Genomic DNA, 118,751 nt, shown 5'->3' with positions numbered 1-118,751 from the left:
TCACCTCGCTCCCCACTCCCATCCCCTTTTTATGCCCCGGCATATAGTTTTTGAACCGTCTGTCTGTCGGTCTGTCGGTCTGTCCGCATTTTTCGTGTCCGGTCCATATCTTTGTCATCAATGTGTACCACAGTAAGACGACGTGTCGCGCGCAAGACCCAGGTCCGTAGCTCAAAGGTCAAGGTCACACTTAGACATTAAAGGTTATTGCATTGATGGGCGTGTCCGGTCCATACCTTTGTCATCGATGGATGGATTTTCAAATAACTTGGCATGAATGTGTACCACAGTAAGACGACGTGTCATGCGCAAGACCCAGGTCCGTAGCTCAAAGGTCAAGGTCACAGTTAGATGTTAAAGGTCTTTTTTCATGATAGTGCATTGATGGGCGTGTCCGGTCCATATCTTTGTCATTCATGCATGAATTTTAAAATAACTACGCATAAATGTGTGACACAGTAAGACGACGTGTCGCGCGCAAGACCCAGCTCCGTAGGTCAAAGGTCCTAAACTCGAACATCGGCCATAACTATTCATTTAAAGTGCCATCGGGGGCATGTGTCATCCTATGGAGACAGCTCTTGTTTATTTTTTTTTTAATTTTTCAAACCTTCCATCAATATTTAACTTCATGTGAAGTTGTTAACCCCTGTCCCGCCACCGCCCACGTTCCAGATTTCTTACTTGATTGTGCTCTCTCTTATAAGTTCAAATGTAATAAAATTTTTGCTTCTTAGTAACATCCTTAACTTTTTGCCGGATATATTTCTTTGCCATTTCTCAACACAAATCCATTCGGCGGGAGATACCAATTCCTCGAATTTACTTGTTCAAACGGGCGCTTTGTCCCATTAAGGGGACACTTTAGCTAAAAATAGAAATGTTTTATAACGAATTTCTGGAAGATCTCGATTAAATTTGGACTGTATCATCCTTGGTATGTAGCATTCTCGTTTGGGCCTCTCGGACCTTTTCACATGGGATTACTTGATTTGTTTTATGTTTTTGTATTAAACACTTGCTACCATTCACGATTAAGTGTGAGGGTAAAATAGATAGTTAATTTCAGTTGAGCAACTTAAGACTGCTGTGGCCCTCTTGTTGCTGTTAATTTGGCCAGACATTGTGACCTAGATTGCTTTATTTCCTTTCATTTGTGTTTAATCAGCTTAATTAGTTCAGTTAAATGTGCTTTTTCCAATTCTTAAAAGCTACTATGAAACTTTAAAGCAGATGCAAAACAGTACAAACACTTTCTGTGAACAGCTATTGTATAACTCAAAAAAAATGAGTAGATCTTTTAGTTGAAGTTTTGATGCATTTTCGATTTATCTCTGAATGGATTTTACTTAAAATAGTTGTTTCTCATCATCATCCACATCATATGAGCCATAACTCTAGCATCAATATTTCGTTAATTATGCCCCCCTTTTCCTTTTAAAGAGAATTCAAGTTTAAAATGTTGATGCACTTTCACTCTACCTTTGTTAATAGTATTACTGAATGGATTTAATTCAAACTTAAATCAGTTGCCCCATATTCTCACCCACATGATATAGGCTAGTATAAGTCCATAACTTTCACAACAATCATTCATGCATTATTTCCCCTTTTTGTTTTAATACGTGTTTCACTCTCTCATGCTATTGATGAAACTTAAAATAGCTGTTCCACATTATCACCCATATCATATGAGAATTCATTAATCTGGAAAGTATTCCATGAATTATGCACCTTTTATATTACTACACTCTATCTTTGTTATCAGGTGTCGGCCCGGTATCATTTCTCCTTCAGTCGGTAAAAACCTTCAAAACGTGACGTCATTAACGTGAATAATGACGTCAGATACGTCTTCAAAATGGACACCATTGATAATTTCCATATTTTACTAAATCGAAGGTTTGCCATGCATATGTACATACGGGAAAAATGCACAATATACAATACAGAGGATGCTATAAAACAGAAGTTCGAACCTGGAAATGCCTTCTGTAGTGTCTGACCACAGCAGAGGCACCAGAACATGCAGCAACAACTTTTAATAGAATAACGGTAAGCACACCCACTTATTTATTTAAGATTTTCATCTTTGGCCAGTGAGATGAAAGCCGTCGTTAAGCCCTTTCTTTTACATCATGAACCTTTTTTTTCACGGGTCATAATCGTCGCTGTTACATTATTTTATTTGTTTGACAGATTTGGCAATCATGTGATTTAATTAACCACTGAAGTTATGTAGGCCTACAAAATTGGAGAGTCTTAACTGGCTTGAATTGTGAACAGGTGGTTAGACTCCGTTTGGCAGATATATTAGTTATAGAATTAGCGTAAAAAACTAATACACAATGCAGATGTTTATAAAAAAAAATAACATTTGACAGAAACAAGGTTACTCGACGAATCCAGCAAGTCTGTAATCCGAACATTATGCAACACTCACAATGAGTGCCCTGATAAGTAAACGTTCAATCCCGCGATGGGGCGAGTTTTTACATAAGTTGGAGGCTGGACCAAACTCAATTTTAGAAGTGATTAAGTACATGTAGAAAAGATAAGGTTTGGTGAGAAACCTAGAAAGTTAATTGTGTGAATTGTGTACCGTTTAATTAATTACAGAATTAATCTTTTAATCCTAACATATTCTGAATAGATCTAGTTATGAACGTTTGATAAACTTACCATGAGGTTATACAAATAATATTAGGTTAATTAAAAAGTAGACACCCTTTTCAGATTCGTTAACCTATAATTCAATTTTCATAGCTGCATATTTATAACCTCTCGTCATGTAATAGGGATTAAAAAGTTCAAATACAGACATCATCAGTTCACTTACGTTTTTCTATTCATATCTACGCTGTTTATTCGAATAAACATTTTGCTTCTCACGGTGGCTACATAATGCGTTACTCGCTACCGTAAAACTTTGGCTTACTTTTGGGACATTACTGGGTCTACATAATTGAGCCGCGCCATGAAAAAAACCAATATAGTGTGTTAGCGACCAGCATGGATCCAGATCAGCCTGCGCCGGTCTGGATCCATGCTGGTCGCTAACGGTTTCTCTAATTGCAATAGGCTTTAAAAGCGAACAGCACGGGTCCTGGCCAGACTGTGCGGATGCGCAGGCTGGTCTGGATCCATGCTGGCCGCAAACGCACTATGTTGATTTTCTCATGGCGCGGCTCAATTATATTTTCTTTTGCAAAGAACGAAAGAAAAATAGAATAAAACGGCGATTGAATACATTTTGCGAGATGTGTTAGGGCTTTAACAGAAAAGTGTCTTGCAACCAACCTTTGAAACCTGTTGCAGAATTCGTATTACATAGGAGGGGGTCGAATATTATAACATTAGTGCTAATTAGCTTCGATCTCTATCATTAGAAAGCTAATATTATGTTGAAGTCCCATTTATATGTATATTTAACTAAGTTGAATGAAATATTTGCAACATACGTTTAATTTCTTTGCTTATTGTAATCTTCATCTGTTAGCTCTATAAGAAATAATTTAGTTAAGCTTTCCTTTTTCAACAGCAAGTTTAATAGAATTAGTTACTATCTCGAAATTTCGATTTACTATCTCGAAATTTCGGGTTACTAACTCTAACTCGTACAATGGCCTTTGGGTTTAAGTTTTTTCTTCTGTCAGTTACAAATGTATTTGAGATTTCTCGGACTTGCAAGTGAAACTGTAAATAAAATCCTTAGCAGCTTCAGTGGCCGATTTGTTCATGTTGCTGGCTTCAAATTATATACACCTCACTGCTGTGGACTTACAATGTGATTTTGGGTGTAGAATTCTTTCATGTGAGGAAACATCCTGTTGGTTTGTTTGTAAGGTCAGCAGTTCTACCCATGTGCCTGTCCATGTTTGAAAATATGCAACAAAGGGGCACATGGGGTCTTTCTCAACCATGAAAAACTGGAATGTCACCAATGACCTATAAATGTATGGGTGTGATGTTCAACTCAAGAAGAAAACACACACACACACACACACACACACACACACACACACACACAAAACAACAACACCATAGATAAATTATTTGATATTCTGTACTCAGCTGTCATGAGGTCAAAGGCCAAGTTAACCAGCACATATTTAGTAACTGGGGTACCTCAGATAGGCTGAATTGTACTGTGAAATCATTATACTCCCACAAACGAAGTTTGGAAGTTGGAGTGAGTGGGGGTCGGTCTGTTGGTTGGTAGGTCGTTCCGTTCTAACCCGAAATTTCGAGTTATTAAGTCGAAATTTGGAGTTACGCAAGTCGAAATTTTCGGGACAGTAAGTCAATATTTCGAGTTATTTCACTCGAAATTTCGAGTTACTAAGTCGAAATTTTGAGTTTGTATCTCGAAATTCCGATTTAATAAATAAAAAGCACCTGACACTGATGCTCTACCGAAATATCTAGAAAGTATTTTATATTGCTGAAATATTTGTCAAAAATGCACACATTATCTGGAAAGTTTGAAGTACTATCTAGCTTTCTTGTGGCAGATATATGCGACCATTGTTTGTATAGTGCTTGATAGATCTATCTTTGTACGAGGCAGTGTTTATTTATACTTGTATTTATTGCTACATCATCAGTATTTCCTTTAGTTGTTTTTTTACTTTTTAGTGTCGTTTTCGTTATATTCTTTATCAACAGTCTTGCTTCATCATTCTCCCGGATAGGTGCACGGGTGCGGTAGTGAAGTGGTTAAGAATTGGCCGGTCTGGTGAATAAACTATAGGCCTGTCTTGTGATTGTGGATAAGATGCCGACTGTTCCGGCAGATAAGGTATCAGCCGCTATTATGGACAAGGTATAGGCCGTTGTAGTGCTAAACGTGTCGACCGCTCTAATGGTAAAGGAAACGACCGCTCTAGTGGTTAAGGTGTCAAACGCTCTAGTGGTTAAGATATCGGCCACTCTAGTGGTTAAGTTGTTGACCGCTACAGTGGATAAGGTATCGGCCGTATTAGTAAATGAGGCTTCGGCCTCAGTAGTGGTTAAGGTGTCAGACGCTCTACTAAATAAGGCATCAACCGCCCAAGTAGTTAAGATATCGACTGCTCAAGTAGTTTAAGTTATCGACAACTCAAGTGGTTAAGGTGTCGGCCGCTCTTGTGATTGTGGAATCAGTCACTATAAGGCGTCTACCGCTCTAGTGTTTAAGGTATCGGCTGCTCAACCATTAAAAACTGGAAAGTCACCAATGACCTATAAATGTATGGGTGTGATGTTCAACTCAAGAAGAAAAAAAAACAACAACAACACACACACACACACACACACACACACACACACACACACACACACACAAAACAACAACACCATAGATAAATTATTTAATATTCTGTACTCAGCTGTCATGAGGTCAAAGGCCAAGTTAACCAGCACATATTTAGTAACTGGGGTACCGACCACTATAGCAAATAAGAGATCGACCACTCTAGTAAATAAGGCTTCGACCGCTCTAGTGGTTAAGGTATCGGCCGTTCTAGTAAATAAGGCATCGACCACTCTAGTAAATAAGGCATCGACCACACTCTAGTAAATAAGGTATCGACCGTTCTAGTAAATAAGGCATCGACCACTCTAGTAAATAAGGCATCGACCGCTCTAGTGGTTAATGTATCGGCGGCTCTAGTGGATAAGGTATCGACCACTCTAGTATATAAGGCTTCGACCGCTCTAGTAAATAAGGCTTCGACCGCTCTAATGGTTAAGGTATCAGCCGTTCTAGTAAATAAGGCATCGACCACTCTAGTAAATAAGGCATCGACCGCTCTAGTGGTTAATGTATCGGCCGTTCTAGTAAATAAGGCATCGACCACTCTAGTAAATAAGGCATCGACCACTCTAGTAAATAAGGCTTCGACCACTCTAATGGTTAAGGTATCGGCCGTTCTAGTAAATAAGGCATCGGCCACTCTAGTAAAAAAGGCATTGACCACTCTAGTAAATAAGGCATCGACCACTCTAGTAAATAAGGCTTCGACCGCTCTAGTGCTTAAGGTATCGGCCGTTCTAGTAAATAAGGCATCGACCACTCTAGTAAATAAGGCATCGACCACTCTAGTAAATAAGGCACTGGCCGTTCTAGTAAATAAGGCTTCGACCTTTCTAGTAAATAAGGCTTCGACCGCTCTAGTGGTTAAGGTATCGGCCATTATAGTAAATAAGGCATCGACCACTCTAGTAAATAAGGCATCGACCGCTCTAGTGGTTAAGGAATCGGCCGTTCTAGTAAATAAGGCATCGACCACTCTAGTAAATAAGGCTTCGACCGCTCTAGTGCTTAAGGTATCGGCCGTTCTAGTAAATAAGGCATCGACCACTCTAGTAAATAAGGCATCGACCACTCTAGTAAATAAGGCATCGACCGCTCTAGTGGTTAAGGAATCGGCCGTTCTAGTAAATAAGGCATCGACCACTCTAGTAAATAAGGCTTCGACCGCTCTAGTGGTTAAGGTATCGGCCGTTCTAGTAAATAAGGCATCGACCACTCTAGTAAATAAGGCTTCGACCGCTCTAGTGCTTAAGGTATCGGCTATTCTAGTAAATAAGGCATCGACCACTCTAGTAAATAAGGCATCGACTACTCTAGTAAATAAGGCATCGACCGCTCTAGTGGTTAAGGAATCGGCCGTTCTAGTAAATAAGGCATCGACCACTCTAAGAAAATAAGGCTTCGACCGCTCTAGTGCTTAAGGTATCGGCCGTTCTAGTAAATAAGGCATCGACCACTCTAGTAAATAAGGCATCGACCACTCTAGTGGTTAATGTATCGGCCGCTCTAGTAAATAAGGCATCGGCCACTCTAGTGGTTAAGGTATCGGCTGTTCTAGTAAATAAGGCATCGACCACTCTAGTAAATAAGGCTTCGACCGCTCTAGTGGTTAAGGTATCGGCCGTTCTAGTAAATAAGGCATCGACCACTCTAGTAAATAAGGCATCGACCACTCTAGTAAATAAGGCATCGGCCACTCTAGTAAATAAGGCTTCGACCGCTCTAGTGGTTAATGTATCGGCCGTTCTAGTAAATAATGTATCGACCACTCTAGTATATAAGGTTTCGACCGCTCTAGTAAATAAGGCATCGACCGCTCTAGTGGTTAAGGTATCTGCCGTTCTAGTAAATAAGGCATCGACCACTCTAGTAAATAAGGCATTGACCGCTCTAGTGGTTAAGGTATCGGCCGTTCTAGTAAATAAGGCATCGACCACTCTAGTAAATAAGTCTTGACCGCTCTAGTGGTTAATGTGTCGGCCGTTCTAATAAATAAGGCATCGACCACTCTAGTAAATAAGGCATCGACCGCTCTAGTGGTTAATGTGTCGGCCGTTCTAGTAAATAAGGCATCGACCACTCTAGTAAATAAGGCATCGGCCGCTCTAGTGGTTAAGGTATCGGCCGTTCTAATAAATAAGGCATCGACCACTCTAGTAAATAAGGCATCGACCGCTCTAGTGGTTAAGGTATCGGCCGTTCTAGTGAATAAGGCATCGACCACTGTAGTAAATAAGGCTTCGATCGCTCTAGTGGTTAAGGTATCGTTTGCTCTAGTGGATAAAGTGGATAAAGTATCGACCATTTTAGTATATAAGGCATCGACCACTAATTGTAAAGGTATCAACCGCTCCAGTGGTTAAGGTATCAACCTATCTAGTGGATAAGTTATCAATCACTCTAGTAATTTAGGTACCGGCCGCTTTAATGGTTAAGGTAGCAGTCATTCCAGTTGTTAAGATATTGGTCGCTCGTAACCGGAACCTTGTTATATGATAATGGTTCTATTTTTCGTTTGAAAATTGGCTACCAAAACAAATCAGTTCGTTCCTGCTGTCTTCTATTTGCAAACATTTCACCCTGGAAATGATATATAACTATCACTCATGAAAAAAAAATGATATAGATATACCGATTTCGGTAAATTAGCGAAGAGGTTTTAATGCGTTGCAATGAAAATAAATCATGTGTATTTGTACTGCACTCTTTATGTAACTCTGTTTGATCAAATTTAAGTGCAGAACTATTATATTGTATATTTTACGCGTGCAAGCTCTTAATTTGGTTCGATCCACTTCATAAACAGTAATCATTAGACAAAATGTTTTCTTGCTTACATTTCTTTCGAGAAAAAAAAAGAAGTAGCAGCAGACGTGACGATTTAAAGGTCCATACTAAGAATAGTGAATTTTTCATACAGTGCTAGCTTCTGCAAGACACTAATATGGTTGCAGAGTCAAATTACAGAAGTCTAGAACCAAAAATGTATTGTTTATTTGAAATTCAAGAATCGACAAATAGTCTTTTCTTCTTCATACTTCATAGAAAATAATTGTACATAACTGCGATTTATTCGAATTTACATACCACTTCATTTTCAATAAATAAATAGTTTCTGTGCTTTTTAAAAGAATTAAAATGTTATTCCTTAGTATTGGACCTTTAAGTATTGGACTACTAAATGCAAATCGAGTATCCATTAATTATGATCGCTATGAATAGCACAGGAAGATTAAACGTGCACTTTGAAGACCAGTAATGGTGCTTCTTATTTTTTAGAGGCTAAGTGGTGCTTCGTATTTTTTAGAGGCAAAGTGGTGCAACCCTCGTTTTTTTATATATAAACTTACATGCTTTGGGTTCGCACTTTGACGGCTTTGATAACGTACATGGATTGAAACATATTTTCTAATTATGCCATTTCTTTGCATTCTGTATACATTAAAATGAACGAATTTTTTTCGTTCAATGAAAAATGTCTGTCTCCAACTTCCAATGAAGCGAAATATGAAGTTATAAGCCTTTCGTTGTATTTTCAATATGTGTATTTAAGTGTTGGTTCAAAATAATTTTGATGGATGAAAGGTAGTTAATCTATACAAACTTGTTAATATTAATCATATCACATATTATTCTGATATTTTAAGTATATTATAGTGATAATGATTTAGTTTATATCAATACTTTAGACAGAAATATGGTGCATGTAAAAGAAAAAATAATATGTCTCCCTAATTAGTTGTAAAGGCATTGATGTCATTTCATATACCTACTTCATTACAGTTCAACTGTCATTTTACAGCATAATTTGATTTTTAAAATGCAGTGCATTCAGCAATAGTTTATTTTATTATATTGATTCATTGAAAGTATAAAGAACTTTGTTTGACTTTAAGCATTTAAAAACCGATCCTTTAAGGGACCAAATGATTACGACAATGAAAATAAAAATTGATATAAATTTGAAATAGTTTAAAACCTAGGCTTACGTATTTGCAGAAAAAAAAAGAATTAAAGTTCAAAGTCTAGTCTTACAATTCTTATTTTCGGTAACGACTTAGATAGCTGAATACAATTTATACCACATCCAATCCAACCGCCGACGTGATTCTGATGTTTTGATAAACAACAACAACCCTGAAAGTATGAACTGAACACTTCAATCTGAAATTTTGCTGGTATCCCAGTCTACAGGATTTTTAACTGATAGTTAAATTTCAGTTGGTCATTTATATGTTACAATCACGATTTAAGTAATTCAATTTATCATTCATGTACACTGAATCAGTAAACGCCAATCCCGTTAGTCTATATTTTAAGTACCTTCTGCTTGTAAATAACGCGATTTGTTTACTCGTTCCTACACCAATAATACTTCGGACAATCTGATAAAATATTATAGACAACAAATCATTCTTTATACAGACAATGTCTCCTGATTTATCTGATATATATACACAACTGACAAATTAGTAAGTGATACCCGTTCGAATTTTGAATTAAATGTTTCAGGTTTAATGACACTAGATTAAATACACGAATATATTTTTTCTGCAATTAGAATCTGATCATTTTTGCCTTACCCAGACTACAGTTATGTTCGAAAACTTATTCTTCCTGTGCGCGATATACTTCGTGAGAAGGTTCTTGTTTTCGGACACTCATGTTGTTGCACGTTTGTTGTTTCAAAGTGTCTTTGTAAGTAACTAAAAAAAAAAAAAAAAAACTCCATGATTGAACTTTCGGCAAACAAACATAGACAAACCTTTATAAATGCGAGTCGGAAAATCATTGATATAAAATCCACAAAGCATTACTGATACTCATGGTTAAGGCAAAACTGTACTCACTTTATTTTGACAGTGGCATTTATACACAATTAAATGCACAAACGATATTCAGTTAAATTTATTTTACGAATCTTAAAAATATAATTAAGGTGCTTCATGAAAATGTAAAAACTCACATTTCTATAAAAGTTTATACAAAACATAATCGGGTGTATTACGTGTTTCGTTAATATTATAATCGACGGTCCATATGTTTTGCTATTTATCGGTCTATAGTTCTACATACTTTTGCAGAGCTATACTGAAAAATTGAAATGAAAACCTTAAATTGATTTCTAATGCAGTTACTGAACTGGGCGGCAGTCAGTAAGTGTATAATACTAGTATGTTACTTTACGTCCGCTGTCGCCATTTCCAATTTAGGAATGTAAATGGAATAATACTTAGAATATGAAATTTGAACGATACTATAAAATCACGATTCCATCGCATATAGCACCGTAAGATAGCTTAAAAACAATACTTATAAAACAAAAGACGGACGGTGTATAAAGAATTGACGAATACCAACTTGCTGATCAAATATATAATATCGCGCTCCGATCGCTCGTAAAATTCATTGTTAATTGCACTATAGAGATAATTCAAACTTTTATGTGATTTTTCAAGATCGCGTTATTTGCCTTTTCAAAAATATATATGACATGATTTTGTACTTCACTGTTGCTAAGATCGCACTTTAACGTAAGATGGTGTAACTATTTAAGTGAAACGTATTAGATATTTGAATTCTAATTAATAGTGAAGGAAAAAATTGGACTTAATATTGATTGGTGAGTTTTAAATTTCATTCTTTTGATTTTTTAAGTATATTTTATTTTCTATTATTTTTTTCTGAGATTTTATTTAGATTATATATTTTTTTAATAAAAAATATCTTTATGTTTTGGTTTAAATGGAACTAGGGATATGATTAGAGGTATCGAAATAGGCAAGAGGGGATAGTAATAAAGTTATCAAGATGAAAATTTACGCCGAGTTCTACGTTTCACATTTGTCATAAGATTGTATTAATATTATAGTACAGTTCAGCTGCGGTATGAACGGGAAAATGTGAAGTTATTTTGGGATTTTTTTTTTACTTTGTATATTTTATAAAACTTAGTCGAATACTGAAGAAAAATAGAAGACATTTTGTTACATGATGTTACATTTATATGTTTCGTTTGCAATGTTCTGTTTATCAATACAAGTTCGTCCATTCTATAAAAAAATGCGTTTTCAAACAGGAAACTATTGAAACTGTATATGGTTGGGAACTCATCTATTGTTAGAGATGTCTATTGTAGCATTTCGTTAGTTCATTTGAAACTAATTTTGTCAGTCAACCATTTTTATGAAAGCTTTACATTTTGTGATTTCGTAATGCGTTTTTTTTTCTCTTTTGTTTCTTCTGTCCTATCCTTATCTTAATTTAGCTAGACTCCGTCATTTTTGGTCTGTTGTAGAGAAAGATCCAAAGGTTTTTTTATTGATACGTATATTATTTAATTTCTTTTCTGATGTGACGGACGGTTGAAACCTCGGACAGGTAAAACTTTAAACTTTTACCCTCGACCTCCGACATTTCGTTTGGAATTAGACCAGTTCTGATGCCAAATCATGTCTATTCTACATAATTATGTTTGCACTAGAGATACGTTCATAATATACTTTATATATAGTGTGTAACTTGAGGTTCTTCTCTACCTTTTGGAACGCTTCCTTCAAGCTATTAATATCGAACAAATGCATTAAAGTTTCTACTTTTCATTAGGCAATTCTCTTTAGAGTTATCAATTTTCGACGGCTCCTGATGTGTATGAATTTTGTGTGCTTTTTTTGGCGAATATGTGACATTGCTATTGTTGTAGATACTTTGTGTTTTGATGTTTTTTTGTACTAGTTTTGGCATAGAATAAGGCAATGATGCATATAAGCGGTCTGCTATAGCACGGATATTCCACACACTGCCTTAATGCAAAAAATCCATTCAAGCGGAAATGGCTGTTACTGTGCACATTGACAGCAGGGTCTTAAGAGTAATTTTTCAGCAGTTAATCCATTTCAAATAAATCTTTCCAAAAAATTTCAAAATCCGAATCCTTCCATTTTAACATATTTTTTTTCAAGACAGAATATTACGGTGATCCATTAGGACCAGCATGCTATTGCGGTCATATCAGGTACATGCGATGCTATTGCGATGGAGCTATTATGATGGAGCGAAGGCGCCCGATGGCGAATGTGATGTCACGCGATAATAGGACATAAAGGTAGTCTGCACGTTCGGATCAAATTTTTATCCACAATGTACAATTTGATTAAACCCTGATTTTTCAAAACTTAAACCCTGATTTTTCAAAACTTCAGAATATACTAAGAAAATTCAGCAAATAAAAAATAGGGTCGTTTACTTGATTTTTTGCTAGACTGATTTGAAAAATTTGGACCTCACGCAAATTTTCATAATGGGAGTCTATGGGAAAATCAATCACAATTTTCTGAACATTTTTCAGAATAGTTTTCTATAATGTAGTTTTTAATGAAACTTCTCCCAGTCGTAAATAAACATATGGCCTATAATACGGTGAAATAAAATGTAAAGGTCCGTTTGCTTGTTTTTGAAATATTTGCCCGTGATTAAAGTGATCCGCACATTTCAAGCTGGTTTTAAGACATTATTTTGAATTATTTAACGTGTCAGATGTTTTAATATCATATGGCACGACAACACGATGGTAGGGGAGACCGGGGATATTTTATGGTGTATCGGATGGATCAAGTAGTTGATTTTGACCAGCTCATTATCTTGTAAAGCTCAAGCATTGCAATTTTCGTATGAGTACAGTTAAATCTGAAATAAATGATATTTCTATGCGATAAAGGTAGCAGTATCATGTTGGTGAAATGTAACAACTTACCCCACCGTTGGGGTAAATTGTTACAGAGTCTGGGGCAAATTGTTACAATATTCATATTTACAGTTTTACAAACAATTTGAACTTTTACAGTTTTACAACACATCAATTAACAATAAAACATAAAACACTTTGTTTATAACATGTTAACTCACACATTTTCAGTTCATAAATGAACTATTTCACCGAGTTGATAGTAGAACAAATTCTAAAATAATTCTTGCTTGAACAAGCAAATTCAGTGAATTTAGATCTATACCGTTTGTGAATGAAGGGCAGATTTTGAAAGATATTTAATTTCGAAATATACACGAAATATGTGCAGTAGGACTATGCCATGGTTTGTTTGTTTATTGACTGAGATCATAATTATTACCTCTTTTTGCTTTAGGTAATAAGGCAATAACTCTTAAAGTTGGTTAAGATATCCTAACAAAAGCTGCATATTTACGACTGCCCTACTGTGTCATATTTTATTAAATTTAATCAATATCCATCAGTGGGTAACTTTGTTAACAGTATGCACCTTGTAGTGATCTATATTTTCTATTAAATTGCATGAAGATCAATTGATGGATTACTTTGCGGAAAATTAGTTTAGTTTAAACATATTTATTCCCAAAATGAAGTGCATATGATATATTGATACAAATGTCATACTGTTATGAAAGCAAAACAGGAAAGGATAAGAATGAAAGACAAGTCTTATATAATTCTTCTCCTTAGCGGACAAAATATAACTGTATGAGCATATCGAACTAAAATCTTTAACGGGGCTAGGAATATAGTCTTAAAATGTGTAAGAAAAAAAATTATGAAAATTATGTGGAAAATTAGGGATTGTAAAACAATTAAAAGGCAATAATTTTCAAGTTAACGAAATGATCCTGTCAGAAATGATTGTACATATACTATTGTCTTTTAGTGATAGTTTAATGACAATCCACCAATAAGTTACTAGATAGTCAAACTCCCTATTTTTTACCAAATCTAGACAATCGGAGATGGGGGGTGGGGTGGGACTCTTGCTTTTTTACGTGACAATCGGAGATAATACTATATTTGAGAAAAGGTTATGTGCTAATTAATAAATAATTGAGGATTGGCGAATATAGTTAAAATACTTTTTTGAACTTATTAGCATAGCCAGCCGGACAAATACAAATCTACACCCTAAACCTTCACTAGGTAATACTAATCCTATATCATTTACTTAATCTAATAGAACATAGTCAAAACATCTCGATTTTTCTTTTAGATTCACATTCAAGACAAATATAGTATTGTTTGTTGGGACATTAGTGACTTTCTTTGCACAAGTGACGCACAGGAGACACTGGATACATGTCTGCTTTGAGCGATTAACACTAAACAAAATGATTTTCCTGACGCCACTGAAATGTTCGTTTCCATTCGTACCAATCGGAAGAAGGAATATAATCCTGTGAATATGGTCTCCCTACTCAAATTACAATGACGTTTGTATTGCCAGAAGAATTGTGATGGTATATGATGGCAGAGCCGAAAAAATAAGCTATGCAGTGTTATTGTAACCTAGAATAGCGCTCAACATCGCCAGTTATATTTCGACCATTTAAAAAAGAAGACCGACAATATCCATCCCCAAGAATATCTAACACCTCCCGGTACGATCGGGCATTTGCTATGCTAAGAGCAGTATACTAATTATGTTGCTCAGTTTCCCTCATCTCAATAAGGCTTGTCTTTTTGTGAATTTTCTCTCTGTGGTGAACTGGTAGTAATCTCTACAGAATGGTCTGCCGTAAAAACTTGATAGGCTGATCTGTATCAATATTAAAGTCACTGGTTCTCGTCTCTAAAATAACCTATTTGACATATCTGCAAATGTCTAGATTACTGCTAACGTCTTTAGCAACAGATCTGATAGTCCGTCCTGCAACACCTTGTATTTTTTCGGACGGGTGACATCGCAAAAAAAATTCTAAAGTAAGGTCGGACAGAAACTTATGCTTCTAGAGTTAATTCAGTATATTTGAAAGAGGTTGTGAGATGTTAAAAACAACACACAATGTCATTATCTTTCAGAATTGAAACACAGATGCTTTTTAACAAAAAAGGTAGATTATATTTTTGCTCCCAAATTCATAATAAGTATTATAGCAAGTATCGGGTCTTCGTCATCGCGCTCCATCACCATCGTGCTATCAAAGTATCGCATCAGCGTTATCGCAGGCCCGGATCCAGGGCCGGTCCGAGGGGGCCCGTGCCCCCCTCCCTCACAGTTGGCTGAAAAGTGACCTATACTTTTCAAAGATGCACCCAACTATTTCATCAAAGGAATAATATTCTCTTTTAATCTAGATCAAGAAACGCACCAGAGGCCACCATTTCATACCTATATTTCAAAATTTTCCAGGGCGAGAGCCCCCTGACCCCCCTCCCACCAAGCGGGTGTAACCCCTCCATTACCCTACAAATGCACCAGAGGCTACCATTACATACATGAATATCGAAATTCTCCAGCGGGAGAGCCCCCCACCCTGACCCCGCTAAAGTGAGGGGAATACTCAGTAAATGTCCCTGAGGCCACCATTTCATATCTGTATTTCAAAAACCTTCCATGATAAGACCTCCCTGACCCCCCCCCCCCCCCCCCCCACAACATGGGCAGAAGTCCCTCCTCCCCGCTCCCGTACCTACTCGCTCTCGGTGCTATGCGCCTCGGCGGTGACATCTTCGTTCTAGACTGGTGCCCCTAGTCAAATATTTCTGGATCCGGGCCTGTTATCGTACCTTGATTCCAACATCATCTAGCAAAGGTAGTGTAGTGTCATAACAATCATGCCATGCGTGGTATCTCGTATGCGTGCGACCGGACCCGTAAGCCGTTGCCATCTACTGCCACGTGTATGGTCTTAAGATTTTGATGTACTTTTAGTGTACGAGTTTGTGTCAATATTTCTCTTCCTGTTTATTCCTTTTCAGTGTGTCTTAAAATGATCTCTACTAATCTGACAAGCAAATTTACAGTAGCAAATAGAAAGGTCAAAATGTTTATATATTACGGTGAAGATGTTTAGTTTTCAATAGTTCTAATTATTATAATGCTTACTCAACGAGTTGTTCAGTAAATTCTACTTAGTTGTTAAATGTTCGACTGCGTTAACTAACCCTACTAATACCACAACAGTAGTAGTAGTAGTTGTAGTAATAATAATAATAATGATAATTATTTATAATTATTTATAATTATTACAAGAGTCAAATTTCAATTAACCACTTCGGTAGCCTAGAAGTAGAGCGCCCTTTCGAGTGCGGGAGGTCATGGATTCGATCCCTGTCCACGTCATACAATAATGTGTAAAATGGTACCAACAGTTCCCTTGTTAGGCGCTTGACCTTAAAGTGGAACTGGTCGCGTCTCTCATCTGTCTCACTGAGGCGGATACCGTCAGGAGAGTGAATGATACCATTTGTAGAACTTGCAACCATCCAAGCAAAAATGAGTTCAAGCTTATTTCACTGCTGTGATTATAATTGAGTCGTGCCATGAGAAAACCAACATAGTGGGTTTGCGACCAGTATGGATCCAGACCAGCCTGCCCATCCGCACAGTCTGGTCAGGATCCATGCTGTTCGCTTTGAAAGCCTATTGCAATGAGAGAAACCATTAGCGAACAGCATGGATCCTGATCCGCGCAGTCTGGTCAGGATCCATGCAGGTCGCAAACCCACTATGTTGGTTTTCTCATGGCACGGCTCATATCATGAAACAAAATAATAATAACGACACTCATCATACAGAGCCCATATAAACGATTACTAGTAAATGAGCAACTTGGTGGTTACACAACGCAGCATATTCAATTTTTCAGGTATCAAAACTTAAGGACTTTCTCTGAGTCAGGATTTCGGATAATCTAAATATAAACGATATAACGGAAAATAGAAAATGTAAAGTATGAACAAGTATTAAGTTCTAGCTTGTACTTTTTATGAAAATGCGAGCCATGAAGCCTATCAAATACTTGAAAAATTGTCTTGAAAAATGCTGTAACAAAAACTCGAGGTCATGGTTTAAGTTTCATAATCATCTAGGTGTCGGTGTAAAATATTTATTTAAAAAAAAAAAAAACAAAAAAAAAAAAAACGAGGAGACAAGACAGTTGATACTACCTCCAAGGTGTTAATTTTTTGCAATATTTCGTTTGTATATTAAAAGTATCATGTTTTGCGATAATACCTTTCATTCTTAAATTCAGCGAAACCTTTCTCTCTTTAATACTGTAAACACACATTGAGATCTGATATGTTTGTTTTTACGTAAATCATTGGCCTCTCAGGTATGGAAGAATGAGCGATGTATAGATATAAAATGTTCTCAAATATGCTTATTTGAAGATAGCCTTGAAATACAATGTTGCAGTATGTATATGATTACAACTCTTTAGTGAGCAATGGCATTTTCAAGCCATTAGTTTATACTAATTTGTTTTAGCTCGATTGTGATGAAAGAGTCCGCTTCCTGGAAAACCCAGTAGTGTCATATGAGAAGTATTAAATTCGTTAAATGATATCTATTTTGTAAAAATACATTTTATTTCAAATTATTTTCTATTGCGCTATGAATGATACATTTTCAGGGAGTGTGTTGGGGGAGAAGGGTTTGGGGTATGGGGAGAAAGGTCTGTTATCCGTGAACGATACCACGTTCTATGTATACAAATATGATAATGGACTGTTTCATGAGAAGATATGATATAAATATTGCATGTATAATAAGTAATTCAAAATAATGGAAAATCAGTATTTTTCTTACATTTTTGGCACCGTTAAATGTCGCACCACAACTAAATGTCGCAACCGCCGTTAAATATCGCAAGGCTGACGTTAAATGTTGCAAATCATTTGTTGGTATATGCCGCACCTTAATAAACGTTAAATGTCACAAGAAATTGTCCACCATTATATGTCGCAACACCAACGCTAAATTACGCACTGCCTATCTAAAACTAAAACATATATGAACCGCGCCATGTGAAAACCAGCATAGTGGCTTTGCGACCAGCATGGATCCAGACCGGCCTGCGCATTCGCGCAGTCTGGTCAGGATCCCTGCTGTTCGCTTATGGTTTTTCTCATTGCAATAGGCTTTGAAAGCGAACAGTCTGGATCCTTGCTGGTCGCAAACACACTATGTTGGTTTTCACATGACATGGCTCATATATACAATTCATAATAAACTTGAATGTTCAATAAAACAATGGTGTTAGTTTTAGTCCGACTGAAATCGTACTCGTAAACTCTTGTATATTTTCTCGAGGGTAGCAGACTGAACATACTAAAGTTGTACGAACAATTATCTTTATATCAAACTGGTGTATATAGAAACAAGGGGGCCTTGATGGCCCTAGATCGCTCACCTGAGTTTTACAGTTTGCCTGGACAGTTTTGACAGAGGGTCACAAATTACTTTGAAATAGGTTCAGTATTTTCTAACAGGAAGATTTTAAAGTGTCATATCTACATCAATGCTTTTATAAAACAATACAATAATACAACCGAAAGAGTTTTGAAAATCCATAAATATCGAATTAAAAGAGAAAAGAATATACGAGAATAAAATTTTGTACTATTGAACACAAGCTGAACACTTGGTGTTTGTGAAGAGAACATACTGAAAAAATCAGACTGGATCTTTTGAATAGATAAGAATATTCGATTATAGATAAAATAATGCAACGCTTTTTACAAGATAAATAACATTACTTACATGTTAAAAATGGACGGTTTAAATAGAAAATTATTACAAGAGGCTGTCTTTTGAAACATTGACTGCGTTGTATCATTATAGACTGGACAATTTAATAGCATGTTTATCTCATCCTCAACGGCACTGCAGAAAGGACATGATCTTTTTTCAACTTCAAGACCTTCGTAACGACCGGTTTTAATTGTTCAGAAAGCCACACGATGTCTAGGTGGCACTATCAATTTGCAGTACTGCTCGTTTGAACAAATTATAAAACGGAAGTTTTTTACAGCCTGTGCCAGAATTGCCAACAACAATCGCATGACTCTAGTTGACCACTTGTCGATATAATCATCAAACAATACCATTTCACCAACATGAAATAATAAATTGAGTAAACCTGCACATACTTAAATTATTATCTTTGAGAAATTCCCTACATTTTTACATGTTCTGTTTGCTTTACTATTTGCCCAAAGTGCTATTCACTTATTGAATTGTAGCCCATCAAAAGATCCGAGGCGTGACCAATAAAAATATACTTTTCCGTTGCCATACCATTGGAGGCTGTCAACCCCGTTATTAGGAGTGTATCCTCCGACGCCTATGAAGAACCTTTGTGTTCTATTATGTTCAACATCAATACACAAAAAGGAGTTGAAACCCCACAACGGAGCACTGTGACTGATTACTTGCCATACAACGGAATCATATAATTTACTAAAACATCATAATGTACACCCCAGATGGCTTTACTTTGGCAAATAACAGACTTAGCGCACGGCCAACACTTTGGGCCACCGATTTAATCAAAGCTTTCATGTAAAATACCACACCTAAATAAGTGTACCTATCTACTATAGTCAACTTTTTATTACCACACATAAACTCAACATAAAAAACGGCTGAGAATTCGGTCGAAAGCGAACAATATAACTTTTCGTAGGAATAATGATCATAGCATATAATAAACACCAGTCATTAAAAACGACATGATCACCTGCATAAGACATAATTTCCAAACCCTTTCATTTCCAACATCAGTACCAATGTCTAGAGACTTGATGTACCAACCGTTACATAACTAAAATACTGTTGAAAAACGGCGTTTAACCCAAAAACAAACAAACAAATACAGTGTCAAATCATTAATAAACAGATTAAACTATAAAGGAAATAATACTCATCCCTGTCTCAATCCAAAATTTACATTAAACCACTCAGTTTTAAAAGAATTAACCCTTACACTTGACATACGATTTCACATTTTACCAGTGATGCCAATATCTGTCAGGCGCTTCCATAATTTATTTCTATCAATAGTATCATATGCTTTCTTAAAATCAGTGAAAGCACAATAAGTTCTTTCTAGTAGCTATTAAGCTTGTAAATGATATGTGATCAGTGATGCATCTATCTGTTCGAAAGGCAATCAGCTCGTCGGCAGTTTTGCTGTATCTTTCAGACCACTCGTTAAGATGGCCTTTTAGAATAGAACCGTACACTTTGTTGGTGCTAGTGAAATGCCTCTACAAGACATAGGACCCCTCTTATCTAAAGTCGCAGATTAGGGAATGGGGTTTATTTCAATGTTGTTATATTTTCTAGTCCTTTGGGATCATGGAGTCCATTCAACATATGTGTAATAGAGTTCCGCTTAAGCCGGTGCTAGTGGGCGTGAGAGGTGTTGCACATTTCATTACCTCTCATGAATAGACTCAGTCAAACCGAGTCTGCTGTTATTCTTGTTGGTTGCATTCTTTGCTTCCAAAGGATCTTTCTTTTACAGATTTTATTATTATACATTCACTCCATAACGACTGCATTATACCTTTATCAAAACAAATGTTAAACAATATATGCATAAAAGATATAGACAAATCGTTATTCAAAACTCCAACTGGTATACTGTGTATCCCACATCCTTTGCCCTTGTTAACATTTTTTTCATAGCCTTACATACATCTAATACAGATATATGTTCATTAAAGGTTAAATTATCGTGATCTGTTTTATTATTAGTAGTACCAGAATCGACATCTGAATGGCTGACCGTCTGGAACAACGAGCCAGGGTCGCGTTTCCATTGAAAAAAAAAAACAACACCAACAGGACTGATTTCATCTGAAGTGGACCCGTTATTAAGCACTGTTGGAATTTTATTACTGTTTCAATAATTTGCCCCAATTTTACCAAAAGACTTTATGAATAAAACTTTAATCGTTTAACGTTTTAACAGATAAGTGTCTGAACAGATTAAATATTTTCAAAGTGTCTACAAAGCGGGTTGATTAAACATTACGTAATTAAAATTTCTTGAAACAGAACAGATCGTTGCATTTTAAAATCCTTTTACTTTTTATTTCTTACATGTTTTAGTGCTTGAGATGAATGATATATTTTCAGATGATGGAAGGAAGGTGTGTGATACGTTCAATGTAAATCATGTAACGTTTAAATACGTAAGTGTTTGAACAGAACCAGTTTAAATATTAATAACGTGATAGTGTTGCAACAAAGCAGATTGATAAAACGGTATCGTTACATAATTATATCATATTTATAAACAGAACATAACAGAACAGAACAGATATTTTATTTTACTTGTTGCATAGACACATCATCATAACATATTTACAAATACAATTACATGGCATAAAGTAACAAGTTCAAAAAGTCTAGATCATGATATATGACTAAAGTATTTTAGGGTGCTTACCAGAATGACGAACAGTGCAGATCATGATCAGATTGCATGGATGTGCAGGCTAATCATGATCTGCACTGGTCGTAAAGGTAGAATCAATCGTGTCCAGCATGATAAGGGCTAAATATGTGTAACAGTTGTTGATAATTTCAGAAACTCGTCCAACACCAGTTAGTACTTATTATCGCCAGAAATATATAAGAAGTGTGTTTAACGCCGAGATATTGCGTATGTTTTATGGACAAAGCATAAATAATCAGCGGCTTCATAGGCCAATACCGGAGCTGCAATCTCCGGTTTCCGGGCATTCTCATGTGTCGGTTCTGTATATAATTGGAGTATGGGGTTTTCCTGGGTGTATACACATCACATAAATGGCCCAGCAGCCTGTCATATTTCGAAAATGCAAATCTGTCTCAACATTTTGGGTTTGTCTATGTAATGCACTCTCGGTTGATCATAAAGCAAATAATAACCATAAAACATGGTATTTTCGTGTTAAACCGAAACTATAGAATGTAATCTAAGCCAATTTTGAAATATTCCAAACTGTTCACCAATACAAAGGGTACTTCTGCTGACACTGCCGTCAAGTTCTTGATGGATAATAAATGGAGACAACCTATTAACAGACCAGTCAGTAGTTCAAGTAGAGACAGAACGTACTGTGCATTTAATTCAGTCTATTACGTAGAGACATAGTGTATCATTATGTATATTATTAATATTAGTACATTTATTTATATTTGTTATCATGGACACGGATAATGTCGTATTATCCATAGACAAGTTTTCAATGCTATTCAATTATTGTGCGCATATTGCCTCAAGCAAAGATTTGCATACAAAATAGAGTATATAGTTGCATGACTTGAAATATATGCACCTTGATAGAACATTTAATATCAAACGTTTTTAAGACGTTTCGACGATGTCACTGACATAATTAAAAGTCTAATAAACCAGTTTTACAGGAGCTGAAAAAATAAACATCGTCATATCTTCCTAAAAATTATACAATCATATTCGGTTTTAAATGTCAAAACTGAAAACAAATTAACACTATACTCTACTGCCATATATAAACTATTTCTTCGAACCCCTTGTTTAATAGTTGACTGATAACCTATCCCAAAAGGGGATATGGTAGGTTGACAAAATTGTCGCCCCTTTTTCGTTAGAGAAAGGGGCATCGAGCCTGTGATGCGTGTATGTGGTCGCACGGTCACATTTTTTTTTTACAACGGTGTCCCTTTTTAGTGTGGTGAGAAATATTCAGTGGGAAGGACTCTTAAGTGTGCTGGGGTTACAATTTCTCAGTGATCATTGCTAATTATTAGTGTGGAGTGATCACAGCTTTGAGTACGTTTTCACAAAACATTGATCATCTAGTAGTGTTCACGGCACTGTGAGTATTACTTACTGGCTAGTGTTAACAGTACTGCGCTGTGAGTATTACTCACTGGGTAGTGTTCACGCACCGTGAGTACTGCTCACTGAGTAGTGTTCACGGTACTGTAAGTACTGTCACGGAGTAGTATTCACGGCACCATGAGTACTGCTCATTGAGTAGTGTTCACGGTATTGTGAGTTCTGCTTGCTGAGTAGTGTTCACGGTACTGTGAGTACTGCTCATTGAGTAGTGTTCACGGTATTGTGAATTCTGCTTGCTGAGTAGTGTTCACGGTAGTATTCACGGCAGCGTGAGTACTGCTCATTGAGTAGTGTTCACGGTATTGTGAGTTCTGCTTGCTGAGTAGTGTTCACGGTAGTGTTCACGGTACTGTGAGTACTGCTTACTGAGTACTGTTCAAAGTACTGTGAGTACTGCTTACTGAGTAGTATTCACGGTACTGTGAGTACTGATCATTGTTAAGTGTTCACGGTATTGTGAGTTCTGCTTGCTGAGTAGTGTTCACGGTATTCTGAGTACTGTTCATCGAGAATGAACTTAAGGACATGTTTTTGCATAAATACTTTTGAAATGTGAAATTGTCCTGAAATCATGTGCTTAATATATACTTTTATCTATCCGATATTTGAGCTTTTGACCTTTAATCTGCATAATAGTTTTTAGGCAATTTATGTTGAAAAGATAGTAAAATATTATACAGAAAAATCAATAAAATTTACATGGAAATATAGACATGATGATGTGTTTAAACATAGTAATCATCATTACTTTTTTGGCGGCCATCTTGGATTTCGCCACCATTATGCCGATTTATCTTCAGTCCTTCACAAACATTTTGGTATATAACTTGCCTTGTTAAAATTGGGTCCGGGTTCAACTTTTTGAATGACCTATTTGTCGCCCTACCATAATACAATAACACTACTTCCGTCATACATCCGCGCTAGTTTTGCACGAAATTATCAACCAGCCGTTCCTTGAACACTTGAAGAAAATTTAAAATCTTTAACCCATATCCTTAGGACGACGGGCACATTTTATACAATCTCGCCAGGCATACGTATGTAAAAGTAAAAGAAAAAGAAACTTGAAAACGAAAGTCGCATTTCCATTGGTCTATAGTCAGGGGTCACGCACAGGGGTCACCCCGTCTAAATGTATGCGCGTGTTGTTTTTCTCTTTGCTAATGGGGAGTCAATTTTCAACACTTTTTAACGATATGAATATATCTGGGCTTTAGCAAGACATGTCAGCTTTTCATCTACGAAAAAGTATTTAACTCGAAACAGACACAGATCCCACAGGGGTCCGTAAATGAGCAAGAGTATATGGAGATTTTTGAAACTTCGTCAAATCGTTCAAAAGGTCCTTTTTAAAGTTGTTTAAAAGTATTAGTATATGCCTCGAATATTTCCGTATTTGAGTGCTGCAGACCTAGACATTAAGTTCAGAAATAGTTTCAAAATGAATTTCGTGTAATAAATGTTAGTATTTCACATATTGGATCGTATTCGTCTGGTATCTTTTACTTAGAAAACTAGCTGAACATGTCTGCAAAACCTCTGAAAAAGAAGATTATTATAACAGAATATTGCTATTTCTGTATATTTTTAAATAAGTCTACTACTGTTTGAAAGCCGCAGCAACACCCATTTATTTTATTTACTTACGTAACTATATATAAACGTTTAAACTGTTTACACGTTTTAGCTACGCACCCCCGCTGATCAGCGTAATATAGGCCTAACACCGCGCCACGTAATTTAAACTTATATATCATGATTCCATGTTCAGGGTCGCGGGACAAAAAAAAAGATTAAATGACGTAATATCAAAGGGAACTACTTTTTGTATGATGTAAAGTATATTTTTCATAAAATACAATGCAGTAGCATATATCAATGAACGGGTTATAGTTTAAAAGAATACACGAAAAACATGTGAAATGGAAAGCTCGAAAAGGAGCTTATACTCGTAATCTTATTAGCAGCTATAGATTATCAGAACAGGACAGAACAGAACATAATATATTTAGAATCTTATTCAATATAGTATGTCGTTGCGTAATGTCGTATGTTTTAATCTTTTAACAATTTAATTACATTTATTTTACGCAAACCACAAATCAGTGACGATAAACATAATATTAAATTATTCTGAATAGCTGGTAAACAATGACAAAATAAAACAACTAGTCCAAAAATTTACAATTAGCCAAACGTATACAATTTCATGTTTTTTCTTTAGCTTTTTCCCCAGTCTTCTACTTGTCTGTCTGTCCGTCCATTGCTGAATTCATTTGAAGGCTGGGTAAACCGTGTTCTCATTTTACTAAAACGTGTTTTGACTGATGGCTGAAGTGTTTTATCAGATGACCTCTTTGTCTATTAATCAAGCTGTATTCTTTAAGCGGGTTTTGGATATAAAAACTTTGTAATAATAAAAGAACCGTTCGCACCCTTTCTTACATTGGAGAAACATTAAATTTGTTAAATCGATTGTTGTATGGAATATTGCAATATTATACTGTAATGCTGAGTATGCTAAAGAAATATCCTTCCTAAAAAAGTAATATATTCCCAAGACTTCGATCCATTAAATGTTATTATGTTTTGTGTAAAAACAAAATAAACGGACGGATCTTTAATTCTGTGATAAGGTCAGTTTATGTTTTATATTAAATGTATTAAAACTATATTTACATATCATAGTGGTTACATCTGTTAAAGAGGTCCTCCGTGACCAAGTGGATAAGATCACTTGCCTCTCGCCGTGGGTTCGATACCTCGCACAGAGAGTAGAATTCTTTCATGTAAGTAAGTCATCAAGGTGCCTTACTGCATGGAGGCCGGTGGTTCTACATAGGTTCGCAGTGCTTGAAATAATGCCCGGACGGGAACCTGAAAATCGCCATGAATATGAACTAAGATAATTCTGAGGTAACAAAAAGTAGATTTGTAGCTATTCTCTGTCTCAATTTTATACATGCTAACTTGACATCTTCTGTTGTCACTTTGCAATTCATATTAAGTTGTAACTGTATATTTTGTATTTGTCAAATGCGTTTAAAAAGCCTTTGCCTTTTCAATAATTTATGGCTTTTTATGTCACTGTACTATAAAACATAAAAAAACCCGTAAAAGTTGAAAATATTTTGTTGTTGCTATGTAGACATCACTTACTGCACTTACAGAGGCCAGTCTCGGAATTCTAGCATATGACTGGCTGGTTCCGAGCTTAGTATTGAAATTAGCCACAAAACTCGCTTATAAAGTAAAAGTGTCACGTCATTTCCGGAAACAATAAGCTGGTCGCAAATGAACGAATATACAAACTGAATGTTCCAGCAAAACGCGGAATATGCAGATTTATAAGCGTGCGAGACAACAAAGATTTAAATTTTCCAACCCCAACAACCCGAACCCCTGTAGAATGCGTCTGTTTCTCGGTTTGAACACGCAGTAAAAATCCAGAATGACAAAAAAGCAAGCAAACTCATAACACGGATCATATCATAGACGGATACACTGTAATAAAACAACCGCACTGTCAAGTTTAAACACCTTTTGAAATTCCTATACAAAAAATATTCGAGATACTATTGAGTCTAAACAACAAAAAATTACTATGACCATGATTGTTTACAAATTTGAAAGTAACTTGGAAAAAATATATTTTCCGACAGCTTTTCCCAGTTTTCCTGGCAGCGGGTTTGCAACCTTTGTTTAAAAACAGATTTTCTAAATATTCATGCTAATTGTTTATACGTTTTTGATATTTTTGAATATTAGTATTACGCGTTGCGGTTTTACAGAAGATAGTACGTCAGTCGTCCTTCTCCTATGTATTATATAGAAAAAATGTCTGTAATCTGCGTAGAACGAACTATAAACAGTTGTGGAATTCTGAATCTGATAAAGAAATTGTATATTTGAAATAATGTTGAAAAATGTGTTGAAGCCAATTAGGGTACCAATTAATAGGTTGAAATGTACATTCCACTAGCGAGCATATATTGCTTGATTTCTTTTTTATCAATAACTGGAAAGGGTCGAATTAATTGTAAGTGACATAACCTATGAATACGACATGTCAAACGTTGCTAAATTATATATGTATGTTATTATTATTGTATGTTTGTTATTCAATGTCGTGCCATTCATATTCTAAAATTTGCTATTGTTATTGTATATGTCGTTATTCTTATTGTATGTTCGATATTGTTATGGTAAAAGTCATTATTATTATTCTATATTTCGTTATTGTTACTGTATCTTTAAAGCTGATAAGCCATGTAACCTATAAATGTGTAGATATAAAGTTAAACCCAACAATAAGGTAAGCACCACATCTGTCTATGTCTCGAATGTGGAAAACAATACCACACTGTCATCTTTCAAATCGTTAAGATCTCAGTCGCGATCTCTATGTAGACGTATCCGAGTTTGGGTTTTTATTTAGGCAAAGAAGGAAAATTTTAACTAGCAGAGAGAATTTTCAAACAAAAACTTTGCATTATGATAAAGAATCTTATCAGAAACAAATTTATGCAAAACAAATTGGGGGTCCCGGTGCTACTTTTTTAGTTATCTGCCCCTGAATGCGAATTTTTTGCTCTTTTATGTCATTTCAAGGGCAGATAACTCAAAGTAATGGTTAGTTACACTTTATTTGATTTCCAATTAGTGTTTGTTACTTTATTTCCTGCAACTGTACAAAATTTGCAGAAATTCTATGAGACAGATTTCATTCTATAGTCGCTTACGCAAGCAAATAGAAAATTTCTTCAGATTATGTCCCTTTTTTCAAGAAAAATGCAGTATGTTTACTTACTGAAATTCTGTTTGATAGAATGGTTAAAAACTTGGCATAATGACTGGAAATGTAATAACAAAAAAAAAAGTGAAATGAAATAAGGTATTCGTATGCTAGATTTTGAGTTTTCTGCCCTTGAAAATGACCTAAAAGAGCAAAAATCTCGCATTCAGGTGCAGATAACTCAAAAGGTAGCACCGGGACCCCCCAGTTTTGCATAAATTTGTTTCTAATATGATGCTTTGTAGGACCACATTCGTAACAGATCGCATTTGTAACAGGTGTTACAAATGCGATCGCATATGTAACAGGTGTTACAAATAAGATCGCATATGTAACAGAAATCAAGCACATTTGTAACAGTTTTTGAGACAAATGTGATCGATGCCGATTTTTGATGTGACATCTGATCACATTTGTCACATGTCATTTTCAATCGGAAAAATGAACAAAACAGTGCATTTTTACATCTGAAACACATTTGTAACATGTTTTAGCTCACCTGTACAAAGTGACAAAGTGAGCTATTGTGATCATCCTTGGTACGTCGTCCGTCGTCCGACCGTCTGTCCGTTCACATTTTTCTTGTGAATACGATAGAGACAACATTTATTATTTAATTTTGACAAAAGTTGCATTGAACGTGTATATATCTATGATATCTCGGTTCCTTTCAAAAACCAGCCATATCACGCTACTCATCTTGGAGTTATTGCCCCAGAGATGGCATAATTACTGATTTTAGCCTTGTGAACGCGATAGAGACCACATTTTTTGTTTTATGTTTACTACACTTGCACACAACTTATATATCTATAAGATCTCGGTTCCTTTCAAAAACAACCGTTTTGCACCATTTTATTTGGAATTATGGCCCCTGAATTGGCAAAAAAATGCTGATTTATCCTTGTCAACACAATGGAGATTACATTTATTATTTGATTTTATTAAACTTATGAAGGATATCACTTCCTTTAAGGTAGTTCTGCACGTTTGATAAACCGGAAGTGATGGCGTAACGTCATCTATCCGGAAAACGTAGAATAATGCCTGGATTCGGCGTACGGAAACGAAAGTCAGTTAATGGGAGAGTTAAGGGCAACCCGGGAGTAAATGTATTAAAATGGCACTGTTACTATCTTTCTTAAGTTAAAATATGATATTTAAAAATCTTACAAGTAAAATAATTCAAAATAATGTCTTAAAATTAGCTTAAAATAGGCGGTTCACAGTAATCATAGCCAGATATCTAAAAAATAAGCACACGGACCTATACATTTTATTTCAACATATATATAGGCCATATGTTTATTTACGACTGAAAGAAGTTTCATTAAAATCTACATTGTAGAAAAATTTCTATTCGCAAAAATGCTATGAAACTTGCGTTCTTCCCATAGGCTCCCATTATGAAAAATTGCGTGAGGTCGAAATATTTTAAATCAGTCTAGCAAAAAATCAAGCACACGACCCCATCTTTTTTATTTGCTGAATTTTCTTAGTATATTCAGAAGTTTTGAAAAAAAACCCAGAGTTTAATCAAATTCTACACTGTAGAAAAAATTTCGATCCTAACGTGCAGAACTACCTTATAAAACAGCCATATCGCGCCATTTGTCTCGGAGTAATGGCTGAAATGGCAAAATTTGCTTATTTTAGTCTTGGGAACACAATAGAGACCATATTTATTATTTCATTTTGACCAAACTTGTATAGAAGTTATATATCTATAACATCTCGGTTCCCTGCGAAAACCAGCTATATAGCACCATTTGTCTTGGAGTTATGACCAAACTTCCATTGAAATTATATATCATTAAGATCTTGCTTTTTTCATCGAAGACTAGCCACATCACGCTATTTGTCTTAGAGTTATGGCCCCTGAAATGGCAAAAATCGCAGATTTAATAACATTTATAGTGTAGTATTACTCATGTTAGCGATAGTGGGCCGTGACGACCCTCTTGTTGATTAGAGGGATATTTCCGGTCAGGTTAATATCTTGGTACTGGTTTGTTATCTGGCAATTAAACTTGGAAAGAATACCGTTATCATGACTGGTCTGTTCATAGTAGCATGGTACTACATGTACATGTCACATATAAATTTCCCATATCGGTTTTGGTTTGTGATATTTCATTTTTACTGAATGCATGAATATATGTATATGTATGATTAAAGGGGAAAATGTTCAACTTTTATAGGTTGTATCGCTTCAACAACAAATAAAATGCACTAAAAACAAGACCAATGCTGTTTCAACATAGAAAGTCTTGTATAAGCTTGTTTTCGTGGAACATCGGGTATATATACATTTATGTATACTTTTAAATAGTGACTAGCTTGACTATTCGAAGACTGCTCATGGCTATTGTTCGGATCCTGATGTCGTCGGCGTGCGCGGGTTCGCTGCAAGATAGGTTTTTCGTTTTCGTTTTGTTTATCTTTGTCCATTCGCATTGCTTTGAACATCAAAAATAAAAAAAACTTATACCGACGACAATGGATACATCAAATGAAATATGTCCTATTCAAAACCCCGACGTGAACTTTATTGGATTATATTTACTAAGAGAGTTTTCTTGCCTGGCCTGGTATCTGCATTCGTATGGAAACACTCTTATTTTGTATCTCTATAGGAGCGACACAAGTAACTCCATCGGTGAGAGTGGTGCAGTGGATGGTTTTGCAGATTACGAAACCGGCGGAGCCTGTTGAATTCCCAGTCAGGGCCGGAATTTCCAGAGATATTGTGTCTCTCATCCACCCAGTTAAGACTTTACGTGTATCGGTGCGTTTTACCAGACCCGTAAACGTATGAGTGTAAACTCGTATATGAGCCATGGTATAATTAAATTAATATTAATGGGAGGAACTAACCATCCACTAGAGTGTCGAGGGATACACGTTCGAGATCGGGTGATAACTATCCGTATCTGTTGCGATTTGCGCCTATCGGTGCTGTTTCAAGCTCGGAAGTTGTCTGTTACTAACATAAAGATACTGTTGTACTGATTTTGATATTTTTGACATTTTCATCATCATTATCATCATCATCATTATCATTATCATAATCATCATCATTATCTTTGACTGGTCCGTTGTAGGATCAATGGTAAGATTAACTGCCCTAAACTGTATTACCTAAATACTGTTGAAAACAGGCGCTCTGAATGCAACAAACAAACATAATATTCATCAAAACCATTCTACAGGGTGCCAAAATTTGAGTCGTTTGCAGTAATAGGTGTAATATGATCACTACAGATTGTCAATAAATGGTGGTTATTTGTGCCAAGGTATTTGGAAATCTGACTAAAGCGAGTTATGATACGGACACAAACGTATATATTACAACAAAATAACAAAACAAATCTAAGTTCGAAGCTTTGACCATGATCTTGGATATAGCAACATGGATCATGATCGCAACAAACCTTCTATCCGTGCTGATCATTTGTACCAAATAATTTGAAAATCTGACAATGCATGGGCAAGTTATACCAAGGACTGCATATATATATAACTGCGCACAAACTCCGCTATTTCACGGCGGGATTATATTAAATGAAGGCTTATTTCCTTACAAGCGAGCTCAGTGGGTGAGGGTAATTAAAACCTAAGGTGTTTTTTCATAAAATCTCAAAGACATTAGTTCGCAGCATGCACAAGGTCGGGCCCTCCTAGACTTAAGGCTAACGACTCCGTCCATGACAATTGTATATAATTTGTCCCAGGACATAGCAACTTCTTGTTTGTCACCCACTTGCGACAGCTCTGGATAACGAAAGGTAGCTACAAATGTATGTCGCCACCGGGTTCGAACCAGTGACCTGAGCATGTGGGTCTACATTTCAGCTGGTCGAGGTAACAGTAGAAGTAGCTGAATCATATTATAGTGGTAGTGGCAGTGAATGCATAAATGATAATAAAAATTCAGCCAAGTCACGGGAAAATTGACATTCGGACATTTTTTGTGAATTTCCGGAAAATCTATATTAAGGTGATCTGGCATTTATGTATCTGAATTAGGGTCAGAAAACTTCATATTCAGGTAGAATAAGCCTTCTTTGAAATAACAGCGAACGGTGTGGGCTGCACTGATCTGAGCCCACACTGGTTGCAAAGCCTCGAAGATTCCCGTAGGCCCATTTTCTCATGATGCGGCTCAAATAATTTTATGACGTCGACGACGACCACCCTAACTTGTGATGGTGCTTATGGCAGTCATTTAATAATGTTAAGATGACAAGCAACTGATTGAACATTTGCAGTATAAAACTCAACAGATACATATGTGCTGCTCATGTCAACCCCCATGTTGGACAAACACATTCGTAACACATTTTACCTGTTACGAATGCGATCGCATACGTACGAAATCTGTTACAAATGCGATCTGTTACGAATGTGGTCCTACATGCTCAATAATCATGCAAAGTTTAAGAAAATTCTTTCCGCTAGTTAAAATTTTCCTTCTTTGCCTACATATGGGAAAATTAGACCCATCGTGAAAATCACCACAAAAGCCGATTAGGCTGTCGAGACTGTTCGCTAATTGTCGCTAGTTTTCGGACTACTCCGTATTTTAGGCCGATGTCTAACAAGTAATCCCTTCTTCGCCAATTACCGTAACATTAATACTTTTAATCATATGGATTAAGTCCAATTTACAGTGATTGCAAAGATTAGAAAGTAAATTAGAACTTATCGGAACCTAAATGGTATTTTGTGGATTTATCAGAATACCTTTATAACGGTATTCTAAAAAAATTTGCAAAAATGATTTATGCTATCTTACAATCAGATGGAAGCTCGCTTTTATTATACTTCGTTTGGTGATCATAATTATGAAATAAAAGTTTTAAATATATTTTGTGTAATCAAATAACGGCACATTTATCATTACGTCGTGAGCGGTGTCCAACTTAAGCTTAGAACCTTTTACCAGCTCAAAGATCGAAATTCAACTTCATAACTTGTCGAAATTTGATCATAAGCTACCCCTGAATATCGAAAAACGTCAAATTTCAAAACATCTTTTAATATCGGACCAGCTCAATGATCGAAATTCATAATATTCCAAAAGCCAAATTTCGATCTTGTATTGAAGGAACAGCCTGTTCAAAGACTGATACTGAACCTTTTAAAGTCAAATATCGAGCAAGCAATTAGTGTCGAGCCAGCATGAAAATCATACTTCAAATTTTGAAAAGCTGAATTTCAATATAATACTGAAACTGCGATCTGCTCAAGATCATAATTCAAAGATTGAAAATCGTGCAAGATCGGATATATCTAAGTTCAAGTTTTTAAAAATCTAAATAGATTATTTCCCGGTATATTATTTTAGGCCTGCTCAAATTTTCAAAGCAATCGAATTTAAAACTGGGTTTAAATTTGAAACAGCTGGATTTCGATCTTGCATTAATTTTATTTGCGAGCTCACTCGATGTTTTGAAAATCTAGCACTGAATGTCGAACAAGTTCGAAAATCAAAGTCAAATTTTCAATCTGAGTATCGAGCAAGTATTGAATTATTTTTTTAAATGCCGATTGACTAGAAAATCATGCTAGCTAAAATATTTAGTTTCGTTTATACTAATTTGTTTTAGCTCGATTGTGATGAAAGCTTCAAGCTTATTGTAACCACTCTCGAGTCCGCTTTCTGGAAAAACCAGCACTGGTGTCATATGAGAAGTCATGGTCGTGACCCCAGTTGGGCTCGAACCCACGACCCCTGGGTTGAGCGGCCGATACATTATCCGCTAGACCACTGCTCCCCTCAAAATATTTTAATTTCAATCTTCCAGCTGGCTCTATTTTCAATTCTGCCTCGAAATTCGATGGTTTCTTTTGATTTGAATTTCGTTTTCCGAGTTGGTGCGAAATTCAATGTAAGCAAAATTCAACGTCATCCTTCGAAAATTTGAATTTCGATCTTCTACTTCTAACTTGCCCAAAATATGCCGCCTCAAATTTCAACGTTTGAAACTTTTAACGGTCTTTTTTCTTCTTACACTCTGGAAATTTAATTCAAGCTCGAAATCAGTTCCTTAAGATTTTCATTTTCAACCGAGACTCGATATTTAATACTGGCTCGAATTAAACACTATTAGTTTGTAGCTGCGAGCAAGATCCAAATTCGATGCAAACTCAAAATTCTTCTTTTTGGAATTTTAAATTTCGATCCTCGAGCTGTTTAAAATTGACTATTGGCTGTAAACAAAATCATATTATTGGGCGTCCGATAAATTTATAAATCCGTACACGTGCGCAGTTTAGCGGGTGAGGAGAAATCAGTCTTTACCGTTAAGGACATTAAAGAGCTTAAATTCCGTAAGACTTGACGGAAATATACGGGAATGTTCGAGTCTTTCCGATAACGATAAAAAACCTATACTCATCTTCAAAATGCTTAAAAAAGACTATTTTCTTCTTCACCTAGAAAACTGAATTTAATATGAAACAATAGCTAAATGAATATAGATTACTAAGTCGTTTGCAATGGTCTTCAAGGGCAAATAAGAATCTATTTATTCTTTGTTAAACAGAAGAAATTTCAGCAAATTATCCATGTTTTACTATATATCTAATTGTAGACAGACAGACTTAAAGTTTACGCTAAAAAGACCATTTTCTGTTTAATCGATTTTGAAAAGAAAATATTCATAAGAAAGACAATGCATTGAATATTATAACATCGTTTGCGAAGCTAAAATACCTATAATACTTTTCCCATAAATTTGAATAAAGTAAAGGACTCCTTCTTTGCGCTATATAAAATATGTTCACTCGTGCGAAAAATCGATGGGTCTAATTTTCCCATATGTAAAAAACCCCACAGATACGTCTTTAAGCAACTGGCTATAGCTCTAAATCAACTACAATGTATCAAGTTTCAATCTCGCGTCGTCGAGTTTTCCTTCCATTTCTATGTGACCGCATCACACAAATATTCTGGACGTGTAAAAAAATAGTCCCATATTTATTTTGTATAATCTTGGTATTGTGTGAGTGAACAACAAAAAACAAGCAGCAACGGATTCTAGAATGATTATGAACTTTATATTCACACTCGGAATCACTACGCTCTAGGGTTAGGGTTTAGGGTCAGGGTTAGGGTTAAGGTTAAAATTGGCTCTACCCTGGGACAAACTTAGTTTTACATAGAGTTTTATAGAGAAAACCTTTAAAAATCTTCTTGTCTCGAACCACAATTCACAGAGCGTAGATATTTGGCGCTAAGTGTAACATTTTCTAGTGGATTTCTACCAACAGACCGGTCTATGCACAATGAAATGTTGATTCTTCAGGCGCATCGATTGAAATATCGCTCGATAAGCACAGACTATCAGTCATTTCAGGGCTTTGATTATTTATTGAACTTAGCATGTGAGTTTACATGGGAAAACGAATTTTTGAAACAAATGTTGCATATGTCTAATTTATTCGTCAGTGTGCCTCCGTATCAATACCCCTTTTAAAAGTGTAATATTCAACATGGAAATCATAAAAAGAATGTTTCAGAGTATTTCCGACTTAATTGTTTTTTGGAAGAAACAGTTTTGGTTTTGTATACTCGTGTTATGTTTACGTCGCTTGGAAATCACGAGGGCAGGTTTGTATATAAATACTGACCTAGTAGTCAGGTTAGTATTTGGTTACCAACCTGCACTCTTGCACTTACCAGGCTGATATTAAAGACTTTATTTGGGGGATACGCTCAAAACTAACACAATCAAAACAAAGGAGTCATGCGGTAAGATCAAGGTGTTACATCCCATAAAAGGAACATTAGTATAAACAGATAAACACATGACATGTTTGTAATTCTTTGATATTTCAGGGACACCATGATACTTGTTGAAGTCACGTAAGACAACTGTAAGCTAAAGATTGTTAAACAAGTGTACAGGTTCTCGTGTTCATACGATGATGGCGCAGAGTTACACTGGAGAACTACTTTTAATTATACTAACACTCTGTGTTTTAGTACATATTGTGCAAGGTATGCTATCTTGATTTAAACGATATATCACATTGTCTGTGCAAGTTCGACCCAACTAAGCAAACAAGAACATTCAGTAGGACGTCGATAAAAGTATACATTTTGTTGTATATCATTAAACGACTACACTACCCTAAATTGTTTCCGAGGACTTTGAAACATTGTAAAATAGATTTTTGAAATGCTTAATTTAAACGTGAATAAAACCAACGAAAAAAGCAGAAATAATATTTATTTATTTGCAGTTCAACATGCATTTGTCCATGCATTTTATTTTCAGCGGCCGTCCCTGTATTCACTGCTCCCCTTCCCGCAGGCACAACCAGCGAAAATATAAATGAAGACAAAGTTCCCGGTAGTTTGATATATACTGCGCAGGCAACAGATGCCGACGGCGGAACGATAACGTACAACATACAATCACAGTCGCCGGCGTCGCCTGTTAGATTTGCTATTGATGGCTCTACAGGACAGATCACCACTACAGCAGCGTTTGATTTTGAGACGGATGCAGCGACGACATACACCCTGACAATAGAGTATGGTTTAGACTACTTTTAATATAAATCGCTGAATAAATACAACTTATTCCTACGCAGAAAACAGCTGTGCACGCCACAGTTTGAATTACTTCTGTTTAAGAGTTTAAATGGCATTACTTTTGAATACACTTACTTATTTTTCTACACATTGTCAAGTCTACTCTTTTACGTTTAAACTCTACACTTACTCCATTTCTGTCTAGCGATACATCATAGTGACACTAAAATCGTACATAGACCTGATTAATATAATCTGTATAATGATCCCTTTGAAGCATAAAATGCAAAAAAGAAAAAAAAAAGGAATAATAGCACACTCGGTTTGATTGAGTCTGTTCATGTGCAAAACCTTTCACGCCCCCTTGCATCGACTCAATCGGAACTCTATTACATATCTATTGAATTGGACTACATATGATCCAAAGGACACTGAAGACAAACGCGTATGATTATTTGTGTGCGTGTGTGCGTGTGTGCGAATTTTAGTTGTTCAAGAAACAAGGAACTACATACTGGTAAATTTTTACACGAAATGAAATAGGTAACAGATAATGTTATTAATATATTTGTATGCAAGAACAGGCGGTTTATTTGTATTGCAGGGCGTCTAACGGTACCGTATCAAGTACGGCAACTATGACAGTTACAGTCGATAACGTCAATGATAACACACCGACTTTCTCACCCACGGTCTATTACCGCACAATCGCCGAAAATACTGCACAAGGTAAACCCTTAGTATATAATTAAAGTCAATGAAATGTACAGTCAGAATATTTTAGTTAAGTTGGTCTGCAGTTCGCAGTTCGCAGTTCGCGTTTCGAATTGCGAACTGCAAACTGGTCTGCAGTTCGCAGTTCGCAGTTTGCAGTTCGTGATTCGAATTGCGAACTGCAAACTGGTCTGCAGTTCGCGATTCGAATTGTGAACTGTAAACTGGTCTGCACTTTACGATTCAAATGTCAACGTGCAGTCTGATCAACAATGTCCTGCACATTGCAGACTGGAATGCATTTCACAGTTGGTCTGCAGTTTGCGTTTCGAATTGCGAACTGCAAACTGGTCTGCAGTTTGCGATTCGTGTTGCGAACTGCAAACTAGTCTGCAGTTTACGATTCAAATTTCAAAGTGTGCAGTCTGATCAGCACTGCCCGGCAAATTGTAGACAAGAATGCATTTCACATTTGGTCTGAAGTTAGCAGTTCGCGTTTCGAATTGCGAACTGCAAACTGGTCTGCAGTTCGCGATTCGAATTGCAAGCTGTAAACTGGTCTGCGCTTTACGATTCAAATGTCAACGTGCAGTCTGATCAACACTGTCCTGCTCATTGCAGACAAGAATGCATTTCACAGTTGGTCTGTAGTTCGCGTTTCGAATTGCGAACTGCAAACTGGTCTGCAGTTCGCGATTCAAATTCGAACTGCAAACTGGTCTGCAGTTCGCGATTCGAATTGCGAACTGTAAACTGGGCTGCAGTTTACAATTCAAATTTCAAAGTGCAGTCTGATCAGCACTGTCCAGCGCACTGCGGACAAGAATGCATTTCATAATTAGTCTGCAGTTTGCATTTCGCATTTCCAACTGCGAACTGCAAACTGGTCCGCAGTTTGCGTTCCGAATTGCAAACTGCAATCTTGTCTGCTGATTACAATGAAAATTTTAAAGTGCAGTCTAATCAGCACTTTCTTGCGCATTGCAGACAAGAATGCATTTCACAGTTGGTCTATAGTTCGCAGGTTGTGTTTCCCATTGCGAACTGCAAAGTGGTCTGCAGTTCGCAGTTCGCAGTTCGCAGTTTCGAATTGCGAACTGCAAACTGGTCTGCAGTTCGCAGTTCGCGATTCGAATTGCGAACTGCAAACTGGTCTGCAGTTTTCGATTTGAATTCGAACTGCAAACTGGTCTGCAGTTCGGGATTCGTATTGCAAACTGTAAACTGGGCTACAATTTACGATTCAAATTTCGAAGTGCAGTCTGATCAGCTAACTAATACAGATGGATAACTCTAGTTACCCTAAACGGTGTTATTTTATGCTAAAATCTTTAGATAACGTAGGTAGAATCACCTGGGCTACTCAGGTCAAACACTTGTTATTTTTGTATGGTTTGGGTTATGTTTGGGTTTCACATGATGTTGGAAATATTGACTACTTCGTTAGTATTTTTCGTCAAAGACTCATAGACTGTCATAAACAAAACTGGAAAGAGTCTATCGAAGAATCAAGTGGATGTCACCATTATAAACATTTTAAAACTTTATTAAATACAGAACGTTACCTTACAATAAATTTGCCATTTAAATACAGACTAGCAATGTCAAAATTTCGTTGTTAAGCCATAAGTTGCATGTGGAAACTGGTAGGTTTTGAATCTCGTATCTTCGTATCTGCCAAATTTGTTATAATAGAAGTAACACTAGTATTGTTGAATGTGAATATCATGCTTTTTTTCAATGTGAGAAATTTAGTGAGATCCGTAATCAGTATCTTCTTAATTGGTATTCATCTGACAGAAGTATACGAAGTTTTTATAACATACTTAGCTCTGATAATGAAAAGGTGTTATATCTAACAGCATTGTATCTTGAGAAACTCTTAAATAATGTTTGACCTGTTAAATATGATATTCAGCAGCCTATGTTTACTAGTCGACTGTGTGCTGAACCTATGAATATGTATTTTAACTTATCCGATTGTATATGTATACATTTTGTGGGATCACAACTGTTTATATATTTACTTACTATATATTATGTAGTGTATTTTGGGCCGGAGGCCTTTGTTACATTTCATAAACTTTTGACTTGACTTGACTTGACTGTCCAGCGCATTGCGGACAAGAATGCATTTCATAATTAGTCTGCAGTTCGCATTTCGCGTTTCAAACTGCGAACTGCAAAATGGTCCGCAGTTCGCGTTCCGAATTGCAAACTGCAATCTTGTCTGCTGATTACAATAAAAATTTCAAAGTGCAGTCTGATCAGCACTTTCTTGCGCATTGCAGACAAGAGTGCATTTCACAGTTGGTCTATAGTTCTCAGTTTGTGTTTCAAATTGCGAACTGCGAACTGGTCTGCAGTTCGCGTTTCGAAATGCGAACTGCAAACTGGTCTGCAGTTTGCAGTTCGCAGTTCGTGATTCGAATTGCGAACTGCAAACTGGTCTGCGGTTCAAGATTCAAAATAAAAATATATTTGAACGTTACTCTTATACTTTTAAGTAATAGGTCAGTATTTGATAAATATAAAATTTTGAGCCGTGCCATGAGAAAATCAACATAGTGGGTTTGCGACCAGCATGGATCCAGACCAGCTTGCGCATCCGCTCAGTCTGGTCAGGATCCATGCTGTTCGCTAATGGTTTCTCTAATTGCAGTAGGCTTTAAAAGTGAACAGCATGGATCCTGACCAGACTGCGCGGATGCGCAAGCTGGTCTGGATCCATGCTGGTCGCAAACCCACTATATTGATTTTCTAATGGCACGGCTCATTAATGTTAATGGTCTGCACTTCCTCCCTCTTCAGTAGAACTGCAAAGTGCCGGCAAGTCTGCGGCTCCTAGTTTTCGATTCGAACTACGAACTGCAAACTGGTCTGCAGTTCTCAGTTCTCAGTTCGCAATTCGTAGTTCATAATTCGAATTGCGAACTGCAAACTGGTCTGCAGTTCGCATTTCACGATTCGAATTGCGAACTGCAAACTGGTCTGCAGTTCAAGATTCAAAATGAAAATGAATTTGAAGGTTACTCTTATACTTTAAAGTAATAGGCAAGTGTTTGCTAAACATAAATGTGAAAAGTCTGCACTTCCTCCCTCTCCATTAGAACTGCAGACAAGAATGCATTTCACAGTTGGTCTACAGTCCGCAGTTTGCGTTTCGAATTGCGAACTGCAAACTGGTCTGCAGTTCAAGATTCAAAATGAAAATGAATTTGAAGGTTACTCTTATACTTTAAAGTAATAGGCAAGTGTTTGCTAAACATAAATGTGAAAAGTCTGCACTTCCTCCCTCTCCATTAGAACTGCAGACAAGAATGCATTTCACAGTTGGTCTACAGTCCGCAGTTTGCGTTTCGAATTGTGAACTGCAAACTGGTCCGCAGTTTGCAGTTCGCCTTTCGAATTGCGAACTGCAAACTGGCCTGCAGTTCGCAGTTCGCGATTCGAATTGCGAACTGCAAACTGGTCCGCTGTTCGCAGTTCGCCTTTCGAATTGCGAACTGCAAACTGGCCTGCAGTTCGCAGTTCGCGATTCGAATTGCGAACTGCAAAATGGTCTGCAGTTCGCGATTCAAATTTGATCTGAAAACTGGTCTGCAGTTCGAGATTCGTATTGAGAACTGTACACTGTGCTGCAGTTTACGATTCAAATTTCAAAGTGCAGTCTGATCAGCACTATCCAGCAAAATGTAGACAAGAATGCATTTCACAGTTGGTCTGCAGTTTGCAGTTCTCAGTTCACGTTTTCAAATGCGATCCGCAAACTGGAAAAGTAAAGAAGAAATGAAAAATCTTGAAATGGAGCTTCTCTATCTTGCAGGATTTTTTCCAATGAATTTAGTAACATTTTTATGGAGGAGCCGCCCATATCAATTACCGGTGACGAATATAGATAAGCTTAAATATAAACAATGAAAACATGTAGAAGTTATAGCATGTTTGTCACGGGTTGTAACATTTCATGTTCTTTAAACTTAATAGTGACGTGCGCCGCGCATAGCGGGGAAACTAATACTTTTCCCTGGCGGTATCGTCTGCTGTTTAATTGAATTGGATACCCTCGGCAATGAACGTGTTATTACGAATATTTACGGAGATGTCCGAGGCACTTCATCCTTGCCCGTACAGTCTTTGTGAATTCTTGTCATGTAGGTTACATTCTACCAATTCAATTCCTTATTTATTTCATATTAACAACAAAACATTCAGAACTCATTTTCAGCACTTTAGAGCATTTCAATGATATGAAAACCATATATGGTCATTTAGTATAACATGTCTTCTTATCAAAAATAGAAAAATATTGACATGTTTTATGTTGTATATAAGAAAAATAATCTGTTCTGAGAAACATCACCCTCTAAAAAGAAAGTCCGTATAATCTCGTCCCTGGCAAAACCAGCATGTTACATACATCTACAAATAAAATACCAACATTTAACACCATTCTTGCCGCCGCCTTCGGATATGTCCAAAGGTAGGACTTGAATGGCTCATCGACAGACCCGTTTTATTGTCTTGGTATTATAATGAAATATGACATAAGAAATCTGCAAACGGTCAGTACTAGAGCCTGGGCTTTGATCTTGGCTTAGAAACATTACTTTATAAATCTTGTTTGGTTTAATGTAAGTGGGGCTTTGATATGTGCAGGTGTCTAATACTTTTAGAGATTTTATCTATTTGTGCCATTGATAAGTAATTTGAATTAAAGTGTCCATAACTAATTGGAACGACGACATTTTTGTCGCAGTCGCAATTATGCACTCGGCACTAAGACCTGCATGACAAGTCAACATACCTTAAATGGGCGTAAGAAGAGAGTTGTGTTGTTTGTCTGTGCAAAATGTAACCAATCAAAGTGTTTAAATGATCCAATGGGGCTAAAGTGATTGAATATATGTCTCGCAATTTTCTTAAAAAATATATGGACATTAAACAATAAATGTCAAATAATTTAGTTGTCTCCTTTATTTGTTTTAATGTCATTTTTTACCAGTTCCAAATGATCGCTAATCAAAGTTCAATGCATTATTCACAATTTTAATTGTAAACTGCATATACATTATGACAGAGAGAATGTTTAAAGTCCAGTGATTAATCCTTTTTTGTATTGTATTAAAAACCGCTAACTTCAGGCCGTCTTTACGTATCTTAAGAGAACATCAATTTTTCCTACAACTACTTTTCAGAAAAGCTCTGTTACAAATGATAATAACAAGAAAATGGGGGTTGGATATTCCTATTAAAATGCCTGCCAGTTGTGGTCTGCTACCCTTAAAATAGCGCATATTTGCTCTAGTCCACACAATAAACATTTACTTCCAGTTTCGATCTGCAAAACTTGCCATGTAGGGTGTATGAAAATGTAAACTGTCTCATTCCATGTAGAATGTATTCCAGTAGTGCAAAAGTGTGATTTATTAAAGCACTCGTTCTACACGAATGTGCCCAAATAAAATGGGTAAATTGGTACCATTTATTATGGACTGATTTCGAATATACCACGAACATTTTTTTTTACCAATTTACTGACCCTATTCCGAAAGGACAAAACATATAATGTATATGACTCTGATTAGAGTAATTTGAAATTATTATTGTTATACCATGTTTATATATAGTCCTTTTCATGATAAGCCCGTTTAAAGGCGTTTTACATAGCACAAACGCAGCCACTCTGGTCGCGAAAGTAATCTGACACCGAACGATCTCACCAGATGAAGAGCGAGATCCCTCGGAGCAGATGGAGAGAAATCGTGTATTCAGATACAGACTCTTTGTGGAAAGACAGACTGGTGCTTTGATATACCTTGTGCATAGCAATGACACTTTAGAAGCCTTCTTTTAGGAGAAGAACCGGTACAGGTCGCTTAGTCAGACCAGCTTACAGTTTACAATTTCGATTCGGATAAAGTGACTGCAGCTGAGGGACCATAACCTCTTTTAAGCAAAAACTTACTGAGTACGAAATTCTAGGCCTAAGAGTAATGTTCCAATATACTTTCATTTTAAATATTAACCAGCAGACCAGTTTGCAGTTCGAAATTCGAATCGTGAACTGCGAACTGCAGACCAGTTTGCAGTTCGCAATTCGAATTATGAACTACGAATTGCGAACTGCGAACTGAGAACTGCAGACCAATTTGCAGTTCGTAGTTTGAATCGAAAACTAGGAGCCGCAGACTTGCCGGCACTTTGCAGTTCAAATGAAGAGGGAGGAAGTGCAGACCATTAACATTAATGAGCACTGCAGACCAGTTTGCAGTTCGCAATTCGAAACACAAACTGCGAACTATAGACCAACTGTGAAATGCGCAAGAAAGTGCTGATCAGACTGCACTTTGAAATTTTTATTGGATTGCAGTTTGCAATTCGGAACGCAAACTGCGGACCAGTTTGCAGTTCGCAGTTGGAAACGCGAAATGCGAACTGCAGACTAATTATAAAATGCATTCTTGCCCGCAATGCGCTGGACAGTGCTGATCAGACTGCTCTTTGAAATTTGATTCGTAAATTGTAGCCCAGTTTACAGTTCGCAATACGAATCCCGAACTGCAGAGCAGTTTGCAGTTCGAATTCGAATCGCGAATTGCAGACCAGTTTGCAGTTCGCAATTCGAATCGCGAACTGCGAACTGCAGACCAGTTTGCAGTTCGCAATTCGAAACGCGAACTGCAAACTGCAGACCAGTTTGCAGTTCGCAATTGGAAACACAAACGGCGAACTATAGACCAACTGTGAAATGCATTCTTGTCTGCAATGCGCAAGAAAGTGCTGATCAGACTGCACTTTGAAATTTTTATTGTAATCAGCAGACTAGATTGCAGTTTGCAATTTGAAACGCGAACTGTGGACCAGTTTGCAGTTCGCAGTTGGAAACGCGAAATGCGAACTACAGACTAATTATGAAAAGCATTCTTGTCCACAATGCGCTGGACAGTGCTGATCAGACTGCACTTTGGAATTTGAATCGTAAATTGTAGCCCAGTTTACAGTTTGCAATACGAATCCCGAACTGCAGACCAGTTTGCTGTTCGCAATTCGAATCGTGAACTGCAGACCAGTTTGCAGTTCGCAATTCGTAACGCGAACTGCGAACGACAGACCAGTTTGCAGTTAACAATTGGAAACACAAACTGCGAACTATAGACCAACTGTGAAATGCATTCTTGTCTGCAATGCGCAAGAAAGTGCTGATCTGACTGCACTTTGAATTTTTTATTGTAATCAGCAGACAAGATTGCAGTTTGCAATTTGAAACGCGAACCGCGGACCAGTTCGCAGTTGGAAACGCGAAATGAGAACTGCAGACTAATTATTAAATGCATTCTGGTCCGCAATGCGCTGGACAGTGCTGATCAGACTGCACTTTGAAATTTGAATCGTAAACTGCAGATTAGTTTGCAGTTCGCAACACGAATCGCGAACTGCAGACCAGTTTGCAGTTCGCAATTCGAAACGCGAACTGCAGACCAACTGTGAAATGCATTCTTGTCTGCAATGCGCAGGACAGTGTTGATCAGACTGCACGTTGAAATTTGAATCGTTAACTGCAGACTTGTTTGCAGTTCGCAACACGAATCGCGAACTGCAGACCAGTTTGCAGTTCGCATTTCGAAACGCGAACTGCAGACCAACCGTGAAATGCATTCTTGTCTGCAATGCGCAGGACAGTGTAGATCAGACTGCACGTTGACATTTGAATCGTAAAGTGCAGACCAGTTTACAGTGCCCAATTTGAATCGCGAACTGCAGACCAGTTTGCAGTTCGCAATTCGAATCGCGAACTGCGAACTGCAGACCAGTTTGCAGTTCGCGATTCGAAACGCGAACTGCGAACTGCGAACTGCAGACCAACTTAACTGAATATTGATGTTTCATCTCTTTATAAATATTCCTTGCAGAGAATGGATAGGTAATGTATCACATTTGGAACGGTTGAAGACAGAACTGGTTAAGCCTTATTCCTCATTTGTTTTCTTAAAAAGTATTTTTATATTTCCAGCTGTCAATTCGACACTGATACACAGAAAACGTGTACTGGATTCTGAACGCTGAGTAATATACAAAAAAACACAGGCTGTAATATTATGTATCATACAATAAGTATTAAGTTGTTCCAGCACACACAACGAAATGCCAAGGAATTTTAAAGAAAGCATGTCACAAGTTGTAAAAACATTAAAAATTGATTGCAGTAATTACACCTTTGATGAAAACAGACTCGTCAATCAGTCTTCAAAACCTTTTATTACGAACTGATTTTTACATGTTCGTTTATTACAAATCCTAATTACAGGAACATCAGTTGTCTTGGTAACTGTGGAGGACGTTGATACGGGTGACACGGTCACTGTGAGTATATCGGCTGGTGATGATACATCTAACAAGTTCGCTGTTGGTGGATCAGACGGAAAGTTAATCGAGACAACTGCCAATGCTATCGACTATGATAGTCTTACTGCCTCAAACTATTTGTACACGTTAACAGTTATAGCCTCTGACGGGAGCAACACCGGGACGGCCACTGTATATGTAACAGTAAGTTTGTAAAAACATATATAGTGACACTAAATACGTAATAGACATTGTTAGAAAAACTGTTACAACACTGGTTAGGATGACACAGCTATAAGGGCACTATTTGACTATTTAACACCATGTTACAGATATTTGTTAATATTGATAAAGTATTAAGCAGATATTCTGTTAATTAAACACATATTTGGATAATATAGCTCTTAGTTTATACAATTGAGAGATACTAGTATATCCGTTGATACAGCATGTGATATTATTTATGGTAGCATGTAATACAAAATGTATATCGATATAGCTGTTGTGACAGCATGTCCCATATCCGTTCTAACAGCATGTGATATATTCGTTGTGACAGCATGTGATATATCCGTTGTGGGAGATGCAATATATCTTGTGTGGCTGTCACATAGCAAAATGATAATAGAAGTGGACTTCATATTTCCACGTTACATAATTATGAATGATCACTGGTAAGACGCAATATAACTACTGAGACACATCATCATAACTGCATGGCACCTCCTCTTTAATCGAGAGCGACCATTTTATCGTTTAGTATCAATATTATAGATATCAAACGTGAATGAGGACACGCCAGATTGGGGAACATTTTCTCCAGCATGGACCAGTGATACAACAGCTTTTGATATTGCGGAAAATTCCGGCGTGGGAACGACTATTGTAACCATAACAGCGACTGATGGTGATTCCGGAGTTGATGGACAGATACTGTACTCACTCGGCACTGTAACCTCAAGTAAGTCCGTGCAGTAGGAAATGATTAATTTAATGGGGTTTGATGTGACTAAATCCTTTTTTAATTCTTTCTCATTTGATGGTAAATGCAACTATTGAGACCACGTATGTACAAGTTATAACTTTTAATGATAATTCGGGATTTATTGTTTCATATAACTGTGAAAAAAGGTGTTTAAGATTACAAATGACTATTAACCTCTATTTCATTTTACGGTGACATAGGCCTACCGATGTTGACAACAACAAACGGAGAAACCTCAAACTGAGTGAAATTTTATAAAGACTGTTTCACGTTTATTGACAGGTTCATCAACAACGGTAACCGGACTGTTTCACCTAGATCAAGTAACAGGCATTCTGACCACGACTAGCAACAGTTTCGACCGCGATCCAGCCACCGGAGGCGTCGAGTACTATGACGTCATTGTTAAAGCGGTCGATCAAGGAACGTCAGCACTCTCTGCGGAGCGAACAGTCCGAGTTGGACTAACTGATTTTAACGACAATACGCCAACATTTGCTCAGAATATATACTCCGTTTCTAAAGCAGAATCTACAACTGCAGGTAAAGGCATGCTTAAAGCAACGGTACATCTCCCTCTCTCTATATATATGTAGCAAAGGTATCTAAAAACTTTGTATAAAAACACACAGCCCTATCAAAAGGTCACTTTTCTGGCACCTACATATCTGTGATTTTTTTTAATATAATTAAGTATTATATATTCCGAAGATATTTAGTCATCAATATGTATGAAATAATAGGTCTTTCAGAACTTTACGAATAATGATGTAAATCATGTTCAAGTCTTGCTTAGTATCTAAAACGAAGTGATGAAATTTCCATTTGAAAGAGTATAACCTCTTCCTTACACCAAACTTCAGCAGGAAACCCCAAGAAGAGAAGTCGTACATGTATGCATCATTTGAGCCGCACCATGAGAAAACCAGCATAGTGCAAATACAACCAGCATGGATCCAGAACAGCCTGCACATCCGCGCAGTCTGGTCAGAATCCATGCTGTTCTCTTTCAAAGCCTATTGCAGTTAGAGAAACCGTTAGTGAACAGTATGGATCCTGACCAGGCTGCGCGGATGCGCAGGCTGGTCTGGATCCATGCTGGTCACAAATGCACTATGTTGGTTTTTTCATGGTGCGGCTCATTTATATTTTCAGGGACTAGTTTATTAACGTTAGCTGTAACCGATAATGACGTCACAGCATCTGCACTGACGTATAGCATAGAAACATCAAGTACACCATCGGCTTATAGTACTTACTTCGAGATGGATACAGGAACAACAAATCAACTAAACTTAAAAGGTACAACATAAACAACAACATAGACAACTATAAGGTTGAACGTCTATATGTTATTTATTAATGGAAATATAATCTTCATTACTGGAATTCATATACAATGTAGTGGAGTCATTTCCGGCATGTTTCTAGTTGTGGAATCAATGTAGACAAGTTGAAGATCCAAAACGTTAAGTAACATTCATTTATAGGTATATCATGTGATTTTTTGTTACCAGCAGATACAAAGATCCCAAGCTACACAAACATCAGTTAGGGAGCGTATCTAAATGTAGGTACTGCATATCAATATTTTGTCATTGTTACACTGTTTAATTGGTGCATCAGCTTGATGTTCATTTTTTACAATATGGAATACTAAAAGCCGCATGCGGTGTTGCAACAAAAGACATATATCACATCAGTCTGTGATGCATATAGTTCATAAAAAATAATGAACTTCAACTGGAAATATGGCTTAATCCAGTTCAAAATATAAAATTCAATATCGTGATGTTCGTTAATACAATGACTGTTTCTTACAAGTGTCAAAATTAGAAATCTTTGCGGTTTGTAAATATTTATATTGAGTTAGATTTAATCTATTTTTCTTTTTAATCAAAAGCTGTTATTGACCTGGATTCCGGAGCGGATGCAACCTACAACTTGATCATTAAAGTATCAGACGGCGGGAGCCCGGAACTGACCAGTACCACGCAGGTTACCGTCACTATGACCACTGAAAATGAAAATGATCCTACTTTCGCCGCAGATGTTACTACAGCGGTAAGTTAACCAAGAACGTTGATGATATAATCTGTAGCATGAGAAAACCAACATAGTGCATTTGCGACCAGCATGGATCCCGACCATCCTGCGCATCCATGCTGGTCGCAAACGCACTATGGTGGTTTTCTCATGGTGCGGCTCATTTGGATAGCTGCTTTATCTGTTTTTATGATTTGGAAATATATTTTCTTTATCATTTTCATTCACAACTTATCTTTTGTTATAAAAATAAGTTAGAAACAGTCAGGAACATATCAAAACTAAACATTAAAAGAACCGTAGAAGTTTCAAAGAATATTTTGTGCAGTATTCTATAACAAACAGTAGTTTTATTGTGATTTGACTTCAGATTAACGAGGACAGTGCTGTCGGCTTGACGGTAACACTTATAACAGCGACTGACTCTGACACTGGAAGTGACGGGGAGATAACATACTCTATAACAGGTTAATTAGTTTTAATCTGTACAAAAATTAGAAAATATACTTGCTATCTACAGTTCATGTTTTAGGAGTATTACATGAGGATTAGGTGTATGAAATGAAGAAACTGTATGAACATAGATCTAGACACCTACTGAATAAAGATTTCAAAGATTAATCATCGATTAAAATTGCATTGAAAACCAGACATGGATTTTTTTTTGAAAGAAGCTAAAAACAAAATGTTTCAGCTTTTGTAACAAAAGGTCTTCTTTCCAATTTAGCTCTGTCATCAGGTTACGTTACAACACATCACAGAGTATCGTCTTTTTTGTCTCTTTCCTTCTAAACATTTTAAAACAAATTATGTTTTCAGAAGGATGTGTTTTTCAAAACAAACGTAAATTAGATGTAAATCTTGTTGTAGGTGGAAACACAGACGGAAAATTTACAATCGACCCAACAAATGGTGAGATAATAATATCTGAAAGCCTTGATTATGAAGACATCCAGCAGTATATCCTCACTGTGACGGCAACTGACGGTGGAGCGCCGTCGCGCAGCGATACAGCGTCCGCTACTATCAACGTAAATGACGTCAGCGACGAGAAACCAACATGCACTACCAACATTCTTACTGCGAGTGTGGATGAACCCGGTTCAGTAAATGATGCTGTAAGCCTTATGGATTATAAGAGAAGGGAAGGGGGATGAGGGGTAGTGGGGGTTGTTCGGGAGGAGAAAAGCATGCATAGGCCTTCAATGTGATGAATTGTTTTCAGCATTCATTACATAGTTTTTTACTAGAATATCGTCTTTGTAAGTGTATGCCCTCTTTCTGAAATAAAGATATGTCATAGCAAGTTCACTTAAAATGATCCAATAGGTAGATCTTTTTAATCCGGTAATTTTCATTAATCAGGTTGCGACGGTTTCATGTAGCGATGACGACGCTGTCGACACATTGGCGTATAGTTTTGGTAGTTCAACCAACTCTGCTGGGAAGTTTGCAATCGACGCGTCTGGTCAGATTACTCTTGCTGATAGTAAGTCGGTCAATAGCTATTTATAGCTAATGTTGCTTTGTTATGCCATACCGACAGTAAATAAAATTTGTATTGTAAGTAAACATGAGCCGTGCCACGAGAAAACCAACATAGTGCGTTTGCGACCAGCATGGATCCAGACCAACCTGCCCATCCGCGCAGTCTGGTCAAGATCCATGCTGTTCGCTAACGGTTTCTCTAATTGCAATAAGCTTTGAAAGCGAACAGCAAAAATCCAGACCAGCCTACACTTCCGCGCAGTCTGGTCTGGATCCATGCTGGTCGCAAACGCACTATGTTGGTTTTCTCATGACGCGGCTCAATTATTATATACTTCTCTCCAAAAGATACGTTAGATATAAAATAGTACAATAATAGGAATATAAACATGTTTTGCGTTTGCATTGCAGTTTGTAAATAAGGCAACTTTAGTTACAATATGTAAAATATCTTTTTACTGGAATAAAACACATGCTTATTAAAACATAATATATTTGTACTAGCCTTGGATTACGACAGTGGAACAACACATTACGCCTTGATTGTTGAAATTACGGATGGAACGACCACACTCGAAGTTCCTGTCGATGTTACAGTCAACCCTGTTAACGAAAATACCCCGACCTTTGGTTCAGACGTTGACGTAACGTTCGCGGAGGACACGGCAGTTGGGACTGCGTTAACGACACATGCTGCGACAGACAACGATGCGTCTCCTCATAACATCCAAACTTATGAAATCGTTTCAGGTTTGTTATTATAATTATCTGACACAGTACATTTCACTGGCAGCGCATTACCTCCTACTCCTTACTGTATTGTGTACAGTGCCTGCACAAAGAATATTAAACTAACTATTCAGCACTTCTGTTATCAGATAATTTTATAAGGAAAAAAAAATCCGAAAAAAAACAACATTTAATTGCTAGACACCACCAGTATCTTGCGAGTAAAAATTCTAAAACATAAGAATTGCTTATTGCTTGATATTAGTGTAACTCATTTCTGTTTTGTCTGTTGAAAATAAGGTCTTGATAATGATGTATTTGATAAGAAGGAGAGAAGAGAACACTCACCAGCAATCTTTGGTCGACTTGCAATAGACATGAAACAGTTAATCTTCCTGTCACTTTACGTTTAAATGTTCTGTTTGTTTTGCAGTAACTAACAGTGGAACAAGTCTATTCAGTATCGACTCTACATCAGGACAGATTCGATTAGCACAATCGTTGGATTACGAATCACAAACCAATTTCGTCATTACTATCCGAGCCGTTGACGGCGGTACAACACCAGTATGTACAATTGTATATTCTACATTAGAAAATAATCCTTATAAGTAAAACATTTGCATTGTAGCAACTGATATCTGCTTTGCAGCTACGGATATCTGCTTTGTAGTTACAGATATCTTTGTAGCTTTGTAGCTTCTGAGATATGCATTGTAGCTATGGATATCTCCTTTGTAGCTACTGATAACTGCTTTGTAGCTAGCGATTATGGATATCTGCTTTGTAGCTGCTGATATCTGCTTTGTAGTTACGTATATCTACATTCTAGCTACGGATATCTGCTTTGTAGTCAAGGATTACGTGTATCCGCTTGGTAGCTATTGATATCTGCTTTGTAGCTACGAATGTCTACCTTGTAGCTGCGGATATCTGCTTTGTAGCTACGGATGTCTACATTGTAGCTACGAATATCTGCTTTGTAGTTACTGATATCTGCTTTGCAGCTACTGATATCTGCATTGTTTCTATGGATATCTGCATTGTAGCTACGAATATCTGCATTGTAGCTACAGATATCTGCATTGTAACTACGGATATCTTCATTGTGACTACTGATATCTGATTTGTGGATGTACTGATATTTGCTTTGTAGCTTTTGATGTCTGCGTTGCAGCTACGGATATTTGCTCTGTACTTTCTGATATCTGAATTGTATTTACTGATAGCTGCATTGTAACTGCTGATATTTGCACTGTATTTACGGATATTTGCTTTGTAGGATATCAGCATTGTAGCTGCGGATATCTGCATTTTAGCTAATGATATCTGCATTGTAGCTACGGATATCTGCATCGTATCTACAGATATCTGCTTTGTAGCTACAAATATCTGCATTGTAGCTACAGATGTTGGTTTTGAAGCAACGGTTATCTGCTTTGCAGCTACGAATGTCTGCTTTGTAGCTACTGATACATGTATTGTTTACAAATATCTGTATTTTTGGCACGGCACGGATATATGCATTTTACTTTCTGATATAGTCTTTGTATCTACTGATATCTGAATTGTGGCTACTGATATTTGCTTTGCCGCTACGGATGCCTGCATTGTAGCAACGTATATCTGCATTGCAGCTACGGTATCTGTTTTGTAGTTACGGATATCTGCATTGTAGCTACGTATATCTGCATTGCAGCTAAAAATATCGGCTTTGTAGCCACGGCTATCAACATTGTAGATACTGATATCTGCTTTGCAGCTACTAATGTCTGTATTGTAGCTACTGATATCTGCATTGTAGCGACGGATATCTGCTTTGCAGCTACGGATATCTGAATTGTAGCTACAGATATCGGCTTTGTAGCTACGGATATCTGCATTATGTCTGCATTGCAGCTACGGATATCTGCTTTGCAAGTACGAATATCTGCTTTGTTCCTACGGATATCTGTATTGTAGCTTTGAATATCTGCTTTGCAACTACATACATCCACATTGATACAACGGATATCTGCTTAACAGCTACGTATATCTGCATTGCAGCTATGGATATCTGCTTTGCCGCTATGAATATTTACTTTCAGCTAAGGATAGCTGCTTTGCCGCTACGGATATCTGCTTTGCACCTAAGGATATCTGCTTTGCAGCTACGAATGTCTACTTTGCCGCTACGGATATCTGCTTTGCAGCTACGGATATCTGCTTTGCCGCTACGGATATCTGCTTTGCAGCTTAGGATATCTGCTTTGCCGCTACAGATATCTGTTTTGCCCCTATGTATATCTGTTTTGCCGCTATGGATATCTGCTTTGCCGCTACAGATATCTGATATCTGCTTTGCCGTTGCGGATATCTGCTTTGCCGCTATTGATATCTGCTTTGCAGCTCCGGATAGTGCTTCTCAGATACGGATATCTGCTTTGTAGTAATGGATATTTGCACTGCAGCTACGGATATCTGCATTGCAGTTACGGATATCTGCTTTGCAGCTACAGATATCTGTTTTTCAGATACGGATGTCTGTTTTGTAGCTATGGATATTTACATTGCAGCTACGGATATCTGCATTGCAGTTACGGATATTTGCATTGCAGCTACGGATATCTGCTTTGCTGCTACGGATATCTGCTTTGCAGCTAAGAATATCTGCTTTGTAGCTATGGATGTCTGCTTTGCAGCTATGGATATCTGCTTTTCAGCTACCGACATCAGCGATGCAGCTACGGATATCTGCTTTGCAGCTACGCATATCTGCATTGGAGCTAGCTACGAATATCTGCTTTGCAGCTACGGATATCTGATTTGCAGCCATGGATATTGCTTTTCAGATACGGATATCTGCTTTGTAGCTATGGATATCTGCTGTTTAGGAACGGATATATTTATTGTAGCTACTGGAAGAATGATATATAATTATTTGTGTACGCAAGATGAGCTATTAAACTGTAGATTTCTAATCTTTATAGGAATCCTATATGTTACATATAAGTTACAATAAAACAACGATTTTTTCTAGTTTAACGTTACACACATCGACCTAAATATAGATGATATGACAGCTATCCAGCCTTTCGTGGCGGAGGAAGACTCCAGGTGTCCCTCAGACTCAATCAAAACGAGTCTGCTATTATTTACTTGGTTGCATTCTATGCTTCCACAGGATCTTCTTACTTTTATCCTTTTTACGCACGCTAGATTCCCGCACTTCCTTTACTTACGAGATTTATTAAGATGTTTAAAATGAATAGGAAAATATTGTTATTACCAGTACTTTGCAATTCTATGGAGAATCTATATGGCTCGCTTTTCATCTAAAAAGTGTGTTTACTTGGATTAATTTTAGAACCGGGTCGTGAATAGTCTGTATGATACGAAACTGGATTGGACAATACGTTATTTTTTGTGCTTAATCATATCTACTTGTAAAATATAAGCCTTATTTTTACAGACTTTCTGTAGTTATAAAGTCATGGAAGTTGTCTCATTTATTTTGTCTGTATTCAAGAGTATGGTAACAATGCACTAACAGACATTGTGATGTTTAGAGACCTATCGTATAACGGGTTATTAGTCCCGTACTGGTTGAAAACCAGTTTCTGGGACTATAGGAATGCGCTTTTCCGTCATTCTGTCATTCCGTCATTCTGTCATTCCGTCCGTCCTTCCGCCCGTACGTCCGCAATTTCTTGTCCGGTCCATAACTCTGTCATTCATTAAGGAATTTTAATATCACTTGGCACAAATGTTCCCCATGAGGAGACGACGTGTCATGTGCAAGACCAAGACCCTTAGCTCAAAGGTCAAGGTCACAATTGGAGGTCAAATGTCAACAGGGCTTTTTTCCTGTCCGGTCCATAACTCTGCCATCCATGAAGGGATTTTAATATTACTTGGCACAAATGTTCCCCATGATGAGACGACGTGTCATACGCAACACCCAGAACCCTGGCTCAAAGGTCAAGGTCACACTTTGAGATCAAAGGTCAATAGGATTTTTTCCTGTCCGGTCTATAACTTTGTCATGCAAGGCAGGATTTAAATATCAGTTGGCACAATTATTTCCCTGGATGAGACAACATGTCATGTGCAAAACCCAGGCCCTATGTCTAAGGTCAAGGTCACACTTAGAGGCCAAAGGTCAGATACAAAAATGACTGTCGGGAGCATTTCTTCTTCGTGCATGGAGGGATTTTGATGAAACTTGGCATAAATGTTCACCACTATGTGACGGATTGTCGTGCGCAAGAACCAGGTCTCTATGTTTAAGGTCAAGGTCATACTTAGAGGTCAAAAGTTAAATTTAAGAATGACTTTGTCCAGAGCATTTCTTCTCCATGCATGAAGGTATTTTGATGTAACTTGGCACAAATGTTCATTGCCATGAGGCACCCTTGTTTTAAGAATTACCCCCCTTTGTTTTACTATAAATAGATTATATTGTTACTTTTCTATTACTGGCCGTAGGGGAAAATCGAAACCACTTTTCTGTGGTACAACATGCATATTACATCGAATTTTTAGATGTATTTTGACCTATCTCTACCTGGTAAAGAGTTTTTTGTGGACTCGTTGTATATTTTTTTCTAATAGATTTTGTTTTATTAATTTCCCTTTGTTGTTACTATAGATAACTTATATAACTTTTTCATAATTGGCCAAAATAAATCCATATGAAAGCAACTATAGGTTTTTATGTATGCAAATTTTAATCCAAGTGTTTTGTTATAACATATTGTATATATAGACTAGTACAATTATTGTTTATACATCATTGACATATATCAATTCATTATGTTAAACTGCAGTAGAAACAATAAGGTGCCTTCCAGTAGGGGACTTTGTATTGCATGGCAATACTTCATTCACTTGTTTTTACTGCTGTAAAAGTTTACGGGCTTGGGGTAAAATTCACGAAATCACAAGGTCTATCAGTTTGCTTAACTTTACACGGCGAAATTATACGAATATTATCTGGAATGTAGATCCCTCGGAAGCACCGAGAACAATGCAAACAGTGAAATTTGCAGACTCGGTTTGATTGAGTCTGTTCATGAGCAGTAATGGAAAATGCAACACTGCCTACGCCCCCTAGCACCGGCTTAGGCAGTATTCAATTTTCAAATTTAAATGAGTTGAAATCAATGATCCCGAAGGAGCAGAAAATATAACAACACTGAGACGAAGTCGGTGCGACTTTTAACGGCCGCCACACAACACTTAGTTCCCGCTGTTGTGATGTAATAGATATAATCTGGAAAGTAGATCCCTCGGACGCCAATTTTGACGAATCTGATTTGGTCGTTTAAAGTAGTAAAAATTAGCAGCCGGTAAAAATACCTATTGTACGGTATTGTAATCAATACCTGTAGATGCCACAAATATTCTTAAATATTTCATACTTCAGGGTACGGGTACTGGTACTGTTACTATACAAGTTTCCGACGTAAATGACGTCACGCCGTCATGTTCCCCAGCAGCTCACGTGCTGTCAGTGGCAGAGAATACAAGTAAGTGTAAAACGGTCTATTCTGGTATAACCTTTGAGGTGCATCATCTAATAAACATATATTTTACTTAAATTATCATTTTGGCAACATGTTTTTATAGTTGCAACAATAGATAAGCCATTTTGTGAAACTTTTATCACGTTTATACACATTAAATCTGAGTTGATTGTTTAATTTGTTACCTGTATTCTAGTACTTACTGGTGTTGACTTAAACTTGTATTGCTGTAGATACAGGTATTCGCTGTCACCTTTATTTTTGTAGAAACAAGTGTTCTCTTTTCTCTAAATTGTGTTCACTGGTTCATACTCTTGCAAACTGTTACCTCTATTGATGTAGATACAGGTTTAATTGTTACCTATACTTTGTAGATACAGGTATTCACTGTAACCTATACTGTTAAAGATATTGGTGTTCACTGTTACCAGTATTGCTGTATATGCATGTGTTGACTGTTCTCCTATGGATAGTTATGTAGTGTTGTAGATACAGACAGTGACTATTACCAGTATTGCTGCAGATACTGGTTTTGTACTGTATATGCATGTGTTGACTAGCCTATGGATAGATCTATATTGTTGTAGATATTTTTGTTGACTGTTACCATCTTGTTGAACACACAGATATTGACTGTTACCTTAATAATTGTAGACACAGATGTTGAGTGTTACCTATATTGTTGTAGATAAAATGTTGACAGTTACCTATGTTATTGCAGCTACAGATGTTGTCTGTAACCTGTATTGTTGTAGACACAGATATTGACTGTAACCTTTATTTTTGTAGATACAGATGTTGACAATTTAGACTTTTAGACATAATTTATTTTAGGTCGATTGTGAAGGAAGTTGTACAACTTATATTAATCACTCTCGACACCTCATTCCTGATGGAGTCCATCGCCACGAGGGTATGAGAGAAGAGGCCAGTTTCCCTTATAATGCTGAGCGCCAAGCAAGGGAGCTACTGGTACCATTTTTCACGTCTTTGGTATGACGCGGCCGGGGATCGAACCCACGACCTCCCGCACTCGAAGCGGACGCTCTACCACTAGGCTATCGAGGCGGTTGACAATTACCTATATTGTTGCAGCTACAGATGTTGTCTGTTACCTGTATTGTTAAAGACATAGACATTGACTGTTACCTGTATTGTTGCAGCTACAGATGTTGTCTGTTACCGGTATTGTTGTAGACACAGACATTGACTGTTACCTGTATTGTTGCAGCTACAGGTGTTGTCTGTTACCGGTATTGTTTTAGACACAGATATTGACTGTTACCTGTATTGTTGCAGCTACAGATGTTGTCTGTTACCTGCATTGTTGTAGACACAGATGTTGACTGTTACCTATATTGTTGCAGCTACAGATATTGTCTATTACCTGTATTGTTGTAGACACAGATATAAACTGTAACTTGTATTGTTGCAGCTAACGATCTTGTCTGTTACCTGCATTGTTGTAAATACAGATGTTGAGTGCTACCTGTACTGTTGGAGATACAGATGTCGACTGTAACCTGTATTGTTGTAGATACATATGTTGTCTGTTACCTGTATTGTTGTAGCTACAGATGTTGAGTGTTACCTATACTGTTGTAGATACAGATCTTGAGTGTCGCTGTAGTTGTATTAGATACAGATGTTGTTTGTTACCTGTGCTGTTGTAGATACAGATTTTGTTTGTAACCTGTACTGTTGTAGATACAGATGTTGCCTGTTACCTGTATTGATGTAGATACAGATGTTGTCTGTTACCTGTGTTGTTATAGATACAAATGTTTAGTTTAACCTGTATTCATGCAGCTACAAATGTTGTCTGTGAACTGTATTGTTGCAGCTACATATGTTGAGGGTTACCTGTATTGTTGCAGCTACAAATGTTTTCTGTTAATGTATTGTTACAACTACAGATGTTGAGTGTCGCTGTAATTGTATTAGATACAGATGTTGTTTGTTACCTGTACTGTTGTAGATACAGATGTTTTCTGTTACCTGTACTGTTGTAGATGCAGATGTTGTCTGTTACCTGTACTGTTGTAGATACAGATGTTGTCTGTTACCTGCACTGTTGTAGATACAGATGTTGTCGGTTACCTGCACTGTTGTACATACAGATGTTGTCTGTTACCTGCACTGTTGTAGATACAGATGTTGTCTGTTACCTGTATTGTTGTAGATACAGATGTTGTTTGTTACCTGTACTGTTGTAGATACAGATGTTGTTTGTTACCTGTACTGTTGTAGATACAGGTTATGTCTGTTACCTGTACTGCTGTAGATACAGTTATTGTCTGTTATTTGTATTGTTGCAACTACAGATGTTGACCTTTACCTGTTTTGTTGTAGCTACAAATGTTGTCTGATATCTGTATTGTTGCAGCTACAGATGTTGAGTGTTACCTGTATTGTTATAGATACAGAAGTTGACTGGTACCTGTATTATTATAGATACAGATGTTGTCTTTTACCTGTACTTTTGTAGATAATGATGTTGTATGTTAACCTTTATAATTGTAGATACATATTTTAACCGATCCTGTCGAAATACAGGTGCCCATTGTTGTAGATAAAGAAGCTAACCTATGTTGTTGTAGATATTGGTGTTAACCTTTATTAATACAAATACAGATGTTAACATATATTATTGTAGATACTGGTGTTGACGTTATAACAAATTTTGGTTGCACGGATACTGATGGTCCAAGCCTGACGTATTCAATTACAAGTCAAAGCCCTACCAATAACTTTGTAATAGATACTAGCGGAGCTACACCAACTCTGCAGTTGAGTAGTAAGTGTACATGTATATATGGTTTTCAGCTATAGAAATAACTTAATTATGAATTCTTAAACTAAAAAATGTTCAAAAAGTTTTCGGCTTGTATATACTATCTGTTAAATGTTGTATACTATATAATATATAATATTGTATCATGTTTAATTTACCCATTTATGTATTACATGCACATATACTGGCTGAATTAGTTTACAATCATTGTTTTTCTTTCTTTTTTGTTTCAGGTGCACTCGATTATGAAACAAGCGATGCCTTTGAAATTGAGGTCACTGTTTCGGACGGAACGCTGTCTACGCTTGTTTACGTTGATATTTCCGTAACGGACATTAACGACGGCGGACCGTCATTTAGTTCTACAACTTTTACAGCATCCATTCCAGAATCTGCTGCTGTTGATACATCTGTGACAACCGTAGCCGCTACCGACCCTGACTTGTCAACCAGCACTTACGGTTCTTTAACATACTCTATTCTCAGCGGAAACGGCGATAGTAAATTCAACGTTAACCCAAGCACCGGTAAAATATCAGTGGCTGGCGTCCTTAATGCAGACGCAACATCAAGCTACTCTTTAGTAATTCAAGCCATCGAAGATTCCGGCGATAACTCAGCGTCTGCAACTGTTGATATAACAGTAACGGATGTGAATGACAATACCCCGACCTGTACCTCAGATCTTGCGTTTAGTGTGACTAAAGCGGAGGAAGGAACTATCGGAGATACTATCTTTAGTCTTGTTTGTAGCGACGCGGACGGAGATACCCTGACATATACAATCTCCAGCGGCGGCTCGACTTACTTTGAAATGAGTGGAGCTGATTTAAACGTATGTTCTTTTTAGTTTTAAGAATGCACTTCTGTTAGTATATTTTCATAATTCCTTCTGTGCATACCGGTATTAGAAAATCTGTTGATGAAGTAGATATAGTTGTTACAGTACTTCAAAACAGTGTACTGTAAACTTACAATATTTCTTCATCATTCATCAAGTAAAAAATCTAAAACTTAGAAAAGGGACTTGACCACAATGATATATTTAGTGAGTTGTATTTTTATAAATTTACAGCTGAAAGCCGTTGTTGACTACGACACGTTAACGAATCCACAATTTGATTTTGTGATTGATGTATCAGATATGACAAACACCTTAACAGTAACTGGAAGTCTAACAGTCACTGCTGTCAATGAAGATCCACCCGCTTTCACACAGAGTAAGAAACCCCTTCGTATCTGTTTTGAAATTCTCTTATATGCCCCCACTTCGGGGGGTGGGGGATATAGATTTGCCATTGTCCGTCCGTCCTTCCGTCCGTCCGTCCGTCCTTCCGAGAATGTTTTGTCGCGCCTAGCTCCAAAACTATTTGATGTAGAGTCACAAAACTTTACAGGAATGTTAGTCAGCATGTATAGTTGTGCACCTGGGGTTTCGCGTCCGGATTCATACATCCGTGTAGAAGTTATGGCCCCTGACTTTGTAAAAATTGGTCATTTTAATGTTGTGTCGCGCGTAGCTCCAAAAGTATTTGACCTAGTCACAAAACTTTACAGGAATGTTGGTCAGCATGTGTAGTTGTGCACCTGGGGTTTCGCGTCCGGATTCATTCAGTCGTGTAGGAGTTATGACCCCTGGCTTAGTTAAAAATTGGTCATTTTAATGTTGTGTCGCGCGTAGCTCCATAAGTATTTGACCTAAAGTCACCAAAGTTTACAGGAATGTTGGTCAGCATGTGCAGTTGTGATACTGGGGTTTCGTGTCCGGATTCATTCAGTATTGTAGGAGTTATGGCCCCTGACCTAGGAAAAATTGTCATTTTAATGTTTTGTCGCGCGTAGCTCCGAAAATATCTGTGTCCTTGGTCATGTAGTGGGGGCATCTGTGTCCCATGGACACATTTCTAGTTTTTTTCAGGAAATTGTAATTTTGTCCCTCAATACTGCAATTGTTTTTCAGACCCTGCATTCTCGCCATTTGGTAGGCCTATATCTAGAAAATTCTAGATGATTTTAAAACTGGCTTAAAATCGTATAACTGTTTATTATTTTATTCTGTAAAAACAAGGACATGTGTCTTTACATGTAAATTTGATAAGCCTATGAAATACAAAAAAAGAAGAAGAAACAAGTGCTGTCTCCATAGGATGACACATGCCCCCGATGGCACTTTGAATGAATAGTTATGGCCGATGTTAGAGTTTAGGACCTTTGACCTACGGATCTGGGGCTTGCGCGTGACACGTCGTCTTACTGTGCCACACATTCATGCGTAGTTATTTTAAAATCCATGCATGAATGACAAAGATATGGACCGGACACGCCCATCAATGCACTATCATGAAATATGACCTTTAACGTCTAAGTGTGACCTTAACCTTTGAGCTACAGACCTGGGTCTTGCGCGCGACACGTCGTCTTACTGTGGTACACATTCATGCCAAGTTATTTGAAAATCCACCCATGGATGACAAAGATATGGACCGGACACGCCCATAAATGCACTATCATGAAAAATGACCTTTAACGTCTAAGTGTGACCTTGACCTTTGAGCTACGGACCTGGGTCTTGCGCGCGACACGTCGCCTTACTGTGGTACACATTCATGCCAAGTTATTTGAAAATCCATCCATGGATAACAAAGATATGGACCGGACACGCCCATCAATGCACTATCATGAAAAATGACCTTTAACGTCTAAGTGTGACCTTGACCTTTGAGCTACGGACCTGGGTCTTGCGCGCGACACGTCGTCTTACTGTGGTACACATTCTTGCCAAGGTATTTGAAAATCCATCCATGGATGACAAAGATATGGACCGGACACGCCCATCAATGCACTATCATGAAAAATGACCTTTAACGTCTAAGTGTGACCTTGACCTTTGAACTACAGACCTGGGTCTTGCGCGCGACACGTCGTCTTACTGTGCCACACATTTATGCGTAGTTACTTGAAAATCCATCCATGGATGACAAAGATATGGACCGGACACGCCCATCAATGCACTATCATGAAAAATGACCTTTAACGTCTAAGTGTGACCTTGACCTTTGAGCTACGGACCTGGGTCTTACGCGCGACACGTCGTCTTACTGTGGTACACATTCATGCCAAGTTATTTGAAAATCCATCCATGGATGACAAAGATATGGACCGGACACGAAAATTGCGGACAGACCGACAGACTGACAGACCGACAGACGGACAGACGGTTAAAAAACTATATGCCTCCCTTCGGGGGCATAAAAAGAGGAATATTTGTCACTAGATGTAAAGTTAATAAAAGTGTTATTGTTTACTTTGTTGTTCTTATTCTATTAAAAATAGTACATGACTTTCGATAGTTTTCTCGAACGGCCCATAAATGGAGTAAACGGAGACAGTCCGGTTGCGTTCTTTCAACGTTCTGGTTTCAGTGTTACTAGTTTCAGATTCAAATAACATTAGTTTTATAAGTATATAAATAAGAATCAAATGCATATTTTCAGCCACATATTCTGTAAGTAAAGCGGAAAATACAAACCCAGGAAATCTTATAACTACGGTAGCAGCATCAGATCCCGACAAGGATGACACAGTGACTTATTCATGGGTGACGGCGACAACTGATTTTACGCTCGACCAATCCTCAGGTCAGATACTTTTGGCGGGAACACTGGACAGGGAGACCACTCCAGACTACTCTCTGCTGGTAGAAGCTAGTGATGGAACAAATGCTGTTACAGCCACTGTTACATTGACTGTCACCGACGAGAATGATAACGCACCAATCTTTAATCCAAATTCATACAGGTAAACCATTTTTAATAGTTTGATATTAATACAAAGGTCCATCAACATCAAATGCCATCTATAACATAGGCATCTTCACATGGATGAGCGTACCATATAAATGTCAAATTGGGACCTCAGTGGTTGAGAAGTTCACATCTCTGACTTCGAATGACTTGCTCCTCATCGGTGTGGGTTCGAAACCTCACTTGGGGTGCATAATTCGTGTGGAGAAGCCATTCGGCTATCTAACTGAAGGTTGGTTGTTCTATCGTGGTGACATAGACTGTGTCGGCGTGACTCTAATCTCAATTAAAGTATATCGGTAGCAGTCAACGAGTTTGAATGTCCGGACATAAGTGCAGAAATGTCATATATGATTTCAGTGCCTCTGTATCCGAGACATCCGCAGCAGGTGAAACTGTGGCAACTATGACTGCATCAGACGCAGATGATCCGTCAACAAATAACTACGGAACAATTTCATACACAATAACAGGTAATCATTAAGGAAAGGCAGTATTTTGACATAATTCATGATATTGTAATATGTAAAATGTGAATATAACGTTTTCTGTTAATTAAATCCTTTGACAATTCAATTTAACCTCTACACAATGAATTGAGATATAATTAGAATTTAGATGAATCTACAGTGCAGTCTATAAAACAATAAAACCCCATACAGGTTTTTTTTACAGTTGCATCCCTGAATTTTCTAACGACCTTATTTTACGGTTTGTTATGTTTGCCAGAAAGGTCGTTTTGACTCTAGAAAATGTGTTTGCTGCACTGAATAATAAATAAAGAAACTTTCAATATTAACTTCAGATGGAAACACTGATAGTAGATTTTCTATTGATACTTCAAATGGTGAAATAACAACAGCGGTTGCCCTTGACTACGAGGTCGGTACATCATACACACTCTATGTTAAAGCAACAGATAGTGGCGGAGGGGCAGGGGCAAAGTCTAGTACTGCAGTTGTTACGGTTACTGTTACTCCAGACAATGAAGCTGACCCCGTGTTCGGAGCTGGACCATACTCTACATCAGTTGCTGAAAATACCGCTGTTGGAACGAGTTTGTTGCAGGTGGTAGCTACGGATAACGATGACGGTGACGATGGTTCCATATTCTTTAGTATGAATCCACAAGCCAACTTCTATTTAGACACTTATACCGGAGATATCTTTCTTAAAGCAGCTTTAGACTATGAAAGCGCCACTTCACACACTTTTGATGTGGTTGCCCATGACAGCGGTACCACCCCAAGGAGTACAACAGTAGCGGTGATTGTTACCGTAACTGACATAAACGACATGACACCATCATGCACCCCTGTACTACAAACCGTTTCTTTTACCGAAAATACTGCAGATGGAACTACTATTGCGAGTCTGACATGTTCCGATGACGATGATACCTCTCCAAATAACGCACTGTCTTATGCAATCGTTTCTGTAAACGGTGGAGTGTCTGCGGCGACATTCGCTGTTAGCGGTTCTGGTGTTTTAACATTAGACACCGGCCAGATTTTTGATTATGAAACAACAACGACGTACAGTATTTTGGTGCGTGTTTCTGATGGTGGTACGACGGTTTTGTCTACCACAGCTACAGTGAATGTTGATATCACTGACTACAATGATAACAGTCCTGTATTTGGTTCTGCAAGCTACGCTTTTTCATTGTCTGAGACAACATCTGTAACGTCATCTGTGTTTGCCGTATCAGCATCTGATTTAGATACATCACAATCTGTGTCTTACATTTTTAATCCTACCAGTAGCAATTTCGGTATTGATGCTGGCACTGGCGATATTGTATTAACTGCCAAAATTGATTTTGATACTATCGGAACAAATCCTTTTGATTTAGTTGTCGTGGCTGCAGATGATGGAACTGATCCGAATGCTCTGTCAGCGACAGTAACAATTGCCGTTACTGTTCTCGATGATAATGATGCAACGCCGGTATTTGTTCCTGCTGTTTATTCTGCAAGTATATCAGAGGATGATGGCGTTGGTACAACTGTAACAACAGTGACTGCTAATGATGTAGATGGTGCAGATACAACATTGACATACAGCCTGGTTAATGCCTTCTCAGTATTCCAGATAGATTCAGGCGGTGTCATTACCATACAAAACAAAGCACAAGACTACGAAACGACAAAAAGCTATACATTAGTTGTCTACGCGGTTGATGCTGCTTCTCACACTGGGTCTACAACAGTTCACGTTGAAATCACCGGATATAATGAAAACAACCCAATTTTCAGTCCGGCAAGTGCATCAGTAAATATTGACGAAAATTCCGCCACTGGATTTGTTGTTATAGACGTAAATGCAACCGATGCTGATGACGGAGAGGATGGTAGTATTACATATTCAATTTCCACAGAGCCTTCCGGCTTTGAAGGCGTATTGGCAATAGATCCAACAACAGGCATTGTGACAGTTGCCGGTGATATAGACAGAGAAGCTGTCACGAATCCGTTATCTTTTACAATGCAAGCAAGTGATGCTGGTACTTCTCCAGGTAAAACATGAATTCATTTATCTCTGAAGTGGATAGAACTGCTTTCAGACGACATTTAATTTAATTAATTACTGTATAAACAATTTTTGCAAAAGTTAAATTCAAATTAGAATGTGTTAATGTTATGTTACCACAGCGTGATTTTTTTTTATTCAAGGCGCGTTGACTGGAACATTTTCGCTGACGCTGACAATCGATGACGTCAATGATAACACACCGGAATGCTCATTATCCTTGTACAGTGCTAGTATAGCAGAAAATGCTGGTGCCAGTACAAGTGTTAGTACTATTGGCTGTCCTGATAGTGATGCAGATTCTCCAAATAAAGATGTTACCTATTCTATAGTCGGTGGAAATGGTAAATATTTATTAGTATCTTTTAATTTGAATTATTTCTACCATGGAGTCATTAGTAACACTGTTTATGTTTATCTGTAATTACACAAGAATGATTTATCTACGGTTGGTACATCTAACATCTAAAAGATTTCGTTAATTCTTTTTAAAGTCCTTATAATATCATCTAAATTACAAATAATGCATATATGTAATTTAATTTACAAATGATACATTTTGTCATAATTAACATGAAAATTACAAAAATGATATTACAGATAAGATAATAATACACAGACCTTCTATTTTTGGTGAGTTTAATATTAGTCCAACCACTGCAGTTGTGCGCCGACCTTTCAGTGATAGGAGATCCTAGACATTATCAAATGTACTGATAGACCTCTTGGAAGAACCACCTGACACACACACATTCCTGTCAGACGATTTCTTCGTTTGTAAGAAATATAACCACTGCTGCAACACTCAGTCTGTTAGATGTTAGGTGCAAGTGGACTTAAACACACTTTCTAAACAGGCCACGGCCAAGACTTTAGATAGACAAGAAAGCATTGTTTTATTGGTTCAAAATCCTGTGACTTTTATCCGTCTGTCGTCTGTTGTTGTAATAGTAATGACAATCTTTTAGACATCTTTGTTAAATAATCGTAAATTATCAAATAATGATTGCAGATGGTAATTTTGACGTGAATGGAGCTACTGGAGTAGTATCCTTGGTGACAACTACCCCAACACTTGACCGGGAGACCGCGCCCACCTATCAGTTACTTATACAAGCCGCGGATGGAGGGACTACAAGTTTATCTACAACCACTACTTTAACAGTAATACTGACGGGTAAGTTATTAATTAAGCATACGAACTATATATGTTATTGTTCTATTTACCTGATAACAAAGCTTAGGGGCGGGGATACAAGTGTCATCTTACGGCTGGTCGGCCTTGCGGATGACCGGTTGCAAAATGTTTGTGAAACTACATACTTGCAAATATTTAAAGAAATAGCAATGTAACTTCAAACGCATGACTTCTATGAAATGTAGATGTGCGTTGTGTTTTTTTCTGGGATGGATAAAGTTGGTATGTGGAACCCATAACCCCCATCTCACACAAGCATTTTGAGTAAACTGCTTTTCAGGCTTTAAAAGTGTTTCACTGACACTTCATACATATGAACACCATGAAGTGTAGCTATACAAGAGTTATTTTTGTGACCGAAAGATGCAGGGACATATATATATCCCTCTCCGCCCCACTATTGACACCATCACCAAATAAATCTTTCTTTTGACGCGCAGTTGTGTGTTGACACTGAAAAGGATAACGAGATTCCATTGAATCTTCGTACATATCATTCGTGGGAAAATGGGATGTGGGTTACTCAAGTTTTCTCGAAATGGTTGACTTTAGGGACACCCATGCTCCCAAGCCCTCTCAAGTGTGTTGCGCACGCTACTTCCAAAGTTATAAATGGATTTTAATGAAACTTCATACATATGACAACCATGACGTGAAAGACATACCTTCCTCTACCCTATCCCTACAAAAAGTATTTCTTTTTTCTTGAAACTTAATATACATATATTTTCAGAAAATGGGGGTTGGGTGTGGGTGGGCTGCTTGACGAGGGTGTATGAATTACATTTAGAGTTTATATAGAATTTGAGATACAGTAACCATTGTTATTATTGTTTTCATTAAAATGTTTGGCAGAACATTGAAAAACATATTTTAATTAAACCTTTTCCATTCTGTTGTTATAGATGTAAATGACAACGATCCAGTGTTTACCAATCCTGATGTTTCATTCAGTATAGATGAGAATCAAGGTGTAGGAACTGTTGTTGGCACAGTTGCAGCAACGGATCAGGACAGTGGAGATGCAGGTAATTAAGGTTTAAAACATAGCGAACGTACAGAGTATATAATTGAGCTGCACCATGAGAAAACCAACAAAGTGCATTTGCGACCATTATGGATCCAGACCAGCCTGCGCATCCGCGCAGTCTGGTCAGGATCCATACTGTTCGCTTTCAAAGCCTATTGCAATATTAGAGAAACCGTTAGCGAACAGCAAGGATCTTGACCAGACTGAGCGGATGCGCAGGCTGATCTGGATCTATGCTGGTCGCAAATGCATTATGTTGGTTTTCTAATGGTGCGACTCGATTATAAATAAAGCACACTATAATTGCAGAAACATTTTATTTGTGTATCTACATTTAAATGATCAACTTTTCTTTTATCTGTGCCAGGTTAAATCATTGTTGAGATTTTTTTAAATTTCACATCTCTTTTTAGCCTCATTTTTGAAAAACTATGTAACAAACTCGTGAAGAACAGTTTAAGCGGCGTATCGCTGTTTCTCTTTCTTTGGTCTTTAATTCCTTTGAGTTTTACACAAACCTAGCGTATAGTCTCAACAGAATACATGTAGAACTTAAAATGAGCAATCCCGATATTTCTTCAGATTTAGTGTGCATACAGAGCCGTTTTGAACATGCGTTTGAAAATTACAATATTAAGAATTATGACACCTCAGACACTTATTTGAATAAGGAAAAAAAGTCAACACATACGCCTGTTTTGCATGTTGATATTACGTACTTTTTATTGAAATTTGTTTTCAGGGGCATTTACATTCAGTATCTTCAGCGGAAATACTGATACAAACTTAGCTATTGATAGCAACACAGGTGACATAAAGTTGGTGGGTGCATTGAATTACGAAACGACCACATCGTACACTCTTATCATTCATGCAACTGATAAAATGGCGACTGTGAGAACAGGCACGGGAACAGTAACCGTTAATGTGAATGACGTCAATGATGTCACTCCTTCATGTACACCAGCTGTTCAGACATTCGAAGTTCAAGAAAATACGGCAGCCACAACAAATATTGGAACTGTCGCGTGTAATGACGCAGATTCTGGTGCAAATGGTGCGATTTCTTATGTAATTTCTACAGTAGATGGAGTTGCTACAACTACACCATTCCAGATTGACAGTACCACTGGAGCCTTTGATCTGGCAACAGCAACTCTCGATTACGAAACTGATCAACATTTGATTGTAGTTATACATGCAATTGATGGAGGTACTCCTGCATTGACTGGAACTGCTTCTATTAACGTGATTGTAACTGATTTCAACGAACACACACCTTCGTTTACAGCAACGCCATATTCACAGACGGTTATAGAAACTGCGTCCATCGGTGATTCCATTTTTCAAGTCACTGCGTCAGATTCAGACACTGCTGATACGTTGATGTTTTCCATAAGCCCCATTAGTACAGTGTTTGATATTGATCCTTCAAATGGGCAACTATCATTGATAGATACGTTAGATTATGAGGCGACACAAACTTATGAAGTAACCGTTCTTGCAACTGACGATGGCGCTACACCGAGAACAGGAACTGCGACCGTAACAATTAGCGTAACTGATGCGAACGACGGTGTGCCAGTTTTTAATCCAGCTGTGTATACTGCAACAATATCGGAGAATGATGCGGTCGGAACAACAGTTACAACAGTAACTGCAACTGATTCAGATAGTACGCCGTCATACACCATCCAGACAGGGAATGGTGATGCAGTATTTCGTATTGAATCGTCTGGTGTTGTGGTTATAGACAGTGTTGTAAACCTCGACTATGATTCTGCTACAAAGGCTTACACGTTGGTCGTTACTGCTGATGATGGTGTTAACACAGGGACTACGACAGTCGCTGTTGTGGTAACCAACTATAATGATAATACACCAAGTTACGGAGCTACTACTAGTTCCACTGCTACGTTAGCGGAAGATTCACCCTCTGGAACCGCCGTTGTTAGTGTAACGGCTACCGACGATGATCACGGTGATGACGGGGTTATAACATACTCGATAACTAGTGGCAATACAGATGGGTTATTTGCGGTTAACCCTTCAACTGGAGCTGTGACTTTGGTTGGTGCGCTTGACAGGGAGTCGACTCAAACATACACACTGACAATTACTGCTACCGACGGTGGAACAAATCCAAGTAAGTCTGTTTCAAGCTGATGATTTTAATTGTGAACGAAATCTTGAAATATGTTCAATAACCAAAGTTATATGAGCCGCGCCATGAGAAAACCAACATAGTGGGTGTGCGACCAGCATGGATCCAGACCAGCCTGCGCATCCGCGCAGTCTGGTCAGGATCCATGCTGTTCGCTTTTAAAGCCTACTGCAATTAGAGAAACCATTAGCGAACAGCATGTTGGTTTTCTCATGGCACGGCTATATATATTTTGTACCTTAAACGTTAACCAACAACATTATGACTATCTTGTACGACGTTAAGTATCAGCAACTCACAATTTATAACGTGCAATTCTACATAATTATTATATCTTTTCAAATAAAAAATCATGTATTAATACGTACATAGAAAACTGACTTGTACCTTGATTTTAAAATGTTAAGTGGAGTTACTGGTTATTACTTTCATCATCAGAGGTAGTTAAGATATATCTTTTTTCTGTCTGTGACTATAATCAGCTAGAAGACGATTCGTCTTTGAAAATAAAGAAAGCGATACATAAAGCATTCAGTAAAAATCAAAACTGTGTATTGTCAGAGGTTTATATGTTTCAATTACAGTCGCGTATGTTTAGTATTCAGACTGAGTATCAAGCTGTTAGTGTTTCTTTGTTATTTTTTATTCTTCAAGTGTTTTAGTATATTGCAATCAGTTTTATGAGAGAGTTTAAATATTTGATCATTTCAGATGCAAAAACGGCTGACTACATTTTGACTGTTCAAGTTAGTGACGTCAATGACGTAACGCCGACATGCACAAGCTCACTGTATAGTGCTACTGTTGCAGAAAATGTCGTGACAGGAAGTTCTGTGTCACAGCTGACATGTTCAGACACAGATGCTACCTCTCCAAATAACGCTGTAGCAACCTATAACATTATGTCTGGAAATACAAGTATGTATTTACTACTGCATTTAAATTGATTCTGTAAATCACTGTTCCTGTACTGCAACATATACAGGTTAAGAAACATAAAGTAAAGCAAAAGGTAGCTTTGGTCGCTGTCTTTGAATCACCACCCCAAAAACTGAAATCTTGCCTTGGATTAGAAATTCGTGAATTAGCTACCCATCTGGCTAACTGAAGGCCGGTAGTTCTACCCAGATGCCTGTCAGTGTATGAAATCATGCTTGTAGGGGTACACGGGGATCTTTCTCCACTATGAAAAGACGGAAAGTAGTTGAGGCCTGAGACAGAGAATAGAAATCAGGGGGTCGAACGTTAAGTGTTGTTGTGGGAGCCTTTATATGAGCAGCTGTTGTGGGAATCAACATGGCGGAAAATAACGTTTTTTGGTAAAGAATTTTCTGAAAACTTCGTAAGTGTAACTTTGTTTACATTTTTCTATTAATTTCAATATGGCCAGTCCATAGAGCTATGTTTTGGCTTTAATCGGCATCAATCGTTGGCTAAATAATTTTAAGAACAAAAAAGTTATTGAAGGCACCAGTTGGCTGATTGGAGTAATATTTTGAAAGACCTTCACTTTTTATCTCCATTTTAATGTATCTAAACCCTACTCGGGCCTTAATGTTGATAACAATGGTTAATTACTTGCTAATTAAGAAATTCATCCATTTTTTACGCTCATAAATAGATTTATCGCCGATTATTTTCACTTTATGCATGTTATGTTGTTGTGGGGATTACTTTATGACAATTTTTCGTAGTTAGTAAACATTGATGGAAATGTCCTGGGTTCAGGTCTGGCGATAATAAGTCTGGATATCACTGAAAAGTGTAAACTGATTCATAATTAAGCAGTGTTATGCACATAAAATAATATGTATATAATGTTATTAAACAAACTGAAGAATTCTACCGTGACAGTGCTAGGAACATGAAAAAGGACAAGAATGTATGTGTAATTCATGGAAATTGAAACATCTTGATTTTTTCCCCTTTTAATATGCACAGTGTAAATAATACAAAACAGAGAGATGATGAATGTATGTATTTTAAAGGAGATTTGTCTTTATTTGCACAATTTTAAATCAAGCCAAAACAGGTAAAATCTGTTAGGGAATAAAGCATACTTTGTTTCCGGTAACATCCTCAAAAACATTAGGATAGGTAGGTCGACTTTTTTTTGTTTTTGGAATTTTTGCCATTTTTTGGCCATATTGAAATTAATAGAAAAATGTAAACAAAGTTTCACTTACGAAGTTTTCAGAAAACTCTTGACCAAAAAACGTCATTTCCGCCATTTTGACTCCCACAACAACAGCTGCTTACATAAAGGCTTCCACAACAACACTTTACGTTCGACCCCCTGGAAATAATGGTTAAAGAAAGTAAAGGGGACCGAGTGGTTAAGGTCGCAGACACCAAATCACTTGTTCACCGCATACATTTATGCACCAGTCAGAATGTGACCATCATTACCATCAGTGAAGCAATTTAATCAAAAGAATATTTTATAACAAAACATACATATGACATGAACTATCATGAACCAGTTTGCTTGAGGAAGATAGTGCTTTAGCAAGACACAGAGTTCTTTTGTATCATTAATGAAAATACATACAAAGATGTAAGTATGATATTTATTGAAAACCTGTCCAACGCGCAAACAAACTGCCACATTAAATCTTCGGATTTTTTATATATTACAGTGGAAAAACTGTTTTACTATCTTATTAACAATAGTAAATATATACGTACATTTATGCTTTTTAGACGGTGATTTAGCTGTGTCTAACTCAGGCGAAGTGACAACAGTAAATACTCTAAACAGGGAATCTGTTGCAAGTTACACTTTAGTTATAGAGGCTATTGACAGCGGCACAACTCCACTTACGACAACTACCACATTAAAAGTCACTGTCACAGGTATACATGTTTAATGAATATGAATAAATTTCCAGGTATATATATATATATATTTAATGATTTCACAGGTATATATGTTTAATTAATTCACAGGTATACATATTTAAATGATTCTCATGTATACATGTTTAATTGATTTAAAGGTATACATAGTTTAGTGAATTCACAGGAATACATGTTTAATAAATTCTCAAGTGTACATATTTAAAAAAATGCTGTTCTTTAATAAAATGATTTAGATATTAGCATTATTCATTTGATTATGGTATTTCTTATCCTTAACACTAAGTTGCGATAAGACTTCAGTTTGTTTTTATGTTTTTATAGTCTAGACATGTAAATATGCAGTTAGAAGCATTTGAGTAGCAAGGGAGTTTTCTTAAAAGAGACCAAAAGGTTTTCTTTTATAGTACCGTCCGGACGTTGCATTTCTCTATTTCAAATGTTTAAATTGCCAGTGATAAGGTTTGAAATTATTAAATTTTCAAACATGTAACAAACAGCTATACTTACCCGATGAATATTCTACCAATCATATCGTTCCATTGCAGACATAAATGATAATACCCCTGCGTTTACCTCGGATCCCTATCACATGACTGCAGCAGAAGACGCGGCAGTTGGCAGCGCAGTGGGCACTGTTGCAGCGAATGACCCTGACAGTGGAAACTCAGGTAATCATTTATTAAAGCAGAGACACAAAACACTTCATGTAAAATCATACCACATTCTATAAACAAAAACGTAAGCGTTAGTGACAACATACTTCGTAGGCCTACAGACAAATTCAAACCAAAATCAATAATGAACTGAGGCATGGCAAAATTCAAACAGATCCGTCTTCTAGTGGTACATAATAAATCATCTGAGCCGCCCCATGAAAAAACCAAAAAAGTGCATGTGCGACCAACATGGATCCAACCCAGAATGCGCGGTTTCTCTAATTGCAATACAGTTTGAAAGGGAACAATATAGGTCCTGAGCAGACCGCGTGGATACGCAGGCTGATTTGGATTCATGATGGTCGCAAATGACTATACTGGTTTTTCTCATTTTGCGGCTCATAAAATCTTTTATTGACAGTGAAAGGGAATAAATTTATAAGGGTAGGCATCTTATCTTATGTAGTTCCTTGAAAAAGCTGATTCATGATTTTGAATATTATTCGTAACCTAGGTATGTGTATTTTTTGAATGGCTTGCATAATGACACGTAATACTATCAGTTCCTTTTGCGTTATACTTTGTATTCCGCTACTAATTATTTCTAAGTAGACTTGCAGATTACGCATTTTACTGTTTTACTGAATTATCTCTTCAGGTACGGTGACGTATGTTCTGATAAGCGGCAATGACGACAATGTCTTTGAAATTGACAGTTCAAGCGGTGAAATAAAAACTATTGCCACATTAGACTATGAAACAACGACGGCAAATCCATACGTGCTAGTCATTGAAGGTAGAGATAATGATGGAGCCACTCCACTTACCGGGAGTACTACTGTATCACTTACAGTAACAGACGCCAACGACAACACACCATCGTGCACGCCGGTGTTACAGTCCGTGCAGTTAGGAGAAGACACCGCAGGATCATCTAGCGTGGCGTCGTTGACTTGCATTGATAGCGATTCCGGAGTTAACGCGGCGCTAACATATTCAATTGTATCAGTGAATGGTGACACGAGTAGTACATTATTTGAAGTTGACGCTTCAGGTGCAGTTACAACAGCAGCAGCGACAGCGCTGAACTACGAGGCAACGAGCTTATACACTATATTACTTAGGGTAGAAGATGGCGGCACGACGTCTTTATCGTTCACAGCAACGGTGAAACTTGACGTAACAGATATTAACGAAGCGGCTCCGATTTTCCAAAGTACTCCATATACAACAAACGTTGCTGAAAGCACACCAGTCGGAACATTGGTTTACACTGTGACAGCAACCGACGCTGATGGCACAGATACCGTTACATATGAAATCAACCCGCCCAACACCTACTTTGAAATTGATCCATCTTCTGGAGAGATATATACCATTGATGAAATTGATTATGATGCACTGTTCCCAGCAACAACTATAACACTTACAATAATAGCAATAGATGACGGAAGTCCCTCAACCCAGAGTTCAACAGAAACTGTTACAATAACCGTCACAGATGCTAACGACGGAATACCAACTTTCAACCCTGGTGTCTATAGCGGGTCAGTATCAGAGACCTCTCCAACAGAAACAACAATCACAACTGTTACAGTAACCGACATAGATGATAATTCATTTACCTTTAGTTTTACAAGCGGGAATGATGACAATATATTCAGAATAGATGCCAACGGTGAAATTGTCGTAGATGATGTCACAAGCCTTGATTATGACACGGGGTCGAGAAATTACGTTCTTGTTGCCCAAGCCCTTGATTCCGGAGGTAATACTGGAACGGCAACTATAGCAATAGAAGTCACAAACATTAATGAAGATACACCGGCACTAACAGCGACTTCAAACACTGTCAGTATTTCAGAAAACACAGCGGCTGGCACACAGGTTGATGATGTAAATGCCACAGATGCAGACTATGGGGCAGATGGTGAGATTACATACAGTATATCGAGTATCACAAACAGCGGCGATGGATTATTTACCATTGATCCAACATCAGGTGTTGTATCCACAAGCGGGACGCTGGATAGGGAAACCCAAAGTGTATATGAAGTAACGATTCTGGCAACTGATGCTGGTACTAATCCAAGTGAGTGTTTCTACTGTTTTTGGTTCAAATAAATTACTTTTGTATTTTGTTAATACAGTATGACTGGTACGAAACAAAACAAGATAAGCTCTAAGAAAAGTCATTATTGATATTAATTACAATTGATATATACATTATTTTGGATTTTTTGTTGTTTTTTTTTTTAATGGAAGAAGTATGTTTACATTTCTTGAATGTTTTTGAGAACAATCCAATATTGATTTTATTTATGCATAAGAAATTCTGTACATATAAACACAGACATACATACAGTGATTGCACGTTTATGAAACAATTATTTTACCACGTTTTGTAAGTATTGTATATAAATATGAAGACAAGGTTACTTTCATGGTATTAATTTTTTTGATATATTTGCATTGTTTGTGAATAAAACCAAATTACCGACTTGTATTGTTATGTAATTTGGCAGGTGCTCTAACTGCAACATATTCCCTTACCGTATCGGTGACAGACGTTAACGACGTCACGCCCACCTGTACTCAGTCAATTTACCATACGACGGTTAGTGAGGATGCGACATTTACAACGTCTGTCGCCCAGATCACGTGCTCGGATTTGGACGCTGAGTCTACAAATAATGTTATAAATGCATACACTATAACTAGCGGAAATACAGGTATCAGTATCAAGATCATGAAGAATTTATTCTCACTTACACAGTTATTTATTAAAGTCTCGCAAGTAAAATAAAAAAAAATGAAATAGAAAAATGTATCATGACTGAGTCCATGCATCCGTTCGTACATTTGTAATAACTCTTTCGATGTTTCTCATTACAGATCTGGTGTAGCCATTCTGCGCATGTCACAAAATCATGAGACAAAGATACGCAATTTTTTGCATGTCCGCACGCATTTAGTCTATAGTATCTATAATATATTGAGTAAAGGTTAGGGTTAGGATTATCATGGTTACAAAGTACACACATTAAAGATAAAATAATTCATATCACTTATATACCGGAGTCTGTAATACATCACAGGCGCACCAGACCTGTTTTTAGTAAAAACCTGCCTATCAATTTTACAGGCGGGTGGACTGAGTCCATTTTTGGTTCACTGGTATAATAATAATAAGATTCAGGTCGGGACAATCCACTTATATTGACCAAAGATGTAGCCCCCTTTTTTAAATTAAAATTCTGTAAAATGTCCATGTCCGTTCGATAACTCTTGAAAGGATAAATAGACTATGATTGAATGTATTTTTGGTACACAAGTACATGATTATATATTACAGGTCAATTTCAATTTCAGTTACAATCCACCTATTATTGGTGGAGGAACAACTCCCCTTTGACCTAGAATTATGTTGTCCGTTCGATAACTGCTGAGAGGAAGAATGGATTGAAATATTTTTTCTGTAAACAAGTACATGATAGTAAAATGCATACTTTGTAAGGTTTTGGTCACGTCCTGAATTTTTGGCTGAATTATGGCCCCCTTTTCAACTTGAAATTTAGCAATAAGTCGATGTTCGTTTGATAAAGCTGAAAAGGATAAATGAACTGAATTCATTTTTTGTAGACAAGTACACGATTATAAAAAGCAGGCTAAGTTCGATTTCGGTGACAATCCACCATTTTTGTCCAGCCCGCTTGCGGAAGCGAAGACATAGTTGTCGAAATGGCTGTTCGGTGTATGTGCGTGCGTCCGTCCGGATTTGTTTGTCTGGACCATAAGTTTGACATGCATGGAGCAATCTCGTTTATATTTGGCATGAATGTTAACCTCAGTGAGTGTCATGCGCAAACTGCAGGTTCCTATCCCAAAGGTCAAGGTCACACTTGGAGGTCAAAGGTTAAATTCAATAATGACTTTGTCCGGAGCATTTCTTCTTGCATGGAGGGATTTTGATGTAACTTGGCACAAATGTTCACAACCATGTGACGGAGTGTCATGCGCAAGAACCAGGACCCTAAGTCTAAGGTCAAAGTCACACTTAGAGGTCAAAGGTCAGATACAAGAATAACTTTGTCCGGAGCATTTCTTTTTCATGCATGGAGGGATTTTGATGTAACTTGGCCGAATTGTTCACCGTCATGAGACGGAGTGTCATGTGCAAGAACCTAGAATTACTTCCCTTCGTTGTTACTATAAATAGCTTATATTGTAACTTTTTCATTAATGGTCGTAGGGAAAAATCAAGACCACTTTTCTGTAGTACAGTATGCATGTTACATCCAATTTTGAGATGTATTTTGACCTGTCTCTACTGGTAAGGATTTTTGTGTGGACTGAGATTTTTTAAAGATTTACTTCCCTTTGTTGTTACTATAAATAACTTATATTGTAACTTTTTGCAATCATATTTAGCTCGACTATTCGAAGAATAGTCTCGAATAGTCTAGCTATTCTACTCACCCCGGCATCGGCGTTGCCGTCGGCGTCACACCTTGGTTAAGTTCTTTCATGCAAATACATACAGCTATCATTTAAAGGCATATAGCTTTGAAACTTATTTTTTCCTTTTTCTAGGTCAATTATCAACCTCACTGGGTCATGACTCTGACATGTTTTTTGAGCAAAGTATGCCCCCTTTTGGACTTAAACTCTGGTTAAAGTTTTACTTCAACTTTTACATGCAAGTTACTATCTCCAAAACTAATGCAGATATTAAATTGAAACTTCACATGTGTCTTCGGGTTATAAAACTAGTTGATAGAACTAAGTCCCGTAACTCTGACCTTCATTTTGGCCAAATTATGCCCCCTTTTGGACTTAGAAATTTCTTACGGACAGCGCTTGTTTATTTGGCATAAATGTTTGCCTCAATGAGACAGGGTGTCATGTGCAACTCCTAGTCCTTTTGACACCTGGCGGGCTCGACATGTTGCCCGTGGGCATTTAGTTAGAGTTTATTTGTACAAAAACGCAGATTTCAAGTAAAATTATCACGAGGAATCGTATATAAGTAACTTTTAATTAAAGTGAATCAATTAGAAATTTTAGCATTTGTTAACAGATAGTACATCCTTAGCACTACAAAGCATTTCAAATGGAAGTAAGCTGTGCATAAATACAAGGAATCATATGTTTATTAATATTTATTTTGCTTTACAAATTAGGAGGCGTGTTTACCATTCTTGGATCTGGCCAGGTGAACGTTCTTTTAGCTACACTGGACAGAGAGACACTTGATAATTACCAGCTAGTGATAGAAGTAGATGACAGTGGCACTCCAGCCTTGACCACTACAACAACGCTAACGATCACTGTACAAGGTATGACATGAAGAATACGTATGGTATGATTTGTATTTATAAACTTATTTTTATTGTTTATTTGTTCTTCTTGTTGTTCTGTTGTTTTTTGTTTAGTTTAACGTCAGACCGACATATTTTAGGTCAAACTGACATTTAAGCCACCATATTCATTTATAGTATATTTATATATGTGCATATAGACGTGCTATTTTTTTTATCTGATGAACAGTGCCTGCATATCTGTATTCAGAATAATTATAGTGATGGGGAAATGAATTTATACCAATACATAAGTTTATTTTGGGCAAAATGAATAAGATGTGTGTTTAGAATTGTAAAATATTGAAAGACTAGTACCATACAACTAATTTTCTACATATTCTACATGAAGATGTCAATGACAATGACCCTGTGTTTGCCACGGATCCATATAACGCTAACCAAGACGAGGACATTGCTCTAGGAACAACAGTGACAACTGTAGCAGCTACAGACGATGATATTGGTGATTATGGTAAGTTACAGCTTAAAAGTTTGTGAATCGTTTCTGTGTCATTATAGCGTATGTTCGCACATGTTATTAACAATAATTCTGTTGGTATCTCTTAACATGTGCGTATTTTTAGAAACGTTTTCTGTCTATATCTCATTTTCCAAAACGTGGTAATATCGCAGAATCAAAAAGTTTGAACTTAATCAGAAACACATGATGCACAATAAAACCCAAAAGGCTTCATTTTAAGCGTATATGCATTAATGATATACATCTATATTTTCTCTTCGGACCATCGACGAAGCCTTTCAATTTATTTGTATAATGCAGTTCCACTTAAGCCGATGATGTGAGATGTGTTGCTCATTTCATTACTTCGGTCAAACGGTGTTTGCTATTAGTTTACTTCATTGTATTAGCTCACCTTAAAGGTCCATTACTAAGGGAAAGTGAGTTGGCAATTGTTTTCATAGCCAGTGCATAGACTTCTGCAAGACACTAAATAATGAAATTGGCAGGTCAAAATTTACAGAAGGTCTTTGGAACTCAAAGAAATGTATGTGTATTATGTTGAAATTTCAATGAATCGACAGAATGACCCCCCAGGTCTTTTTAACTTTCTTCGTACTTCATAGAAAAATAATTGTACATATACTGCGATTTATTTCGAATTTGTACATACCAACTTTCATTTTCCAATAAAATGAAATAGTTTCTGTGCTTTTTAAAAGAAATTAAAATGTTCACTTTCGTTAGTATTGGACCTTTAAGCGAAGGTTCAAGTTTAGCTAGATGAATCTGTGTCTGTCGTCAGATGTCCATTGTCCACAGTTAATTTGTTAGTTAACAGTCTTAAGTGTCACAATCTGAATCTGGGTTAGAATGTTTGGCCCAATAAAATCTCGGACGAGTTCGTAACTTTGTCATCTGGGGGTAAAAACTTGTTCAAATAAAACAAAAAATCCTTATTAACAGTCTAGAGGCCATGTTTTCCACTTGATTTATTGAAAAAAAACAGCGTTTGAAATACGTTTATCTAGGATTAAAATCAAGGTTCTGCGAATAGATAGGTCAAGAGTTTGAAACTGAATCATTTCGGGTAAAATGAAGTTAACAATGTCAAATCATAGGAAAACCCAGTTAACATTGAAGAGGCACTATTTTCACACGAAGTATATTAATTATGGTAAACTTTCACTTATGTGCAACTGTGCCCATATTGTGTGTGCATGAATATGGGTCGAGCAATGTCAGTCAATATCAACCATTTCAGCTGCCTTACACAAGCTAAATAAACAGCATTTTAGGCCTTATCTTCGAAAACATTATAATGGCTATTATTTTTTGGAGGCCAGTGTGAGCCCTGATAACACAATAACATAACGTTCTATAACATAACATAACATAATTTTTATTTGGAAGTAAATTGCATAGCATATCGAGGGTTGAGCGCAATACTGCCGTACTTCACTTCTACTAAATAAAGGAGTTACGGCAGTATTGCGCTCGATATTAGTATCCTATTGACACAAATACGAACCAAACAAACGAGAACAACTGTTTGGCCGAAACCGCAAGATAAAAAATATTGTTAGTAACACGTTCTTTAACTTTCCAGGAACAGTTGTCTACAGCATTACCAGTGGAGATGTTGACTCAAAGTTCACGATTGATAGCACATCCGGAGACATAATTCTATCTGATGATCTTGATTTTGAGACTGCGACATCCAATCCATACAATCTCGTGGTATATGCAGTGGATAGTGATACCTTGGCACCACGAACCGGATCAACAACTGTAATATTCACAATAATTGACAAGAATGACAACACTCCAGCTTGTTCACCTTTACTCAATTCTGTGACCGCTGCAGAGAACACAGCCTTACCAACAACATTGGTAACGCTGAATTGCAATGACGACGATTCAACGACAAACGCAGATTTATCGTATACTTTAACAACTGTAAATGGAGCAAGCTCAACACAGTTTGCTGTCGATGCATCCGGTGCCGTCAGAGTAACCAATGCTTTGGATTATGAAACAACACAACAGCACACAATCCTAATTGAGGTTTATGATGCAGGTACACCATCACTTACAGTTACAGCTACAGTCAATTTCGAAGTGACAGACGCGAATGACAACACTCCAAGCTTTTCGAGTACACCATACTCAACTAATGTTATAGAAAGCACTGCAGTTGGTACCACGGTTTTCCAGGTTACGGCATCCGATGCCGATACGGATGATACTATCACATTTTCCCTCAACCCCACGATGACAAATTTTGACATAGATCCAAGCACAGGGGAAATCATTTTGAAAGCCAAAGTTGATTATGAATCCGGTTCTAACACGTATGAAGTCATAGTAGTTGCAACAGATGATGGGACAAATCCTAGTGCAAACAGTGCAACAGCCACAGTTACAATCAGTGTAACAAACTTTAACGATGGAACACCAGAATTCGATCCCGGTGTTTATGCGGTATCTTTGTCAGAAAATGAAGCAAATGCCTACACTGTCCTGGCAGTTACGGTGGTAGATGCTGATGATAGCTCTTCGTTCACTTACAATATTGACAGTGGAAATGGAGATAACATATTTGGTATTTCTGGAACAACTGGAACTGCTGACATAACAATTGTTGATGACACGAACCTTGATTACGAAACCACAAAGTCTTATACTTTAGTAATCAGCGTTACAGACCCAGGAGCTTTATCTGGAACGGCGACCGTTGAAATAGAAATCACTGGCTATAACGAGAATACACCAGTTTTAACATCAGCGTCTTCTACAGAGACAATAAATGAAAATTCTGCTACTGGATTTACAGTTACTGATATTGATGCAACAGATGGCGACGACGGTGATGATGGAGTTATAACATATACGATTGTTTCTGGTGCAAGCGGAAAATTTGCCATTGACCCCTCAAGCGGTGTAGTAACTGTAAGTGGGGCACTCGATATGGAAGGAACAAATACATACACCGTGTTTATAGATGCAGCGGACAGCGGAACTACACCAGGTTAGAAAATACAACCTTAATATTTTGTTAAAGTAGCCTCCGCGCTGATCTTAGAATTACAATTTAAGTACAGGTTATTAACGGTATTTTTCTAATATCTACAGAACTTTCATGAATTTATTTGTCATATTCTCCAGGTGCTTTGACTTCCACGTATACATTAACCGTTTCACTTTCTGATGTGAATGATTTTGAACCATCTTGCTCAAGTTCCCTCTACAGTGCAAGTTTAGCAGAAGATTCAGCCATTGGGAGCACGGTGTTACAACTTACTTGTACAGATGCTGATTCAGATTCGCCAAACAATGATATTTCAACGTATTCCATCAGCAGTGGAAATACAGGTTTGATAATTTTCTTATAGGAATTATATATGTTGAAAAGCCTTATTGATTTTCTATTCTGGTATTATTTTTTGCTTTTTAAGTTCAACTAGGGACGCTGTTTTCTTTGAAAACTCGGTCAGTTTAGGCTTAAAATAAGGCATGACAAAAATTTTACACTCGGATGTTTTGACGTTTTTCATCTATAGTTTATATAAGTATAAAGATACAAGCGAAAAAACAGCCAAACTGCCACTTATTATTTTGTCAATACCTTTATTAGAAATAACGTGTGCTCACAACAGTATGTTGTTCTTAAAGTTGGAAAAATTAAATGTTCCACTCATTTTGCGGATTCATCTCATCTTTAAAGGTTAAGCTAATACATTTAACTGTCTAGAATTTACGAACCAGTGAAAAACGCGATGAGAGAAGAAAATGTAACGAAAATCCAGCATGTAATAGTTGTGTGATATTTAACCTTTTCAAGTAGAAATCAAAATCTACAACTTTCTTTTCTTGTAAATGGTATTAATTTATTTTGTTAAACACCAGTTTTAGGCGTATGTCGTGACTATTTTAGGTGGTGAGTTCCTGATTTCAACGACTGGAGAAATAACAACAACAGTTAATTTTGACAGAGAAAGTACTGATAGTTATCAGCTCGAAATTGTGGTGTCTGACAGTGGTACCACTCCGTCAGCGTTATCAACAACAACAACATTGACCATTACAATAACAGGTAAATATTAATTCCTTAAACATACACAGATCTTTGTACCAAAAGAACAAAAACACAATATGCTTCATATATTGTATAATATGTAATGAGCACTTGGGCACGATTAGCTTACATTGTTTCTTCTTCCAATAATATCATATCCATTACATTTACATATAAGAAAATACTGACATGAATCATATAACAACTTCAAATACCATTCAGTTCATAAATATCAATTCAATGATTGAACATGCATAACATTCACTTCTCATGTCTTTATATATATAAACATTTTTAAATAAAGTAACAAATAATTTCCCGTGATGTAAATTTAAAAAATAATCTGTTTGTAAGCATAGGTGCCCAAAGCTGAATGACCATACAAATCACAACAATCGGCACGATAACTTGCCTTACCAGCGTTACTAAGGCTACCAACAAAACAACCATCAAAACAAGATTTTGATTGGCCTGATACAACAAAGGATCTATACCTATTCAAGGAAAATATTTCCCGCCTAATTCGCTTCGCTTAACCGACGGAAAATATATGTAATAAAAATGTCAATTTTTGTTGTCCTCGACTGCAGTAAACCATTGCACTTTGAGAAATATTTTTAACTGCTGGATTGGGTAAATCACGTTTGTTTACATTTTAAAACATCTTTATTATCTTACAAACGTTTTAGCAAATGTCAAGAAGTAAACATCATGCATATTTCTTTTCTAGTACTTTTTTTAAAACTGTCATAGTTCAATCTCGCAGTTGTCTGTCTAAAATAAGTGTAACTGTACGGCTGCTAAATATCTTATGTTCACTCACTAGATGGAAAATTAGTCGTGTTTAGTACTTTACTTGGTTGATACTGTTCACTTACAACAACATTCATTTAGCCGTAACGGATGCAAATTTTAGATGATTCCTTTTACTTGATATGACATAAAAGCAACCCACTGGTCATTCCTTTTGTTTACAATGTGCAAAACGCTGCGGTTCGACAAATTATGTAGACGCTTATTAACAAAAGGAAAAAGCGTCTTCTTAGAAAATTTATGAAGCTAAACGCTCGGTGCACGTACCGGAAGGACACATTTTTTTTTCTGAATATCATTTTTTAAAAATTTTATAGTATAGTTTGATTTGGTATCTTACCTGTTGCCGAAGATGGATTGATCCCGATTTTCGTCGCTTCGCTAACGTATCTCCTAAAACCGAATCCAGTTTAGCGAAAATATGTTCAGCTTATATCTGTCTACTTAAGCAGATTAGAAAACTCCTTTGATCAAAAATAAAATTAATTTGAGTTTTATATCACTGAATAGCTGAAGAAATCCCCATCATACACACGAAGTAAAATGAAGTATTAACCTAATTCGCAAATATCTAACGAGGTAAATTCAATGATGCCTTTTCGGCGAAAACAAAGATCTTGCATTAAAAATATGACCATCTCGTTTAAATGAAGGGATATGGGGAGACATGCATTTTTTTCGAAAGCCACATCTTGTACCTTTATTATTTTGTATCTCTGCCTATTAATTCTAAAGTATATTTATATAATTGTACAGATGTAAATGATAATGATCCAGTGTTTGCACTTGATCCATACAACTTCAACCAGGATGAGAATATAGCTATAGGGACTGTTGTTGGAACTGTTGCTGCGACTGACAGTGATAAAGGATTAGCAGGTTTGTTCTTTGTTTCAATATCCTTTTTATGTAATGTAAGGCAGTAATTATACAAGAAAAAGCAAAATAAATAAAACTTCACACATGTCTTCGATATCATGAGTTGACCCCACAGGGCAAGTTGCATAATTAGTTTTTTATATTAAAATTATGACCCTTTTTAACATATAATTTTAGGACAGTTTCGCATGTAAACATGTTTCTCAGGAATTACTTGACCAAATGTTTTCAGGTTCTGCATACGTCTTTGGCATCATAAGTTGATCTCATATATCAGGTTGCATAATTGTAGCTTTTGTTTTGTCAAAGTTATGCCCCTTTTTAACATTGGAAATTTGTGACAAATTTGCACGTAAACATGTTTCTCAGGAATTACTTGACCAAATGATTTCAGGCATTAGAAAGCTCCTGTTTTTCAAATTAATTTCTATTTACTCACATTTATTTTGTTATTAATAATACAGTATCATTTATACGTCTTGTTATTTTTTTTACACATCTTACAATATTGAATATGAAATAGCTTATTTATATCTTCAGATCACAACTCGGTCACAACATATTTTTGTTTTCTTCTTTATTTTTTTCTATCTTTGTGTCTTATCACGAAGAAACCCACCTATATGATGTGTTTCTTTGTAAAGGGAATGAAATGTGTTCTAGATAATCATGTCTTACAAGGCTGACAGCCGTGGGTAGTAGCATAATCATTTGCGAGTCGAAGAGTAAGGATAATCCTAAAGTGGATTTATAGTGCGAAAAGTGGATATGTTTTAAAATTTGTAACGCTATCTTTGACTTAAAAACCGTATAAAATAAACATGCCATTTTTTTTATCAGATACATGTAAAGCTTAAAGTATGTATGATGTAACAATAACTATAGTATGGAAGGTTGCAGAAAAGCGTTATTTACGTAACCCCAAATTCCAAAAATCACAAAAACAGCACATCTCAAATATATTTGATAAATTTTCAGATATTTAAAAAAATACAATTACAGTTTTTATACTCTTTAAGGTGACGCGTAACGTTCTATGAAATTTTATTTACAAAAGGGGTTATACATTTTATTTTAAAAAAATTAGAAAGAATATATAACCTAATTATGTACATATTTTAGACTGCACTTTAACTTAAAAATGAGATACAACATAACTGACCATTGTCAAATGAAGCTACTAAGGTATGTAATACTCTATTTGTACCTAATGATGTGCAGGGTCCTTTAAAAATCCAGCCCCGTAATGTATATTTTGTTTTACTTCTTCAGACTTATGTAGCGTTTTCTTTGTCATCTTAGAAAAACCAAAAAAAATATTCTCAATGTATGTTTACACTTTATTTAACTCATCTTTCGGACGGTATGAGTATGACTGCGAAACCCTTTTTGAATTATGTACAATCTAAACACTTGCATTTGTTCTACTGAACTGCTGTGAATTTACGAAAAGAATATTTTAGTTCAGATGACACGGATTTAAAAAAAACATTTTCAACAGGTACTTATAGTTGCAAAAAAGTAAAATGTACACTCGTTATATCTTATCGACACTGTCTTTCCAGGTTCTGTTTCGTACAGCATATTCAGCGGAAATGGCGACAGCAAGTTTGCAATGGACAAGTCTACAGGTGACCTTAAGCTTGTCGCATCGCTGGATTATGAAACAACTACCGTTTACACGTTAGTCATACATGCAGTAGATAAGGAAGCAACATTCCGTACAGGGACTACAACCGTATCCATTGCTGTTAACGACATAAACGATAATGAACCAATTTGTACAGCTGCCCTGTTTACGGGGTCAGTCAACGAAGATGTAACGAGCGGCACCTCGGTAGCAACAGTAGCTTGCTCTGATAGTGATTCCACTGTGGGTAACACACTTACATATTCCATCACCTCTGGGCATACTGAATTCGCTGTTGATCCTAACTCTGGTTTAGTCACAACAAATGCAATTTTAGACATAGAAACTCAAGCAAGTTTTGATGTTACCGTTCAAGCCACGGATGGAACATATACCACTGATGTTACTGTCAGAATTACCCTTGTAGATGTGAATGACAATACACCTGCTTATAACCCAACTGGACCATACACCGTTACCATAAACGAAAATATTGTAATTGGAAGTGTAATTTATGATATAAACGCAACTGACTCCGATGTTTCGGAAACTTCCTTCATATTTAGTATAACGGCCGGTAACGGGGATGGTAAATTCAAGATTGGGACGTCAAGTGGTATTATTCAAACACAAGCGAGTATTGACAGAGATGATCCATTGACAGCATCCTATACTCTAACCATCGAAGTTGCAGACGGAATAACGTCTGCTTTAACAGCAACTACCAGTATCGTTATTACAATATCCGATGAGAACGATAATTATCCTAACTGTGATGCTACGACCTACTCTGTTACATTCGCAGAAGACACTTCAACCGGAACTACATTAGTTTCCCCTGTCTGCTCAGATCTAGACATCGTTGCATCACCAACTCTTCAGTATGGCATCGCAAGCGGTAATGGTGAAAACAAGTTCCAGATAAACACTGGTACAGGGGTTCTCACTCTACAGGCCTTGCTAGATTACGAGACAACGACAAGCTACACACTGACTGTCGATGTGGATGATCAGGGCGCAACTAATTTGGTGACGAGCATAACCATGTTAATTTACGTTGATCCAGTGAATGAAAACACACCATCATTTCAGAGTACACCATACGATACAGCTGTAAACGAAGATGAGAACAGCAGCTACCAGGTTGTCCGCATTTCAGCCACTGACGCTGATACTGGATCGACACATGGAGATATTCGTTACGGAATCAAATCTGGAAATTCCGCAGGTCATTTTTCAATCGATCCGGCGACGGGATGGATAGTAATTGCTGGACAGCTAGATCGAGAAAACACTGCATCATACTCCCTTACCGTTACTGCTAGCGATATGCTTAGCGGTGACGCTGATGAGAGGTCCGCTGAAAACACTTTTGTAATAACAATTAATGACATAAATGACAATTATCCCGAAATAAATCCGTCATCGTACGCTGTTACTGTTAACGAGAATGCGGCAACCGGGGCGAGTGTTATCCAGGTTTTAGCGACAGATGATGACGATGGGACAGCAGGAACAGCTGGTCTTCAGTATTCTATCACTGGCGGAAACACAGGAAATCCATTTGGGATCGGCAGTAGTACCGGTTGGATAACACTTGACGGCAATGTTGATGCAAACACACAGTCTATATATATTCTGACGATTAAAGTTGAAGATCAAGGATCGCCTGTTTTAAGCTCATTCACTATCGTCACAATTCAGGTCGTCGCAGTTAATGAACATGCGCCTACTTTTTCAGTATCAACTGATACAGTTACACTATCGGAGACGGAAGCAATCGGAAACAGTATTTATCTAGCCGCAGCTTCAGATTCTGACACTGGGGACTTTGCAGTTCTACGGTATTATATGATCTCCGGTAATACAAACAACGCATTTTCGGTTGATTTATTTGATGGGACTGTGAGAGTGGCAAATGCTTTAGATTACGAAACAGTTAGTCAGTACATCCTCGTTATGGAAGTCGAAGATACAGAACAACAAAACACAGCTGATACTCAAACAGCAACAATGACATTAACAGTGGATGTGACAGACGAAAATGACGAAACTCCTACTTTCACACTAAATACATATACTACGAATCTTGATGAGAACGTAGTAACGTCGACATCGACTATCACAGTTACTGCAACTGATGATGACTCTGGCACAAATGGTGCTGTCACATATTCTATTGAATCGGGAACTGGGGCAACTCTTTTTGTCATAGGTAGTTCTTCCGGACTCATTACGACAAATGCTGCAATAGACTATGAAACTTTAACGTCATATGATTTAGTTGTCAAAGCAGTAGACGGAGGAACCCCCGCCCTATCATCTACTTGTTTAGTGAAGATTACAGTAATAGATTTGAACGATAATACACCAGATTTTCAAGCAGACAATGTCGCTACTTCAGTATCGGAATCAACATCTGTTGGAACAACTGTAGCTACAGCTGCTGCGACGGATGCCGATTCTAGCGCAAATAACAATAATGTTATTGTTTATTCACTTTCACCGACGTCAAATAAGTTTGCAATTGATAGTGCAAGCGGAGCAATTACAGTAATGAATGCGCTTGATAGAGAGGATACCGCCAGGTGAGTCTTACAACTCTTTATCTACAATTATATTAAAACTTTTTGAAAGAGAACTTTCAAGTACATGTACCTTTAAAATAATTGATTATAAAGTTATGCGAAAATGACAATATCTCAGCTTATATTTTTAACCTATTTTCAGTTACACATTGACAATATTGGCTACAGATCAAGGGACCACACCATCCCAGAACACCGGTACTGCTTCATACACTATTTTGATTACAGATGAAAATGACAATCCTCCGGTTGTAGCAGGTTCATATGACACTAGTATTCCTGAAGACACCGCCATTAACTTCATAGTGTTTACTATTATCGTGACGGATGATGATGAAAACGAAAATAGTGTGTTAACCTTCAGTATTACCAGCGGTAATACAGGTAATGATTTCCATATCGACAGCGGATCTGGAATTATTCAAGTTCAAAATTCATTAGATCGAGAAAGGACGGATGAGTATCTTCTAGAAGTATCAGTAGTTGATAATGGCACTCCAGCTCAAAGTGCAACAGTAACAGCTACCGTTACAATCAGTGATATCAATGATAATTATCCAATATTTCAACCTGATCCAACCACTACCTATAGTTTCAGTGTGTCTGAGGAAGTACCAGTTGGAACTTATGTGGACACAGTCATTGCAACTGATCTTGATACTGGAGTTAACGGTGCGGTAACATATGTTATTGCATATACTCTTCAAGGTGACAGTTCGAAATTTACTTTGGATGCGTCAACAGGAGTAATTGAAACTGCGGGCAGTCTTGACCGTGAGACACAGGCCGTTTATGAATTTATCGTTCGTGCATTAGATGGTGGAACTGACACTTTGGCATCTAATGTTACTGTGTTGATATCGATTACCGATTACAATGATAATATTCCCTCTTTCAGTCAAACATTATACACTGCGACAACAACAGAGAATCAACCTGCTGGAACCAGCATTTTAACTGTTGTTATATCAGATTTAGATGCTGGTGTAAATGAAGACATTCTACTGTCTATCGCTGATTCCACAGGAGATTTTTATATCAACGCTAGTTCCACAGATTTTATTCTCTACGTAAAATCCCCCATAGACAGAGAAACCTACCAAAATATAAACTTTGTCTTAACCGCGACTGATCAAGGAACACCACCATTGTCTTTTACAACTTCTATAGAAATCACTATTGGAGATGAAAATGATAATCTTCCAGTGTTCTCACCAACGTTTTACAATTCTGAAATTGCTTACAACGACAACTGTCAACAGACGGTTACCACAATTGAAGCGACAGATAGAGACGAAGGAGTGAATGCAGATATTACCTATTACGTGACACAAAATAACAATCCCCACTTGTTCTCATTGGGCTCATCGACAGGTAAAACTTTAAACAGTTTTCATATCCTTGCACTAAAACATAGAAAAAAGATACAAATGACACAAATCATATGATTATATTTTGTTGGTAGTACAAGAAATGCCTATTGTGGTTGTAGTTAAAAATTATGAACGGCATTATTAACTGAATGCGAAATTATTTAACAGGTGATATCACTTTGATTGCGAATGCGGTAGCCGGCGTTGGTTACAAGATGTATGCTGCTGCTAGAGACGGTGGTAGTCTCAGTTCAGCAACAGGAGCAACTATACGAATAGACACATATGATCCTTCAGCTGTTATACTTAATTACTACATGGACATTAGTAAGAATACATACCTTGGAATGGAGACAAGTTTCCTTAATCAGCTAACCACGGTTTACCAACAAACATACACACAATCTCTGGCGAAAAGATGGTGTGTTGCAGAACAAACAGCCTCGTAAGTTCTGTTTTTTTATTTATAATGTCAACAACGTCCCGACCTGCATTTATGTAGATAACATTTGATTCGTTTAGCAAAGGTCGAAATCTCCATGCTATGCTGTCAAAGTTACGTGACATCAGGCAACGTTGTGGTCATATTAAAAATTGAACGTTCATATGTTATGGTTATGTCTTCTAGCATTTTCAGTACATCAGATGTGTTTTTCACTGAATTATTAGTATTGCTTTGCAAATTGAGATGTGTTCCTGGCGAGTTTTGAATTTTCAGATGACGTAGAAAATTGATCATGTAATGACGAAATGACATAATTATGTTCTTTCTTCATTACACTAAAGACTGCCGGGCTAAATCTGTCCTCTTAGACATTTGGATTTTTGCTACTGGTCTGTTTGCCACTGTTATTTGCTGCATGCGGAATTTCACTGAGATACTCCGTTACATCTCAACGGAGCAAATATTTTGTAAACTTGTGGTTTTGTTGATCAAAGAAAGACAATACCCAACTGGTGAATTTTAATTAGCGTGCAGCTGTAAGACATTTAAATATCTTGTATTGGCATTTTTTTGTTTCTTATGTCTTTTACAGATCTTGTATTGTACGTGTGTATGTAATCAGTAATAACAACGATACAAATGAAGAATCTGAGTTGAATACAGATAAAGAATTCCTAACTATGAACGAAGCTTATGCTATTACTGCTGCTGATGATGCCGGTACACCTGCCGGCGTCATAACAGGTACGAATTTATTAGTCCCCTACTGGTTGAAAACCAGTTTTGGGGACTATAGGAATGCTCTTTTCCGTCATTCCGTCTTTCCGTCATTCCGTCTTTCCGTCATTCTGTCATTCTGTCATTCCGTCATTCCGTCCGTCCGCAATTTCGTGTCCGGTCCATAACTCTGTCATCCATGAAGGGATTTTAATATTACTTGGCACAAATGTTCCCCATGATGAGACGACGTGTCATGCGCAAAACCCGGACTCGTAGCTCAAAGGTCAAGGTCACAATAGGAGGTCAAAGGTCAACAGGGCTTTTTTCCTGTCCGGTCCACAACTCTCCCATCTTTGAAGGAACTTTAGTATTACTTGGCACAAATGTTCCCCATGATGAGATGATGTGTCATGCACAAATCCCGGACCCCTAGCTCAAAGGTCAAGGTCACAATTGGAGGTCAAAGGTCAACAGGGCTTTTTTCCTGTCCGGTCCATAACTCTCCCATCCATGAAGAGATTTTAATATTACTTGGCACAAATGTTCCCCATGAGGAGACGACGTGTCATGCGCAAAACCTGGACCCCTAACTTAAAGGTCAAGGTCACAATTGGAGGTCAAAGGTCAACAAGGCTTTTTTCCTGTCCGGTCCATAACTCTCCCATCTATGAAGGGATTTTAATATTACTTGGCACAAATGTACCTCATAATAAGACGATGTGTCATGCACAACTTTCAGACCCCTAGCTTAAAGGTAAAGGTCACACTTAGCAGTCAAATGTTAACATAGCATGAACAGGGTCTGTTTCGTGTCCGGTCCATAACTCTGACATTCATTAAGGGATTTTAATATCACTTAGCACAAGTGTTCCCCATGATGAGACGACGTGTCATGCGCAAATCCCGGACCCCTAGCTCAAAGGCCAAGGTCACAATTGGGTGTCAAAGGTCAACAGAGTTTTTTTCCTGTCCCGTCCATAACTCTGCCATCCATGAAGGGATTTTAATATTACTTGGCACAAATGTTTCCCATGATGAGACGATGTGTCATGCGCAAACCCAGTACCCTAGCTTAAAGGTCAAGGTCACACTTTGAGATCAAAGGTCAAGAGGATTTTTTTCCTGTCCGGTCTATAACTTTGTCATGCAAAGCAGGATTTAGATATCAGTTGGCACAAATATTCCCCTGGATGAGACAACATGTCATGCGCAAGAACCAGGTCCCTAGCTCTAAGGTCAAGGTCATATTTAAGGTCAAAGGTCAAATTCAAGAATGACTTTGTACGGACATTTCTTCTTCATGCATGGAGGATTTTGATGTAACTTGGACCAAATGTTCAACACCATGAGGCACCCTTGTTTTTAGAATTACATCCCTTTGTTGTTACTATAAATAGATTTTATTGTAACTTTTTTATTTCTGGCGGTAGAGAAAAATCGAGACCACTTTTCTGTGGTACAGCATGCATGTTACATCCAATTTTTAGGTGTATTTTGACCTATCTCTACCTGGTAAGAGTTTCTTGTGGACTTATGTTATTATTATTATTATTATTTTTTTTTTTTTTTTTTTTTTTTTAAAGATTAATTTCCCTTTGTTGTTACTATAAATAACTTACATGATAACATTTTTATAATCAGCCCAAAAAATTCAATATGAAAACAACTGTGGGTTTTTATATATGCACATTTTAATCCAAGTGTGTTGTTATAATGTTATAACATATTGTATATGTAGTACAAAATTGTTTATACATCATTGACAGATATCAGTTCATCATGTTATACTGCAGTAGAAAAAATTAGGTGCCTTCCAGTAGGGGACTTTGTATTGCATGGCAATACTTCATTCACTTGTTTAATTTTACTTTGCAGACAGATATCTAAACCAAGTATCAGTAGCATATTAATGCTGTTATCTCTACTACATTTGTTTTGTCTGTGATATACCTTGTTTTGAGTCCTCTGACTAAGTCGTTGTACATGTAGGAAAGCCATATCTATAAATCAACAGTGATAAATTTGCTTTCTATAAGTAATATACGTCTTTAAAGTTTCTAAATAAATTGAACACCGGTCATTTTCTAATAATAGTTAATGTTAGAAAAATGTTCCCAGAACCCCAGAGGACAGACTCATGTTTCACTATATCAATTGATTAATAAAATTCTTTTTTATTTCAATACCCAAATATAACGGATATCTACGTTTACGCGCTAAGAGGGTGATCAAGGATGTAAACGTAATACAAAGAAATATGTTACTATATTTTATAACACCATAAGTAGTCCAACAAACGGTGTCCGGTTCTATTTGTCTATTCGCGGAATGATATAAGTTTTATGGAGCTATATAGGAGTCGCTCATGTCCATCCATTGGTCCGTCCATATTCGTGTCTGCTGTACACCTTAACCGCTGGAAAGATGTTCATAAAAGTTGCCCATCGTGCAGAGCACACAACCCAGGTCACTTGGTCAAAAGTCAAGGTCACTTGGTGGTCAAAGATCAAAAAGCTTGATTTCGTGTCGTATTCTAAACCACTTGGAAGATTGGTTTCGTTTCATGCAACGAAATATATAACTTATCAAGACGACGTGCAGAGTGTACAACCGTCGACCGAGGTCGGTTTGCTGTAGTTCAAGGACACACTTGGAGCTCAAAGAACAAATAATTTAATTTTTTGTCAGCTTCATATCTTATCAACCTCGGGAAGGGTTTCCATAAAATTAGCATGAATTGGTAACCTCATTAAGATGAAATGCAGGGTGCACAATCCGGTCAGTAGGTCTAACGTCAGTGTCACACTGAGAGGTTAAATATCACAAAGCTAAATTTTTTCTCCGCTCCATATCTTCTAAACTACTGCAAGATGTTCATGACATGAGTACCAGTTATCAATATCTTACGGACGACTTCAATGCCAGTAGGTCCAATGTCAGTGCCATACAAAGATGCAGAGTGCACAGCCTAAGTCGCTCTGTCTAAGTTAAAGGTCAAACAGAGAGGTCAAAGGTCAGATAGCTCAAATTTGTGTTTGATTGATGTTTCATAAATGAGCATCAGTCGTTCACCTCATCAAGACGACATGTAGAATTGCACAACCGAGGTCACTAGGTTCAAGGTCAAGGTCACATTTAAAGGTCATAAATATGATGTCTCAATTTTCAATCCACTCGATATCTTCTAAACAACTAAAATGAATTTCATAAAACTAGCATGATTTTTCAACCTTGTCAAGACGTTTCGCAAAACACACAATCCAGGTCACTAGATCCAAAGACAGTGTCACACTTAGAGGTCAAATGTCAAATAACACAAATCTGTGTCCGCTCCATTACGTTTAACCACTGGAAGGATATTTAAAGCATAATCTCATAAAAACGACATGCAGGTTGCACAGTCCGTGATATTTAGATTGAAGGATAAGGTCACACTTGAAGGTCAACGGTCATAATTACAACATTTTACTTCCCATGTATCAAACAGAAACTGGATATATTAATACCATTTAGGGATAGCTCTAGTTTGATCGCGTTTGCATAATATGGACTATATAGACACAGTTTCACATCATGGGACGTTTTGGAGTTCTACACGTCCAAACAAGCGACATGTTATATGTTCTGGGAAACATGGTGGGAGAGAAAGGTGCATTAATTTCTCAGTTTTGGTTAAAACTATTTCACAGGCGCTAATAAATAAGTAATCAACCCGAATTATCTTTCTTCCAAAGTCGGCTCAACGTCTCTTAATGGGAACTTAGTCGAAGGAGCAAAGAATTTGCAAACATAATCTATTTATGGACCTAAGTAGCTCTGAACATGTAAAACACTGATATTTCAAGGAAGATTGGTCGTAAAATCTACCATTGTTAGTGGGTAATTGACAACGAGAACAATGTCCTCTTTCTGTTGTGAAGGATCATACAATTTATACAGTATAGACATATAATTTTCTCACCACACCAAGGGCTTGAATTCTGTTCTATTCTACGTAATGAAATAAGCTGACTTTATTGTTCTAGTATTTTATCTTAAAAATGGCGATACATAGTTTTATATTGAATAACGTTTTGAATGATAATTGATAGGATATGCTTGACGTTTGTCTGAATAATGAAAAATGCGTTATATTGTTTCACGTTAACAGTTTCATTGAAGCCCACAATTTACTTGTTTGTTGACAATTGCATCCAATATCAAACAATCCTAGTGGTAAATTTGAGAAGTGTTCGTTAACCTTTCGTTGCTATTTGTAGGAATTGGTTGGAGCTCATTTGTTATAACGAGAGTTGAAAAGTATACCCCTGATTCGACGGAGGAGGATTCAACACCCTGGATAAAAACAACACCCGGAATAGTTACAGTGTCTGTGATTGCCGCTGTCGTATTCATACTGCTAGTAATAGGTGTAGTTTATTGTTGCTACAAATGGAGAAATCCCTCCAGGTAAAATTAAGTAACAGTTATATAACAATGATACACCGTTCTTAAAAGTTTCACAATCCGGAAAGTGAATCACCGTGCAATGAGTTTTTAATCTACTTCCAAAAATAACTATGAAGTTCAGCGTACAATTTTTACATACAGATTAGTAAAAAAGCAGAAGGAACTACGTTAATCTGTATTATGTTATTAAAACTAGATACAGTAAATTTCAAAGAACTTAAATAAATTTATTATAGTGGTCGTCCCCATAGTAATCGAGTGGAAGTCGGCGACAGCGACGAGGGCGATAAAGTGGCAAAGAATCAATTCCATTCTAAAAATAACATGATTCACAGTAAGTAAAACCTTGGTACCGTTCGAGAAGTTAGACTAGAAATAATTGGTTTTGGAGTTTTCTTGCTGTTAAAATCTCCATCGGTGTGATAAGATAAGTTGTTAGTTATATTTAAATACCATTCCTTGTAAACATTATACAAAAATACTTATTCCAGACGTATATAGTGTATTTTACAGTCTTCGATTAGATGAAATTCCAACCAATGTTTCAAATTCCAAAAATGTTCTATTGCAGTTTTCCAATGTTATTCTTATGAAAACAACACTAACCGTTAATTTACATATCGCTAACTGACAAACACATGGAACTCGTTTTTAAAGCAGGATGGTATATTGTTTAGGTCATGTCGATTTTCTTACATGTCAAAAGCTTGAGAGCATTTTGGCACACAGTGTTCATATTTCATAAAATTATGTCTAAGATCATTTTATGACCTCTAGTTGTTTTGGGGTCATGATGTCAAATGGCAAAGTCGCAATGACCTCAAAATTGAGAAAAGATACCGAGCTATACTTAGAAAACGCTTAAACCCTATGCCTGCGGTCGTTAAATGACGCATTGCGATGATTAGGTCAGTTAGTAAAATATCATGTCCATGATGGCTTTCATACTGAAAATGAGTCTGCGGCCGTCAAACTTTATGCGTTGTTTACTGTGGATAGCAGATGATGTAATAATTGTTACAAACTGTGATTTTATTGCAAAATAACACACAGTTTAAACATTCTTTGTAAAATATGGAGACTGTCCGACAAACCAGGTTGCATCAGAACATTTTTTTATCTAATTAAGGAAAAAATGTTAACGTGTATATGTATATAAATTTCAAATATACCCACCAAGATTGATAACAAAGTACCAAAAATACATTGGTAGGAATGAATAATGTATAGTCTAACTTGTTCATTGTATACAGGTTTCTCTCAAACTACTTGGCCAAATGCTTTGAAAACTTTGTTATACATATTGAGCATCATGAGGTGACTTCATGGGGGCAAATTACATAAATCTAGCTTTTATTTTGTTACAACCGCTTTTCTCATCATTGTAGGATTTGTGTTTTTGTGCATCTTTGCGTTGTTCTTTGCTATGTCAAAAGTCAGTACATCAAATACCAAGGTCACAATGATCACCATACTGAAAAAGATATCCGATCAATAACTTGAGAACGCTTAGTCCTAGACTGTCGAACTTCGTAAACTAGCTGCTGGCCGGTGAATCATTTGCTTTCTGATCTATTACTTAATACCCTTTAGACCCACATCAGTCGAAAGTCTTAGAATATACATGCAATTATCATATGGCATTTAACGTTTTGGGTAAATGTGACAAAGTTAAAAGTCATAGTAACTTTGAGACGCTTGAACTGTGTCTTCGACCATCAAACATCATAGAATGATTGTGTGTGTGATTAGCAGGTGATTCACTGTGTTTTTGGTCAAAGGTCGATGTTGGAATTAGACTAAGACTAAAAGTGAACAATTTCCAATCATGTACTGGTGGACAAGCTTTGATGGTCGAGCTCCGTAAACTTATAATTGCCTGTGAGCTGTAGTTGACACCTGTTATTCTAGGCTTCTCTAGTTAAAGTTAGCCTATTGGACTGAAAGGTTTAACTGGAAAATTCTTGGGCCTATAGCTGTCAAGGCTCGCGCTTATCTACCATAAGGGAAAGAATTTGCGTGTATCAGAAAATGATCTTATTGGTTTTGGGTTTTCGCTTCAATGGTCAACCTTATGATGTCTTTAAAACTTCGCAGGATTATTATCTGTGTTCGGTAGATGACACATTGTTTTAAGGAACAGAAGGTCAAAGGTCTGGGTTTCTTATACATGGACATACGGTAGAAAAACTTCTCTGAAATACATGCTTTTGTTATCAAATTACTTGTTGCGGTTTTGGGTCATTAGATCAAAGGCCACGATCACTGTATACTTAAGACTGAAAATTCATACTTGTCACCTCCTGCTGACCGTCCCGGGGCATATGTGTTTTACCAACAACTTTTGTATTTTGGTTTCTGTCTTTTTTATGAAGTGTAAAAAATGAAATTTATTATTCGAAACATTATCAGGATATTTATTCTATTAATCTTCGTAAAATACTTTATGATATGTTCAAAGAAGTTTAAATTACAAGAAGTATTTTCATGTATAGTTTATGTTTTACGCAGACGTTCTAACATATTTTCAGAGACTTCAAGACCACAAATGACTCCTTGTAAGTTTTCAGCGCATTGTAAGCTATTGCGCAAGGAAAGGATCTTAGCTAGTTTTATCTTGGCAATCCGTTGCACAAAGTTCTTACAGTAAAATGCATGCATTAGCCTTTTTGATGTGTGAAAAATATTGCAGAATTGTTTTGTGCTTTGTGATTTTTTTCTTAATGTGTTTAAGAGATAAAGCCGCCAGATATTGCTGCTTTTGATTTTCTGTTGTAGTGACGTTAGTTCATTTGTCAGTGTGTGTTTTATGTTATAGTGTTTCTTGTAATGTGATGTGATACTAAACTGTGAATTCATAGTTTCTCTCCTCAATTGAAAAAAGAAAGTGGTAAATCATGTTCAGTTTTTTTTTTTCAGTTTTCAATATATTTCTTTATTTCACCCGATCATACAAACAAACATGACCGAATGTTGATCATGTTTAGATGGTTAGTCTATTATCATACATACACAATGTATACCAACAGGGTAAATATAGAGTTAAAATAAACATAAAAAGATACGATGCTTGATACAGGTCAAACGTATATTTGTTCCTTTTCGTGGTATATTTCATGTTAAGCAATTACTAGTAACTTAAAGTAATATCTACTTTTGCTTCAAGAAGTTAAAACATTCCAGTCCGGGTTATGCGTTCTATTCCAGCGAGAGAATAGTACCTGGCGAAAAAAAACGTTATAGTACCGTAATATGAATAGTTCTTCAGACAGTTTACAATCCTGAGATAATGTGCAAAGTTTCTCGACAAACTTTACTGATGAACCGATACCTCGAATGAAATAAAAATTCAAAATGTTCAATTCTCTTTACGACCCGGCCATACTTATTTTGTACAAAATGAAGTTTTGTCAGATTTCTTTAGATAGATATTTATTTAAAAAAAAAAAAAATTTTGGGACGCTTGTGGAATTCTTACAAAAAGCAATGGTCTTTGTGGGTCTTTAAAATGTCGTCGCCCCTTTTTGTAATTCTTAGTGTCAGATATGTTATATCTAAATCTGTGTAAATGAAGATATTAATTATATAACCTAAATGTTATTCAGCATGATTGTTGACTTATTTGTATATTTAATGACATGATGATTAATATTTTTGCAGCTGATAGAGCACCAAAACCGTATGACAAGCAGAATCTACCTCCACCTGTAGTTACATTACCCATGCCGTCAGCTGTAAGTGTTTTATTCATCTGTCTTGGGAATAATGTTATCATCCCCTGCAAAAGGCGGAGTGATATTGTTTTGGCGTTGTCCGTCCGGCTGTTTGTCCGTGTGTGCGTCCGAAATTGAAAATGCTTATAATTCAAAACGTATAAAAGCTAGAATCACCAAATTTCACATAATTATTAATTAGCACATGACCCTTAGGCCTACTTAGATATGGTGTTATTCTACTAGACCCAATAAAATCAGAGTTTTTCCTCTTGATTTGTTTGAAAAAAGCTTATTGTTATAAAAGTATTTAAGAAAAAATCACTAAACCTCACATAATTATTAATTAGCATATGACCTTTACTCACGTATTATATTATCCCACATGACCAAGTAAAAACATAGGTTTTAATCAATTTGGCAAAACGAATGAAAATGTCTATAATTAAAAAATTATCTTCAATTGACTCTACAAACTTCACATAATTATCAATGAGCGAAGACCTTTGCTAACATGATGTATTATCTCCAATGACCTAGTAAAAGCAGAGATTTCCCCTTGATTTTGAAAACAAAAAAGTTAAAGTGCTTATAATTTAATAAAGAAGTATTTTAACTAGAATCACAAAACCTGAAATAATGATTATTAGCCCATGAACTTTGCTTACTTGTTGTGTAATTCCCCTTGAACCAGTAAAGGCAGACATTTTGCACTTGATTTGGTAAATAAGGGATAGATCCCCACAGGGCAGAGTTTCCCCCCTTTGTTTTTGTAAAAAATAGGAACCAACATATCATTGCACGGTCCTTTTGTATATTTGGATATTAAATTAAATATCTTTCAAAATATAGTTATCTCATTCACACAACAACCTATTCGGTGGCGGATAAATTCCCTGAATTTGCTTGTTTCAAATATTTCAGCCAGTAATACTGTGCTTCTTGAAATGTCTTTCTTTGATAAAAGTTCGCTGATTTTGTCTATAAATTAATTAATAAATGCCATCGTTTTCTAGAAATCAGTAGATGGAAATATTCCAGACTGCATTTTGTTTAGATAACCTGTAATTTGCATTCAGGCAAAGCAAGAAACTATACGCCTTACAAAAACGCACATGCATTGTATGATCCTTGAACACACAAGTCGTGTGACGCTAGTTAGTGAGAGTGGCACTACTCAGCTCGCCTGCATAATTAATGTCCAACTACATCGAACCAAAGAAACAAGCTACAACGTATTGCGAAAGGCTTGATTGGTGACTTGAAAATAGTTTCTTTCAAGTGTCTATATGTCACAACTTACATAAAATAATTAGTTTAAAGTTTGTTTTCTGATAAAATTGTTCTTATTACTACCAGTTGTTAAAGTAATTGTTAATCCGCCTACAGAACTGATTTGAATAATTTTACAGACAAAGAAAGTACCATTTCAAGTTGGCAACAAGTCTATAGAAAGACCTAAAGACGTGAACCTTTTCGATACTGATATGAATGGTCCAATGCTGGTTAAAAAACCAGAGAAACTTCGTTCTAGTAGCCCGGTTCAAACAGAAAATGTTCAAGCACCGCGTCGATTAGCTCCTGTTCGACCCCCGGCACAGAGGCCTCCACGACCAGAAACCAATGCCAAGGATGGGCCAGATTTACCTACAGATAATGCAAACTACATGGTGATAAACAGGGTTTTCGATGGCCGTGCAATTGATCCAGGTTAGTAGTTTTATATCAGTCATATATTGTTTGCATTTTCAATGCTATTAAGGGGATAATTATCCATCTCCGACAAGTTTGGGATATATGAATATAAATTAGAAAACAACAGTAAAGTATTCGGGTATTTTCCGGTCAAAAACAAAAGCAAATTCACTAGGTTTTACCCAAACACAAAAGACAAAGACAGATTGTTCCTTGGCCACAGAAAAAGTGGTGTTCATGTCCTGAAGAGAACAATCGAGATTGCTGGTTTGATTTCGTCGCGTTTCAATCCGGGATGGATATTTAAAGAATTTTATGCGACATAACATTGTTTTGTTGAAATTTGTTCCTTTGGTCTTATAAAGTTTTCTTTCATTTTTTTTCAAGGGTCAAACAGAGTGTACGAGTATAGCACGCAAACAGGTGAACGACGATGGGTAAATACGCCAGACGGACATCAGGTCAAGTTGACCAAGGACAATTAGTTCAGATTTAGATTTAGAGCAATATCTTCATCAGGGTTACGTTCATTTCCATGTGACATTTTCTTCACGTTATTACTTTTCATTTCAAAGTATTTACACATTGCTTTGGACATACACATAGAGGATAAACGTCGGACATGGATTTGCTGGTATGGGTTATATATTCTGTCATCAAATTTTTTAAATGCCATCATTTTACAGTAGCCTTAATATGCAAAGTGTATGGTACAGTCAAGTTTACCTTTCAGACTACGGTTACAAGCATATACATTAAGTTGCACATAATATACGGCAATAGGTGGAATTGGTTAGTCTTCGGGTTAAGCGCCTTTTTGGACTGAGACGAATAAAAATAATATCAAAAGTACGTCAAAACATTGATTCGACGCACTTTTTATTCGATATATTGTAGCCTATGAAAGATAGTGAGTTGCAAAACTCAAGGTTTTGGAGAGAACATAGGACGGAGCTTACGAACCTTTGTTGAACAAATCCCAGCCCTAAAACATTCCTCGAAATACGACGTGCTAAGCGAGGAAGCTGTCTTTAGTTTTATAAAATTTATAGGACAGTCCATTTTGGAAAATGAGTTAAATGGATAGTGCATTCAACATATAATAACAAGGTTGACGGATATTGTAACAGTGTAAATTCTGGATTTTGTAGATAAAATCATACTATTACCAGATGCGTAATCTTTTTCGGAAAGGTGACTTTGAATCTAACGATTTTTCATTTTTTAGCGAATTCGACTGTGCTTTATTTCTACTACTTATTCATGCATCAAGCTATTTTGTAGCTGCGAATACAATGTAGAATTAAAAAGCCTAACCCACCAGTTACAAGGAAAACAACAGAAAAACCCACTAACTATCTATAAAGAACATCCTTTCCTACTAAACAAAAAAGGGCAATACAACAATAAACAGCGAAAGAAGGACGATACTGCAGCTTCGATTAAACTATACCTTATGACTTTGGTATGTTAATTATGGGTCGCTTTCATTCTGTAGAATAGTAATGCTACCTCATCTAATGTTTTGACGGATTCGTTTGACTATATCTGTTTTAAATTATTTTTGTTATACTTCCATAGAACATTTCTAGATGATGTTAAAACATGATTATGTATAAGTTTTCTGTGTAGTTAGTTGTGAATGTCATGTTTCATCCAGTCTTACGCAATCATGTTAAGAATTTACCTCTTTCATGTTTAGTTACATGTTAAAGTGGAATTTTGCGCATTTTTAAAGTAAAACTCCAGCTGAAATAGATGTGTGTGTAAAAAGGGTGGAAGAAATTATAGCTTTTAACCGAGTTTACCAAACTCTCCCCTTTACCAGTACGTAATGATAACTTTCCAAATATGACTTTTCTTATTTTGACTATGCAGTCTTTTTTAGAAAAGGCAAACTGCACGCAGAAGTTTCTTCCCTTCAACTTCAGAAATCTCTACCTATAGGTAAGACAGATCACTGCATAGAAGATTGAAGAAAAGAACTATTATTTTATTAGTCCGATTTCTTTATTTTTGAGGCATCATAATTGCAACTTCAAATATTTATGCGACATTATCGTTAATTTGGCACATTTACATGCACAGCAACCCAAAATTGCTTTTATAAAACATTCACCAAAACCATTAATGTGCAATAAGATGCGCATAATGCCACTTTAATTAAAATGTTTATGCTATGAATTTCTTTGTGTAGCTAAACCGTGCTTTTGTTTTATTAAGTTCATTTTTTACAGCATTTCTTTTATTGTACCCCCCGACAACAAAGTTGTAAGGGGGGGGGGGGTATACTGGTTTCAGGTTGTCTGTCCGTGCGTCCGTCTGTCCGTCTGTCTGTCCGTAGACACAATCTTGTGCGCACCATCTCTCCTCATCCCCTTGACACAATTTAATGAAACTTCACACAAATGGTCAGTAACAACAGTAGTTGTGCATGGGGCATGTTAGGTTCTTTCAGAAAAAAAATTGCAGAGTTATGGGACTTTGTTTTTTTGTTACTATACTATATATATAAACACAATCTTGTACACATCATCTCTCCTCATCCCCTTGATACAATTTAATGAAACTTCACACAAGTGATCAGTAACAACAGTAGTTGTGCATGGGACATGTTAGGTTCTGTCAGAAAAAAAAATTGCAGAGTTACATGACTTTGTTTTTTGTTACTATACTATATATATAGACACTATCTTGTGCACACCATCTCTCCTCATCCCCTTGACACAATTTAATGAAACTTCACACAAGTGATCAGTAACAACAGTAGTTGTGCATGGGGCATGTTAGGTTCTTTCAACAACAAAAATTGCAGAGTTATGGGACTTTGTTTCTTGTTAAACATACTCTGTACATACAATCTGCATATGCAATCTTGTGCGCGCATAGTCTTCCGAACCCTTGCACACAATTTGATTAAACTTCACACAAGTGATCAGTACCAACCCTAGTTGTGCAAGGTGCATGTTACGTTCTTTTAGATAAATATTCTGCGTAGTTATAGGACTTTGTTCTTTTGTTACTATACTGTATACATACAGTCTATATACATACAGTCCGCATAATTATGCAATCTTGTGTGCGTCAAATTGCAATGTACTGTGTCAGGGCATGCGAGGGGTACATTCATCACCTTTAGTGATAGCTCTAGTTTATCCTATTACATTGTCTTAGATCAGACTAAGTTTGTGTTACTTTTATATTTTAAGTTCATTATGTCGGAAACTGTTAAATTTATATTGCTTCTGTTGATTCCGTTGACAAGGAAACCCCTGTCTGTCTGGTGTTACCATCATTTAGGCAAGACTATAACAATTGGATATTTTTCGATTTTTGAATGATAAAAGTGTGGAACTCCAATGTTTTTTTTCTGTAACATTTTATACCAAAGGTCGCGCTAACATCCGCACTGTCGCCAGCTGCGCCGCCAATTATAACGCACATCTTTGATTCATTTATTTGACTTTCACATTTCAGGGTAACTTTATAGAAATAAATGTAAATTATGAAAATAAGTATTAAGAATATAAAGCACATTTTGCGTAGCAATGTTCGTTAAGTATATATATTTGATCCTTAATCCGAAAAGCAAGCAGTGCTTTAATTTTAACAGACTGGAATAATTTTTATGTTTTTCTAACTTTGTATCTATATTAACAAAAAACTAACAATTCTATTTATCAAATTGTTTGTTATCTTATCAAATTTCCAAAAAAAAATTATTATCACAGTAATTGTAGTTTTCGTTATTAAAACTTTTAAGCCACCGGCCGTTCTTGTACGTGCAGTAGTCACACATTGTTCAATTTTTAACCTGTTACATTTTTTAAAGAAACGAATCACTAATACGTGACAACTTTGCTTATCTTTTAAGTTTTTTTTACTCATATTTGTAAGCATCATTATTTGAGTCGCACCATGAGAAAACCAACATAGTGCATTTGTGACCAGCATGGATCCAGACCAGCCTGCTCATCCGCGCAGTCTGGTCAGGATCCATGTTGTTCGCTAACGGTTTCTCTAACTGCAATAGGCTTTGAAAGCGAACAGCATGGACCCTGACCAGACTGCGCATCCATGCTGGTCGCAAATGCACTATGTTGGTTTTCTCATGGTGCGGCTCATTTTATCATATTGACGGGAGATACGCAAGGAGCATGTAAGGAAAACACTTTGATATTTATTGTTAATTCATAAATGTATTCATTATATAAATAAGATCAGGATAATATTTAAATTATTTGTTGCTTAAGACTAATTCACTGCATTTGATATTTTATTTGTAGACTCATTGAATGGGCGAAAGAACAATTTTTTTGCAGAATTATGATTTCAACAAGACAGATTTTTCGAAAAAAAAAAGAAGAGACCTATGACTACTAAACAGGGGCTGCATGTTTTATGAGAATTTTTAATTTGGATTAGTCTTGTTATTTTGATAATGTCTGTGATAAAACACATGTTGGCTTTGCACATGTATGTTAAAACATTGTGATATATTGCGTTGCTCACTTTTTCAGAAGATTATTTATTTCTATGACAGAATTCTTATTAAAACCATTATAGATTTTTCTGCTTAGTTATTTTTTTGTTCTCCTTCATGAAAGCAAATACTGACCGTTGAAGAGACCAAAATTACGAGGTCTTTTTAAAATGTTTTTCTTAGCATCGTTTATTTAGACAATGGCTTATCAAGATCTTGTGACCTATTTTCTGCTACGTATGTGGAAAAAGTTGTAACTATGTATGAATATTGTGCAAGGACTAAGAAAGAAATACTGAATTTGCTCCCTGCCCACAAAAGAGTAGAGAAAGTCAAAGTACAGTATTTGTCCAGCTGCTCAATCTTATTTTTAAACCAAGCATTGTTCCATTACATGAAAAAAGTGTTAGTATTGTATTCATGAACATTCCGTTTTTACTCCTAAAAGTTGACTGATAACTTGCAGTAACCCACATCGCATGCCGTCTTCTCCAAATTTGTTAACAACCTATGACTGAGTTGTTACATGCGAAACTAAGATCAGTTAAATAGAAAAAGTGGAAAACCACAGGTCGTCCAACACGACATGAATGAAAATGTTGCAGGTCGGTTTGATTGAGCCTGTTCAAGGACGGTAGTGGAAATGCAAGCTACCATCCACGCCCTCTAGCCTCGGGTTAAGCAGAACTCAACATTTACACATGTTACAAGTACCTAAATTAAATTTAGAGACACCCGCATGTGTGTGCAAGTTTTACTTGTGTAGTGGCAGAATGGACCATCTGAATGATAATGAATGTTTTGACAGATCTCCAGCAGATTAATTCAGTAAAATTTCAAATATGGTACTGGACACATTTGAATCTTTGAAACGACTTAGACTGAATAGTAAAAAGGTCAAATCCTTCGCGTGATTTGCCGCGTGATTTAGCACGGTGTAGAGTTCAGAAGCACGAGGGTGTTAGCCTGAGTAGTTAAATATCCAAGTCTGAACGATGAACCTTGTTAAATCAGACTTTAAACTGCCTCTAACATGTTCATTGTAATATAATGATACAAATTATCCAAGTCATATCTTAACAAAACATTTTTCGGTCTCGACTGAATTTAAAATTGAAATTTTGAAAGCAGACATTACTAGAACTTCAACATAAATTTAATTGCAGCTGATATTGTCCATCAATACTTAACAGTCACCTTAAACTAGTCTTTGACTAAATATGTAAACTTAAACATGCCATTCATATATCTTCGTATATATACATGTAAAATCAAGCCAATGGAGAACGACAAACAACAAAACATATATAGCGTTCTTTTACATGTATATAATACTACAAAGCACATCAAATTGTGATAATGTGACCTTTTGTAAAGTATATTTTACCAATGTTCAAAATAAATATCTTAGCATAAAAAGATTTAATTATTGAGTCGACAAATATACCAAGTTTGTCTAGTACAGCTACAGTTGTGCTAGAAGACAGTTCTCTCAGTTTGAAAAAGTTGAGATTAACATAGCAATAGCGTTTCAATACTTTTTTCTTTCATTAACAATTTTTTGACAAATAAACAGAAAGTGACATTCATCACCTACATCATTATTACAAAAGTGTTTTTTTTTCAAAAGATGATATGCCCTGCCATATTTCAACTGGTAATCTATTATTCCTAAAAACGCATAACCGATAGACTACATGTATGTCTAGATGACAAAAGATTGATGTAAGCACCTAGATCTAAGAAAATTAATTATCCCCCGCTGATGAAATCGGGAGCGGGGTATTGAAATGGCGTTGTCCGTCCGTCAGTGCGTCCGTCCGTCCGTCCGTCCGCAGCCATTTCTCAGTAACTACTTGGTAGAATTTCATGAAACTAGAAAAAAAAGGGAACCAACATACTGCGATGATGCCCGTCAAGTTTTTTTTTTTGATTGGTCAATTTCCCTCAGAGTTATTGCCCTTGATTTAATAAAAAATGTCCGTCTGCAGCCATTTCTCAGTAACTAACAGTTTTCATCAAATTTGAAATAGACATGAACCAAGATACTGCGCTGACGCCCGTCAAGTTTTTTTTGATAGGTCAATTTCCCTCAGAGTTATTGCCCTTGATTTAATGAAAAATGTCCGTCTGCAGCCATTTCTCAGTAACTAGAAGGTAGAATTTCATCAAACTTGAAATAGACATGAACCAAGATACTGCGCTGATGCCCGTCAAGTTTTTTTTTGATAGGTCAATTTCCCTCAGAGTTATTGCCCTTGATTTAATGAAAAATGTCCGTCTGCAGCCATTTCTCAGTAACAAGCAGGTAGAATTTCATCAAACTTGAAATAGACATGAACCAAGATACTACGATGATGCTCTTCAAGTTTTTTTCGATTGGTCAATTTTCCATATAGTTATTGCCCTTTAATTGTTTAAAAATCCACAGATCTGTACATAACAAACTAACCAATGGGAAGAATTTCATTAAACTTCTTTCATTCTTTTCCATGAACATTTATTATAAACATGTGATGTTGTGTACCTACACCTGGTCGCCACCTTACCTTGGTCACTCCCCCCCCCTCCCCCAATTTTTTTCATTTTTTTTTATTTTTCGTTTTCTATCAATATTTATAATCAATAATCAACATGTAAACTGTTGTATCCTCCCCCCTCCCCCCCCACCCCCACCCAAACAAACCATTCATTTTCTTTTAATTTGATTTTGACTAATGAAATTATTTGCTTCTTGGTAACATTCTTAACTTTATGCTGGATATATTTTTTGCCGTTCCTCACCTCTGACCCTTTCGGCGGGGGATTCCAATTTATCGGATTTGCTTGTTTTTATAGCTTTATAAATATTAGTGTTTAATGTCATTTTTAAAGCAGCATGCCTCCAGATCTTTCGACAACAAAACAAATATATTTTTAGATATCTTGAAATAAATGCTATATTTCTTAAGACGAATTTAAAACTTAATTACTGGCAAACTTTATATTACGGAAACACATGAGAATTTGCTGTTGTTTACGGTGTTCCGTTTGGACAATCGTGACATTTTATTTGAAACTAAACCGCTATGCACGATGGTACGATGACGAAAACGCGATGGCGCGATGGCACGATAATGAAACAACGATGGTACGATGGTGAAAACGCGATGGCACGATGATGAAATCGCGATGATGCGATGGTACGATGGTGAAATGTCGATGTAATATCGCGTTTTCATCATCGTACCATCGCGTTTTCACCATCGCACCATCGTGCCATCGCGTTTTCATCATCGTACCATCGTGTCATCGCGTTTTCATCATCGTACCATTGCGTTTTCACCATCGTGCCATCGCGTTATCACCATCATACCATCGCGTTTTCACCATCGTACCATCGCGTTTTCACCATCGTGCCATCGCGTTATCACCATCGTACCATCGCGGTGTCACCATCGTACCATCGCGTTTTCACCATCGTGCCATTGCGTTTTCATCATCGTACCATCGCGTTTTCACCATCGTGCCATCGCGTTATCACCATCGTACAATCGCGTTTTCACTATCGTGCCATCGCGTTATCCCCATCGTGCTATCGCATTTTCACCATCGTGCCATCGCGTTATCACCATCGTACCATCGCGGTTTCACCATCGTACCGTCGCGGTATCACCATCGTGCCATCGCGTTTTCACCATTGTATCATCGCGTTTTCACCATCGTGCCATCGCGTTATCACCATCGTACCATCGTGTTTTCACCTATCGTGCCATCGCGTTATCACCATCGTACCATCGCGTTTTCACCATCGTACCATCGCCTTCCGGTTAGAAATGCGTAGTTCCGTACACTTGAGTTTTTGTCAACAATAGATGAATGTATCTTAATGTATTTTTTGAGAAGAAATTTACCATTTAGATTCTGCTGTTTTGCAAAATGTTTTTCAAAATGTTCAGTGCTCAAGTCATTAAAACTGTGTAAAATCTTCAAGGCCACGTCCTTTGTATTTATGTATGCATGAAGGTAAATAAAAAGCCGGATGTAATAGTTATTCTTGTTAGGATGTTGAAGGTACGTAGTGCAATGTGAAAATGAGATTTAACAAGCCTGTATTACTGACACATATACTGTATCACTGCGCATGACCACCGGAAGGCGATGGTACGATGGTGATAATGCGATAATACGATGGTGATAACGCGATGGTACGATGATGATAACGCGATGGTACGATGGTGATAATGCGATGGTACGATGATGAAAACGCGATGGCACGATGGTGAAAACGCGATGGTACGATGATGAAAACGCGATGGTACGATGAAAGTTGGTGAAAACGCGATGGTACGATGATGAAAACTAAATTCCGTTAGGGCCATCGCCTTTGAATGTGTTGATCTGAAACGCGATACTCGATAGTACGATGAGGAAAACGCGAAATCACGAAACTACGATAACGAAAACGCGACAACACGATGATGATAACGCGAAACTACGATAACGAAAACGCAATAATACGATAGTACGATGATGATAATGCGATATACTATCGGGTTTTCACCATCGTACTGTCGCGTTATCACCGTCGTAATATCGTGATATCGCGTTATCGTTATCGTAGTATAGTACTATCGCGTTATCTACGGAATTCTACGGAATTCCGTTAGGGCCATCGCCTTTGAATGTATTGATCTGAAACGCGATACTCGATAGTACGATGATGAAAACGCGAAATCACGAAACCACGATAACGAAAACGCGACAGCACGATGATGATAACGCGATACTACGATAACGAAAACGCGATAATACGATAGTACGATGATGATAATGCGATACACTATCGCGTTTTCATCATCGTACTGTCGCGTTTTCACCATCGTACTGTCGTATTATCGCATTTTTGTTATTGTAATATCGTGATTTCGCAATATCATTATCGTACTATCGCGTTATCACCATCGTACTGTCGCGTTATCATCATCGTACTGTCGCATTATCGTCATCGTACTGTCGCGTTATCACCATCGTACTGTCGCGTTATCACCATCGTACTATCGCGTTATCATCATCGTACTATCGCCTTCCGGTGCCCATGCGCACAGAAGAATTTCCCCTCCAGTGTTCTGGTTTCTATTTATCTTGTTATTTAAGCTCTGTTGAAATTAAAAATGATTTGTATTGCTTGCTAATGGGTTGTAAAAAGTTTTTTCAGCTAAAACCAAATATGTACTTAGGCAAAATCTCTGCAGGTCAATCGGTTTGAGTTTTCTATATAGTATATGATAACAAGAAAAAAAAGAATGTTATATTGTACCATGATCAGGGCGTTTTTTGTTTGTTTTTATCTTGGTCTGACATGAATATTTTCACAAATATGATGATGAATATTTTCACAAATATGATGGTTTATATTTCAACACTGAAAAGCAAATGCATGTCTTGTAAAGCTCAGGTCATTGATGTTGAATTCCGTAAGACGCATAACAACACTGAAATCGGAGCATCGCAAATATTCGAAGAATATTGTTTGCAGTTTTCATGGCACATAGTTTCTTTTAATGCATCAAAGTCTGGCAATTTTCTGCAAAAATAAAATAAAAAGTAAAGCAGTTTACAACCAAAAGTGAGTTAACGCCCCCTTACTCAGACATTTTATTTATGATTTTACAGGAATGAGAAATGCAGTAAAATTATATCTGCACAGCATTCTGAACCTGTTCAACATCCAACACGCTTTGTCTCCCTAAATTCATTTTCTGTAAATGACTCTTAAATTGACGAAAGCTAAAAAAGCATGGAAAAATGTTAATTATTTTTTGCTTTTGACTAACTAGCAGCTGTAGCTATAGGAGGATCATCAATACAAATCAAGATTTTCACGTTATCACCTAGCACCCGCGTTCGAATTCTGCATATCGCCCTTCGCTAGGCAGGCTGCAGTTCTAAAGTATAACTTCTAATCTCTCATTTTTAGCATGCACATGCGCACCGGAAGGCGATGGTGCGATTAATGATAACGCGACAGTACATGGTGTAACGCGACAATACGATGGTGATAAGCGACAGTACGATGATGATAATGCGACAGTAGATGGTGATAACGCACAGTACGATGGTGATAACGCGATAGTACGATAATGATTTGCGAAATCACGATTACTTTGATAACGAAAACGCGATAATACGACAGTACGATGGTGAAAACGCGACAGTACGATGGTGAAAACGCGATAGTATATCGCATTATCATCATCGTACTATCGTATTATCGCGATAACGAAAACGCGACAACACGATGATGATAACGCGATACTACGATAACGAAAATATTTGTGAAAATATTCATGTCAGACCAAAATAAAAACAGACAAAAAACGCCCTGATCATGGTACAATATAACATTCTTTTTTTTCTTGTTATCATATACTATATAGAAAACTCAAACCGATTGACCTGCAGAGTTTTTGCCTAAGTACATATTTGATTTTAGCTGAAAAAACTTTTTACAACCCATTAGCAAGCAATAGAAATCATTTTTAATTTCAACAGAGCTTAAATAACAAGATAAATAGAAACCAGAACACTGGAGGGGAAATTCTTCTGTGCGCATGGGCACCGGAAGGCGATAGTACGATGATGATAACGCGATAGTACGATGATGATAACGCGACAGTACGACGGTGATAACGCGACAGTACGATGACGATAATGCGACAGTACGATGATGATAACGCGACAGTACGATGGTGATAACGCGATAGTACGATAATGATATTGCGAAATCACGATACTACGATAACGAAAATGCGATAATACGATAGTACGATGGTGAAAACGCGACAGTACGATGATGAAAACGCGATAGTGTATCGCAATATCATCATCGTACTATCGTATTATCGCGTTTTCGTTATCGTAGTATGGCGTTATCTTCATCCTGCTGTCGCGTTTTCGTTTTCGTGGTTTCGTGATTTCGCGTTTTCATCATCGTACTATCGAGTATCGCGTTTCAGATCAATACATTCAAAGGCGATGGCCCTAACGGAATTCCGTACTTTTCACCATCGTACTTTCGCGTTATCACCATCGTATTGTCGCGTTATCATCATCGTACTGTCGCGTTATCACCATCGTACTATTGCGTTATCACCATCGTACTATCGCGTTATTATTATCGCACCATCGCCTTCCGGTGCACATATCCGATTTCAATAAAACAAGTATTTCCTTTTAGGCATAGCCTCTGTTAAAATGAGATTGTATAAACTCGCCCATTTGTACTGCTGTACTGGAAGATCTTCTAATTTTGAGCATGCGCATGCGTGCGGAAGGCGATGGTGCGATAATGAAAACGCGACAGTACGATGGTGATAACGCGATAGTACGATGGTGATAACGCGACAGTACGATGATGATAACGCGACAATACGATGGTGATAACGCGAAAGTACGATGGTGATAACGTGATAGTACGATACTACGATAACGATAACGCGATATCACGATATAACGATGGTGATAACGCGACAGTACGATGGTGAAAACGCGATAGTATATCGCATTATCATCATCGTACTATCGTATTATCGCGATAACGAAAACGCGACAACACGATGATGATAACGCGATACTACGATAACGAAAACGCGATAATACGATAGTACGATGATGATAATGCGATATACTATCGCGTTTTCACCATCGTACTGTCGCGTTTTCACCATCGTACTGTCGTATTATCGCGTTTTCGTTATCAAAGTATCGTGATTTCGCAATATCATTATCGTACTATCGCGTTATCACCATCGTACTGTCGCATTATCATCATCGTACTGTCGCGTTATCACCATCGTATTGTCGCGTTATCACCATCGTACTGTCACGTTATCATTATCGCACCATCGCCTTCCGGTGCGCATGTGCATACTAAAAATGAGAAGATTAGAAGTTATACTTTTAGAACTGCAGCTCCTGCTCTAGCGATAGGGCGATATGCAGATTCGAACGCGGGTGCTAGTGTGTGAAAATCTTGATTTGTATTGATGATCCTCCTATAGCTACAGCTGCTAGTTAGTCAAAAGCAAAAAATAATTAACATTTTTCCATGCTTTTTTAGCTTTCGTCAATTTAAGAGTCATTTACAGAAAATGAATTTAGGGAGACAAAGCGTGTTGGATGTTGAACAGGTTCAGAATGCTGTGCAGATATAATTTTACTGCATTTCTCATTCCTGTAAAATCATAAATAAAATGTCTGAGTAAGGGGGCGTTAACTCACTTTTGGTTGTAAACTGCTTTACTTTTTATTTTATTTTTGCAGAAAATTGCCAGACTTTGATGCATTAAAAGAAACTATGTGCCATGAAAACTGCAAACAATATTCTTCGAATATTTGCGATGCTCCGATTTCAGTGTTGTTATGCGTCTTACGGAATTCAACATCAATGACCTGAGCTTTACAAGACATGCATTTGCTTTTCAGTGTTGAAATATAAACCATCATATTTGTGAAAATATTCATCATCATATTTGTGAAAATATTCATGTCAGACCAAAATAAAAACAGACAAAAAACGCCCTGATCATGGTACAATATAACATTCTTTTTTTTCTTGTTATCATATACTATATAGAAAACTCAAACCGATTGACCTGCAGAGTTTTTGCCTAAGTACATATTTGATTTTAGCTGAAAAAACTTTTTACAACCCATTAGCAAGCAATAGAAATCATTTTTAATTTCAACAGAGCTTAAATAACAAGATAAATAGAAACCAGAACACTGGAGGGGAAATTCTTCTGTGCGCATGGGCACCGGAAGGCGATAGTACGATGATGATAACGCGATAGTACGATGATGATAACGCGACAGTACGATGGTGATAACGCGACAGTACGATGACGATAATGCGACAGTACGATGATGATAACGCGACAGTACGATGGTGATAACGCGATAGTACGATAATGATATTGCGAAATCACGATACTACGATAACGAAAATGCGATAATACGATAGTACGATGGTGAAAACGCGACAGTACGATGATGAAAACGCGATAGTGTATCGCATTATCATCATCGTACTATCGTATTATCGCGTTTTCGTTATCGTAGTATGGCGTTATCATCATCGTGCTGTCGCGTTTTCGTTATCGTGGTTTCATGATTTCGCGTTTTCATCATCGTACTATCGAGTATCGCGTTTCAGATCAATACATTCAAAGGCGATGGCCCTAACGGAATTCCGTACTACGGAATTCGTACTGTCGCGTTATCACCATCGTATTGTCGCGTTATCATCATCGTACTGTCGCGTTATCACCATCGTACTATTGCGTTATCACCATCGTACTATCGCGTTATTATTATCGCACCATCGCCTTCCGGCGCACATATCCGATTTCAATAAAACAAGTATTTCCTTTTAGGCATAGCCTCTGTTAAAATGAGATTGTATAAACTCGCCCATTTGTACTGCTGTACTGGAAGATCTTCTAATTTTGAGCATGCGCATGCGTGCGGAAGGCGATGGTGCGATAATGAAAACGCGACAGTACGATGGTGATAACGCGATAGTACGATGGTGATAACGCGACAATACGATGGTGATAACGCGAAAGTACGATGGTGATAACGTGATAGTACGATACTACGATAACGATAACGCGATATCACGATATAACGATGGTGATAACGCGACAGTTCGATGGTGAAAACGCGATAGTATATCGCATTATCATCATCGTACTATCGTATTTTCGCGTTTTCGTTATCGTAGTATCGCGTTATCATCATCGTGTTGTCGCGTTTTCGTTATCGTAGTTTCGTGATTTCGCGTTTTCATCATCGTACTATCGAGTATCGCGTTTCAGATCAACACATTCAAAAGCGATGGCCCTAACGGAATTCCGTAGTAAACGCGATATTACATCGACATTTCACCATCGTACCATCGCATCATCGCGATTTCATCATCGTGCCATCGCGTTTTCACCATCGTACCATCGTTGTTTCATCATCGTGCCATCGCACCATCGCGTTTTCGTCATCGTACCATCGTGCATCGCGGTTTAGGATTCAATAAAATGTCACGATTGTCCAAACGGAACACCGTAGTTTTTACTAATTTTTACGATGAAAATCGAGAAGCGTTTGTCACGCTTATACTCCAGGTAAACTGTCTCGATTATAAATATCTATAGTTCGAAGTCCTTATTCATCACTTCATCTATAGCGCTATTGATTACGACGACGGGAAAATGTCTTTATTGCCGCGGCGGTCCGGGGTTCGATTCCAGGCGCGGTCATATTTTTTCTTGATTTGGAACTTTTAAAATATTTTAGAAACAAAAATTCATATTCTAATGTTCATAATATGACTAAACTTCAATTCGAAAGAAAGATTATTTTTTAGCCAAACCTGGAGGCATGCTGCTTTAAATCCGAATTCCATTTATGTACGAAGTTGTATAGGAACTTTTGACAAATTGACTCAATCAGCCATTTGTCATTTTATAATACTTAACATTGTCTATCCACCGGGCCTTTGAATTACCCGAAACATTCATTTCAGATACCATTCTGTAAACTTTACAAGACAAGTTTTCAATATTTTTATTAGAACATTTAAATACGAAGCTGTTGACCTTTTAAGTTTAAAAATATATTTGTAGTATATCAATCTTTTTTCAACGCAATCAACATTTCCAAAACCCCAGATTTCACAACAATACAAATACAAATACATGACATTTATATAGCGCAAAAATTATATAATATTCTATTGCGCTTTATAATTACATAATATACATTTAAAACATATACATTCAAAATATGAACTGGATTCTAGAACTTAGATTTAGATATTATAGAAATACTATTTTATACCTGTCCACTTACTGATATTTTGTATCTAACAAGAGTACACTCATTGTTCATGAAACTGAATAAACAAATGCGTTTTCAGTTTTCAGTTTTGATCTAAAGCTGGCTTCAAACGGAATGTCTTTCAGATAACTAGGTAGATTGTTCCTCCATTTGGGACCAACTTTGCTGGAAAGTTTAAAATATTATCGTGATAGTTACCGAACATCTCGTGGCAGTTCCAAGCACTAACGCGAAAATTTGAGCTAAAACATTTTTAGGAAATGAATAGAAATATCTAGACAAATATCATTTATTGCTGAAATGTTTTCAGAAAAAAAATGCACATATTTCCTTTGAAAGTTTTCAAATTATCGTGATAGCTACCTAGCTATCTCGTGGCAGAAATATGCCTCCATACATACCAGTGGCCTTGCGACGTTTTGAGAATTTTGCTCGCAATTCCGATTGATCATTTAGGTGCTTTGTTTGCATTTGATATCAGTTATGACCACCCACCTCTGGCTCTAAAGTATCAAACCATCAAAAGTTTTTAGGTATCAAAACACAAAATGTTTTCAGGTATCAGAACTATTTTATGTAAATATATAACGATCCATAAACATCATTTTAGTAAAGAAGTTATGAACACAGAAAAAAAACGAAGTGAATGGCCATTTGATAATTATATAAGACTGAGTTTTGTTTTTATTAACTTTGAGTTTGCTTTTATTGTCATATATTACTGTCAAATTTTATCAGTGTAAGCGGAAGCAGAGCTGCTAGAAATGATGATAAAAATATGTTATATGTGACCGAGACACGCAGGTATAGACATCAGGAAATACCTACTTCCACATTCATTTTACCAAACAGCTTTCAAACAACTTTTGAAGCATATAACGTAGCTTACAATCATCTACAGACATTCCTCTTTACATTCAAGCATCAATAAAGCTTATATATGGCATGGAAATGGCCTTTACTAGGCGGGAAAATGACACTATATATTGATACGGACTACGTTCGGGTGGATCATGGAGGCACATTCGGCGAAATACTACCTGAACGTACCATAATCTCAACTTTTAAAACTTAGGCCTACCCACAAACTCGGCACAAACTCGGGTATAGCCTACAAGAGTTTACCTGCGTTCCCGACCCCGAGCTCCTGTGGTTGAGCGACCATGAAATATAACTGACAGGAGAAACGCATACTTGTATCCGATAGGCGGCAGTACTGTAGTTAACTAGTTTGACGTAAGAAAAATTCTACTTCTACCACTTTATGGCCAACATCAACAATTTGATATTACTGCCATTTAATGTATGCGCGAGGGAAGAAAGAAACAAAGTGTGAAGGTATGTACAGTGAGAGGGTTAACAAGAAATATCTTTAAAAATGATGGTCGGCGAATTGTAATAAGGAAAGAAGTTTATGAATTTTTCATCTAACATTCATCTTTCATCTAACATTTTTCAAATTGCAAAACTAAACACCGCACTTTAACAATTTAAATGGTTCTCTTTTAATTTTTCGCAAAGGTTTCGTAGGGGTGCAATTTTGTTTCGTTTATCCTTAGACGAATAATTACAGCAGTAGTTTGATAAAGATTCATGAAGCGGTTCATGAGAAGAGGTCATTAAACGTGTTTATATTTTTAGCTAAATTGGTCCCTATCCCCATTTGTAACAAAAGAGCAGGAGACCTTACGATATTGTTACACATCGAGTTTGATAAAAATCCATTACATTTTAGTGGTTAATGCGAAGAAAGGCATACCTACTTTTAGCTATAGTGGTCCCTAATAGGGCCCAAGTTCCTATATAAATAAATTTGGAAGAGGACCTTATAATGATGCTCCAGACCAAGTATGACAAAGATACACCAAGCTGTTCATGAGTCGCTGTATAAAGGCATTTCTAGTTTTAGCTCTAGCAGCCCCTAAAAGGGGTTAAATGTCCCAGCTGAACAAAGTTGGCTGCGGGCCTAATAAAAATGCTACAAATCAAGTTTGATTAGAATACATGAGAAAAAATCAATTAAAGGATTTTTTTTATTATTTTTATTTATTTCTAAAATAGGCCAA

General features: G+C 37.0%; 2 protein-coding genes across 2 annotated transcripts; both read left to right on the top strand.

Moving 5' to 3' along the window:
• Positions 1-10,585: 10,585 nt before the first annotated feature.
• Positions 10,586-62,678, top strand: LOC123530446 (cadherin-23-like). The gene is made up of 22 exons (XM_053520808.1): positions 10,586-10,919; positions 35,566-35,727; positions 36,008-36,266; positions 36,872-36,996; positions 45,290-45,531; positions 46,102-46,288; positions 46,595-46,855; positions 47,468-47,614; positions 48,216-48,376; positions 48,729-48,825; positions 49,229-49,476; positions 49,724-49,847; positions 50,351-50,596; positions 51,009-51,142; positions 55,983-56,085; positions 56,771-56,814; positions 57,246-57,335; positions 58,095-58,275; positions 58,739-58,879; positions 59,110-59,711; positions 59,952-60,096; positions 62,371-62,678. Exons 2-22 carry the CDS (start codon positions 35,652-35,654, stop codon positions 62,676-62,678), a joined length of 3,921 nt encoding a protein of 1,306 aa, XP_053376783.1. The 5' UTR covers positions 10,586-10,919; positions 35,566-35,651.
• On the top strand, positions 62,554-105,898 carry LOC123530447 (cadherin-23-like). Its single transcript, XM_053521445.1, has 27 exons — positions 62,554-62,674; positions 63,040-63,152; positions 63,485-65,197; positions 65,355-65,555; positions 66,224-66,388; positions 67,315-67,437; positions 68,182-69,585; positions 70,315-70,521; positions 72,307-72,459; positions 73,011-73,133; positions 73,780-75,213; positions 75,647-75,853; positions 78,305-78,460; positions 78,834-78,956; positions 80,554-81,975; positions 82,113-82,319; positions 82,882-83,040; positions 84,592-84,714; positions 86,280-88,932; positions 89,075-90,306; positions 90,474-90,750; positions 91,343-91,494; positions 95,730-95,919; positions 96,156-96,253; positions 99,580-99,653; positions 101,045-101,342; positions 101,715-105,898. The coding sequence occupies exons 2-27, from the start codon at positions 63,086-63,088 to the stop codon at positions 101,810-101,812; spliced, it is 13,059 nt and encodes a 4,352-aa protein (XP_053377420.1). The 5' UTR covers positions 62,554-62,674; positions 63,040-63,085; the 3' UTR covers positions 101,813-105,898.
• Positions 105,899-118,751: the final 12,853 nt, after the last annotated feature.

The sequence above is a fragment of the Mercenaria mercenaria genome, chromosome 13 (assembly GCF_021730395.1).
Source record: "Mercenaria mercenaria strain notata chromosome 13, MADL_Memer_1, whole genome shotgun sequence".
In the NCBI taxonomy this organism is placed as follows: Eukaryota; Metazoa; Mollusca; class Bivalvia; order Venerida; family Veneridae; genus Mercenaria; species Mercenaria mercenaria.
Note: the sequence above shows the minus strand (reverse complement) of the source record. Positions and strands in the feature narration are given on the sequence as shown.

Bases quoted from the DNA above. Each gene is read 5' to 3' on its own strand.
- LOC123530446 (XM_053520808.1), top strand. From the start codon at position 35,652: ATGATGGCGCAGAGTTACACTGGAGAACTACTTTTAATTATACTAACA. The intron at 49,848-50,350 runs GTAAGTCGGTCA...TATTTGTACTAG, and splicing joins TCAGATTACTCTTGCTGATA to CCTTGGATTACGACAGTGGA. The intron at 59,712-59,951 runs GTATGTTCTTTT...ATAAATTTACAG, and splicing joins TGAGTGGAGCTGATTTAAAC to CTGAAAGCCGTTGTTGACTA.
- LOC123530447 (XM_053521445.1), top strand. From the start codon at position 63,086: ATGACTGCATCAGACGCAGATGATCCGTCAACAAATAACTACGGAACA. The intron at 65,556-66,223 runs GTAAATATTTAT...TAATGATTGCAG, and splicing joins TTCTATAGTCGGTGGAAATG to ATGGTAATTTTGACGTGAAT. The intron at 91,495-95,729 runs GTACGAATTTAT...TGCTATTTGTAG, and splicing joins ACCTGCCGGCGTCATAACAG to GAATTGGTTGGAGCTCATTT.